The 128750-nt window shown below is 48.7% G+C and overlaps 25 protein-coding genes across 25 annotated transcripts; 15 read left to right on the forward strand and 10 right to left on the reverse strand.

Annotated features, from left to right (window-relative positions):
- Window positions 1-5137: 5137 nt before the first annotated feature.
- On the forward strand, window positions 5138-5410 carry N7489_004797 (uncharacterized protein; the record flags this gene model as incomplete). Its single annotated transcript, XM_056710549.1, has 1 exon — window positions 5138-5410. The coding sequence occupies one exon, from the start codon at window positions 5138-5140 to the stop codon at window positions 5408-5410; it is 273 nt and encodes a 90-aa protein (XP_056568970.1).
- A 70-nt stretch (window positions 5411-5480) lies between these two features.
- Window positions 5481-6227, reverse strand: N7489_004798 (ribonuclease H family protein; the record flags this gene model as incomplete). Its single annotated transcript, XM_056710550.1, has 1 exon — window positions 5481-6227. The coding sequence occupies one exon, from the start codon at window positions 6225-6227 to the stop codon at window positions 5481-5483; it is 747 nt and encodes a 248-aa protein (XP_056568971.1).
- A 6418-nt stretch (window positions 6228-12645) lies between these two features.
- N7489_004799 (uncharacterized protein) lies at window positions 12646-13632 on the reverse strand (the record flags this gene model as incomplete). The annotated part of the gene is made up of 1 exon (XM_056710551.1): window positions 12646-13632. One exon carries the CDS (start codon window positions 13630-13632, stop codon window positions 12646-12648), a length of 987 nt encoding a protein of 328 aa, XP_056568972.1.
- Window positions 13633-16977: 3345 nt separating this feature from the next.
- Window positions 16978-17475, forward strand: N7489_004800 (uncharacterized protein; the record flags this gene model as incomplete). Its single annotated transcript, XM_056710552.1, has 1 exon — window positions 16978-17475. The coding sequence occupies one exon, from the start codon at window positions 16978-16980 to the stop codon at window positions 17473-17475; it is 498 nt and encodes a 165-aa protein (XP_056568973.1).
- Window positions 17476-32889: 15414 nt separating this feature from the next.
- Window positions 32890-33306, reverse strand: N7489_004801 (uncharacterized protein; the record flags this gene model as incomplete). The annotated part of the gene is made up of 1 exon (XM_056710553.1): window positions 32890-33306. The coding sequence occupies one exon, from the start codon at window positions 33304-33306 to the stop codon at window positions 32890-32892; it is 417 nt and encodes a 138-aa protein (XP_056568974.1).
- Window positions 33307-34667: 1361 nt separating this feature from the next.
- N7489_004802 (arsenate reductase) lies at window positions 34668-35170 on the forward strand (the record flags this gene model as incomplete). The annotated part of the gene is made up of 2 exons (XM_056710554.1): window positions 34668-34902; window positions 34965-35170. The coding sequence occupies 2 exons, from the start codon at window positions 34668-34670 to the stop codon at window positions 35168-35170; spliced, it is 441 nt and encodes a 146-aa protein (XP_056568975.1).
- A 1906-nt stretch (window positions 35171-37076) lies between these two features.
- On the forward strand, window positions 37077-38594 carry N7489_004803 (uncharacterized protein; the record flags this gene model as incomplete). Its single annotated transcript, XM_056710555.1, has 1 exon — window positions 37077-38594. One exon carries the CDS (start codon window positions 37077-37079, stop codon window positions 38592-38594), a length of 1518 nt encoding a protein of 505 aa, XP_056568976.1.
- Window positions 38595-39534: 940 nt separating this feature from the next.
- Window positions 39535-40622, reverse strand: N7489_004804 (uncharacterized protein; the record flags this gene model as incomplete). The annotated part of the gene is made up of 2 exons (XM_056710556.1): window positions 39535-40294; window positions 40357-40622. The coding sequence occupies 2 exons, from the start codon at window positions 40620-40622 to the stop codon at window positions 39535-39537; spliced, it is 1026 nt and encodes a 341-aa protein (XP_056568977.1).
- A 490-nt stretch (window positions 40623-41112) lies between these two features.
- N7489_004805 (uncharacterized protein) lies at window positions 41113-42084 on the forward strand (the record flags this gene model as incomplete). Its single annotated transcript, XM_056710557.1, has 4 exons — window positions 41113-41183; window positions 41239-41407; window positions 41462-41716; window positions 41770-42084. 4 exons carry the CDS (start codon window positions 41113-41115, stop codon window positions 42082-42084), a joined length of 810 nt encoding a protein of 269 aa, XP_056568978.1.
- A 1836-nt stretch (window positions 42085-43920) lies between these two features.
- On the reverse strand, window positions 43921-44665 carry N7489_004806 (uncharacterized protein; the record flags this gene model as incomplete). The annotated part of the gene is made up of 4 exons (XM_056710558.1): window positions 43921-44022; window positions 44076-44290; window positions 44341-44440; window positions 44489-44665. The coding sequence occupies 4 exons, from the start codon at window positions 44663-44665 to the stop codon at window positions 43921-43923; spliced, it is 594 nt and encodes a 197-aa protein (XP_056568979.1).
- Window positions 44666-49257: 4592 nt separating this feature from the next.
- Window positions 49258-49750, reverse strand: N7489_004807 (BTB/POZ domain-containing protein; the record flags this gene model as incomplete). The annotated part of the gene is made up of 2 exons (XM_056710559.1): window positions 49258-49648; window positions 49707-49750. 2 exons carry the CDS (start codon window positions 49748-49750, stop codon window positions 49258-49260), a joined length of 435 nt encoding a protein of 144 aa, XP_056568980.1.
- Window positions 49751-50378: 628 nt separating this feature from the next.
- N7489_004808 (endonuclease/exonuclease/phosphatase family protein) lies at window positions 50379-52753 on the forward strand (the record flags this gene model as incomplete). Its single annotated transcript, XM_056710560.1, has 2 exons — window positions 50379-51103; window positions 51319-52753. Coding segments are annotated over 2 exons (2160 nt in total), but the record flags the coding sequence as incomplete, so codon positions are not given.
- Window positions 52754-52863: 110 nt separating this feature from the next.
- Window positions 52864-54587, forward strand: N7489_004809 (uncharacterized protein; the record flags this gene model as incomplete). The annotated part of the gene is made up of 6 exons (XM_056710561.1): window positions 52864-53084; window positions 53132-53405; window positions 53474-53794; window positions 53848-54014; window positions 54060-54461; window positions 54527-54587. The coding sequence occupies 6 exons, from the start codon at window positions 52864-52866 to the stop codon at window positions 54585-54587; spliced, it is 1446 nt and encodes a 481-aa protein (XP_056568982.1).
- A 15016-nt stretch (window positions 54588-69603) lies between these two features.
- On the forward strand, window positions 69604-70538 carry N7489_004810 (uncharacterized protein; the record flags this gene model as incomplete). Its single annotated transcript, XM_056710562.1, has 2 exons — window positions 69604-70454; window positions 70520-70538. The coding sequence occupies 2 exons, from the start codon at window positions 69604-69606 to the stop codon at window positions 70536-70538; spliced, it is 870 nt and encodes a 289-aa protein (XP_056568983.1).
- Window positions 70539-73879: 3341 nt separating this feature from the next.
- N7489_004811 (uncharacterized protein) lies at window positions 73880-74765 on the forward strand (the record flags this gene model as incomplete). The annotated part of the gene is made up of 2 exons (XM_056710563.1): window positions 73880-74099; window positions 74164-74765. 2 exons carry the CDS (start codon window positions 73880-73882, stop codon window positions 74763-74765), a joined length of 822 nt encoding a protein of 273 aa, XP_056568984.1.
- A 1674-nt stretch (window positions 74766-76439) lies between these two features.
- N7489_004812 (hemerythrin domain-containing protein) lies at window positions 76440-77162 on the forward strand (the record flags this gene model as incomplete). Its single annotated transcript, XM_056710564.1, has 3 exons — window positions 76440-76468; window positions 76560-76764; window positions 76818-77162. 3 exons carry the CDS (start codon window positions 76440-76442, stop codon window positions 77160-77162), a joined length of 579 nt encoding a protein of 192 aa, XP_056568985.1.
- A 5573-nt stretch (window positions 77163-82735) lies between these two features.
- N7489_004813 (uncharacterized protein) lies at window positions 82736-84389 on the forward strand (the record flags this gene model as incomplete). The annotated part of the gene is made up of 7 exons (XM_056710565.1): window positions 82736-82865; window positions 82996-83057; window positions 83127-83207; window positions 83336-83478; window positions 83524-83638; window positions 83747-84230; window positions 84349-84389. 7 exons carry the CDS (start codon window positions 82736-82738, stop codon window positions 84387-84389), a joined length of 1056 nt encoding a protein of 351 aa, XP_056568986.1.
- A 499-nt stretch (window positions 84390-84888) lies between these two features.
- On the forward strand, window positions 84889-86253 carry N7489_004814 (ferritin-like domain-containing protein; the record flags this gene model as incomplete). The annotated part of the gene is made up of 1 exon (XM_056710566.1): window positions 84889-86253. The coding sequence occupies one exon, from the start codon at window positions 84889-84891 to the stop codon at window positions 86251-86253; it is 1365 nt and encodes a 454-aa protein (XP_056568987.1).
- Window positions 86254-89399: 3146 nt separating this feature from the next.
- N7489_004815 (uncharacterized protein) lies at window positions 89400-89861 on the reverse strand (the record flags this gene model as incomplete). The annotated part of the gene is made up of 1 exon (XM_056710567.1): window positions 89400-89861. The coding sequence occupies one exon, from the start codon at window positions 89859-89861 to the stop codon at window positions 89400-89402; it is 462 nt and encodes a 153-aa protein (XP_056568988.1).
- Window positions 89862-90612: 751 nt separating this feature from the next.
- N7489_004816 (Zn(II)2Cys6 transcription factor domain-containing protein) lies at window positions 90613-91436 on the reverse strand (the record flags this gene model as incomplete). The annotated part of the gene is made up of 3 exons (XM_056710568.1): window positions 90613-90759; window positions 90814-90925; window positions 90985-91436. Coding segments are annotated over 3 exons (711 nt in total), but the record flags the coding sequence as incomplete, so codon positions are not given.
- Window positions 91437-94839: 3403 nt separating this feature from the next.
- Window positions 94840-95142, reverse strand: N7489_004817 (reverse transcriptase; the record flags this gene model as incomplete). The annotated part of the gene is made up of 1 exon (XM_056710569.1): window positions 94840-95142. One exon carries the CDS (start codon window positions 95140-95142, stop codon window positions 94840-94842), a length of 303 nt encoding a protein of 100 aa, XP_056568990.1.
- Window positions 95143-96810: 1668 nt separating this feature from the next.
- N7489_004818 (uncharacterized protein) lies at window positions 96811-99465 on the forward strand (the record flags this gene model as incomplete). The annotated part of the gene is made up of 4 exons (XM_056710570.1): window positions 96811-96846; window positions 96967-96984; window positions 97088-97165; window positions 97243-99465. The coding sequence occupies 4 exons, from the start codon at window positions 96811-96813 to the stop codon at window positions 99463-99465; spliced, it is 2355 nt and encodes a 784-aa protein (XP_056568991.1).
- Window positions 99466-104674: 5209 nt separating this feature from the next.
- N7489_004819 (C2H2-type zinc finger protein) lies at window positions 104675-105564 on the forward strand (the record flags this gene model as incomplete). The annotated part of the gene is made up of 4 exons (XM_056710571.1): window positions 104675-104728; window positions 104780-104971; window positions 105021-105100; window positions 105159-105564. 4 exons carry the CDS (start codon window positions 104675-104677, stop codon window positions 105562-105564), a joined length of 732 nt encoding a protein of 243 aa, XP_056568992.1.
- Window positions 105565-111485: 5921 nt separating this feature from the next.
- On the reverse strand, window positions 111486-112359 carry N7489_004820 (C2H2-type zinc finger protein; the record flags this gene model as incomplete). The annotated part of the gene is made up of 2 exons (XM_056710572.1): window positions 111486-111598; window positions 111687-112359. 2 exons carry the CDS (start codon window positions 112357-112359, stop codon window positions 111486-111488), a joined length of 786 nt encoding a protein of 261 aa, XP_056568993.1.
- A 1120-nt stretch (window positions 112360-113479) lies between these two features.
- N7489_004821 (uncharacterized protein) lies at window positions 113480-113713 on the forward strand (the record flags this gene model as incomplete). Its single annotated transcript, XM_056710573.1, has 1 exon — window positions 113480-113713. The coding sequence occupies one exon, from the start codon at window positions 113480-113482 to the stop codon at window positions 113711-113713; it is 234 nt and encodes a 77-aa protein (XP_056568994.1).
- Between the last annotated feature and the right edge of the window lie 15037 nt (window positions 113714-128750).

Below are 128750 nucleotides of genomic sequence, written 5' to 3' on the forward strand. Positions count from 1 at the left end.
GTCTCATCCATGTATTCCACCATGGTATTCGACACATTCCCCCAAGTCCCAACCCTTGCGAAGTGCGAGATAACTAGGCATTTCTATGCACGGCCCGCGCGTCATGCCAAGTTAAGTGTGCACTAGCAATCCGATGAGAAATGGCAACCGACCAACATGCAGAGATTAATTTAACTACGAATGACCTTTCACTTTCCTGTTTGACTTACGGTTTAGATGAGACGCCACTCTCTTTCTTGTCCACTCTCTTTCTTGTCTCAAGCTCAGGAACTGTGCGTGTTTTAGAACCGTCTTCCCATTTCGTGTGCCAAGAAGAAACTGCATCCCTTGCGTCTTTCTGCCAACTAGCTCCGTCCTGGCTCCACTGAGATAAATCCGTGTCTCCTTGACCACCGTTTAGACATGGTGAAAGAAGAAACTTAACCAGCATGTTTAGCGCAAAATCATTTCAAAATCAAGCGTAGCAGCCAGTAGCTTTTGGCTAAGGTCTAATGGTATCCAGCACTTGCAAAGAAGAAACGGCCGTGTTGTACTTTTGGACGATCAGGACTTCATTTCTTGCTAAGCTTGCTCCGAAAACATTATCGCCTTTGGGGGATGTCTCTAGTTGTACAGACGATGCGCAAGCATACTGGACTACACAGTACAAATCATCTGCAATGGTGGAACTAATGAAAGGCTTAAAGTACTCGTTTACATATAGTGGTTCGCGATTATAGCCCCTCGGCTCGGGCGAGATAGCTTTGGTGTGCAGAACCTAGGCAAGCATTGATAAAATCCAAAGACAATAATACAATGACCAAGCTATACATGACTCGCACTGGCACCAGCTTGGCATTGGGTCAACCAGGCCTTTTCCAGTGACCCTCCACCAGCGTCGATGATGAATGAGAGTGTTCATATCCAGTAATATTTTCAGTCGGTGAAACAATCGTATCCACAACTCAAGACCAACACGGATTCATGCCTTGCTCTGGTGTACATGGTCGGATGTCAAAATACAGTTTGAGTCGCATCACTGCTGCCGACGCAGGGATCGCCCGGTCTTCTGGCCCTCTGTAGATTTGTTTGTACCTTGTCTGATCACCTTCTGCACCTCAGTCTCGACGATTGCTAATCGACCAAAGAAGTCGGCCAGGTCGTTGCGAACGTTTTCATTCCAGGCGACTTGGTCATGCGATGAACGCTCAATAGACCTGCGGAGACGGTTAGTGCTTTACATTCTCACTCAGTATCGACCACAACTGACCCCATTCGGTTATCTAGTCTGGATATTGTTAGCAGGCCAATTCTAAATTATGTCCGTGTGGGATTGTACTTACTCCGTCAGGCATTCAAGAGCAACCGTATTGCTGTCTCCGGATAGCTGAGTTTGCCGCCTATTTCCAAGTCCGTTTCATGTCCAAACACAGTTCTCCGCTGTAGTGCAGCTTCTTGCTCACTCTCATCAGCTGCGTCACTATTTTCCTGGTCGCCGGAGTCGTTTCTCCTCTGAGAAGGTGACTCGTCCCTTGTTGTATCCCCTGTAGCGTGCTGGACACACTGCCGGTATCCTCAGACTCTAAGGACGACAAAGACAATGCACGTTGCAATCTGCTTCGAAAGTCTGGTCGTCGAAGAGGGCGCGAGACTTTCCGAGTTCCGCCCATGCCTGCGTCTGAGTTACGCTGAGGTGACGAGTCTTCCCACTTCTGGTTGAGTGTGATAGGAGAAAGCACTCCGGCTCTATAGCAAGTTGTATCGCGGGACTAGAATTAAGTGTTGTGCTTGCTCACGATAACGGGTATTGCAAGCGCACGCATTTTTCACCCATGCATTCTGATTCTGCACGTAGATATCTATTCGATTACTGCATGGCTCACTAAGAGTCGGACATGTTTCAACGAACTGGTGAAACCATGTGATATTGTCAACAAGTGCACGGTGGCTGTTCAACGTTGTTGATTCTCAGCGAAACACAGTACATCGAAAGTTGAAGGCTTTTGGTCTTCAGGAACTTGGGCTGGGGCGAGTCGTGAGAGTCGGGTACCAGTTCACCAAGCTGAGCCATGGCTCATAAACGCAATCGCCATTTTTATGTACAACACTATGATCTTTTAAACTCAACAGCTCTCCATCTCCGAATTCACTTTCTGCTGTTTCATTCAACCGTTCTTACCACTTCTGTGACTTGCCCGAGCATTACCATGTCCCCACGTAGCGCATGCGGCTGGCCAGAATGAGAAGAGAAAAATCTTCTCCCTTGGCTGGATGCCCATGGGGACCTGTCGTGGAAAGCCCTCTCCGACGCATATTATGAAGAATATCAGGTGGATCGAAGCGTTGAGTCTTTACGAGGGAAAAGGTACCATATTCTGCGGAAGCAGCGTCGCACTGGCGCCAAAGTTCCCGGGCGTTCAGGCAAACAAAAGCCCCCAGGCGACATGCGGCGCTCGCTGGTCGATAGCGGTTCACGGTCGACTCTGCCAGACAATACCTCTGCCCAAAGGAACATTGATAAATGGTTCCAAACAATTCTAGCGGCCGACCCTAGCCAGCCTGGCGACAGCGATAAACCAGCTCAAACGACACGCTCAGAAAAACGTACGAAATACTTTCATTCTTCCTATATTAGACGCTGACATTTTGCCACAGGCCGCGTGACGCCAGAACCGCTTCCGTACCCTCCTAAAAGAACACGATCGTCGTCCTGGATGTGGGACTATGTACATAGTGTCTGTGCCGCCAGGGAATTGAGATACCGGCGAACAGAACGTCCATTCACTAGCAGCATGTCATCGGCTGGAGCGCTACATTGCTATGTCGAAGGAATAGTGGCCAACTATTTCGATGAGATAGTCCTGGTGTATGTTATTACCATAAAGCCGTTATTACTCAATAATGAGTCCTCGGCATGAGAGATATCGGCATTATTGTATATCACTCCATGAATTTCTTATAGGAAGGAGCAATCACCCTTATTTGGAAATACAACAATAGTGAGGAAATTCCAAGGTCAAAGGCGAACATTCGAGCACGATTGTGCTGTCTCGTAACAGGCCCGCCTACACAGTTTCATCCTTGTCATTCTAAACCAGAGGCATGTGCCATGCGGTCTGCAGAATACTGCGGACAGTGTATAAGGATTCACGGGACTATGAGTGTTCCCATAGGGAGATAGGAGAGGTTAGGAAGGGGTCTCTGGGACTGAAAGTATCTGGATCCTTGTTAGCCCAAGGAAATATGTCCGATTGGATTTAATTGGATCGGTGGTCAAAGGCGGAGTGATCTTTGAAGTGAAGCGTCCGATCTGCTTTTGACCGACGCCCTAGTGACAAGGAAATCAAGTTTGACACAGACCACGGAACCACGAGCGGGAGTGCCGATCAGTAGCGGAACCGCAAATCATTTCGAGAGTTCGTTTGGACGAACCATGGAAATGCTCGCTCGGTGAGAGAATGCGGTTGAGATGAAGAATCAAGCCTGGGTTTCTGCCCACTTTCTTTCTGGGCTGCTCGTGATTAAGCCTTGCAGCCCAAAAGAAAAGAGAACTAGAGCAGAATCACCACAATCTCCGTTGGCTGGTATGTAGGATAAATTTACTATAATAAGGCCAATATTTTATTAGACAGCTTCTCTAAATTCAGCATCATGATCCAGATGTGCAGATCGATTGAAATAAAGTTTAGGGCCGCAGGAGGGCCGGTCCACATCGACTCATGTCCGGGAGCCAATGGGTTTTAGCAAAACCGGAGACATTTTATTTAAGCTCATGTGGTCTGCCCATAATTGGCATAGATCTTTACAAGCCATGTGCTAGAGATATTGAAATAGCGGTAGACTTGGAGCAGATGGAGAGGAAGTGTTGTTATGGCTCAAGAAAGTGTATAATCATCAAGGGAAAGCTTGGTGCAGGAGATGATACATAGCTTCTAGAACGTTCTACAGACCAGATAGGCAAAGTTCAGCTTGCCACTTGACAGGGGAACTTACTTTCTCGTGACTGCGACCAGGAGGACGCAACCACGGATCGGTTTGTAGCCTACCATTCTGTCGCCAAAGTCTGTGATATTCCAAATACTCAAATGCGCCAGCAGTACCTCCTAAGCCAAAAAGCCTCGATTCATCGGACACTGACGGCCGTCAACTTTGGGATTGTGGATCGTGTCTGGGTTTGCAAATCCTTCTAATCTCTCTCCGGGCCACAAACAGAACCTCCTTGATCTACTGTCCCGTGGGTCGTCGCTGAGATCTGCATCGCAGAACCCTACCTGCGTCTGTCTAAATTCACGCGTGGTGTTTGATTGGCCCGCCCGATCCTATTTGTGTCCAGGTTCTCATCAGTGTGCGATAGCAGCGTTGCAATCTTGCGAGGGGTGACGATCACGACAACCTAGCTCGTGAGCCTTGGTTGCATCAGTTCACATGGTTGTCCTGGAAACTAGACCCAGTTTCTTGTCTGAGCTTTTCAAAGGGTCTGGTCCAGTTTTGGCTATCAAGCCCTCCCAAAGAAATAAAATCTTCATCCTGAGTTTAAAAGTATGCCGGTGCCTATGCGCCCAGGGAGTAGAGATCTTAGTAAAGGCAACATTAGTTGGCTGCGAGCAGAAAGGAAATAAATAAAACTCAGCGGCGCGAGCCTAGAGATGAACAGGATTGATTCTAGTGAGACCAAAGGGTCCTCCGGCCAACCGCAGGTACAGCTCAGCGTTTCCGTCGGCCACAAAGTCTCCAACCCATCATTTCGGCATCTGTCGAAGCGCTTTAACCCTCATGAAAGAAACGGTGACCGTGGTTGAAACGGGGAGACGTAGAATGCAAGCGCGCTGGGCGATTTAATTGCAAGTTCGAAGATATGAACGAATCTTACTTTTGCGGCATTAGTTTTTTCTCAACAATCGATGAAGGTGGCTCACCACACTCAACGCACAATTTTGAGAGGACTTATTCCAGGTCGAGACTTGACTCTGTAGGCCACAAAGACTCCAAACACCCCTTCAACGTCGTTCAAATCGTTTCAACACCTATCAACGAGAGTGATTCTAGTAAGTAAGTAAGTAGTAAGTAAGTAAATTTCATTCGCGGATCTCTCAGGCGGTGAAGCCCGATTTGCCGGCAGGGCACTACGTGATAGCCGGGACAACTATATCACATGACGATGGCTGTTTACTCCGTTGTTATCGACGATCCCCTCCGACGCCCCTTTGTTACGCATTTCACCTACCTGGGTCATGGCAACCCAGAATTCACCAGGGCTGCTCAGGCTTGGCAGAGCCATGAACAATCCAGCGGCGTACAGAAGGCGTACTCTCTCCAAGGAAACAGGGCAAACTTGCCATCCCCGTCTTCAGTTGATCGCTTTCATCCCTGCGGGACCGAGGCCCGTACTGTCCAGCAACTCGCACGGCAAGCCGTGGAGGTGATCCAGTGACGCAGGGGGGTACTCACTGTAGTTCTGGGGGCCCGAAATGGGGCAAGCGAGAGGATCTATAATCCCAGGGTCACGAGTCTACTTTGTTAGTGACTCGGTAGGTGGTCGGCAGGCTCCTAAATTGGCCGAGGAGCTTAGTTTGCATCAGAAAGTTGCCTGCTTTGACTGCTAATGTTGGCTTTGAGAGCCATTCTTTCCACGGGTCGTGGCCCCCTCGGTCAAGACCAAGAATTCGGTGACGGAGTTCTGTAAAATGGGGGCAAGAGAAGAGGATGTGCTGTGTGTTCATGGTGCCTTGGTCACATGTGCAACGCGATGGGTTGCGTAGTGGGTTATTTTCCAGGGCCTGTTCCCTCCACTGCGGCAGGGCAGCGAGGTAAGCGGGGAGACCAATCTTACCAGTCTGCATCTGCACCAGCACTGAGCTGGCTGCGCGTCTCAGAGACTCATGTATCGCGAAGATCGCTTTCGTCGGTTCAGGGAAAAGTGCGCGGAGGTGAGCACCGCTGTTGTTTGACGCCCACTCCTCCTTCCACCGCTCCGCAGCGAGTTCGCGGAGCTTAGTGCGGCAGCCGGAAAGGAGGATGACCGCTTCGGCGGGCCCATATGTGCTTGCTGCGAGCTTCGCTAGGATGTCTGCACGCTCGTTCCCACGTACTCCCATGTGACCAGGGATCCAGTGGATTCGGACGCGCCAGGCCGCTAGTCGTAAGTTCTCTATCTGGATGGCGATGTTGCGGAGAATCTGCTGTCCGGAGCTGCGTCGCGGGTGAGCACATGCTTGGATGGCGGCCTGGTTGTCCGTGAAAATGGTCATTGTGCGGGCGGGAGCTCTCGAAGTAGCGACAAGCTCTCTCACCAGGTCATCTTTAATCTGGCTGAGTGCGAGTAGGATACCCTTTAGTTCAGCCGCGTACACCGTATCCTGGTCGTTGAGCCTGGCGGTTGCGTTCCCTTTGGATGTGACCGCCGAAGCACCGACACGAGAGTGATTCTCGCTAGCATCTGCGCAACTGGTTCCATTGCAGAGACGTAGCCGGAAAAATATAAAAGGAGCTGGATTCCCAGTCCAAAAAAATCAGGACTTCGGTCCTCACACTCCGATGTGTCATGGTGTCCCTCTCTTCCCTGCGGGCTTAAGAGTCTCCGTGACCACGGCTGTCGCTGCCACGAGCCCCGCGAGGGTAAAAAGGTGCTTCGTAGGATAGGTCTGCGTCAACAACAACCCTCGCAGGGAGGTGCTGCGAAAACAAGACTACCCCGCAGGATAGGTCTGCGTCAACAACAATCCTCGCAGGGGGGTGCTGCGTCAACAAGACTACCTCGCAGGATAGGTCTGCGTCAACAATATGCCTCGCAGGGGGGATGCTGCGAAACCAAGGACGTCAGAGCTTCCGTGACCACGGCTGTCGCTGCCACGAGCCCAGCGATGTAAGAATTACGCTCTCTCGTTGCCCTGAACCCCGCGAGCGTAAAAATGTGCTTCGCAGGACGAGTTCTGCGACAACAAACGTGCTTTGCAGGGAATTGCTGCGTTAACAAGGCCTCTAGCGACGTGCAGGCACCTCTTCGTGGCGTTAGGGACCAGTATTCGATTGTTCCAAGAGTATTCGGAGAAACAAAGACCTGCGCAACATCTTCAACATCTGTTCATTGTTCCGAAGGGCCATCATTGGATACATAGAAGGTTCCTAGTTAGATCTTTGCCAATTCAATAGCCAAAATCATAAAATGACAACTGAAGCGGCTTCATTATCAAAGGACGTATTTTCCATTCCTTTCCCTTGCTAGCTTGCGATCCAATAGCTTCCTCGCTACGATAGAAATTGGCATCTTTCATTCAGATGTAGGCAAACAGAGATGAGAGTGCTGTCTTGGAATGCTTGTTGTATTGAACTGTTAGTGTTGATGTGAGTGTTGATGTGAGTGTTGATGTGAGTGTTGATGTGAGTGTTGATGTGAGTGTTGATGTGAGTGTTGATGTGAGTGTTGATGTGAGTGTTGATGTGAGTGTTGATGTGAGTGTTGATGTGAGTGTTGATGTGAGTGTTGATGTGAGTGTTGATGTGAGTGTTGATGTGAGTGTTGATGTGAGTGTTGATGTGAGTGTTGATGTGAGTGTTGATGTGAGTGTTGATGTGAGTGTTGATGTGAGTGTTGATGTGAGTGTTGATGTGAGTGGTGATGTGAGTGGTGATGTGAGTGGTGATGTGAGTGGTGGGTGAAGTGAGTCGTGGTGAATGGTCGGGCGGTGAAGGAGATGGTCAACGTCTAGTTATGCCACCCTCAGATTATGTAAGTTTCCTGAATAGGGGGTTCAACTTCAACTTCTGGATTTATCGGTTATTTACGTCTGTCACTGTCACCTACCGCCATAACCACTGGTATGGTAGGTAATCGATCCTAATAACGGTGTATCCTGTTATATAATTTATTAGATATATTGCTTTTATTATAAATTTATTGGTGAGACTAGTAGACAGTATAATGTGAGTGGAATTGTATATATATTTACCCACATTGTAGTCGCATCGCTATTTCTATTTATTTTAAATCACACTCTCAAGCCTCATTCAGACCAGACTCAACAGTCCACCGCTTTGACAAGCTTGGTTCAATCCATCTCGTCCGTTATATATCCTTCTACCCAACTAATCCGAATACGTAGTATTGTGGGACCTGTACGTGGCTAAAACATTGTAAAGTAAATGCGTGCGTGAAGGGCTTGTTAACAAGCGGCCCATGGGCCAACCAACGCCATGCCCGCCCATAGGCAGGTGGAAGTAACTCACTGCGAACCCATGGTCCTCGTGGGCCGTGCCGAGGTCGATCAATATCCCCAGACATAGCACGGAGGTTTTCTTGTCATCTCATCCACATGATAGCTGTATCAATTTGTATTGATTCTATCTCGCAAGCCATCTCTAGTGTCATACTGATCACTTGGTGGATTTGCATACAGCCCCTAGTTCGATTGAGCTGGTCGAATGCAAACACCAGACTGCCCTCCGTTGGTTCAACTATGAATAGGCAATACATACGCTCAAGATCAGACCTACCAGGTGTAGAAGCATTTGATGAGGAGCCGCTCGAAATACCATTTGTTGGCTCAACTAAACATCGTGATGCGATAGACTCTGCCTTGCGTAGTCGAAGTCAGAGCTTCAGTCGGCGATTGCAAGTCACTCAAGCCTACTCTACTGTAGGATGGCTATATCCTAGAACCATCCCGAGTGTGAAAGCGGATTCGCAACAAAGAAAATCAAGTTATCGAGAGTTTCCTTTGGCCCAAGAATATCCGATCAGCTCCTACATTTGGGAGTCGCCGCAACATTGTAAGTAATCCCCCCGTTGGTAACTACAATTTATATCGCCAGCTGTCGCCCATGTATCAATATCCACTACTGCGCTCAAACCGCCGGTCGTTGCTTTCTGGGGCGTAGTACCCGGTTCATGCGATCAAGCATGCTCTGCTGCCGAGAGAACGCAGCAGGATGGCTCTGGGTGGTGTTGTTACAGACTAAAACTCATCTTCACAAAGGATCTGCTTGAACAGTGATATGCCAAATGTCGTCCAGGGCGCGGGTGAGTTTGACAAATATATACTTAATGCTGAAAGGATAGTCGACGCATGGGTGTACAGAATCCGACGAGTCCCTGGCAGGAGCTGCTTGCGAGCGATAGGTTAAAAAATGACATCAATGGACAGAGACACGCGGCCAGCTTGACTGACCTGCAGTTTCAGTGACATCCAAAGCATATGCGACTTTCTGGATATTTTTTGGGTCTTGAAAGAGAAATGGGTGCTTGGGATCCAAATCTACCAAGCACATGTTCCAAGGAGACATTCCTGACTCCGACTTGATGCAGCTTCGTACATTCCCGCTTGGTTCGTTTCCCCTCGTTCGTATATGTCGAACACCTGAGCAATGCGGAGTAGGATCAGACGGGACAGTATCGGTCGGTATTTTTGGCTCTTTAGTTGGCTCGGGTGTGCCTCGGTATAAACGGCCTTGTCTTCTCGGTTCGTAGCTGGTATGACCAAAATTAGCCTGTAGGTCAGAAACGAAGGGAGTTTTGCCTCACCTTCTTGCACGCGGCTTTGGACTAACAACATGGCCAACAGCGTAGGTAGGGCTTCCCTGCCATTAAGCAAGACGAGACATCGGCATTTCTCGGCGCCTGTCGGATAATCAGGCTTGAAAAGACGCCAGATGCCATCCGAGAACAACGCGGGGCCACCCATTGGACGCCACTAATCCAATTCACGAGGGCTATGCTTTCACGGTGTTCGAATGCCGAAAGACACACGGTGGTATAAGCCCATTGGAATTTGGGGGATGTATCGCGTAGACGCATTAGCACATAACCTGAGGTACAGAGTCGACTGAGAGATTGTGGCAGAAGAAAACACATCTCGGGCCGGCAAGGGACTCTGGCAAACTCCTGTTTGGACTCTGGGAATCCATATGTTGAACCTGGGAAACCCAAAAGCATTTCTAGGAACTGTCTATCCCCTGGGAAATACAATTTAGCTCCTGGGGCTTTTACCAATCTCCAGGAAAATGAAAATCTACTCCTGGGATCTTTGCTCTACGTTCCTGACAGAATACAGACTGGCTCTGGGAACACATTGGTTAGATCTGGGACCTGTTGCGCTCCTAGGACCCTACCTCTGGACCCTAGAGTCAATATCTTGCCTTCTGGGGTCGCGGAAAGCTCTCACAAGACACCTTCGCCAGACATGCGCACAAATATGAGACATTGGACCACCCCCAGAAGGCTTGGCTATAGCCCCGGGAACCACTTATGATTCTAGGAATTAATAACGCTGTCAACAGGAACATGACTTTGGCACCTCGAAGTGGAGGTACAGGCCCCCAGAAGCTCCGTTGGGCTTCCTGGGGTCTATTTGACTCCTAGAAGCTGCTTATATGCTCCCAGAAACCGCACTAAAGTTTCCGGGAGCGAGAGAACTCCCAGGGCCAAGACATGCGTTCCCGGGGCCGATAGAGCTGCCAACGGGGGACGTAACTGATTTTGTGAAAGTGGGAATGGGGAGTTTTCCTGGGGCTATGTGATTCCTGGGCGGCTCACATGTTCCAGAGTCAGTTTTTGAAGACTTGACGGCCATCAAGGTTGATGGCTATTTATGCAGAGCACATCGTCAACCATCACCTGTCTTTACATCAAGCCACTCAGAATACTGCTCCAATGTTGGCCAATATCGGCCGGCTAGTCAGATCAAGCGATGACCATGCTTTGATTCCAATTAGGAAATTCAATATCTAATCTCAGCAACTGCAATATAATCCATTCCTTCTCATGACCGTCCCCGTCGCACCTCTCTAATATTTTGGACTCCACCTCCCTCATTCTTCGATAATCATCGTGATATTTTGTATTTGCGATTGTTTTTATTCGTAAACCTCGCGGCCTCTTCGCCACAGCCCTATCATATTAGGCGGTTGGAACCGTCTCTTTGACTGTTTTGTAGCTCGGTCCGTGTTCTCTGCTAGTGACCCCGTAAGCCGCATACGGCAAAACGCACGAGGGACATAATGATCACTAGAGATCCGAAAGCGGCCTGGCCAACGGATCCATAATACATAATCTTGTAATATGGAATATGGCTCCTGTCAAAAAACTCGAAGGATGCCTGAAAACCGTGGACGCGGCTGGCAATCCAGCCCCCTAAGGAGAGCACGATCATGCTCACGACGGTTTGAAAGCAACCGTAGTAAAACCGAGCGACGCAGTTCTCTTGTAGCCACTTTGGGTAGATCACAAGGACAAATCCGAAGATGGAAAACAGGGCTGAGATGAGGGCCGCAATCACCATGCCATCAACGACGTTGTCCATGAGGTTTTGGAATGTGATGTCCAAAATAGAGTCGCTCGGCGTCACGAGGTCGGATTTAGCACGGTCTCGCAGGAGGACCGCAAAGTGTACAGTGGCCGAGCTGAGACTGGAAAGGGCTAGCCAAGTGACGGTAAGGGAAACAATGACAAGACGCATCCGAATCATGGCCGCGGAAGTATTCAGAGACATTGTGTCCGCAGATTTTCCGAATGCAGGAAGGTGAGGCAGGTCTCATTCAAGGAAGCAGTGAACAAAAGTAAAGAACAGCAGCAGAATGATGAAGCAGGTCAATCTCGGAGCTGGGTGAATTTATATGTGCTATGCGCTCTTCACACAAATGCTGCCTTAACAAAGAATGGCCCAGTTCATAGTGAGCTGTGCCAGGTGCCTTTTTCATGCATTGTTGCCACAGTGGCAATCATTACAGGCGTTTTCTCGGTAAGAATGTTTTAAATAGAAGCACTATTTCTATCCTTGGGATCGACGGCCACGGAAAGAGTCTCCGATGCTTGGTAGTACATAAAGCCGCTCTAGGAATCATCCCGTGTATTTCTAGGATCTACTGTCCGGTGAAACGGGGCCATCATCATCTCCAAGAGGATGGATTGTGCATAGCATATCTCGAGCCAAATAGTGAGCCTATGAAAATATCCGATACAGACAGAGTTTGCCTTGGTCTTGTGGCGATACCTCACTTTGCTATACTTGAGGAACATATCTTCGCAGCTGATCGACCAACTACCGCACATTCCACAGAAAGGCAAACCCCCTCTTTTCTGTAGTTTCTGTTGAGCTTACTGTATTTTTTTCCAACTATCTTAGGATCTGATTCCAACCATAAAGCGACCCTTACTCTTCGGTGAACCAACGCGGCCGACTAAAAATCGATTTTTGAACTGTGAAATTTAACCAAATCCCGCTAGCGTGTAGTTGACTAACATAGATCAAGTAGATATTTTCAATGGGCGTAGAACACATACGCTGTTCGTGTTAAGTGGTTTTCATGTCCAACGTTGATGTAAACATACACATCAACTTTCTGACGCCAATCACCACGTGTACATCGCCGAATGTGGTTATTTGAGAGTACCCAGCGAATGCATCAGCACGATACTACCAAGCTATCGTGGGCAAGGCCAAAGGCCTATACGTAGCGAACCACGGAGCACGGCAAAGCACAAAATACTACAGCACATCCATCCATTTTGCCTCACACAACCAGCGCTATTTCGAACGCGGCATCCACAGGGGTCGCAGCACAGAGTTTCGAGTACCAAGGAAACCCGAGAGGAATGTATTTGGTCTGTTGAAGTATGATGGTACATGTAGAACAAAGTGAAAGAGCAGAATGTCCTGTTACAGAATCAAAGTTCTAGATCTCCACTATGTATTGTTGCCCAGACCCGGTGCAGACATAATTGATTTGCGTCCCATTGCCATCGAAAACTATTGTCTTTCCTGTTCCTCCCACGGAGTCGAAACTCATACCCAAGGCCGTTCCGTTCCTCTGCCATTCCCTGCCGTAATCAATAATTGTATCCACTATGGCTCTCCTTTCCCTTGCGTCCAACATCACCTTCTCAACGCTCATCGGGACACTTTCGCCTCGCTTCTCGAACCACGCATCTAACGCCTTGAGCCCGGTCCACGCGTCTTCCGAGTCACCCACAGAAAACCCGATCGTATCTAGGTACGTTCTGAACAGCTTTGAAGCCGCGCGCACTTGCATACCCAGTCTCTGCTTCGCAATCCGCTGCACCTGGAAAAGCAAAACTATAATGTCGTTCCTGAACATGGGGTCGAGATTTCTTTGATTTCGATGCTTGAGAATCGCATTCGCAAATGACCATCCCACGTAGTAATACACCGCGGCGTCCTGTCCGCTGCTGTCATCGGTGCGCTCGAGACATCCATAGGACAGAATCAACAACATCCACGCCGCATCGCAGACTGTCGGTGAGTCTTCCCGCTGGGCTTGGGCACCAGTTTCCGACACAGGGTAGGTAGGAGGCTCGGACTCGGGGCGGTCCTCCTGAAGACCATCAGGGAGGACAACAGGCTCAGTATGATTTATCGAATAGCGTGTGGTATATAAGGTGTTGCGAAGAGCTGGATATTTGGGGAAGATGACAAGAGCTAGATATTGGGGGGAGTCATCTTCTTTTATATTATAGAATATTGCCTCCACTTTAGGCTCCCAGACTCTGCCTTGCGGATCCGTGCGCAAGCTGACCGCCTTTGGTGGAGGAGACCGTAGCCCCCAAAGGACCATAGGATCTCCTTGGTCCCTCATAAGGGCCCCTGAAAATCCGGAGGCTTCAGGGAGTACTCCAGCTCCTAGGAACTCATTTTCGAGCATCAGGAACTAAGATTTGTTATATTGCGTTGAGGAGTCCAGATCCTTTCCATCTATTGCTGACTAGGATTTTTGTTTTGAAAACGAGATTTACCTCCCGTAATGCGTGAGTTAGGAGCCGTAGAAAGAATCACATGGTTGCTTTCCAAGTAACCGACTCCCGTTTTGTAGGAACCTAGACCGTTCCTGGACTGCTTATGATAATTTCATACCGCTAGGAACCAACGTCATCCTAGGGTTCGATTTCAAATATTGCCACAATATGTGTCTTCTGTTACGTGTACTGCACTTTCAAACTAGTCGAAAAGTCTCTTCCAGATCTCGGCTTTCTATTCAAGTTATCCACCAGGCCATCGCGAGTATACACGAGTATACCGGGGCTCAACTGTTGCCTTGGGTTTCAAACATTCCGTTGAAGGACATCTGCATCTATCATGGACGAGGCCAAGGCCACAGTGCTCCTGGAAGCGCAAACAAGATTCCGCCGGTCGTCCTTTTGACTGCGTTTTTCGCGCGGCTGAATCATGACGCGATAACAACCACAAGATATCGGAAATGCATCTCCCTTCCGCATGTTGCTATCGTGACCAACTCCAATCTGACAGCCAGATCGCTCCCGGGAATGCGCTTCAAATCAATTCGTCGTCCGGGCAACACTTGGACACGGCAACTGAATTGAAACATCGTTGATTCGATCGCCTTGATCTACGTACCGTGATTGAGGCAACAAATCCACATTAGCAGTCCTCCTGGGAGCCGGCGCTGATACTGGTAACCCGTGAAGAACTTGATAGTGGATATATCCTTTATGGTGGCCATCAAACATTTAAAAGCTCATGATTGTCCTATGGCGGATGCTATTATACCCTTCTTTTGCTCCAATAACTCGGCGGTGCGCCACTAGCGGGGCCAAGAAATCATCATGGATCATAAGCTGTCACAGGTATCAAAGAGGTCCAATACCCCAGGCACAGGAGAATACAATGCACTTACATGGCAAACTGGTATCGTTATCTTAGTTCCCCTTCTCGAGGAATCCTTCGGCTGACGATCTATTTCATGGAGGCAATGAATCGGCTGAAAACTTCCGTCGGGTTGTTGACCAGTTTGTCCACGGGAATCGCGGCCACACAAGCCAGGTTTTACAGCCGTCCGTTGACCAGTCCACTGGCTCTGTATCTACAGAGGTAGCCACTTCTGTTGCTAGCTGGAGGGACTATATGATGCCTCAAAGCGCCATATGTTAATCGGCTCATGACTGCTGGTCCTTATAACTCGACCGTTTGGCGGTCATTCTGTTTCTAAAGGGAGTGGTTTTATTGGGGTTGCCTCACAATGCCCGTAGCCTCACGTGATATCTACGCCGACATTACTGAGGGCGTCTTCCTCATACAACTGCCTCACGAGAGCCAGTTGCTTGCCTCTGCGGGTAGCTCGTCATCTCTCACGCAGTCAAGTCTTGATTTTGTCCCTCCCGCCTTCCCTCTGTACATAGAATCCACTACAATACAGACATATTGCCTCCCTCCAAGGGAGCGCGAACGGGTCCTACCTGACGCTGCGGTCCACGGGGGTGACTTAGGAGCAAATTGACCATTACCGGGCGTTTGTTTTGAAGGCGAGATGGAGCGGCGTAGACCCTTTCCTAATTTGGATGTCCAAGTTCAGGCCCTTTTGTCCGAGAAGCCCTTTGACAACATCTACAGACCCATAGGATACTGCTTGGTGACGGGGTAGCTTGGCCTCCTCTGATGATTGGGTACCAAGAAACACCTGGGCCATCGGATCGTTTGAAAAAATCATTTCCATCATGGGCCTATTGAAGCGACATGCACAGTCCCATGGCGAGTGGCCTGAATCATCCTGTAGATCAGGGTCGCCGCCACTTGAAAGTAACAGATGCACGAACCCTATTCTTCCTGCGAAGACTGCTAAGTGGAGCGCCGTTCAGCCGTGTTTGTGCTTGACGTCCACTCCGACGTTGGGTTGTTCTAGAACGCGCTTGACGGTGGAAAAAGTTCCGTAGTGGAGGGCATACCACAGGGCGCTCTCCCGTGCTTGATTTTGAATGTTGATGTCTAGGTCTCCACGGCTGGCCATCAATATCAATAATCTCAAGGGGGCCACCGAGAGACCCGCTTGCAAAGGCACTTGCGAGAATCGTGGTGATTGATAAACGCATTTTCCTTATCTTGAAACGATTGTAGCAGCTTGAAGTTCGAAGATGTCTTGTGTACTGTGTCTCGTGTCCTATATTTATTTCCCGATTGAGTTGGTCTTCTGCGTAGTCAAGCAAAACGAGTAGGGTAACAGAGGCTTTTATAGAATTATCCCGAAATTTGTGGGAGGCTTCAGATTGCCTATAGGGTTGGAAGATATTAAAGAAAAAGCGTCAGTCGTCTGACCAAAGTTGCGGTGCATCGGAGGTCATTACTTTAGTGCAGTTGCTTATTGAGGCCGACTTTGCAGTCAAGAGCGCGTTATATTAGTTGAGGCCATCCACAGTAAGGTGAGGCTTCACCGATATTTCTTGGCATGTCATGGCTAGAATATGCGGGCAACCTTTTCAGATCTGATGAGCTCTTGAATTCCGAGGTAAATCTTCTCAATGTCTCACTAGCTCACACCTCACAAGCCCCCCACCAAGGTCAACAACTTGTACTGTAAAGCCTTATTCCGTGTTGTCGTAGACGAAGAAGCCCACTGGGGTTGGGTATACATGGTGGACCGCTGCGGCGTAGAATGCCATCATCGAAGATGAAATGCCGTGTCTACAATATCGCGAGGCGCGAAGATGCACCATCCTTTAGTTCATTACGATAGAAACGCGCTATTGGCTATCGAGAACGCAGGTATTCATTTACGAGGCGTATCAGACCGCGTGTGATCGGCGGCCTTGTTTTCGGAAGTAGACCCAGCCTTGGACCCCACAACACTGTGTTGAACGGAACAATTCATCTTTGTGAGGCACTACAGCACGCTTCAGGTGAGTTGCCTCGCATTTTTTTGATATTCTTTTCGTCTCTTCCACCAAACTATCCGCTGCGTATTGACTGTTGTGATAGCCGCAATTTGCGAAGACCCATGAAACAGGTACCGATACAGCAGAAATTCCCTTCAACCTTACTCATGTACTTCTAACTAGTACTAACTGTATCACTAAAATGAAGTACAGCCCACCAGGACGCACATAGATGGCAAGAAGCTTATTCGTATTCTATACCCTGGGAGCTATCGGACTTGTCTCCCACCATTACTATATAATCTATGAGCCCCCAGCTTGGTCATGGGCCCAAAACACCCTTCTTGCGATTCTCAGTTTCGGCTCTTTTGAAGCGTCTGAATACTATGCCCCCTCAAACCACCACCATCATAGATGGAGAATTCGAGCGCCTTAAAAGCATACAGATGAACGCGCTGGACAAGAATGTTATGGCATTCCTCGAAGCAACTCACAAGTCGGTCCAGGCCAAGGGCATATGCAACCCAAGGGGCCCTTTTGAGAGGTCTCTCATTCATTATGCCGCTATGGGGGACTGTACTGAGCTTCTCTTGCAACTTTTGGAGACAGAAGCGCCAATAGAGGATCGCGATCAGAGCAAACGTACGCCTCTCTCCTGGGCTGCTGAATACGGCTCTTACAATGTGACGAAGATCCTGGTCAAAAACGGAGCCCAGGTCAACTCTCTGGACGATATGTACACGTCGCCCCTGACGTGGCTGAAATACGCAGGGCACCCTGACTGTAAAAGCATCCCAGCCACCAAAAGATTTCTTAAAAACAATGGCGCAACCACAAGAGGGTCCAAAAGGGCCTGGATTTTGCAGAAGCTTGGACGTCTCTGAGTGTGTGATAGGGAACCCTCAAGAACCTTTCCCGACCTGGTCCTTGTTCATCGCCTGTATTTGACTGCACTTGTTAGTGCGACCTTGGGGTGTATATACTGTCATTTATACTGTCATTTCGGAAGGCCGTGGTGGCTTGTTACGAAAGAATCTATGCTTTCTTTCCTTGTATTTTAGCACTAATATACGTACCCAATAAACTCTCATCAATGGCGATGGCGCTTTTACCCCTGTTTCTGTATTAGTTGGCATATCCCTTAGGACAGAAATAGAACACTGAATTTCCCTACGGTCATCGTCGCATTGGTGGGTTGAGGCGAGGCCGACTTTCTGTAACAATGATTAGGCCTACAGATTATTCACATATTACCGATGGCTGATTGGCTTTGTAGGCTCACGAAGCATGAGAAGATACAGAGGGATTTAGCAAGATTCAGTCCAAAGAAATGACGATCAATAAACTCAACGTCTATGTATAGCCACTTGCAAGGACTGAAACCACATAGCAGCGATATGAGCAGCAAGTTACCTCGAAACAAGTATTTTGAACTCTCTATATGGTTATTTATTCCTACTAAAAGGTCTCTCTAACTGCTAAAGACAGGCACGTTGCCGTAATTGTACAACGGAAACCGGAATTCAACGTTCAGTACCGCGGAATACATGCGAGAACGACCCGTCTTGGACATACTGCATTTGGTATCGCTAATCACGGCGAAGCTGTGCTACTTGTTAAGAAGCTCCTGAGAAACGTAGTCGCAAGAGCCTTTATCATCAGCGGGATCACGGGTTTTTGGCCGATTCGGTTTGGACATTGATAGTACCGAAAGGGCGTTCATTTCTGCGAATATTAATAATCGTAAACTTGGTAATTCCAATTTGTTCGGCCATCTGAGACGTGTTAAAGGATTGGTTTTGTATCATAAAGCTTTGGAGTGGGGAGTCTTCTGCCTGATGTTGGCTACGGAAATTTAGCAGACAGGCGAGTGGTGGCAGAGGAAGCTTGCCTCAACATGGGATGAGGTGTACACCAACGTATAGCACTTTCCTGTAAAATAAATCCATAGTGTCTAAATGCTATATAGTAAGATACAACTACCGATTTCTGACGGTTCAGAAATCGGTAGGAAGGCGGGGTCTTTGTCACCTATCCAATCAGAATTAACGGCACTCAGATATATTTTCCGGGAATCAAGTCACAAGAGTGCGGAGGTATACCTGATTTCGAATATTACTGTATTCCTTAAAGGATTTCGAGCGCGTCTGTATCTCATTTTTGGAAGAGTGTAGGCGGTTGCACCAGTTTCGGAACGTACTGTATTGAAGCGAATCGAGCGTATCTCGAACAAAGTAACGCGATTTACACCTGACGCGCGACATTGATCGAGCGAAAATGTCGGGACGGGCCGAGACGCGAACCCCTGAACCGCCCGACCGCAACGAACACGAAAATTCTCCGCCGCGATTATTGAGACCGAGACGCTCCACCAGGCCGCCTAACAATTATGCACAGGAGCAAGAACTCGATATCGAGCAAAGCAACCCGCGTTCACAACGGAAGAAGAAGACCCAGAGCAAGCCAGTAGCCCAACGTGAAGTGATAGCATCGGAATCATCAACAGAGAGCGAGGATCCGAACGCCTCGGAACTGTTAAAGGAACTCGTCAAACTCAGGAAGGAGATCAGACGGCGAGACGAATTGCACAAGGAAGAACTTCAGAAAGTCAAAGAAGAATTTACCGCCGCCCTCGCAGAAGTTCGACACGAGCTACAAAGCCTGACAGATAGCCCTCTTACACCGCAACCCCTTTCCGAACCATGCGCCCAGAACGGCCACGATGAGATCCTTCGCGAAATCCAATCCTTACGCGTTGCAATCAGTCCTGCAGACCCCGCCACGGGATCTCCGTCCTATGCAGATGTTGCCCGCACTCCCCCAACCAGCTACCCGAGCAACATACGAACGCTCTCATGGTCGAACACGATACCGACCACCTTCACCGACACGTTGTATTGCACGATAGACACCTCGAGGATGGTCAACAATGAAAATGAAAAGATGCCCGCAGGTCCGATCCGGGCGGCGGTTGAAACAGAGATCCGGACGATGGAAGAGCATACGCACTGGCGCTGTCGCGCCGTCACGGTGGATCCGAAAAACACCCACCGGAACCGAATAGCATGTCGCGATGAAGCCGAACACCAGCTGGTCAAGCAAGTGGCAGAAGCGAAGATCGGTGGAGGAGCCCGGGTGCTGCGTGACGAGCTGTACCCAATCAAAGTCGACAGCGTCAACAAGGCTGTAGTTTTGGACGAAAAAGATGAGATCCGAGCTGGAGCCACAGCGGCCTTCAGCGAGGAGAACGAAGTTACCGTTGCTAAGATCGCGTGGCTCAGCAGAAAGGAAAGCGCAAAGGCCTACGGGTCGATGGTCGTTTACCTAACCAGAGGCACTGATGCGCGGAGACTCCTGGCCGACGGGTTCTTCCACGCCGGGGGAGAATCCGGCGTGACTAGCACCTTTCAACATCGCCCACGACCGACGCAATGTTACAATTGCCAAGAGATTGGACATAAAGCATTCCAGTGTAAGAACGTCCAGAACTGTGCAAGATGCGCCGCGGAGGGCCATCGCCACAGCGACTGCAACCAAACGGTTCTAAAGTGCGTTCCGTGTGGAGGCCCGCATGAATCGTATAGCAAGAACTGCCGGAAGCTCTACCCGTCACGTCATGAGTAAAACCTTCCGTATAATCCAACTGAACGTGAGAAAACAGGGCGTGGTGCATGACAGCTTGATGAATGACGAACAAACTCGAGACGCAGCGGTGGTAGCGATTCAAGAACCCCAAGCGAGGAGAATACACGGCAGGCTCTTGACGACCCCCATGGGACATCACAAGTGGACGAAGATGGTTCCTTCCACCTGGAGGGAAGGCAGATGGGCGATCCGGTGCATGCTTTGGGTCAATAAAGATATAGAAGCGGAGCAAGTGGCTATAGAATCCCCGGATCTGACGGCGGCGGTCATCCGGCTCCCCGAGCGACTGATTTTTATGGCATCTGTTTACGTCGAGGGGGGAGATGCCTCGGCGTTGGACGACACGTGCGATCACCTGAGAAGGGCAGTTGCAAAGGTGCGGCGAGACACGGGCGCTGTGGTGGAGGTCGTGGTTGTGGGAGACTTCAACCGCCATGATCAACTCTGGGGAGGAGACGAGGTGTCCCTGAAAAGACAGGGCGAAGCGGACCCAATCATTGACCTCATGAATGAGTTTGCTCTTAGCAGCTTACTCAAACGAGGTACAAAGACATGGCACGGTGGTGGACAGAGCGGGGACTGCGAGTCGACCATCGACCTCGCCCTGGCCTCTGATAATTTGACAGACTCAATGATCAAGTGTGCGATACATGGGACAGAGCACGGCTCGGATCACCGTGCTATTGAGACTGTGTTCGATGCACCGTGGTCAGCCCCGAAGCATCAGGAACGACTTCTGCTGAAGAACGCGCCATGGAAAGAGATCAATGCCATAATCGCGAGTGCTCTGACCGCCACTCCGTCGGGAGGCACGGTGCAGCAAAAGACTGACCGACTCATGACGGCGGTCAGCGAGGCGGTGCATGCTTTGACTCCAAAGGCAAAACCGTCACCACGCGCGAAACGATGGTGGACAGCCGACTTAACACAGCTACGCCATATATACACATACTGGCGAAATCATGCTCGCTCGGATCGCCGGGCGGGACGAAAAGTACCGCACCTGGAAAAGACAGCCCAAAGTGCGGCGAAACAATACCACGATGCCATCCGTAAACAAAAGAAGAAGCACTGGAATGAGTTCCTCGCAGACAACGACAACATATGGAAAGCAGCGAAGTATCTGAAGTCCGGGGAGGATGCGGCATTTGGGAAATTACCGCAGCTCGTCAGAGCAGATGGGACTACCACCGCTGACCATATGGAGCAAGCAGAGGAGTTGCTTTCGAAATTCTTCCCACCCCTGCCGGACAACATTGACGATGAAGGGACCAGACTACAAAGAGAGCCAGTGGAGATGCCGGCCATCACCCTGGAGGAGGTAGAACGACAGCTTCTTGCAGCGAAATCGTGGAAGGCGCCGGGAGAGGACGGCCTGCCGGCGATAGTTTGGAAGATGACATGGCCCACGGTCAAGTACAGGGTCCTTGAACTATTCCAGGCGTCGCTGGCAGAAGGCTCGTTGCCAAGACAGTGGAGACACGCGAAGATCATACCGCTCAAAAAACCGAATAAAGCAAATTACACCATTGCAAAAGCATGGAGACCGATCTCACTCCTAGCGACACTGGGCAAGATACTGGAATCAGTAGTTGCAGAAAGGATCTCACACGCGGTGGAAACCCACGGCTTGCTCCCGACCAGCCACTTTGGAGCCCGGAAACAGCGGTCCGCCGAGCAAGCACTCTTGCTCTTGCAAGAACAGATCTACACGGCGTGGCGGGGCCGACGGGTATTGAGCCTGATCAGCTTCGATGTCAAAGGAGCCTACAACGGAGTGTGCAAAGAACGATTGCTCCAAAGGATGAAAGCACGAGGCATACCGGAGGGTCTGCTCCGGTGGGTTGAGGCGTTCTGCTCGGAACGAACGGCGAACATCCAGATCAATGGGCAATTGTCGGAGGTCCAAAGCCTGCCACAGGCTGGGCTACCGCAGGGCTCGCCCCTGTCCCCGATCCTATTTCTCTTCTTCAACGCAGACCTCGTGCAAAGACAGATCGGCAGCCAGGGAGGAGCAGTCGCTTTTGTGGACGATTTCACCGCATGGGTGACCGGGTCAACCGCGCAGAGTAACCGGGAAGGAATTGAAGCAATTATCAATGAAGCGCTCGACTGGGAAAGGAGAAGCGGAGCGACCTTTGAAGCTGAAAAGACAGCTATCATACACTTTGCTCCCAAGACACGTAAATCGGACCACGATCCGTTTACCATCAAGGGACAGACGGTTGTACCCCAAGACCACGTCAAGATCCTCGGCTTATTGATGGACACGAGACTCAAGTACAAGGAATATATTGCGAGGGCCGCTTCCAAGGGCCTGGAAGCAGCGATGGAGCTTCGGCGACTTCGGGGCCTAACCCCAGCATCAGCGCGGCAGCTGTTCACCTCGACGGTGGCGCCGGTCGTGGACTACGCCTCCAATGTCTGGATGCACGCGTGCAAGGATAAAGCCATGGGACCGATTAACCGAGTCCAAAGAGTAGGAGCACAAGCCATTGTGGGGACGTTTCTCACGGTCGCGACCAGCGTAGCAGAGGCGGAGGCTCACATTGCCACTGCGCAGCATCGATTCTGGAGACGGGCCGTGAAGATGTGGACGGACATACACACTCTACCGGAAACCAATCCTCTCCGCAGAAATACAGATCGGATCAGGAAGTTCAGAAGATACCACCGCTCGCCGTTGTATCAGGTAGCCGATGCGCTCAAGCATATCGACATGGAAACACTGGAAACGATTAACCCATTTACGTTAGCCCCGTGGGAGGAACGCATGCAGACCGATATTGATCAACCGCAGGATTTCCAGACCAGAGCAGGCGTGTATATGCAGATCGCGGTCAGCAGCTCGGCTCGGAACGAGCTGGTCGGATTCGGGGTGGCGATCGAGAAACAGCCACCTCGGTATCGAAAACTGAAACTGAAGACCTTTCCGTCACATTGGGTGCAAGAGCAGAGCAAAATCCGTTCTCTGCGGAGCTAGCAGCGATGGCACATGCATTGAACATGGTGGTTGGACTGAAAGATTACAGGATTACGCTGCTCACGAGCAACAAAGCGGCGGCTCTGACACTAAGGGATCCTCGACAACAGTCAGCCCAGGAATTCGTCTGCGAACTGTACAAGTTGATGAGAAAGCTGCGGAGAAATGGGAACCAGATCAATATCCGGTGGATCTCAACGAGCGAAGACAATAAACTGCGGGGTCTGGCTAAAGAACAGGCCAGAACCGCGATGCAAGAAGATGCTCTCCCGCAAGAACGCGTCCCGAGAATGAAGTCAACAACACTGAATATCGCACGGTCCCAAGCAGTCCCCAGCAATGACCTGCCAGTGAACGTAGGGAGACACGCAAGACGAGTTGATGCAGCACTCCCAGGCAAACACACCCGGCAGCTGTATGACCGATTATCTTGGAAAGAAGCGAGCGTGCTGGCTCAACTCCGAACCGGCATGGCAAGACTCAATGAATATCTCTATCGAATCAACGTAGCAGACACAGACCAGTGTGCACGTGGACAAGCGAGAGAGACCGTGGAGCACTTCCTATTTCGATGTCAAAAATGGACGGCGCACCGGACGGAACTACTACAATGTACCAACACCCACCGAGGAAATATATCCTTCTTCCTAGGAGGCAAGTCGCCCTCCGATGATCAGAAGTGGACGCCAAACTTAGAAGCGGTACGGGCCTCAATACGATTCGCCATCCCCACGGGCCGACTTGAGGCCACCTAACCATGCCAACGAACATAAATCACCCCCTTTCGCCGATCTAACCCATCAACCACTTCGTGTTACAGATGGTAGACGCGCTTCAACTGCCGAAAATAGGATGTTGAACACTTGGAGAAGCGCCTTCAAGCCAGCCTACTAATAAAATTACTAGCCCACGAGGATCCGCTGCGATACGGACATCTGAGATGACATATATTTCAAGGCTTTATGTATGGGCTCCGAGGAGACACAGTACTGTATACATTATGACATGTATAGTAGATCAGAGATAGTTGCCCTTTCGGCTAAGCCGCCGGGCGTTAAAAAATTGTGTGTGTGTTTGTGTACAGTGAAATTCGAAGTCAGTTTTGACTCCAAACTCTTGCGACTTGATCCGCGAACCCTAATTGCTACACGCTAATACATATTTGGTATAGCCTTCGATCCCTGATTTCTAACTATAGATAGTTTTCTTTTACATGACGCCGTTGGGACCCGGTCCTGTGTAATTTACTCGAAAATGCGATATAACGGTGATTCGGTGCCATGCTGTCCACCCAAGGAGGCATCTTCACCCATCCATCTCTCATCAATGTCACGTTAGGTCTCATAAAATGGCCTCCAGACTTCCCCCATCCAAACTGCCTCTCGTCCGCGATATGATAGCCAGCCACTTACCACTTAAATGGCCGAAGAAGCTGAATACTGCGTGGCTACGATTATGAATATTCGTACAAATTTGAGGAAATTTGGAAGAGCACCCCCAGCTCGAGTACAGTAGGACAGAAACGGACTGTGAAGTCACTTATGATTGAACAAACAAGCTGAACCAAAACTCCTGCTCTCCTGAGTTGGAAACACCAAGGAGTAAGCCGAGGTGCGGAATTATGTACACCAACTTTTTGTTTTGTATACTAATATATCCTGTCATTCTGTTCAGAATGGCAGACATAGCCCAAGGTATATACGGCTAGATTCAAAGGCTTGTCGTGAACGAGCAGCAAACAACTCTCGAGACTCTTAATCACCATACTAGTACTGCCAATGTACCTATTGACTGATGGCTAGGCGATTCTCCGTAGGTCAGCAACCGTGAAAAAATGCCCTCTTGTAAATGCATCCAATATAACCCGGCGAGAAATGTCGCTCCCACATTCCCGTGCTAGTCGACAAGTGACTAGGTCATAAGGCAGGATAACAAGGCATTATTTCGAATCGATAGGTGGAAAAGCATATCGAAATTCGAATACGGGGATTAGTAAAAGGACATCTTCACGATCCCCAGAATATGAAGAAACGATAGCGTCAGAAGGTATAGGGCCACGGATGAGATATTCTTCATTGAAGTAAGACTGCTGCTTGAGCTTCCCAAGGGCAGTGACTGTGTATACTTCCGAATGCGGAGGAAGCAAATGCGTAAGGATAAGATGAACTCGAATGTCTCGTACACCTTTCGTCTTCCATATACGTATTCGGGATGACAGACCCATCCAAGTCGTAAATGAGGAGGACTGCGTTGGGCGATAAGATTTGCGTTTTCCCATGACAGTCAACCTCCCAGCTTCCGATTTCACGACAACCTCGATATCGAGGCCAGATACTGCCGTCCGAATCGGTGCCATAATTCGGTGGAGTTGAACAATTCGCGTTTCCGTTGTGTGTTGCCCTCACCAATATAACGGGGAGATGATCTCGTGCGTGGTCTTTGTGGGCCGAGCAGCAGTTCTCATCATAGCCTAGTGAAAGGCATTGTAGGCAGAGCCATGTCGACCATTTGTTGACTTGGACAGAAGTGCTTTGTGGTTGGAAAACAGGAGCGTAAAAACGAAAAGTGATGAGGGGCATCTTGCTGAGTTTACTTAGTAAGCTTCTTGTAAGTTACCCGTGGACGGTTCTCAGCGCCCTATTAGCCTTGTATGGCCTTCGGGGCTTCTGGGCTTCTAGAATGATGCAGCGGACCGAGTCCATTCGTGACACCGCGGCAAATGTTTCATGGTAGTCGATACCATGCTTCTGCCGGTAGCCTTTGATGACCAGTCGCGCTTTACACGTTCCGTTGGCTTTGGTCTTGAAGACCCATTTGCAGCCAATCACATGATCTCCGACGGGTACGTCTGTTCGCAGAACCTTTTCCCATGTCCCGTGCTCGAGAAGAGACGCATATTCTTTCTGGATGGCCGCCCAACATTCCAGTTGGTTCGGGCCCGAAACGGCCTCGTGAAAAGTCGACGGATCGACTGTGCTCGCAGATGCGGCTCTTAGTGTGCCTGCGGTGTATACTTTGCCAAGTGATTCCAGCAGGCGCCGTGAAGGTCTTCTTCTGCGGCCATAGATGGAATAGCCGAGATCCTGTGTGGACTCTGCTTTCTGTTCGATCGGATTGACCGGTGGAAGTGCTTCTTCCACATGCTGGGATGGCGTTTTCGGTCGTTCAGCCGAGCCTGGAGGCGATGCAGGCGGCGTAGGTAATGCGTTAGATGGAGATGGCACCGCTGGTGGAAAGACAAGTGATGGAGGAGCATTGTCGGGGAGGTCGTCGCCTGTTTCCCCCTCGATGAGTGGCGCCACAGGGGTCCTCTCATCGAACTCGACATCACGGGAAAAGACTGTCTTCCTTGAATGAATTTCATACAGCTTGTACTGGTTCGGTTCACAATAACCTAGCAATCGGCACTCGGATGATCGGGGTCCGAGTTTTGCTCGATGCTCTTTCGGGATCAACACCCATGCGCAGGAGCCAATCCGTCGCAGATGCAACAGCGAGGGCGGCTTCCCGTAAATTATTTCGTACGGGATCTTCTTCTGCAAAATCGATGCTGGTGCGCAGCTCCAGATAGACCACCGCGTCTAAGAGCTCGGTCCACCAGGAAGGAGGAAGTTTCGCATCGGACAGGAGCGTGTTGATCCGCTCCCGGATAGTGCGATTCGTGCGTTCGGCCAGACCATTCTGCCCTTTGCAGTACGGCAGCGAGGTGTCAAACTCAACTCCCTGGGACTTGAGGTGCTTTCCGATCGGAAGTATTCTCTCCCGTTGTCGGTGAGGAACCGTTTGATCTGGGCGCCGAACTGTCGGTGCGCCCAGGCCTCGAATTGTCGGAACTTCTGGACCGCTTCATGTTTCCATCCCATGGCATATGCCCACGAGCCACGAGAATAATCGTCAGTAAAGGTGATCACTGTACCTGGAGCCATCTTTGGCAATCGGCATCTCCATAATGTCCGAATGGATTATTTCGAAAATCCTCATTGAATGTAGACGTGGCCGTCTTGCACGGGAGTTCCTCTTTTGATGCTGCTTACCAGACATGCGCGCCGGGCACTGCGGCGTTGCCAGCAGCTGCGCCTGCGTCAGCGGTCGGTACGGAGTGCCGGTCCGCCGGAGGACCACCCTCAAGTCTCCCCGGTTCAGATGTCCCATCCGAGCGTGCCACAACGCTTCGGAGGCCTGGTCCACTCCTTTGCACGCATCTTCTTCGAGTATCACAGCTTCACCACCGAGTTCAGAGGTTGACGCTGCGCATTCTGCGCCACTTGACTCCTGAGGGTCGTCGACGTCCATAGCCACCGCCTGCGGTTCCAGGGAATCTGCATGGCCGTGGGTCGCCGGCGCCCTCGCCAGTTGGACTCGCTCTCGGGATCTTTTGCTCACATTGCACCGCAGGATCAACAGATCCTCCTCCGCATGGTAGGCAGTCCCCACAGTCCGCCCTCGGCGTTGCACGAAGACGTTCTGCGGTGCGCCACCACCGAGTAGCGGTCTCGCAACAGCTTCGGCACGCTGATCAGGTTCATCCCGACGCGTGGCGCGAAGTACACATTCTTTAACACCAGGGGTTGGTTGAACTTCCCCCGAAGCGTGAGCTTCACCGTACCAATCCCTTCGGCTTCCACTGGATCGCCCGCCGTGTCCAGCATCTCCCGGTGGGCCACAGACTGCTGAAGCAGCCCCGGTCCCAGCAGATGTGGCTGGTGGCGGCCGAGTCCAGGATCCACCGGGGTTGCGGTGCGTGGGTATAAAGGGTCGTAACCCTCGCCCTCACGATATTGATCCTCGGACTCTTGGAAGTCGGCGGGCCCTGCCTATCTTCTCCCTGGCTTAACGGTACATTTTGCAAATTGTTTCTTGGTGAGCCGGAAGCACTCCGTTCAGCCTTCAGGGCATGGTCCCTGGGCGGGTGTTTTTCGCGCTGTTTCTTCCAGCACTCCGTGACCACATGGCCGCGCTTCTTGCAGTAGATACATTTCTTGGGGTTTCTCTGCACTGTATTGATGGACGGTCCTGGGACTCCCTGCGGTGGCGCGGGAGACTCCTTCCGTCGGACCGTCTGCTCGGCATTGGACAGCCGATTTCCGATCGTGGTCGGGTTGACCGGATCCTTGTCATTCTGGATGGCATCCACAACCAAAATGTATTCCGGTCCGATCTGCGTAATCAGGATCGCAATATGTGTCTTGTCACCGATTGATCCTGGAGCAATGGCATTCAATCGATGTACGAGCAGCCGTACGCGATCAACAAAATCACGCGCACTGGCGCATCGTTCGCCGGTTGTCTCGCGAAGTTGGGCAAACAATTCGCAGAAAGTGGCGAGTTCCATTCGCCGGTATCGTTCTTGAAGTTCATTCCAGAGATCACGGGACGTCTCTAGTCCCGCGACATAATGCTGATGCGGGGGGACAGGTACCGGAAGATGGTGTGGTAGGCCTCAGCTTCGCGGCGCGACCATTCACGGTGGCGCTCGAATGCCTGGACCTCCACTTTGAGGCGCGCTCCAATGGCTCGCTGCCTCACCGCACCGTTGAGGTGGGGCTCCACCAAGGGGTTACAAGTGGCTAAGCTAAAAAGTACAAGGATGGCTTAGATTTGATACCTGGAGAATCTGGCATAAAAGCGAGCATGCCATGGGCCCAGAGGAGTTTTCCTAGGTAGGTAGGATGAAATAATTCTTGCAGCAGACTTGGGGGGAGGAAAATTCGCTTTATTTAGAGTGGAGAGTGTTCCCTAGCCAATCATAACTCAATTTGTTTATTCTTTTTAGAGATTTTGTAGTCAGATTTCTGAGACAATTAATTGTTTAATCACCGGCTGTAGATCTTCTCTTACCCGTTGACCATGCTTTTACTAGCATTGATTGGCCTCGTTGACAACTCTTAGCACGCTATTAACTATTCTATCCTCTTTTATTTTGCAGTACTAATATCGTTGTTGACAATGCACGTTCCGTGGACTCCCAAATAACCGTTGAATCTTTATAACTGTCAACTAGCGGCCACCCTGGCTTAGTGACCATAAGGGTCCTCGGTCTTCATAAATATAAAGACCACTATATTCCTCAAATTATTACACGAAAATTGGTCCTTTGTGTGTTGAACTCATGAAGGCGGCCCCCGCAAGACTAGAAGGGCAATCACCGGTGTTATTTGCGGTCATCAAATGCGTGCGGCAACGTGAAAGCAACCGTACTTTCAACGTTATTGACCTGTTGCCCGCTATAACTTCTACGTCACTATGGCTACTTTTAGCACCAGCAAACCTTTCATATTGATCGAAATCTTCATTAGTGCATATACGTGATCTCAAACCGCCGGGAAAATGAATTTATCATTACAGTAGTTAACGCAAAAAAAGAAAAAAAGTTTTGGGCGGTGCCTAGGTATTGAGGGAATGCGCGTGATTTGGGGCGGAGGGCGTCGTATAGCCAACAATATCCAATAACCACCTTACTTCTTTCACTATGTTTAAACTGAATATGAACAAATTAATCAGTTTATTATTCTTTATTCTTTTCGGCCATCCCATGTGATTACATAACTGGGCAGAATCATGGTGTCAAAACACTGGAGAGAGGCAATAAAATGCATGCCTTGCGATCGAGAGACTAAACCCCGATCTACCAGCCTAAGAGATAGCCTCGTCGATCAGTTCTAATAAAACAGGTTGAAACGCAGACATAAGTGCGGGCAATAGAAAGAAGAGGTGATGTATATTAACTGGGCAAAAAATTGGTGTAAAGAAAAAATACTTTATAGTGAGGCGTCAGTTGATAAACGGTAAAATCCCACCAAGACTAGGAGCTGTGGACGTACGTCCAATGTGGATCTGCATCCACAGCCGTCGGTATTTGGCCTTGAGGTCAACTGTTCTAGATCACATGGCCTAGAACCAAGGCCTTGTGATCACAGCTCCTCAGCCACGGACCCACATCTCCAGGCTTGGGACCTACCTGGACATGATTCCACAGATCCATGACATATTTGGCTTGGTGTCACTCGCTATACGTCTAGCTTGGACAGCGAACCACACAGGACAGGAGACACTGTTTCTATATATTTAGGGGCCTCAAAGCACCCCAGGGTAGTGTTACCAAAATTGGGCAGCGATACACTTTTGGTTTCGTTAATGCCCACACCGACCGCCTACGATTGAGAACAGCATGTTTAGTCATTTCCTTGGAAGCCAATCATCGACCCGATGTACTTACCCATATAAGGTCATGTTTACACCTTGGCCCATTCCTCGGCCAGCTCTCAAACCTGACTCACGTGGGATGATTCAGGGGACCTATGATGCCAACCGATTTCGTTCAATTCCCAGGATTACTTGATTGTGCAGTCTCGGGTTTGAGATCCGGCCAATGAGACTTCCTCACCCGCCCGAACCACGTAAACATTGCGCACCAAGGACTTCATTTATTACATTTACAGGACATCAAATACATCAGAATTACCTTCTTCTTTTCCAATAGATGTGAAGGCAAGCAGTATTTTCATGAATATCAAACATGGACCTATCTAAGCTCGTTGACCAAGGTACAAGCGGCCCTCTTCAATCCATTTTTAGCGCTTGGAAGTAACTCATTTTTTTATTTCAGGATCATCATCGAGTTCAAAAGAGACCAGTATGCCGAAGCACACTTATCCGTGTCAGCCGACTGTTTCTCCAAATGGAACACCCAAAATGCCAATTCCCCCGCTAAATCGTGCCGCTTCGTGTCTAAAAAAGCGAACTACACATGCGTGCAGACCTTGCCAAGAGCATAAGTCGAGATGCTCTGGCGAACGTCCACAATGCCAGCGCTGTGCTACGCTGCAAATAAATTGTTGGTATAGTCAAACGAAGCGCGAACTCTTTGAAAGGTTAAGCCTGGCTTCGATTAGATCTAGTACAGTAATGTTGACGACCCAAAACAGAAGGCTTGAAGAGTTATCCATCGAAGCACGTGATTATAAATCGGTACTGCAGCAAATACAACCCAGAGCCAATTTCGATGACTCCAAATTGATTACGAGTGTGCTGAAGAAGTTTGCAACATCCAGTGGACATATTCGACATGGATCAAGGAGCACCTGTACGTCCAGCCCTGAACCTCCGCCAAATAAGCCCCGCAGTAGCCGTGATGCTACTTTATTTCCAAGCACGCATTGAGGGAAGGGCCTCTGTCTGGCTTTTCGTGCTCTTTGGCCCTGCCGCCAGAGGTGGGACTACTCTCCAGTTTCTCTTTATTCTGTAGTAATAACTAGAACACAGATCCCCAAGCATACAATATGGGAGATTTCCAAATAGAGGACCGGGTGCTGCCCCGGATGATTTGGAATTTAGTCAAGAGTAGGCATTTATTACATTACCATTCCTAGCCCTCGTTGATACAGATAGTATTCATTTTGGTTTCGTCGTTGCGACTGAGAACAGCATGTTTAGTCATCTTCTTGGAAGCCAATCACCGACCGATGTAGACTCTAGCCCTCACCTACATAAAGGTCGTAGAGCCCGGCTCGTTTGTATCCTCTAGCATCACCCTCCTGAGGGATTTTCGAACCGCTGAAATCCAGTGATCAATTAGTATGGAGCTGCTACCTACCGAATTTCCCTCGGAATCGTGAATTGTCTTGACAATCAACAAAGGCTCGGAATGGAGCGGAGGTGGCCCTTCGAGCAGGTTGACAAAATTTCTTGCCAGGGACCTGGGGGGTACGAGGGTATTATGAAATGCACGAACCTACGCTTTAGATGGGGAAGGGCTCTCAGTTAGCCAATCCCTTTTCAGCCCTGCTGTACTTCCATGCTATACACCACTATTTAAATCGCCTGGTTTATTGAACTGCTTGCTTGCTGAGAAGGCTTCCCGCCCGGTGATTGCTCTAGTGGGTCGAACTCCTCATGAAGCCGCTCATTTTCCAACCTGTCTTCCAATTGTTCCTGTTCTTCCTGGGCTCCCTTCAAATGTGCAAGGTATTTATCTAAACTTTCCTGTATGGGCTGGCCGTTTACCAATGAATTGCTTGGGACTGGCTCCGGAGACACCCGTCGATCTTCACCTTCGGCCCGTGACCGGGTCACCAGGAGCGTTGTCTTTATCCCGCTCTTCGACTGTTGTCCGTTCGCCCAGATCCTCCAGGAGCGGGGCTGCGTCCAAAGAGAAGAGTGTATGATAATCGCCGCTGGGTCGACCGGCTCCAGCTGACTTTGAGGCCCGACAGAGATCCAATTTTATTCAGGCGGACGTCTCTGGTCTAACATAAGCTGGTCGAGATTATCCATGTTTGGCAGTTCCAACCCCAACCAAGATATGCGCCGAATAACGGGAAAGCATTTAAGCGGGACTATCGTCCCAACGCCAAATCAAGCATCGAGGGAGAAGAAGGTGTAAAAGATAGACAATCCATAGTCGCCTGATTCAATGCAGGGAGATAGTAAGGTCACACACGCCTAAATTATTAAGTCATGACCGCTAGGGTAGGAATGACAAGCATTCTCAATTTAATATCGTATGATTTCACCGTGAAACAAAGTTGTTAAGCAGGCGATGTCCACAGGACGATATGGCACCGTAGAAATACTATATTATGCGTCTTAAACCACATGGAAGCCTACCGTAGTAAGAGACATAAGATAGATGCCAGAGCCCGCAAATTCAGGAGTAAATTCACAGGCAGTATCATGACGATACCGACTCCGTATAAACATAGTTGTAATACTGAGCTTGAATGCAACCTGCGCTGTTGGCAGTTTGCCGTCCGGCTTCTTCACCCTCAGCTGAATTGGGAAGACCAGGGCCTTGATGGTGTAGCGCACTCTTGGCGGAAAGATCACTACCCTCACTGGTGCCGCTAATTATACTGCTGCAGGTGCGGTTGCTAGTCCCATGGTTTTCGTCCAGATCAACAAGAGACGATACCTGGGACTGGGTATAGGCCAGCATGGCGAGAGCATAATCTTCTAGAGATGTCCGAGAATAGATCGAACAGGGTTTCTCCACGTGGTTTTGGTTTGGAGAGTGGCTACCTGTAGAGACATAAGGGGAAGTGGGCAATGTGCGTTTTGACGGTTGTTGCGTTGCGCTACTTTCGTTCATCGTGGAAAAAAGTTATACTGTCGCAGCGTAATGCTGGCCTGGCTCTTCAAACATTGATTGAATTCAGCCCGGTCCACTGCTTCATGTATGATTTTGCGTCCGAATAGGCCATCGCCGGACTTAGTACCATCCAGCGCCAGTTTGGTCCTCCTAGGTGCAAAGGTATAAACGGAGTCTTCCGGAAGGGATGTATTCTCGTGAAGGCCAATAAGATACATGATTCATTGCTCGCCTTTCGTGCAGGAGGTCTGTATCGGCTAGCCTCAGCCAAAGATAGGGTTGAGCTCAGGATAGTAAAGGCAAAGGCTAGGGGTAGACGTATGGTCGGTGTGCGATGGGGAGGCGAAATATGGTGGAAATAATGAGGCTTATAACAGACATGGAAGTAGTTGAAAATGAAACCGCGTCGCCAATATGTAAATCTCAGGGTCTGGGGGATGATGTTTGTTTTGAAACGGATAGGGGAAAGAACCAACACAGCTCTCAACTCCAAAGTACATGTACCATGACATCAGTCACTTTGTTCCCACCTGAGCACGACTGAAATCCGATACATATGTGGCTCAACACATCAGGAAAATGTCCACCACGAGGACGCCATTTCCGCCTAGCCCTTTACCGTCCGCGGTACTACAAGTACAATATTACTGTAATAAAAGTGCTCTGTCTGGGAACTCCTTATCGTGTGGCTGTTTCCTGGTCTTCTTTAAATCGCAGTCTGTCATGTGACGTGACGACATGACATACTGCCTAATTTGGTATAGTGGCACTCTCAGCGAGAGTAAGAGATACGCTAACCACATCTTGTCATCCAGTTCTCCAGCTCATACTATGTCTGCGTGATTCTTTACCATGACCGGATTTCACAAATTCTTTAACTGAGATAAGGCTGGAGGTTGCATTCATCTATCAAAACAAATTTGATGATCTTCCCAGGACCTATCCGCACAGTGGCAAAAATGTCGAGGGAAGCAAGCGGACATGCACGTGCGCGGCTAAAACTAATTATGAAGTATGAGGTGACTATATGTAATTGTTTGTCTTGATGTATATACCTTATTCAGGTAAGATCTGTAGTGGTTGCGGTTGGTTTTTTGTGGAGAATCATGTGTCTGCGCCTTAAAGACTTCCCCTTTTGGCGAGGGGACCAAACCGTGGGCAGAAGAGGACGGAAGGCAAGCCTCGCTTCGGCAATTATTTTAACAAACCCAATTATTTATTGACCACTTATTCACTTGTTTCTTTATCGCATTTTCTCGGCCCTGTTTTTTGGACCTCAATATCACATATACCGGTCTGGGTCAAGTTCATATGACCAGTGCATATTACAAACAATTCGCTACTCCATTCGGCGAGTTCAAATGACATCGGAAGCAGGAGTTGCACATATATCGGCCGGGGAACTGCACAATAGGTTTCTTGAAGGTGAAGTGCCCGGACGGCATTTTATTCTGGTCGACCTGCGGGCGAGCGATTTTAAGGGAGGGACTATCAAAGGTTCTTTGAACATCCCTATGGAAAGTCTCCCGTCTGCCATCCCCACTCTATACCATCTCTCCTCATCTACTGAAATATCGGACGTCATTTTCTTTTGCGGTAAGTTACAGCTGTAGGCCCTTGTTCGGCTCTAGCACTTGGATACTAAAATATTTCGACAGGATCTTCTTGCGGTCGCGGTCCTAAGGGCGCTGCCTCGTTTTCTGATTACACAGCCTATCAAAGCATTTTTTCGGCTTCCAAAGGGAGTCAAAAAAACCCTCGGGGTTTTGTTCTCACTGGCGGTATTAATGGATGGGCTGAAGGAGAGAAAGAATATAGAGACTTGATGGACGGTTATGATTCTGAACATTGGACCTCTCGTTGAGGCTGATCTGATATTGTATCCTTTGTTTTCGGCTGCTTGACGCGTTCTCTTGCAAAGTGCACCTTGTCGAACAAGTGAGAATGCACGAACCATTTACGTGAGAGGTCTCGGTTAAGGTCCCCGATAGAAAATAAACAAAGTGTGAACATCAAGTGCCCGAACAACGTGTATCATTGGACTGAGAAGAATGCCTCAGCCGCCAATAGCTTTCCTATCCCGTGCTCATTTTTGAATCGACCTTCGCTTCTTCTGAGTTCTTTTTAGGTCTGGTGACCGTGTTTTCATCGATGGCCATGTCACTGCACCACGCTTGCCTGGTCTGGGAATTTCGCCCCGCCTTGATGCATGAGCAGGTATTGTTGGCTCGGATCCGCATCTTGCCCCTGGTATAACGAGAAGAATATGACCCCCGTCCCACACCCTGGTACTCCTAAAATATAATATAATTTGAACTAAGTGGAAAATACGAAAGAACGGCCGAAAGGGTCCCCTGAAAGGCTGCACAGCTTCAGCGGTACACCTAGCTTGATTCAACTCGCTTCCATTTATTGGCGTTTATTATACGTCCTGAACAGTGCTCATCATCCAAAGCCGATTGGCGGATACTAGTTGATATTTTCTTGGTGGAGAGACACGGGGCCCCGGCACTGTCCCCAAAATGCCTAAAGTAGAAATATTAAGGGCGCATGTGGATTCCCGACCCTTTGAAAATCGGGTTGGACTACAAGATGCTTCATCAAAGACCTATTTTCCCAACACACAGGCCCTTGTTTAAAATGCGACTTCCAGCGGAAATTCTTCTTATTGTGGTTAGGGTACGTGCCCCAGTCTTCTTACGCACCTACCTGGGCGCAAGCCGGCATTACTGACCTCATGACTAAGCTATGCCATGAAAGGGACCTATTGAATGTGCGAGCAGTGTGTCGAGATTTCAATGAATTATGTGAACCCATGATCTACCGCTTTCTTGTCCAAGAAATCCTAAATCGGCGGCACTTCCATCTGCATCGAGCCGTGTCATCACGCCGAATGAATTCTATTCTACGACTCATTGAGGATGGAGCACCTGTCACGCAAAAAAATGCAGAAGGGGAGTTTCCGTTACAAGTTGCATCGAGAGATGGTTATGTTGCTGGTGTTGAGGCTCTGATTCGTTGCAACAAAGATATAGATGTGCCTACATCTCACGGATGGACGGCATTGCAACTGGCGGCTCGGTATGGACATGACGAAGTTATCGTTATATTTCTTCAAAATGGCGCCGATCTTGATACCCATGGTTTTCATGGCTGGACTGCCTTACATTATGCTACGCGAGCGGGACATCGAAAAGCGGTTGAATTGTTGGTAGGCGCTGGAGCACGCATTGGCATTCTGGATAATGACCAAATAAGCCCAATCCATCTAGCACAAACAGCTGGACAACGCGAAATATTGGAAATTTTCAATGCGGCTGTTTCATGTACAATATATAGTGGATATCAATAATAGATTACGCCAAAAGCCTTAAGCTATTGGTAATAATATCTACAACAAATGCAAGAGTAATAAACACTTGCGTCAGACGTGTCAAAGGCTAACCCGCAAAATATAATCATCGTTGAAAACTTGGCCTGAGGAAGTCAACCCCTGGAAACCTGGGACAGCGAGTGGATAGGATCACCACAGATATGACCAGGCTTGCGTTCGGCATGTCCAGTGCCTTGTTGCAGTGTTTCTCATTTTAATTAGGAAGTGGGGTATGGGGAAGACGATAAACAGCTTTTATTGGCTATCGTGTCATAACCTTAACCCGTCATTTCTTAATCAAGTAACTCGAAAGGCGCGGATGAGTCATCAACCCGGTCCAACCTTCCTTGGAAAGTTTCCACGCAGGAACATTTGAACATTATCCAAACGCTCCGCTATGTCGGATAATGAGCTTCCCTCATCTTTTTTGAATGAAATTGATTTGCAGTTCTCACTGTTCCCCGATTTACCTGATTTAACGAACGATGATGGGCTGGCACTGAGCCCACTGGATCGCTGGAAGAACTCCCCGCCAGAGACAGAAGCTGTTGATTTGGGCGATATAATGAACTCTATCAGACTCAGCAACAGACAAGGAACATATCCGATGCGACAACATCCTCAAGAGGCAACTTTATCAGAACGCGGTCATCGACGGTCTCACCGGTCAACATCATCAGTTGCTGCGTCCGACTCAATCAGGTCTAGTGGCTCGAGCAGCTCAGCGTCATCAGCCCATAGCTTTGTTTCGAACCTATCGGGCTCCTTTGGACGATTTTATGCGGGAGTACCAACGCGGCGCCGACGCAGACGCCAACGTAAAAAGTCACCTGTGTCTCGTGGTCGTACTCAATCACCAAGACGACTTTACCAATGCACGTTTTGCACAGACACATTCAAGTCAAAACATGATTGGGTAAGGCATGAGAAGAGCCTGCATCTGTCGTTGGAAAGTTGGACTTGCGCGCCATTCGGACCGACCTATGCGATTGAAGGTGCGACTCTATCAAGATGCGTCTATTGCGATATAGAGAACCCATCCGGCACCCATGTTCGTGGCCATCGCTTCTGGGAATGCCAGCAAAAGCCACCCGTCCTCCGAACGTTTTATCGAAAAGACCATCTTATCCAGCACCTGCGCTTGGTGCATGGAACCGAGAACGGTATTTCTCGGGTGGAAACATGGAGGTCAGGAGTGACACACCCCGTTAATTCACGATGTGGCTTTTGTAAGGAAACTTTTACTCGGTGGACGGACCGGAATAATCACCTTGCAGCCCATTTTCGGGAGGGTCTCCTCATGAAGGACTGGAAAGGCTGTCGCGGTCTTGATCCTGCGGTGGCTCTTGCCGTAGAGAATGCCATGCCGCCCTATCTCATTGGTGCTGAATCTACTGGCATCAATCCTTTCAGTGCTTCAACACGATGTCCAAATCCGCGTAATGACATCAATCGGAGTCCCAAGAATGAGTCTTGTTCGCACCGAAAAGGATATATCCAGCCAACTCCATTCGAACAGTTGACCGAACGCTTGATCCGCTTTGTACGAGAAAGACAGGCGATTGGAGTTCCCATAACCGATGACTCTATCCAACATGAAGCACGCTGTTTTGTCTACGGCGATGAAGATCCGTGGAATCAAACTGCAGCAGATAATGCAGACTGGCTGAAATTGTTTAAAGATGGAATGGGCTTAGGTCCATCTTTGTCCACAACGACTAATGATGCGGCCGCGGTCTCGCCAAAGCCATCTTTTCCACTCCCGTGGACAACAAACACAACGGGTACCAACGAGCCACAGAGCCCACCTAAATCTTGTGTCCACGTTGCACCGCCGATTGACCCGTGGATGCCTTGGGCCTGGCAAAGCCCTGAATGCCTTGCAGAATTACGCAGGTCTAATGATCCTTCATGACCTTGTCCCATGCCACAATAGAAAATGAGGCGATCTCAAAGCGCCATTAGTAATATAAAAATATACCTATCGGGTGAGGTTTATTGGAGGCCAAATCACTGCTTCTATCGTTGAGGGACAGCAAACAGTGAAATACATATTATCCAACCGAGTGCGGATTGGTACCTTTTTAGCTTCTATTTTCCTCAAGCAAGGAACCAGTTTGGAGATCATAGTCTTTTTGTTTTTGCCCTTGTGAAAACGCAAAACAGTAAAACAAAATGTAAGGATCTGTCAATATTGAGGCATTTCAGGTCACGACGTTCTACAGATCTATTATTGTGGATAGCACTGTGCATCGTTCAACCCCTTTTTCCCCCAGCTTCCTCCATACTTGCAATGCTCCAACTCCCAACCCGCCCAAAGAAGCCATTCCGGGCCTTCCCTTTACTCACTATCCCAAGGACCTAGACTTGTAACTCCTAAACCATGCTATGCGTTTATAGCGTCACCCTATATATTCAACTCACCTAACTAGGAAATATTCTGATTCAAGACATTAGCTATAGGGTATAGTTCTTTACTAAATTGATAAAAAATATCCACTGACTTCAGATAACAGTTAAAAGGCTTTAAATCCGACTTAGCAACGATATGAAAGAAAAGGTTATCTAGACCTTAATAAACCATGTTAAGAAGGCTGAAGTCCAAAAAGTAACTAAAGATAAATTTTCCGATAGTAATGTTAAGTTAATAAATCAAAAGGCCTTGTTGTTATAGCTTCCCATGTTATTGCTAACGGTATCAAAGTCTTGTAAGAGGACGATTTCTTTCATAGACCAAGCCATTGCATGTTACTGACGAGACTACTAATGACGTAGATGCCGCCCAACGGTTTGTATGCGACATCGGCCATTGGTTGAAGCGACGCGGGAAAGTTGCTTTCAAAGTGCAGCCGCACTCAAAGAGCATTGTAACCATGCTCTGCCATCCAGTCGTCACTGGCAAACTCTGTCAGATAGTTACGAAGACTATCCGGCAGTATAACGACAACGAGCTTGTCTTCCGCATTGAGCTCAGGACGAGCTTCGACCACCTGGACCAGTGCGGCAATAGTCGCACCCGAGGACCCTCCACAGAGAAGCCCTTCCTCTTGCACAAGGCGTCGTGCATACCGGAAAGAGTCGCGATCAGATGTTTTGATCCAGAGGTCGGGCTCAGCTTGGTCCAAGACCTCTGGCACAAAGTCGTACCCGATTCCTTCAACCTTGTATTCCGCTTTGAGATTGTTAAGCTCGTCCGGCTGAGCAAGAATTGATCCAATTGGATCGACCGCCACGCACAGAATATCCTTGCTGCGTTCCTTAAGACCTCTCGTTGTGCCCGTAATGGTGCCTCCGGTACCAGCTCCGCTGATTAACACATCGATCTGTCCTTCTGTCGGGTACCATAACTCCTCCGCGGTCCCAAACTCGTGCGCAGCCGGATTATCAGGGTTTGTGTATTGGTCCAGGATGAAAGAGTTCGGGATCTTTTTTTGAAGACGCTGTGCCACGCTGATGATAGAGTCCGGAGAGTCGATGGGAACACCGGCTGGAGTACGAATGACCTTTGCTCCTAAAGCTTTCAAAATCTGCTCCTTTTCAAGCGACATCTTTTGCGATAGTGTGATGATGCATCTGTAGCCCCTGATGGCAGCCATCAAGGCAATAGCGATTCCACTGTTCCGTCATATGGCATTAGCCCTCTCGCTTACTGCTCGTACCACCGCTTTCAGAGTCACGTGTTGCCACTTGAAGCTCCAATTAACGTATCTACGGGTTTGATCGTCCCATCTCTTTCCGCTTTCTCAACCATGCGTTTGGCGATGCGGTCCTCCACTGAACCACCCGCATTAAAGTATTCGAGTTTCGCATACACCTGCGCTTTAATACCAATCGCAACAGGGAGGCGGTTGAGACGGACCAATGGCGTAGCTCCAATGCAATCTGCGACAGAATCCTTCTTAAGTTGGCCGAGAAACGGCGCGGTCTTGTTTGTTTCTTCCATTGGATTTTCTGGTTCTTGTCATTGCGAATCCATCTTTTATAGTAATAATCGATTAGATAGGGCTATTCAAAAACTCTTTTGAAAGCGATTCCAGTTTCGGAAACCAATAGGGCGCAGTTTCACAAGTCTTCCCAAAGAGGAAATCGCAAGGGCTCAATCGGCGCCAAGGCTTTCTCGGGACGGACCACCATTCCCTACGCTACCACTGACGTCATGCACTAAGAAACGTGGGAAGAATACATATTTGGATGGCTAAGCAGACCGCCATAGTGTATGCATTGGCAAAGAGTGGCTCGTCCACCAATTAGAAAGGAAACCAATATGGCGTACCGTATCAAATGGAAACTCCGGGTGACCGAGAAAAAAAATGCAGTGTTTGCCCCACATCAAGGGACTTAAAAAACGACTCAAACACCCAATTCTCAAGAACTTCCCTTGATGTTTTTTCATTGAACTATTCACCTATCAGCAAGCGTAACAGACACTTGAAATGACGGCCCCGCCAGAACTGCTTCAGACCCCGGAGGGTCGGTCTCGCCTGATCAAACACTTCGAACAAAGGCATGGGATTTTTTCATGTTCAATATTAGACAGAGAGAGGTCTGACAGCTCGCAGTTCGATCGAGGACCACAATGATGCATGGAACAACCTATGGGAGTCTGATAACAGTGACATGTGGGACAGAGGGAAGCCCTCACCTGCCTTGATTGACCTTCTGGAGCAAAGAGAGGACATCTTGAGCCCAATTGCAGCTAACGGCCAGAGGAAGAAGATTCTCATACCTGTAAGAGGTCTTCTTTTCTATTTCTCACAAATGCAGGAAACTTACTCTGCGTAGGGATGCGGAAAAGGCTACGATGTTGTTATGCTTGCTCTGCATGGATTCGACGCTGTTGGGCTCGAGATCTCATCGAAGAGAGTTTCTACTGCAGAGGAGTATGCACACAAAGAACTTCAAACGCCACAACCGTACAATTTCGGGTCTGCTTTGGCGAGTAAGTTTGAAAGAGGCTCGGTATCTTTCATTCAGGGTGATTTTTTCCAATCGGACTGCACGAAAGGGGAGAAGTTCGACGTAATTTATGACTACACTGTAAGTTATCCACGGGGCCTATAGACCTCAGCACACAAGCTAACCCAAGCCAGTTTCTCTGTGCTCTTCATCCGGAAATGCGTTCTCAGTGGGCTTCGCGTATGGCTGACTTGTTGTTTTCGGGTGGCCTTCTGGTTTGTCTGGAGTTTCCTCTCTTCAAAGAACTCAGTCGTCCAGGCCCACCATGGCCCTTACAAGATATCCACTGGAACTTACTGGCTGAGGGCGGTGATGGAATCCTGCATCCTCCTAAACCAGCCCAACAGGTGGGAACAGGTTCTTTCGAGAGGAAGTGGTATATCAAGCCCGAGAGGTCGTACGCGAGCGGGAAGGGAACCGATATGTTGAGCATTTACGCAAGGAAGTAACCGCCAAACGTTTAGAAATTACATTCTTTGAATGTCGCATCAATACAAGCCATTCTTCTCATTGAATATACTGTAACATTCAAAGTAAGAACTTAGCGCAAGTTTCATTCAGCGTGAGACTTACCCAATAAGAAAAGCGGGGAAGGTGTTACTCCGTCCGAAGTGTTAGTATGAGAGACTTTATTTCCGAAATCGCTGCTCACTAGTTACCAGACACATTTAGTGCTGATAAATTGCGCCCGGTCGATTTCCTTTCGGGGAATTAGCGTCCTTTTACCTCTCGTGAGTGTTACCCTTTTAAATTCGGCCAAGTTATCTTGTTCAAACCGTAAATTCATCTCCATTTTATTCTTCGAAAAGAGTAAAACCTTTCTTCTTCCCCCTGAGAATTGTTTGCAAAATGGGAGGCTTTGGTACCCGTGCTATTCGATCAGGCCTACCGCGTGACGCCGGTACAGGTGCCCTGGTAGAACCCGTAAGTACAACAAGAGCATTCGGAATAATTCAAAGCTCAAGTGGTATCTATCTAGATATTCCTACTTGCATACCTTACCTCGTGTTGACTTGAATTCGTCCCTGACGGCATGCGTGTCATACCTGAGGTACCTGAACTCGCTCGCTTGTTCAGTTTCGAAGTCAGACGATGTGAATCGCCGCCTTGCCCAGATTTGGATCCATATTCATTTCGAAAATGATGTCAATGATTTGAAGGAAAGTGAGAAAAACAGTCTTCCGCTTAACCGACGACGTCGGGCAATTCCTACGATCGCCAGAGATTATATCTTACGGGCTTTTCATGGGAACCAATTCGTGCCTCAAAAAAAACAGATCGCGACTATTTGAGTGGTCAATGCCGTTGGGGCGAGCGTTGGTGGAAAGTTGCTATTTGCATGGGACTTGGTGTGATTTTACTAGCCAGTGAAGACTTGGCAAATCAAATGTATGCTCATTTAAGTTCTATGGAATGTTTGTATTGCTGACTCTGAACTAGAGGCAGAAGAACAGCTTTTCAAAATAAAATGGTAGACACGTTGGCCATTTATGTTCTCAACCGCTACCCCGCTCTAACCAGTTTTTACCGATCGTTCGAGTCTATGGCAATAGGCCTCATGCTTGGGGGTGGTAACGTCTTTTCCCGGGAACAGCTAAAGATCTTCCCAGAGGCGCTCGTGGAGGACGAAGCAAACTCATGCAAGCTAGAAAGATGGGTGGTTCCCAACCTCAAGTCCCTGTCTAGAAATTGCTTCTTCCCACCTGATCTCTCTCCTCTCCAGAGATTCTAAGGCCTTGATTAGTTCCAGCAGTTGAGTCAAATATATTATCTTCACGATGCCTTGGTCTTTCTGCTCTGGCTCTTAGACCGTGCCCCAAAGGGTCGAGACTTGCCTTGAGGTGATATCATCCTCTACCTCATTCCTCCGTAACTACACTGGAGTATCGTAACCAGCGCTTTCCTCTAATAATGATTAACAACCCTAACCATTCCCACGAACGTGTGCAACATACGATCCGAAAATAAAATACATAATGAGAGGTAGCTTCTTGGTGACCCGATACGGATTAGCTTGATCTCGGTTACAGGCCGACAAACTGCTAGGTCTTATTTCCTTCAGCGCTCAAGGTTGGAGCTTTACCAACAACTCTTTGCCGGTACACACGAGCTGTCAGGTTTGTATGTCTATTGAGGCCTATGATAGATCAAATTTGTCTGGATACTCGCTTGATGCATTTACTGGCAACCTTCCCGACACGATTGAAGGCTACGGGTACATGATGGATCCCTTGAAACTATGGGCAAGCCAATACTTACCATCCCTCGAAGGAGATCATGTCCTACTATCTCTCGTAGGAATAGAACATCCTTGCAGAGACTAAAACAGACCGAGCAAGAAGCATCAACTCTCCCACCAATCGACTTTCTTTGCGGACAAGCGGTTGCTGATAAATGTTAGTTTGATATTTATGTACTCGTGACATGGTGGCTTTGGTACCTCTTTCAGAGATTCAATAGACTTCGTTGTCGAGAGGGCGGAAAGAAATCCAACGGCATCCGAGTCGACAGGCCAACGATCCACGTCATCTACTCCCACCATTCCATCATCTTTCACATACTTCTGCATGATTTCCATGGTAATGGAAGCGAGAGTTCTGATGTATACATTCTGTGCCTGTTCCGGCGGACGTTCCACGCACATCTCCAAGCTGGCTATTAGGGGGGTTAGAATAACCATTACGAAGGAGGCAATTGCCACTTACCGACCTTGATAACGCCATCTAGGCCGAGAAGAATATTCCGACGTGTCAGAGACTGGTGTTCTAATCCAGTTTCATTGAGGTAACACACACCATCCAAAATCTGCACTGCCATGAGCTTAAGATAGCTGAAGCATCAAGAGCCACATACCTGCCAAACCATGGAAGCTAATTCTGCCTCCGTGGGATAAAGAGACCGACACCCCACAAGTTGCTCCAAAGTGTGCTGGAGGTCGTTGACGAGAGCGTACATGCGTCCTTCGTTGACGAAGAACTCTCGGGCCGTCAATACATTATCGTGGTCAAGGATACCATACAGTCGTCGCATTTTAGCCACGTCCCCTTTGGTGTACTCCCGAATGGCTACCACCTAGGACGGACGGGAACGGCGAGCTGTAATAAAACCCTCGCCTGCCAGATTACACCTGAGAGTCCGACGATAAGTGTCCCAGGTGACGAGATGTGCCTTCCTCGCACACCTGAGTTAAACCAAAGCGTTTTGGGCCTCCACTCACAACCTTTCGTGTATGTTCGCTCCGGGGAGACGTTTTTCTCTTCTTTGAGTTGGAGCTACTGTCCAATTGGGTGGGTGCATCAAGCTGGTGTGGTTGTTTGCTCAAGGGTGCCTCTCGTGATCGGTTATTCGCAAGCCGTTCTTGGTAGCTCTTGAAGTCAACCGCCGTGCAGTGCTTATCTTGTTTCGACATATTTGGGCCAGATCAAGATGGGCGGAAAGAAAATGAGGTGGAAAAGTATAGCGCTTGAAGGCGAAGAGGCCTATTTATAATGCAATTGTATTAATGGAACTAAATTTGTTCTGGGGGCCACCCCCAGCTTTTGCAGTCACATTGGTCACCAGGACGCTGAATCAGCTAGGTGGACCCTTTCTTCTGTGAGGTCAAGACCAGTTAAATATAAACAACCGATACTCTACTGCTACGTAGATTCTGCCTCACCAGCACCATGGACGAGTCTATATACCAGATCCTGAGCTGCAGATTCTGACAGAAAGGAGTCGGACTTACCAAGGAACAGCCAAGGTTAACATCAGCCAGATTACCCCCCACCCATCCATCTCGCAACATATGAACACAAAGAATGTGGAAAGACACTGTGAGATATTTGACAAAGAAGGCTGTCGAAGACTCGATATCTACAACCACGTGAGCGCTGTTGTGTCAAGAGAGCACTTCCATGAGGCTCTTCAAGCAGGGCGAGTAAGCGCCGCTGACATGATGACTGACCAACCGAGCCGCTACCCCCAATGTCCGCTAGTATTAGTACATAATTGATCATAATAAAGGTGAATCCTATTATGTAGTATAATGAATATGTCGTATCTATAATATTTTTATTGATGCGACTGGTGGACATTATATTGGAGTGGATTTGTAGGTTTAACATGTTTTGTAGTCACATATATATTTACACCCAATATAGTGGCATCACTACTTTTCTGTATTTCGGATCACACTTTCAATTTCACTTAGACTCGATAGTCCATTGCTTTTACTAGGCTTGACTATAGCTGAACACATCCATTGTATATCCTTCTACTCAAATAACCTGAATACGTAGTACTATAGGACATATACTTGCGTGGCTAAACATTATACAATTATAGAATTTCATGTGACTCAAGTGCTTATTAGTAAGCGACCCATGGGCCCATTAAGTGCCACGGGGCTACGGTCAACGGCCCGCCCATAGGCAGGGGGAAGTAAGGGAAGTAACTCAGTGCGAATCATGGGCCTCATGGCCCGTGGCGAGGTCTATCAATGTCACACGGACGTAGTACGGAGGTTTCTTGGCATCTCGCCCACATGATAAATGTATCAATCACTACCGATTCTATTTCGCAGGCCATTTCTAGTCCCATTCTGATCACTCGGTGAAGTTAGCATACAGCCTTAATCCGATAGGGATAGTAGATCCACTCATTCAACTATGACCAAGCAATACGCCCAAGACCCACGTGTAGAAGCATATGATGAGGTGCCGAACGATTGGCTTGAGTAAAATTAGCCATGCGGTAGGCTTTGTGCCTTGCGAAGTCAAGTCATCACTTCAGGCGGCGATTGTGAGTCACTCGACCTTACCCTATTTCAGCTCTTATATCCCAGAGAGCGCAAGAATCAAAGTAATTTTACCAAAGAGACAACCATGTTGCTGAGAGCTTTGGACAAGCAAGCAATCAAGAATACCCGGTTGGCTCCTACTATGCCTCGGCAACGACGGATCATATTTCAACCAATCCCGGATCGAAGTGACGGCAATTGCCTTTTGGGAAGTGGTGTCCCAAGTTAATGCAATCAACCATATTCTGCTGATAAGAGAACACGGTTGAAACCCGATTGAAACCCGATTGGGTTCTAGCAGTGCCATCTGAAACGAATTTCCGTTGGGTGATATCCCCGCAGGAGTGCTAGTTCGCTCGTAGTCGTAGTAGACAATCCGGCCATCCTTCCAAAAGCAACCATCACATGAGCGTTGATTGACGGTGGAAAATTTGCTCCAGGATCTAGGGGATAGTCCAAGAGGTCCTATAAACATTCTGATTCGATATTGTTTCGGACACCAAAGTCTTTACAGTGGCTGCCTGGCCGAACAGTAACATGCCCACGTATCCTCCGCAGCGTGGTCAGCTCGACGAATATATAATTTATTCTCAAAAAACAGTCGAGGTAGGGGATGTAGAGAATCCAGCTTGCCTGACAAGTGCATGATATGGCTTGAAGTTGAGGGTTGCGCCCTGTGGTATTCCGGGACTTGCCGATAACAGGCGCAGTAGCGATCGCTCGGCGTGTGCGCTCTTCCAGAGGTAAACGCCCATAGACCCCGCCGAGTGCGTGTCGGGAAAGTAATGGAAAGTTCGCCTTTTGGATTTGCGAGAAGTGCCACTGACGGATGTACCGAAGATAGCATACCAAATTGAGGTCTTCGTCAGTCCATCTATGTCTCTTGTATGACCTGCGCTTTCTCGTCATGAGTTAAGGTGGCAGATAGGCCCCCATTTTTCGAGAGAATCAGGGTTTCCTTTTTAGAGGAGAGTGGCATATCACCGTGCTATAGAGAGCAGGTTGTTTATGTGTCTGTGCTAATATGATACGTCTGTAGCGGTGTGAATCGTCTGTGGCGGTGTGATGAGCCTGCTGCCTGTTGTGAAACATAGCTGTAGACTATGATTGGTCTAGCGAAAAACTGTAGCGGTGTGGTGATTTTTGCCGAATTCGTGAGACGAGTCCGCATGATCCATTTTCCTCTTGATCGTTAGAAAATGTCCTCTCCGTTGAAGCACTAAATGACCAATTCCAGTTCAGTCAATAGATGAAGCTATCACTTGATGGGGAAAAACTTAGGAGTGGGAAGTATTTTCCAATTTGATGTGAGCAGTGCCGGGCTCATAACCTGTTGATTGATAAGTGATGCCTCAGTGTTCATATTATGGATGGGAGTTTTTTGTGTGTTGTGTTGCATACGTTCTAAGATACAAGTAGGCTGGTGAACAGGTATATATGTATGCACGTGATCCCAGCCTCATTATCATCTCAGTAACCGGGATATTTCAACATCAACACTCACATCAACACTCACATCAACACTCACATCAACACTCACATCAACACTCACATCAACACTCACATCAACACTCACATCAACACTCACATCAACACTCACATCAACACTCATCAACACTCATCAACACTCATCAACACTCTTCAGCACTCTTCAACACTCTTCAACACTCTTCAACACTCTTCAACACTCTTCAACACTCTTCAACACTCTTCAACACTCTTCAGCACTCTTCAACACTCTTCAACACTCTTCAACACTCTTCAACACTCTTCAACACTCTTCAACACTCTTCAACACTCTTCAACACTCTTCAACACTCTTCAACACTCTTCAACACTCTTCAACACTCTTCAACACTCTTCAACACTCTTGCGCCACGCACCAAAACACTCACGTCTCTGTTCGCTCTACGCCCTGAATGGCAGATATGCATTCTATTGCGGCGGGAAGACTAGCAGACCGCAAAATCTCACGGGAGGAGGGTTGAGAATACGGGGCTCGATAACGAAGGTTGGATCTTGAATGTACGATTCTGGTGATTGGTTTGCATCTATCCAAGGCTCGTTCTATCTCTCCAATGATGCTTCGGAATACGAAGAAGATGAAGATGTTGCGCAGGGCTTTGCTTCTTCGAATACTCTTGGAATACTCGAATACTAGTCCCCGGCACCACGGAGAGGTGCCTGCACATCGCTGGGGAGCCATGACAAGTCCTTGGCGAGCCAAGCCTTGCATGACTGAGCACATTTTTACAGTCACAGGGCTCATTGGCTGTGAGGGAGCGCAAGTCTTACATCGCTGGGCTCGTGGCAGCGACAGCCGTGGCCACGGAGACTCTCAAGCCCGCAGGCAAGAGAGGCACACCATGACACATCGGAGTGTGAGGAACGAAGTCCTGATTTTTCTTGGGTTGGGAATCTCGCTCCTTTTATATTCTCGTCATCATTTGGCCAGTATAATCACTTCGTCGTTGCGCTTAACTGACGTCCAACGCCACAGCAAGGAAATGTCGGGGATTCACTGTTACGCGGGATATCAATTAAAAAAACCCCAAACCCTCATTGAGTCTCATGTACCTCCCGCTGATAGGGTCTTCAAAGGTGGTTTCCCACTGGGTGGACTTTATTCCATGAAGCGTTGATCTGACTTCTTGAAGTAGGTCAGCTCCGAAGGTGGGATGTCCATGAGTTTCCGGCACGAATTTGTAACTGCCGTCGCGTAGGTATCCCTCAACCGAGGCTGCTGCTAGAATGCCACGCACTAAATGGCCATGAGGCAAGAATGTTGCTGAAATGATATGTTGACGTGTGAGACAGTAGGTATTGGTATCAACATAGCGTACTAAAGAGCCTTTGCTTCGGGGATCAGGATTGCAACAAGTATATTCTTAATATACTGCGCCGTTTCAAATTCCATCCCAGTCATATTGCACATGTCGGCAAGTCTGACAAGCTCTATCGCAGCCGACACCTGATCCCCTGGTTCTTTTGAATCGAAATGGATCCTGCGTATGTATAACCACTGTATGAGTGCTTCAAACCCCCGTACTGAGATCACCCCTTCCATTTCATTGAGTTTTGCTAGTTGCTGCTCTCCCTCTGCAAAGTTACCTCCGAACATTGCTCTGAAATAGGTGGACTCTTTGCAAAGGAGCTGCTTTGAAACTTCGAATTCGTGGTCGCTAGAGTTAATTTGAATTTTGACGGTAGGACCATGATACAATGGAAGAAGGCTAAGTGAGAGGGTTATTAACCACGACCATTTCAAAATTACTGTAACACAGTGCTTACGTTGCTGCGTATTCCTTAGCACTTGGTCCGGATACATCGGCCATTGTTTCGATTCGAGATTGGATAAACGCGTAGAAGAAGAACGAAGTGGTAAAAAGGTGAATTGGAGTGAGGGAGGGGGTAGTAACATTGGCAGTGACGGCGTATTGTCTGATGACATCATTTAAAGCTAATTTACCTAACTAGAGAAACAAACTGTCTGCCGAAGGGAAAACTGTTTTCGAATTCTACTGTACCAGGAGATAACTGATTTCGAAAACTACTGTACTCGTCGACTGTATTGCTCACATACGATTGATTGGGACTGTATCGCGTGGAACATTGTCGTTGATACTATTGCGATATAATATTATTGTGTTGTGTGCCGAGCGGGAGCTAACGCCAGACGAATGGCGGACCCACCCACGGGGGCTCCCGAGCCCCTTGCCACACAACCACGCGAAGAGGCACAGGGATTGTCGTAACGGAAAACCTTGCATCAACGACCACGGTCCGGACCAGGAGACATGCACGAGTGGAAAGCGAGCAGACCCACGCGACCCCGGAACCCGTGGAGCCGACCAATACCGGAACCAACACTGGACGAGTGACAACCAGGGAGATTTGGCAGATAATCGTACACCTGCAATGTACCGTTGAAGAGCAAAACCACGCTCTTTCACGCCACCCAGACCGAACCGAGAGAAAGTGCAAGATAACCAAAACGAGCTCCAAACTCAGAATGAGAAGCTACAGGAAGATATTCTAGCGCTACGGTCGCAGGTAAACGAGAGGAACGCTCCAACCCCGACACGATCATGGGCGGCCGTTGCAGCCAGCACGGACAATCCGCAACCCCGGGAGACCCGGCGACAAACTGACAAAGACAAGAACTGCGTCCGAATCAGCACCCAGCGATCTGTCACTGAAGCGCTGGGCGCAGAGAATAACGGAGACTCGTTCTGCCGCTATCTCCCCACCCCGGCGGCGAACACTCACATCAGGACGGCACTGTCGAAGACGCTATCTACCCCGGACGCACAGGTTGCGGGGATTGGTACTACCAAGACTGGATATGTGATCCGATTCAAAAACCAGGCGTCGGCCGAAACGGCCCGCAACAACACTGAGTGGCTGACCGAGCTGGGCAACGACACTAGACTGGTGAAGCCACGTTTCGGGGTAGCTGTTCACCATATCCCGACCTTTGGGTTGGACCTCGAAAACAGGAAAACCGAAGCCATTGAAAATATCGCAAACGAGAACGGCCTCACAGACCGCGGATTTCGAATCGAAGATATAGCCTGGCTGAAGAAAAGAGACAAAGAACTGGGAACGTTCGCCTCAATGGGCATCTGGTTCGATCCATCAGAGGCAGCAGAGTGGATGCTGGACAATGGCCTATTGATCGATCAACGGTACATTGGAAGAGTGGAAAAGTGTGAGATCAAAAATAAAGGATGCTTCTGATGCCAAGGATTCGGCCATCTAGCGTGGTCGTGTAAAAAGACACCCCAATGTGGCCACTGTGGCGGCCAACATGAGCGAGAAAGATGTCCTCCGGGCATCAGAGCGCGCTGCCTAGAATGCAGCGGTGAACATCCGACTGGAGACTTGCTCTGCCCGACGCCAGCCCCGGCGCCCCTAATGCAATGTTAGAGAACAACCTCCGAATTCTACAACTAAATACAATGAAATCGAGGGCGGGCATGGAAGCTCTCGTCAACGACCATCAAAGCCAGAAACTAGACGTGCTCCTTACCCAGGAACCGTCGATCACTGCCTACCGAACACACGTGAACCACAGCGCATGGCGACTATATCAACCCACAGTGGAGAGCGATTCGGTTCGATTCCGAAGCCTTATCTATGTCAATCGCAAACTCTCAACCTCCTGTCACCGACAAGTGAGATGCAACCACCCGGATCTGACGGCGATCAAGGTCTGGACGGCCGACTCCCAGATCCTGATCTTCTCAGTCTACGTTCCGCCCGTACCGATGCACACGCCTGATGGAGCATCCGCAGAAGCCACCTTATCGGTAATCCACGACACGATTCAAAACGCCAAACGAGACGACGGCAGAACCTTCAGCCTTATTTTGGCCGGGGACTTCAATCGCCACCACCCAGCGTGGGGGAGCAACCAGATTCAACCTCGATTCATCGAAGACGCCGGCAAACTGATCAATCTCTTTCATGATCATGGCCTACAGGGCTGTCTCCCTCGGGGAACCGCGACCTTCTGGTCGTTAAGCCACCCGGGAAGAAATTCCACGATCGACCAGACAGTGACAAACAGACCAGACCTACTCCTCAAATGCCACCTCTACCACGACAACTATGGCTCCGATCACCGAGGCACTTATTCAGAATGGTATCTCCAAGCGCGGCGCAACCCCACCACTAAGCCGAGAAAGGCGTACGACCGAGCGGAATGGGAGAAGATTGGAAAGGAGATCCAGGAGCTCTTCGAGCAACCCGGGGAGCTAGACACAGTCGTAGAGAGACTTACAAGCACGACCGCGAGTGCAGTCGACAAGAACACACCCGACCTGAGACCTTCCCCGTACTCCAAGCGGTGGTTCACTGCCGACCTTAAAGCCCAACAGAAAGATGTAAACCGCCTACGACGCAAGTGGCAAGAGAGCTGCGCTGAGGTCGGACGAGCCGGCTCCCGCAGCATGGCTATGTTTGAGGACATGCCCCAGTCACGGTGGGCATGGACTGAGACCATTGAGAAGGCTAGGACATCCCATTGGAAGCAGTTCCTCGACGAAGCAGGCGAAGGGAAATTATGGAAGGCAGCGACGAACATGAAGCCACGAGACTCCTGGGGCTGCATTCCAGCCCTCAAGGTCGGCGACAGGGAGCTAGTTGGAAACGCGGAGAAAGCTCAGGCGTTCATGGGCTCGTTCTTCCCATCGATGGCGCCTGCGCAAGAGGAGGCACCCCCTCACTCCCCACCGAGATCCGATGGCATCCAATCTCCGAGATTGAAATCTATCGATCGCTCAAGGCTGCCAAAGGCACAACAGCACCTGGCGAGGACGGTCTGCCGACGTTGATCTGGAGACGTTTCTGGAAATATCTCGGAAACATTATCTCTCGGATTTTCAGGTCGTCGATTGAACTAGGATACCACCCATAGGGATGGAGAAGCGCGCGGATTGTAGTCATGCGGAAGCCCGGGAAGCCAGACTACTCGCTACCGGGAGCGTACCGCCCGATCTCGCTACTCAAAACACTCGGAAAATTATTGGAAGCGGTGATGGCCCGGCGGCTGTTCTTCTTCGCGGAGCAGTACGGTCTTCTACCGGATACTCAGTTCGGAGGGCGCCCGGGACGAACAACCGAGCAAGCCCTCCTGATGCTTGCTAATGCAATCGACTGGGCATGGTACAGGCAGAAGGTTGTCACACTGGTGGTGTTTGACCTGAAGGGAGCTATGGGGTGAACAAGACAAGCCTGGGTATTCGCCTCCGGTCCAAGGGTATCCCCTCGGTGGCGCGAAAATGGATTGCGAGCTCCATGAGCGGGCGCCAGGCTAGCATTGGGTTCGACGATTACCAAACCGAGGTAGCACCACTAGACAATGCCGGGCTCGCGCAAGGCTCCCCACTGTCACCTATCCTCTTTGCATTCTTCAAATGCGATCTGATCGACCAGGCGGTCGATGGTGGGGCATCTGCCTTCATCGATGGCTACTGCCGCTGGCGAGTTGGCTGGAGCGCTGAAGAGAACCCGGCCAAAAGCCAGTCCAAAGACATACCCCTAATGCTATCAAGCCATCTACGACCGCCAAACTCTTGGGGCTAATCTTCGATCATGAGCTTCGTTGGAAGGAACACGTACAGCAAGCCGTTAAACGAGCCACCAAGGTCAATATCGCGCTTGGGGGATTGCGACAGCTCCGCCCAGAGCAACTGCGACCGCTCTACGAGGCGTACGTCACACCGGTTGTCGACTACACCTCGACCGTCTGGCATGATCCACTTCGAGACAAGACCCATCTACGACACCTCCGTACCGTGCAACGAGCGGCTCTCATCCGCGTCCTGTCTGCCTTTCGAACAGTGGCAACAACCACACTTAGCGTAGAAGCACATGTACTGCGAACACACCTTCGTCTGCGCTGCCGTGCACAGAATACCATCACTAGACTGCATACCCTACCCCAAAAACATGCTATATGGAGCGCACTACGTCGGGCCCGGAGGAGACGCAACAATCGTGGATCGTTCGCCGGGCCCCGCTATCAGAAGCCTTGGAAACAATGAACCTGGAGAGACTACAGGAAATTGAAATGATTGCAACCCCGCTACCACTGTGACGAGAAGAAGCCTTCTCAGAAATCGAGATTGAAACGGACAGAGAGATCACGCTAGAAAGAGCCGAGGCTGCACGGTCAACCGCGGAAAACGTGGTGTACTCGGGCGCCTCGGGGCGAGAAGGTCACCAGGATGCCGCAGCTGCCGTGTTCGATGAATCGCTGGAAACATCCGATAGCATACAAGTTCAGGTCGGACCTATGGAGCGATGGTCGGTTCACGCCGCCGAGCTGATTGGGATCTTGTACGCCATCAACATCATTAAGATTGCTCTCCGACACTGGAGAACCTATACGCGTGTGATATCTGCCACTACTCTCAGTGCCACCAAGTCGGCCCTGCAAGCAGTCCAGAATCCCACAAACAAGTCGGGACAACAGATCGTCCATGCCATCCTACAAGCAGCCAGGAACACCAAGGCCCACGGCACGTCGATTCGACTACAGTGGATACCCGGACATTGCGAAATACCCGGGAACGACACTGCCGATTTGCTGACCAAAGAGGCAGCCATACCGGGGAAAACACACCCGTTCTGCTCTTTGCTATCACGCAAGAGAGCACACATTAGGCAAGGGATCTACCCAATGGAAGAAAGAATGGAACGACTCGAACACCGGCGCCCATCTGCGTCAGATCGACGACACACTACCGGCCAAGTACACCAGACAGCTCTACGGCTCTCTACCTAGGAATCGAGCGTATTTATTAACGCAGTTGCGAACCGGATACTGCTGGTTGTCAACATACGCAAGGACCTTCAGATTCCGAGATAACGATCTGTGCGTCTGTGGCGAACGGGAAGGCGTTCACCACGTGTTGTTAGATTGCCCACTATTGAGAGAACTGAGGATGGGGCTGCGAAGTAAGGTTGGTGACACGTTCAACAGCATATCAGCACTGTTAGAGGGAACAGGAGAAGGAAGAGGTAAGATTGACATTGCTTCACGGGCCAAGACAATGGAGGCTGTCTTGGACTTCGCTGAAGCATCACAATGGTTCCAAAGCCGCGTGCCATGAGGGCAGCATGAATATAACGATGGCACAGAGGCCACTACAGGCCTCAGCGAGGCTCTAAGTTCGCTTAGGAAGTGGTGCACAATCCTTTTCATAGATCAGCGCCATTATCTTTAATCGACTGGAACGAACGTTCGCGACCCACCCTGGATGGGGGCACTTCTGCTATCCACATCCAGCGGCCACGGAACGTTATTCTGCCGTCCAGGCTGCGCTTGGAGAAGCGAAAGCCTAGTCATCAAATGACGATTTTTTACAAACGATTTGTTTCTATTGGTGCGAGAGATAAATCAATGCATAACTCTGTTTCTACCTTTGCTGCTGTCATGACATAATAATGGTGGCTCAATACAGGTTTATTCGATTGGGCATAACACAGCGCTATCAAAAGTTTGACTACAAAGTGATAGCAGTCCTTTACCTCATTGATCAATGTGTCACAAAACGCTGGCAAATTTCTCATTCTGATGTCTCAAGACCGAAGGAAAACATAGATTTAGTCAAACAAAACTTTTGCAAAAAAAAGAAAGAAAGAAAGAAAGAAAAGAAAAGAAAAGAATCAAGTTTATAGCATCTTTAACACAGAAATTAATATCCAGCTCCTTCAACTTTCGCCTCCACTGAAATGATTTCATGTCTTTTCTGCATTTCTTTGGTCACCCCAGTTCAATATGAAGAACTATTATCTTATCTATCAGCACCTTTTCGATCTAAGACATGCCTAAAATTAAGCGAAACTTCCAACAGATTTTGGGGGTGATTTGGAATCTAGTACTTGCAAAAATGAAATGGTCGTGTGGTTTTGGTGCCAAAGATGGCTCCAGGTACGTGATCACCTTTACTGACGATTATTCTCGTGGCTCGTGGGCATATGCCATGAGATGGAAGCATGAAGCGCTCCAGAAAAGTTAATTCGCCGCTCTGTTGTGAACTTATTCTTACCCTTCTGGTGTGTTGGCAAGGAGATCAAACAGCGGGTTATGGTCGAGTAAAAAGTTCTGTGGGCTGTGGTATTGGGAGCGGATCACATCCGGGCCCTAGATAGGACCACGGCAAAAGAAGATCGGCTTGAAAAAATAAGCAGGAGAAGATATGATGGAACATGGAGAGTCGTACAAAGTCCAAACCGACAATATCACAGTTGCCCTCTTCCGTGTAAATTTGATGGCAAAGCCACGAGGGTTTCGAGCTAGATCGGGAAACTCGCGACCTAGGGTGACAGTTGAAAATAGCATTTTTCTCGTCATTCCCGCATCCGTCGATAGCTCTACGGCCTCATCAAGCAATCTGCAGGGCTTGGCGCGAACCCACCAATCTTGGTGGAACAATTACTAGCTTTTTGATTATGACTATATGTGACCCAGAAGACGTGTACCGTTGGCTCGCTTTCAGAAATAGCTATGACGGCACCTGGTACTTACAGCACGTAATCTGAAAGTTGATCGATATAGCTGACTGGAGCCAACTAGAGCACCACTTGCAAGAATCTCACCACGAGGAATTTCGCCCGGCGCTGGTAATGTTGTTGTCGGAGTAGATGCATTGGCATACCGGCATACCGGAGGATCCATTGATCCTATGCATTTTGTAATTTTAGATTAGTAATCAGCGGCCCATATAAATTGTTAGGAAAGTCGATACAGCAATACAGAGGGTTGAACACCATTGATTGGACCCATACATTTTACAATACGGCCCACGCCGACAGATGTTGGATGCCTGATTGATGCCTCAGGTATCACATGTATGATAACTAGTTAGAACCAGATAGCCTGCCTGCCTGCTCTCTCTCTCTCTTTCCTTGGATCGTCCACCCGAATACATACAGTGCTTTCTCCATCGATTTACCATCTGTATTGTATTTCCATGAAATGTTTATATCAGATCACAGTTCAGCACACTTGGTTATACTCGGTCCGGCTTCGGTCGTGTTCAACTGGCAGCAGAGCAAACGATCACATGAACTCGGGTGCAACGCTTGATGAGGAGCAATGGGAATCACATTTATAGTAGGAATATATATGCATCAACGGCAAATTTGTGAGGCTGGCGGGGATGTGCCTCCGTGGTTACGGATTGGATGGTACTCACACAGTTGTGATGGCTGGCATCCAGGAAGGGCCGATAAGCCGATCGAGTATTTTAATTGCATGCTTGTTCCAAGGCCTCAATCGCTAAGTTGTCTTTTTCGATTCACCGAACTCGCCTCAGGATGTAGGCAGCGTAATCGTAGACTATAATCTCGTCAGGTGAGTCACAGTCGCCCTTTGAATCGATGACTCTGAGCTCGCAAATGCCCGCATCATACAGTTGAATTCACTACATGTGTAATGGATACTTGTTGGACAGCTTGTCCCACGGGAACATCAAAATCGAGCAGGTTCAAAAGATCTCATTCTTCAGATATGATACATAGTTAGTGGTCAATCGCAAGTGGTTATTGCTGAGTAAGAAGCGGGACGGCCCCCGCAAATCAATTTACGCTTGGCCTTTATTCCTGGTCTACATCACAACTGCATCACGCTGGCAGCTGGCATATCGCTCGCTTGTTATATACCGGATTTGCTGTATCTAGAGTATGGGCGGAAGGGGGCAAGATATTGTCGCGCCCCGTCATTATGATGCTTATCATCACAGCTCCTCTGATTGGTCCTACCATGCAAATAAGGTTCGTCTAGAATTCAAGAGTGGTTTGCTTGCGGGGTCTAAGCGAAGATAGCTTGTCGCAGTGTTAATCACTTAGGTGTATCTTTTGTACGTCAGAATGATCGTAGCAAGGAGGCCACCAAGAGCTAGCGATGTGTTACCTGCTGTATTGCACATAAATAGGTCATATTACAATAGGATTGTAATAGGATGGTAACAGATATGTAATAGGAACATTCTGAATTAATGTGTTCATTCGTTCATCGAGAACAGCGCATCTCAGACAGCTCCTATTACCTATTGCTTAGAAACGTGGAATTGGAACATCAATTATCCCTATAGCGCCCGGGATTAGTGACGCGATCAAAAAGAAAGATCATCGAGAGATTGAATCGTATTATGACAAGATCATCAACCCCTCAGATAAGGATGACTAGATGCACTTCTAGAATCTGTTCACTTGGGAACAGCTCGACACTCTATTAGAAAGCAGCTTGTTGGTTTGATCCTGTTTTTGAAAAGCTGCTCTCTGATAGGGTTGATATGGCCAATAAGGATAGCAAGGAGTATCTGAAAGTAACATTAACCTGATCTGTTTTCCGTAATTATTAAACTCATATGCATTAGATTAAGGAGTAATTGAAGGCACTTTAGAGCATGAGTCCTTCGGATTCACTGTTCATACCTACCATCAAGGAGTTGATAGGGAGCTTGTCCGAGCATATCAGAGAGGAAGAGACTGACGACTTGCCTAAGCTGGAAGAAGCCTTATCTTAAGAATGCTAAGAGCTTTGGCCGGACGAAGTTGTTTGTGCCTTTACGTTACCACCCTAGTGCACCGGACAGACCTGATACCATGTGTTAAACAAGTAATCCTGACAGCTGGTGAGGCGAGATCAAAGCATAACAAAGTATAACATTGTATGGTAGTGGCCTCAGCACCACACCACAATTAGACCCGAAATGCGTCGATATAAGGTGAGACGTGCGCCCGCTCTCGCTAGAGCAAAGTCGTGACCCAATGACTAGACGAAATATCTTTGCGTGTCAATGCAGGTGGTCGAGTTGTAAACAAGGCCCCTAATTATCCGCCAACATGGTCAGAGATAACAAACAGCGCTATGAACACTAAGTTCCGACTACGTTGCGATAAGATTCCAGCTTGAATGAAGGAATACTTCCATTCATTTTATTCTGGACACATAAATGAAGTAGGTATTCTAAACGTTATCGGTAAATATTGTTCTTAGTCACACAGTTCGTCGCTCAATTGACGCGAACGACTACTTCGTTATGTAATAGACGGCTAGACGCCTCTTTAACCCCGGTTATTGCAGAGTCAATCGCATCCACTAGATCTACGACAGTCGTCTGATCAACTGTGACCACATTCGCTTCGACAAGCTCTGCAATTTGCGCTAGCGCAGCACCGTCCGGTGTCGCAGCCACATATTCCGAGCGCACCCCTCTATCCTTCGAACACAGGATATCCTGCTGCCGGCTGGTTGTGCTCTCCAGTTCAGGCGACGGTACTCCAGGAGTGATCACCAAGCCCTTATCTTTCACCAGTGATGATGCGTGGGCCTGTCGAAAGGCGGCATCAACGGAAAAGTCCAGTATAATATCCGCCGGACCCCAATTGCGAGCATGGAAGGTTGCAGCGAGATCAACTGTTTGACTTGAGGATGGCGGAATGACAAGTACCTCGTCCACACCTGATTCATCCATCAACGCTTCCGACTCCTGTCGTCCACAAACAGCGCAGATCCATGATCTAGTGAAAGGAAGACACGCATTTTTCGCCCCTAGAAGCTGGATAGCAATTCGCCCGATGTTATTGTCGTCTACGTTGTTAACCAGCACACGCATCGGCTCGGAATTGGTCGGAATTTCACTGCTTGTCGCAGGAACACCAGTCCCACAATACCGGAAAAGCGCCTGCCAAGCTACCAGGGCTGGCGTAACCACTGAAGCTGCCTCTGCGGCACTAATATTCATTGGTTTCAACGCGACTTCGTCCTCGGTCGCAAGCGCGTAGTCGGCCGCCCCCTCCGTCTCGCGTATAACTTAACATCCCGAGAACTACATCTCCGATCTTGAATTTCGGCCCTCCAGGTATTGTGTGATCCTCTGTCGGTGTGCTGATCACAGTTCCACATACACTGTGTAGCGGAATGTGCGTTGGCGCATACTTCGGGTTAACAACTCTGGTTGGCGGCACTTCCATATGTCCCCATGTGGCTGCTTGGATCTTGAAGATATATTGATGTGCTGACGGCCGCGGCGTTGGACATTCCGTATCCAAAAATGCTCCTATAGCTAGGCCAGCGTCAATTTCACGATATTTCTTGGTATAATTTGCCCCGGTCAAAACTTCATCACCAGTCCGGATCTGATCGTAGTAGACTGCACGCATGGTAGCGGGCACGAAAGTCTGCTCGTTCATCGTCGCAGAGGCGGGCTTGGCGGGCTTCATGGTGAAATCTGGCAGGTGGTGGAGTTCTTGTCTTGAAGGCTTGTACAAGCAAACGCTTACTCTTCTTGCCTGGAGAGATACGCACAACGGTTCAGTATTCAGCCAATCCTCAACTATTGATGAAGTTATCTACATGGGCCGTCAAACATAGTGCTTTCATCCTGTTACGGAGGGAGAATCTGTCATAAGTCGTCATGGCCATCCACGCCGCCGAGTATGACGTAATCCTGGATCCACCACCCTCTTACCTTACTCGCTCTAAGCTGGCTGTTGACGTCTTTGCTATCTCTGTTACTGTATAAACAAACAGGTTTCGGAAGAAGTGATCGGCACTGACGAAGGCCTCTTTAGGCGACATATAGCTTGTCTAAAGAACCTGTTTCAGCCACCCATACTTCTAATGCATCCAGATACAGCAAGTACACACTGACAACGTTATCTTATTGCCAAGTTCAGTAACATTAAATTTTCTACAATTGGAACCAGATATTGTATGACTAAGACAGGTTAGTGAAGATTAGACAGTCACGATATACTTGTATACGTATCAGAGTACAAATGCACTGAACTGTGATTGGTGGGCTGACGGGGATTCTAGCAGAGCCATCTAAATCTGTATAGCAGTTTACGCCACAGATATATCACGCTAATACAGAGTTGTCTCTAGAAAATTATGGTAGCATTCATAGAGAATTATTCAATGTGCAGTTATCTCGATTCACGCCGCAGCACGAATAGATCGGTTAACAAGAGCAGAAACAGAAAGGTGTATTTCTCGGATGCCTTTTGACAATGACATCGATGATCTAACTGCATGGTCGGTCAGTCAACTGACCCTTGTGGCGTAGCGCTTTCGCGCCAAAGCTAACTGCCCTGGCAGTCGACTTTATAGGCCTTCCAATACTGAAGCCTTTCCCATGCCGTATGCCCACCGTCGGCTATTATTGTACTCCCGGTCGTGACGCTGCTCGCGTTGCTTATGAGGAGCAAGGTAATACCACGAAATTCTTCCGCAGCGCCAATCGTCCTATCATGTTCTCAAACTCCTATACCTTTTATTAATTCTGCTGGAGGCAGTTTCGAATCAAGGTAGCTCGGCGCTTGAGACAATCGTTAACTGTTATTTGATAGTAAAACCCCTCGATGCTATCAAAAGCACGAGGAGACCCCCTATCTAGCTTCTCTCGCCGCGCTCAGATATGCCACCGTTGAGAGTTACAATGAATTCCCACCTTTGATTCCCACTTCAAGGCCTAGAAAGCCGGCGTATTGTAGCGAAGGTGATCGGCAATATTACCGCCAATCTGAAAGAATATAATACAGATATGCCCACATTCCTCAGTTTACGTGTTACGGTGTGTCCGGGCCCAGAAGTGTAGCAAGCTGGTACTCTCCAGCTTTTAGTGGGTGAACCCAATAATGTGTCTAATATAATTGCTACTGTTTCCTGAATAAGAGTTCGAGGGGTCGGCCAAATTATGATTGACGCACATCTCCGCGCTTCCGCATCGATATAGTGAGGTCACTATGAAGTACCCATGTGTAAGCCGCCGAAACAGCCGGCTGCAATAATTATAGTCGACATTACCAGGATCTTACGGCAAGCAGACATGTAGGTTCTCCAAATTAAAATTATCGCCTTGTACCCAGGGGGTTTATACTAGTAGGAATAGGCAGACGGTACGAAAGGGCGGTCAATGGTGGAGGTATCGTACTGGGGTGCAAATACTCATGCAACGCCACTGTACAAGATATTGTTAACTCAAAAGTAATTGGCCTAACTGCAGTAGAGTGATTCGCTGAAAGGTAACGACTGACTAATCTCCAAGGTACCCGCGTACGTGGCGACCTCCAGATGCCAAGAATTATGGCCAGACGCATGATTGTTCTAAGGGTCTTTAAAGGTGCCAAGGGTTGGATGGCTGTTGGTGGCTTTATAGTGTCGTTGATGGGGATTATCAATCGAGTCTTAAGAGATAGCCTATGTCCAAGGGAGGATAAAGTACGACTTTCTACATGCAAGTTGAGGTAGCACAGTCCTCGTATTCTGCACTTGCATCAGAGTGGCTGACCTGTAGTCCCGTCCTCAGGTAACTATCTATATCAAACGACCCAAATTCGTATGTAGACACACAGGCATAGACGCGGACAGAGGTCGCAGGAAAAGTCGAGCACTCAAGGCTAGTAAAAATCAGCGCCCAACCAAGAAAAGTAAAATAAAAAAGGAAAGACGGAAAAAGAAAAAAGACGCTGATATAGCTGGGAATATAATAGAACAAGGTATCAACGTCGTATGCTCGTCCTTCAACAGATCGAGATAATAACCATATAAGACATAATATATCAATAGTTCCGTAGCCCATCGACTCATATACCGTCGCAATGAGTAGGCAACGCTAAGTTTGAACAAAGAGACCTGAAAATCAAAAGATAATATAACAGGGTATCGTTGCTCGGAGACTCGTTTATAATCCCTTGTTCAACGCCCCATGTAAAAGCAGTAAATGCCGGCCCGTAGAGAAAGGAAATACCGGAACATGAAAAGACAAGACGAATGCAACTGGTGCAAGATGGAAATTTCGTGTGCTGCAAACCAGTGTGGGGAGACCACTGGCTAGCAAGGTGAGATGAGGCAAGTCGAAAAGATTTTACTTTTGTATTGTGTTCGAATATGAGAGGCGGGGCATGGCCTTGAGGTGTAGGCGATGCAGTTTTAGTAGATTAATATTATCTCCATGGGAGATCCGGATGTGCCAGGAGCATGGCCATTCGGATTTGGTGTTTCGGAGATGTCGAGGATTATGTCTTGACCCTCTGGAAGGTGGCGGACAACATCGTCATCGACTATGACTCGCATGCCTTTCTCGTGGGCACGCATGATATTTGAGATTCGGATCGGATCGATTTGACATTTCTCGGTAATTTGCCTCACAAGTTCTTGAACTGTGCGTTCCGTCAAATAGATTGCACGGTAGTAGTCCTCTGAGCGCTTCGCATTTCCAGCGATCCGGACATAGAAGCATGCGACTGCGAAGATAATTAGCAAGGATATTAATGATCGGGTTGCGCTCCTAAACTCACCAGGCTTAGGAGGGCATTCAGCTGGAGGTCGATAGGTCAAGTCTACACCCGCGGCCTCTATGAAACCCCTTGAGACCTGGTCACCAGCAGGAATTCTCTGGATGGTGGTCGGGCGATTTCCTAGTCTGAGTGATTGAGTAGGCGGCGATTTCGAAGAAGGGGTATTGGTGTCGGGAGGTGAGGGCATAATTGCCTCCAATTCACATGTGTTTGAACGGCTCATATTCACATACTGAGGGGAATCGCCATCACCCGATAACTGGATGGGATATAGGTCGGGATCGTCGAATGTGTCACCGCGTAAGCCGAAAATGCTCACTGAGTGAGTAGATGAAAACATTCCTTGCATTGTAGCCAACTTGGCTTGGAGATCATCCTCCAACAAGACTTTCTCTGGAGGCACATCTTCGGAGCTCAACGACCAAGTTCGTTTGTGACCCGAAGACTTGTCGGATCTCTTTGCGGCAGAAGCATTGTTTCCCCGTTTGCGTTTCGTAAACCCACCCACTTCTGCCTGGGAAATTTGCTGCTTAAGTTTATCCATGTTCTTATTGACATGCGCAACGTCATTGGACAGCTTCCGCTCAGCGCCATGATCCCGGAAAAGCTTTACTTTGCAGTAAGACAGCTCCGTATCGCGCGATACACCTGCCTCCTCGCCTGGGGACAATAGCTCGGTTTTGGAGCATAGTCTGACAGCAATTCCCTTTACACCTTTTGAGTGACTGAAATCCGTGGAAAGGAAATTAAACCGCACGGGAATATTGCAACCCGACGCGCCAGTCGTGGGATTGGCAGTCCAAGTGACGCAGAAGCCGTCGACTGACATACTCTCGACTTGCATCTGTCGGTTCCTGTGTGCGTCGCTGCCACCTTGTAATGGATCCACGTATTCCACAGCTAATAGTTTTCCACCCCGTTGATGGGCTTCTGTGGTACCGCGGCCTTCCTTCCATAGTTGCCAACATGCTGACGGTTTCATTCGTAGTTCTCGCTCTTCGAAGGAAACGCGGACAAATGTTCTATACCGAAGCGGTTCGTGGTTGCCGATTGGTGGGCTCGTGTCGACAACTGAGAGATTGTATGCTTGGCCCTTATTGAGATAAGTCACGGGAATCTCACTCATGTTCTTTACCATGGCGGTCGGTGCTCGAAGAGAAACATTGAAGCGGAATCTAGATGCGACAGAACGCGGTCAGCGTTGAACAGAAATTTAATGTTCAGATTTAACTCACTTCTCGCCATTGGCATAGGACATGTCACCAGACATTTGAGCCGAAAATTCCGTCGAGGCAGTCAAATTGGGTACTGTTTCGACATGTACATCATTTGGAAATTCATCGAGGGTATCATCCATGGCGTCATATCCGGAGTCGCGGTGCATGAATGCGCTTGGCGCATATGACGGCTGCTGAGTGTTCATGTCATTCATTGGATTCATGAACCCCGGGTGGAACGGCTCAAAGCTAACGCTGTGGTTATTGTGTACAGCTGGCATTCCCGACAACGGGGTCAAGTGCATCCCTGTCGGACTATGCAAATCCCCAGCCTGGTTATGGAACATTGCACCCATTCCAGACGAAGTGGGGGCATAAAAGCTTGTATGCTGGTTGGCAGGCGGCATCATGGAATATGAAGCGGATTCCATCCATGAGTGCGTCAGCCCCAGTTCGTGCATATTTCGGGGAGTGCGGTCGTTGTTGGTGATGGGTAACTTGACATCATGATTCTCCATTTTCACATCGTTGTTCTCGGCCATACTATGAGCAAGAATTGGGTCAGTTCTAATCTTACACCTATTGTCTGGTAGAACACATGATGTTATATACCTTGAGGTCATCAAAGACTCGCCTGCCCTCACATTGCGCGAGCTCTGGCTATCTCGCCGAGGGACAATGTCTGAGAATGCTTGCCGAAACCGACTGATGAACTCAGTATCCGGCTTTTGAGACTTTCTCCTGCGCAGAAAGAATATAATGTTAGAAATGAAACCATTGTATTATTGACAACTTAAGCGTAAAAACTCACCGGTTGTTGAACATTATTTATTTTACCAATGCTTCGCTTGAGCCGGGGGAAGGAAAGAAACAAAATATGGCTACGGCCCACTGCCAGTACGCTTGGATGTGCTCTGTCTGGTCTTCGGTGTCAAGCGTGGAGTATGGAGATTGGGGAGTGTCCGAATATCGTGCGGGGTGTTCGATAGCTTGAGATTGTGCGAAACCTTGCATCAAGTGAAAGGTCCTACTGAGGAATCGTCATTCGAAGGAATGATGGAAGCTCGGACTCGATCAGAAAGGTGAAGGTAGATAAAGAAGTCCTAAACAGATTGCAGAACATAGCAATGGATAATGTTTCCTTGTAGGGTATAATTTGAGAGACGAGGGGCGGAATGAAGGGATATGACGATGTTTGAAGGGAGAGGAGAATGGTACGGTTGACGACCTTCCAATGAAGATGTACAAGAGATCCCACACGACGTCATCCACTGAGCCACAGTGGACTTCCACCAGAAAAGGGGGGCCATTGGATATGCTTGGAAGATTTTCAGCTGAGTGGTGATCTCGGGAGGAGGAAAGCGGTCGCCACCTGGGACTGATAAGAACAGGGGGACCACTTTCGGTAAGAAAAACTTTTCTTTTTTTATTTTTGCTTTTCTTTTTCCTTTTTCCTCCAAATAGCCCCCAATGAAATCTGCAACACAATAATTCTAAAAATTCTCCAAATTGGCAGAATATTTGCTCTGGATAAAGTATTGGTAAGGAGGAATATATTGTGGCGGGAAAGGTTACCGAGCTATGGAAGAAGGTGTTCAGGTATGAAGAAACCTGTCAATTTACGCTTACTTATTGGGTAGTACAATATCCATGGATAGACACATATAGATGATATAGTTTGCCATAGTATACACGATATATTTGTTCCTTTCATTCAGTCTAGGAACATTTCTTATTTAGCATCGTGTCGACACACTATATGATCTATGGTCCCCATTCCTAGCATACATATATAACACATACTGTGGTTTATTGCCAGGCACGTGTATACATATAGTTCTACCTCGCCTGCGAGTTTTCCGAACACGACTCATGCCCACGGGTACTTGGGAGGGAACCTTGGAAATATTTCCCGTACTCGTTAGGTAATGTACTTCGGAATGATGCTTCCATATTGTTGTTGGGTTTAGCAGCAAATCAATGCTATTGAGGGTTATATCATACGAGCACTTTATACATGCAACGTTTCTAGCTTTGGTCTATTGTTCCAGATCTCAAATGGATCAACATCACAGTCCTATATATCTAGTCTCCGACGTCATACTAGTGTGTACATTGTACGGAGTACAACATACAAAAGTACTTTAGCCGCGAAGGAGGTGTATGGACCCGTCAATCTCTGGTAGTCAGGCGTGGTAGGTGGTCGGCCCGACCGGATCTGCATTGAAACTGATGTTGTTCGGTTGATATATGTCTTTCCGTTGGAATCCATTGGCTGGGCCCAGGGATATGTCAATTGATACAGTTGGTGTTGCCTAAAACATTTTAATCTATGCCGATGATCTCATCTTCGGTCTAACGCGGCTCAAGGAAACCTGGAGACTCATGCATAGAGGCTGTGGTGCGTCTCATAGTGCATCAAAATTGCAGCTAACGTTGTCTATATCCCTGATTGTATAAGCTAGTCTGCTCATCGACAGCCATGGATGGCTTATGATGGTCATAGCTTGTGAATTTATACTGGGATGGAATGTAAGGCATGATGTGTCATCGATACAATAGAATACAACCACATACCACGTCAAAACAGCCCCAGTCAAAACAGCTCATTGATGGAAGATCATCCACTATTTCTCATTGACTACCTTCTCCACTATTCTTCGAAAGGCCTAGGTAGGGCCCAGAGGTCCAATTAGGACAGACGTAACGACATTTCTTCCCGAGCTATCAGATTTACTATGATAGTAGCAGGAACATGAGCTGTATTGAATATAGGGTCAATTATTGGCCGATCTGACTTTTATAGGAGCATCGGGAGAGGAGCTACTTCTGTAATAAGCCACAATAAGTAAAGTGTACGATACGTTCAATTTCAATATGTAAAGTTCGTGGGGCTATACCTAGGTAGCGCTGATCGATTACATCACTCGTGCAGGGGGCCACGGGTCCACAGGTATGATGGTCGAGCTTCTCTACACAAAGTACCGTTGGCCAAGCGTGCACGCAGATGCCCAGGTGTGTACAAAGCTCGGTAAGCGAGTGATCCACCGTGGAGCCATAGGCCCTGGACAAATCCATAGACAAAAAAGAAACAGAAACCCAAAGAAAGTCCATCTCTCCGTCGTTGATCGGCAATTAGGAAGAGGGGCCGATCTACGCTGACTTGCAGTGGTGGGTGCTGGTATAGCCAGTCAGGCCAAAAAAAGGTCTTGCCACTTGATCTCAGGCATGCCGAGCTTCTCTGATAGATGAAGTTCCACGGCACAGCTTACGCAGCTTTGCACCAGCCGCAAGTATTTCCCCATTCTCCGCGGTACAGTTTCCACTTGGACTCGGCTTAAGCACGAATGAGATGTTACCATTAATGTACTTTTGTACCTCCGGCACTTTATATGTGTCATAAATCTCAGGAAGAAATTCAAAAGCTTATTGGTTGTGGCTGCTTTAACCTGCCGCGGTCGCGCATATTACATTCGCTGTACTGGGACAATGTACTTATGCCCTCTATGACGAGCTCTAGTCCGTTATTCGCCCTGGCTAATACATATGCATCTATGGAAGTATAAAAAGTTCCCGGCCTCGTGGGTCGAGCTCATGAGGTTCCGATATGACCAGCTCTATAACGAGAGATCGGCGATGGCTACCTTTAGCGGCCTGTTATCACCCACAATAACGGGGAGCACGACCCTCGTCTGGATTGGCCGGCTAAACGTGCCGCCTGGGAACTAACCTGTACCGGACGACATCATAATAAGCTACAAAGTCTGTAGATCATACCTATGATTGCTCTGGCCTACGTTATTGGTGACGGGCTTTTTTCTCCGCATGTTGATCCATCATTAGGGCAACGGAAACCCATGGCTTTATTGCTGGCGTTCGGTAAATTCCTCTAGCTCCATGAAAGACTTCACTAAATTGCCTGTCCCAACGAAATGAAGCATAACTTAATAAATAACTTGCAAGATTTCTTTCTATATCCTTTTACGGCAGTAGTCAACGCTATTTCAAGGTGGAGAAAGAACCTACGGCTGACCAATGACATAATGAAGACCCAGCACAGGAACATAATTGGCTTGTCGTTACCCCTTACCCTGAAGCTGAACACTAGAAAAGAATCAAATTATTGCAAAGTGACATTCTTATCGATACTATCAGTTTGGAGGTAATCTATTTTGGCGAGATAGGTGCCGGTAGGCGATCAGTGGCGTCATCCGTCGGAAAATAATGGCCTAGCTTTTTGCATCTGTTCTTAGCCCCCTGCGAAGAACACAATGTCGCACGGGCCTTTGAACTTCAAGCAAGCTCAATCTCGTTTAAAGGAATTGTTGAGTATCTTAGTATCCACATCATCCCCTGACCGGATTCCACAGATTCTATAACCGAGTAAAAGCCGAAGGTTACAATTATTGATTGAATCATAGCAGAGGACGCTCCCATGACCTACCCGTATAATAGAAAAAATTTCGTCGGAAGCAGGCAGACGGGAGAGCAGGAGGAGAGGATAGTAAGCTCGGGGTCTCCGGTGTAAGCCGAGGTGCTCGGAATGGAGCAAAGTGGACCTAGCAGGTAGAAATAATTTCTTGTCAGAGACTTGGGTGGTGCGAAGGTATTAGAAAATGCACGGACTTGCGCGTTAGTTGGAGAGGGGGTTGGTTGTCAGGTAGCCCGTCTTTTCAGTCCTGCCGTACTTCAACCAAGCTGTACACCACTTTTCACGCTCTTCTTTTCAATGCCTGATTTATTGAAGGTTCGGTCACAATTTCACCACCCGCCATTGCTTTTCCTCACGTTGACCATAAGTTGACCCCCCGCGTTAATAGTGAACTAATTCTCATCCCTACACGGTTTTATTGATTTAATTGTGGTCCGATCGGTCTATTTACGTCGTATTTGAAACGGCAAATGCACATGACCGAAGTCCTGCTTTCATACTGAGTTTTGAAGTTTGAACAGACTTATTTATACAATACAGCATGCGTGTGTGCGTGTGTGTGCATGTGTGTGTGTGTGTGTGTGTGTGTGTGTGTGTGTGTGTGTGTGTGATTCATTTACCCTGACCCCTCGTCGAAGTTGATTTAACCACTAGACCAAAGTACGAATCCGTACCCAACATAGTGGGTTGTGGTTTAGAATCCAACTGTCGAAACGATATGCATGGTTATAGCAACTATATTTATGAGCTGGGGCAGTTTGTGCGGATACATCCAGAAGTTCAGGCCCTCCAGCTTACCGATGACGAATGGTCGACACTTCAGCAAGTAGCCAAGATCCTCAAGCCGTTCTGGGACCACACAATCTCCGTTTCAAAGGCATGCCCAACAATTGTGGAAAGTCTACCGATTTACTGGAGTTTGGACGATTTGTTAAATGACGTTCGAAATGCGGAGGGAGATTTTGATGACGTGAACATTGAAATTCGCGATGCGGTGGAAAGAGGCATACGGAAGATGAACAAGTTTGCTAGAATAATGGACGACAACCTTCTTTACTATGTGGCATCCGTGTTGGATCCCCGCATCAAATCATCTTTGATTGTGTCTCAAATGAGCGAGCAAGATTCTGGGCTTATCATCTCGCAAGTGCGGGAATTTCTTAAGAAAGAATACCCTCCAGAGCCATTTGTGTCGTGTGAAGTTGACCATCCACGTCCAGCGGGGATGTCGGAAACAATGTGGAGAACTCTGCGCAAAGTCCAGCCATGCAAGGAGGCCTCTTTGTCGGATATTGATAAGTACTTGGATTCCCCGCCGGTCAACTGGTCCCACCACATGATCGGCGATGCGGACGCAGAATGGGTCCTAAAGTGGTGGAAAGCTAACGCGTTTAATTTTTCACTCATGGCAAAAGCCGCTCGCGATTATCTACCCATCCCTTCGGCAGAGGTCGGGATTGAACGCGAGTTGAGCAACGCTCGAGATGTCTTGGGCCTCCGAAGGCACCGTCTGAACGCGGAGACTATGCGATGGCTGATGCTATTAGCTGCAATGTTTGCAAATCAGCAGTCGGTCTTTTTTCAGTGGGCCACCCTGCCGACACCAAGTGCTATCCAGATCTATGGTCCAAAAGTGCTCAATGGTCCAACTAGAATACGACTTGGATTTTCGTCTTTTATACGGGTGCGGACTACTCGTATTGCTCCTGCTTTCCGAAAACGCAGGATCAAGCGGGGAGGGCGAAGAGCTAGGCAAAGAATAAGACTGCTTCGGCTGAGGCGTGTCTTCGGTGTTCCTAGATGGGAACGGCTGAGGAGAGTAAGGGCGTCCTGTTTCACAGGTAGATTCCTCAGACTGCTCCGAAGGTGACGAAATCAGGCCATTGTGTAGAGCATTATAGTCTCGACGTGGAAGGCCACGCGTCCTCCGCATGGACGGATTAGGTGTAGATGCCATGCTACTGTTTCCTGGTATCAGTATATCAAAAGGGTATCGACGGTGATGCATAACATACCTTGAGCTACCTAGGCTGGGTTAGAAACTGATAGGGGACTTGAGGATAAGATGATGGTTGACAGGCCCAGTCATGTCCGCGCTTTATATGTCCTTCTTGACGTGAAAAGTTGATAGACCTCTTTTCTGTTTTCTGCAACGCGATATTGACGATTCTGAACGTAAACAAATGCAGCCATGGTCATTGGAGGCTCTGGTTCGTGAGGCAAACGCGTTTTTACGTGCCATTTCTCAGGGCTACTTTGTGAACAAAGTTTGAAATGGATTGGAATGGAATCAGGCAACTGAGAAGACCTATTCAATTAATTGCCTAAGATGATTCGCAATTGGGTTGACAGATATATATAGTCTTCACAGATCTCGTGGCCGGTGTCAAGTTTCTATGGACAGACCCGTATGATTGAGTATCATGTCTCAAAAAGATCCACTACGGAACATCAAGCTGGTCAAACAACACTACATAAGCAGGTTGTACCTTCCAGCATATATTCGCAATGGAGATTCATAGTCCAGCGTTGCTGATGAAGTGGGATGGCATTGTGAAATCGACCACTAAGCGCATTTCAGTAATACGATAACCGCTGTACCGGACAAAGTATTGATGCGGAGAAATCTCACAATATGAATAATATGAATGCGAATATGAATAATGCGTTTATTCGCGCGAATATGAGTATGTCGTATATTCGCATTCCTTTATTCCTTTCGGAGCCCTAGCTGCGCCGGGTCCGATTAACTATACCAAGCCTTGTGTCTAAAATCACAACACCACTGATATCTTCACACTATTGTAGGAGCACCCATCATCAACGGTGAATTATACTGTGGCAATTGACCTATTCCGCCGGGTCAACGATCAGACCGAGGTGGCGGGCCTACGACGCGTGCTCCGTCGCGTCTTCCGCCCTCGTCCCACCGCCTTCACACTATTATGGAGTTCCTGGACCTCTGGCATCGCGACGCATTCGTCCACCATGGAAGTGCAATATTTTGCAATATTTATCGCAAGTGGGTTCGTCAGGCGCGTTTGCTATCGCAAGGAACTGTCTTGTGTACCCGGAAGCGCGGCTTTTTTGGAGCGACAGCCGATCGCGGTGAGCTTGAATGCGGCGTGGCATGACTGTTGACTACGTTGCAGAGTTGTAAGTGATCTAGTTGGTAAGGCAATATGATCAATGCGCAAACTGATTGTCCCATCTCAAGGGCACATTTTGGGGTTTCCATGAACTGGTAAGCTACAACTGTCCAACTGGATCAATTCTTGCTGACTCGGATCATACGACAGGAGAACGCCCTCATTTCTGTCACTCGAGTCGAATGCCACGCGAACACATGTCTTGTCTGCTCGAGCTCCCCTATACAAATACATGCTGCATGTCCTTTCCACATGACTACTGTCGACAATGAGTCACTAAAGAGTTCGTATCGACCTCGGCCTCTTCTCCCTTTCTCTTACGGACGTGCCGCAGCCTACCTCCAGGCATAGCCTGGTTTGGCATGACTACCCTGCTTATGTCAGCGTCACATGACGCTTCGTCTGTATCTAGTCAGCGCAGGTTGCGACCTTCCGCAACCTAGCGATCAGTATCTTTGCGCATTGGAATACACATACTCTTCCTCGCCATAACCTCATGATGTGATTCATATCTCGTGATTCCATACATAGGCCTTCTAGTGCTACCCCTAGCGCGAGGTCCTGTCACACATTTCCCCTTCTTTCCTTAACGAATTGAATCCGTCTTGTACATAAGGGATCCTTTACAAGAAGACTTTTACCCCATATGGCGAAGGGGAGTATGAGTTAATAATAATAATGATAATAATAACCTTTGCATCTACGAGGTCATAGACTTTGCGGTCAGGACAACTCAATCCCACTCAGCATGGGTGATCACAGGTTACAGGCGTGGTAAGATGAAAAATAGGAAAAGCGACCGCCACTCACACGTGATAAAACGTGATTAGTTACTCGGCACTGTGGTCAGCAACAGGGTCATAGCGGTGATATTTTTGGACCAAGCTTAGCAGGAAATGGAATCCTGATCGTTCAAAAGTGCAAAGCGGCCGTTTCACCTTTGCAAGCGCTGGACACCATTATAGTTAGCCAAAACCTACTGGCTGCTTCGCTTGATTCCGAAAATGACTTAGCGTTAAACGTGCTGGTTCATTAACTTTCTTCTTTCATCATACCTAAACAGTGACCAAGGAGACACGGATTCATCTCAGTGAGTCAGGTCGCATAAGGCGGAGCTTGTTGGCAGAGAAATGCAACTCGCTGGCTGGCGACAGACTGACAACCTCTTGTGCTTGTTAAACCGAGCCTGGGAAGGTCAAAGCATTTATAGGAGCTTCTGATCCCCTAGGAGATTTGCCTTAGCTCCTGGGACTATTCTAAGTTCCAAGGCAATGAGTTCTACCCCTGGGATCTTAACTCTACGCTCCTGACTGAATCTAAACTGGCTTTCGGAACACATTGGCTAGATCTGGGAGCTGTGGCGCCCTAGGACCTTACTTTAGGGTCCTAGGGTTAGTTTCTTGCCTTCTGAGGACGTAGGAAGCCCTTATAACACACCTTCACCAGACATACACACAAATATGAGTCATTCGGCCACTCCCAGAAGGCTTAGCCATAGCCCCAGGAACCACATTTATGATTCTAGGAGTTAATAGAGCTGTCAACAGGAATATGACTTTGGTTCCTCGAGTGGAGGTAAAAGGCCCCAGAAGCTACGTCGGAATTTTTGGGATCTATTAAGACGTGCGTCAGCTGATGGGGCTGACGACAGGAACGTAACTGATTTTGTGAGAGTGGGAATGGAGTGTGTACAAGCCACGTACGATTTCCTGGGTCTATATGATTTCTGGGCGGCCCACATGTTCCCAGTGTCAGTTTTTGAAAGGTAAAGGGCTAATCGATGATAGGGAGCTACGCTTCAAAGGATGCAATTGGAAGACGACCGATTCCATACGAGCAACATCAATGTCAAATATGATGTTTCATCTCTCTAAACATGGCATCTTCTCAAGTGGCTTGGGCAGCAATACAGAGGAAGACAGAAGCAGCATCAAACAGCCATCCATTACCGGCTTCTTCCAGAAGCGGGCAGAGATGAGAGCGAAGGCGCTAGGTCAAGACCTAGTTCGGTCGGTGGTCACGGATGAGATGGAGTTTGACGCCATCGAATCGGCTGCGTTCAACGGTTTTTCCAAGACTCGGATATTTCGCCCCCTTTACATCTCGTATAACAACGGCTCATCGGATAGATTGCGAATATGATGTTTGGCAAAAGCGGTTGATCGAAGAGATAGAGCAAACGTGCCAAACAATTTCTCTCTTGTTAGTTGCGTGGACTAGCAAGGATTCGAAATCCACGCTAGGAGTTATCGGTCATTGGTTGACGGCATATTTCCAGTACCAAGAGCGCGTTCTTGAATTTACTGAGATCCATGGCGTTCGTAGCGGAGGGAATACGTCAGAAATTATTTGGACCCTTCCCGGGGAGCTTCGAATCGAACACAAGCTCCTTGCTATCACCGCAGATAATGCCACAAATAATGAAGGCCTGCTTTCGGAGTTGTGTCCCAATCTCAACAATGAAGTTCAAGGTAGAGACGCAGCCGCCAGTGATGCAAAATCCCTACGCTTCCAAGGAGCAGATAGCTATATCCGCTGCAGTGCACATGTGCTCAATCTAATTGTTGGTGACGTGCTTTCCATGTTGAAAGCAGGAGATCATCCATCGGCTGTAGCTTGCGATCTCGTGCAAGAAAACAAAGTTATTGGGCCGCAGTCACCATTAGCTCGCCTTCGAATCATGGCCTTACAATCGCAAGAACCGCACAGCGGAAACAGCAGTGGAAAATAATCTGCCAGAGCAATTGGTTAGAAGATGAATCCATCCAGTACGATGTGGAAATGCATTGGAACTCAACACACCGAATGCTGCAAGACGCAGTTAACGAAAAACCGCAGATAAAGCAATGAAATGAACATCAGACTTGTTTCCCGCCTTTCACCGTTGAGGGATTGGGGTCGCCTCCAACAAATTGAGGGCTTTAGCGAGATTTGAGGAGTTCACCCTCGCAGTTTCTAAGCGTGAACCACAAATTACCTTGGCGATTCCCATCTACTATGAATTGCACGATCCGTTGCATGACGCTGTGTCTAAAGAGGAAAGTTCTCGAACCTTCACCCAGAGATATCTGTAGCTGCGGCTGCCGGTCTCAAAAAGTTCCAAAAATACTATAACCTCATGGATGGTCAAGACGCCTACTACGTCGCCCTAGTTCTTGATCCCGATTTAAGACGCTCTTGGTAGACAGAGGCCTTCACAGCTCCTAATCCTGTCAGACATATCAAAGAATTACTGCATGAGCAATCTCCGTTGGTATCAGACTCGTCGACAAAACCGCCTATGGAGCAGCTCACAGCGGAGATCGTGTACTTCAGAGGTTGCAACCTACGAAAAGGTACTCACCAGGATTGACCGGTACTTTGAGGATGATATCGTGCTGATAGATGAATCAATATCACGGGGTAAGAACTGGCTTTATCGTGGTGGAGCGCTCACTCGAACGAATATCCCCAGCTAGCTGCTGATACTCGAGATTTCCTGGCCATTCCAGCATCTGCAGTGTCAGTCGAGAGACTATTCAACAAGGGGCGAAATTTATTGGGAGTGAGGAGAAACAGCTTGAACGGGGAGACCATGCGGCGGTTGATGTTGTTACGTATATATCTCGGAGGAAATCTTGTGGCACGTTATTTACGAATAATTACGGATAGGACAAAATTTTGGACGAATACTATATAAACGGCGAGAATTATCCGTATCCGTAAAGATCTACGGTATTTGTACGAATGAATATTCGTAAGGTGATTATTCGTGTACATCCCTCGTTAGCTTTACCTATCTATTCACAGGGAATGTATAAGTGCAGCTGAAAGTTAGGGGGTCATGTCTACCTTCTCCGCCCGCTTTACAACGCTTCTGCCATTGCTAGGCCCCAACCGTGTTCGACTCCAGTCACTGCGAAAACCATACCAAGAAAGTCTAACTCAGGTAAGCGCTGTTCATTTCTGCCTGACGAAACCTCGAGCAAGTTTTGCATAGGAAGCTGGTGTCCCATAGACCTAGACAAGACAGAGGATAACGAAGCACGAGTTGTGAATGAGTGCGACACCAAATCTAGGATTACAGCATGACAGGAACTGCGTGGTACCGGAAATCCACGACAAGCTTATGCAGGAATGATGTTGTGATGACGGATGCGACCTTCACGCTACGAAATCATGGGCAGGGGATCAATCTTGGTGCCAGCTTGCGGGGCCCCAGGCGCGGAAGAATAGTAAAACCCTGTTGATGATTGGATCTCGGCTGTCATGACTGTGAACTCAAAACATGGGGTTCGGTCGACACCGACCCACTTCTTGCTGTTCAATTGCCTCGTAATGACGTCATGCTGCACAATTCGCCTATAAAGGAGCCGTAATAATTTCTAATTCATTTGACATTCTAATCCCACTGCTTTATAACCGGATGTCCCGCTGTTTTTTTGCATTCTACTCGTACGCTTTAAAGCTGCTCAGGTCCTGAACTCAACGGTGTCATATATCTCGAACATTTGCCATGGCATCCAGTATCATCGACGCAATCAAGAGAGATCACCGCGAGCTCGAGGAATACTACAAAAAAATCCTCAATTCCACAAGCGACAAAGAAAAGACTCAAATGGCAGAATCAGTTCACCTGGGAATTGGCCCGTCACTCGATCGGCGAGGAGCTGGTCGTCTACCCACAGTTCGAGAAGAAGCTCCCTGATGGACGCGCTATGGCGGACAAGGACCGTAGAGAGCACCGATCAGTGTGTCCCTTTGCAGCCAATCTATCATGCAACTAGCTAATAATGCATGACAGGTCAAAGAACAACTCAAGGAATTCCAGAACATGAAACCTTCGGACCCCCAGTTTGAGGCTACCATCAAGGCCCTGATGCAAGACCTATCCGAGCACATTAAGGAAGAGGAGAGCCAGGATCTCCCGAAACTGGAAGGCGCCCTCGCGACTGAGGAGAGCGAGAACCTTTCAAAATCCTTTGGCAAGACTAAGATGTTCGTGCCGTCGCGTTCGCACCCCAGGGCCCCTGATAAGCCTCCATTCGAGACAGCGATTGGACTTATCACTGCCCCAATTGACCATCTGGCTGATTTGTTTCGGAAATGGCCGCATACTTCTGGTATGCCTAATCCGTCAACTAAGTAAGCCAGTCGGTACTATTATAGGATCTGGACTGTCTGATTTCTATTATGACTTTCCCAATCCACCGTAAGAATGTTGGCGAATGAGGCAAGTTTAATGAGTGGTATGTGATCAGAGCATGTGGATGCGGATGCCGGGTCTCTCAGGCAGCCATGAGTAAATCATTCTGGCTCGTTAGGCGTATATACACTTCCTATGTCACTATGCTTAGTTCCCCCATTGGGTGCTATTACATCTTCTCTTGCTCTTCTTATTTTAGCTGTAACATGGTAGCTGATGTACCAAGCCGCTTATCAATACTTCCCATTATGAGGATAACTCCGTGTTGCGTTGTCCATGCAAAATCTCGTCCAGTGAGTCTATGCTGAGGACATCATTTTGATGCAGGGGTTGTAGACAAGCTGATAGGAAAAGAGAATCGTATAAGACCTGTACGTGGCCACCGGAGATGAAGAGTATTATTCTTGTCAAAATAAACACAAATCATTGTCAAATGCGAACCACTCTTGAGCAATCTCACTTATCACGTCGTTACCAAATCACCGTCTTTTGCATCATTGTCATAAGCTTTCTGAAACTTGAAAGAATACAAGTCTGGTACCCTGCAATGGGACTCTTGCAGTTATATTTCTCCTACAGTTTTGGACACCGAGTCGCGAACAGGAACGAACGAATCGAACAAAAGTGGTCAGTACCCGTTGATTCAATGGTTGCTTTGTACTAATATTATTAGATTGCGATTTGGGTCTCGAGCTTCACGACATCTGGCGAGAGTCCTCTGGCTTATCCACACCGTCTCCCTGTCTCGCCACCGATCTCGCTCATCTGCGACATATTCTCTTGAATGAAGGCGAGCATGCAGGATATGAGACTCAAGGATCTTCCTTGATCGAACGCTTTTTCCATCCCAGTCAGGAACAATCTGTCGGCCTTCAAGTGGACATGTCCAGATCCCCTGTCCATCTCTACTCAGACTAGTGACAATTCCACTAGATGTCAGTGTTCGTTTTTACTGGAGGGGCGCACTGAATAGAGTATAATTAGCGCAGTCTCATAGGACATCTGGCGAGACTATAGGAGAGAAACTGTTCTTCCTGCCTCGGTTTGAGACGGCCCTGGGGAATCTCCGTTGGGTACGCTGGCAGCTACTAGACATAATCTCCTGGTACAATGTCGGCGCAATAGGAATTAGCTTCCGCTTGTCCCTATGGCCTCTTATTGAGCCTCCATAATATTCGAGTCAATCGATACTTTCTCCGCTGGCTACGCTACACACATACTGTCTTTGGATCCGGGGTTATGGTGCATAATAGATTGGGCAATTACGAGTAAGGCTGATCCAGAACATGCGGGATTTTTGCGGACACATGACGGTGAAGACATTGATAATGAATCGAAGGCTATTTTATACCCTTCTTACTGTAAACTCTCGGAAAGATGTAAGCTGCTTTCCATGCGATAATTCCCCCTGCACTGCGTCGCCGCTTGTAGGGTTTTTCTGCCACCAAGATAGGACGGGGCAATCCGGAATAGGCAATTTCTACCCTTCTCTTGCAACGTCCGGCAGTCCTGTCAGACTGGGCCTGAAAGGGTAGTTCCAGTCATCGAGTAGGCTAGTCAGTCGTTCCTGAGATTATTCAATGCCTGTTCGAGAAAGCGCAGTCGAGCTAGCTGCTTCTCGTAATGTAGCTGAAGACCGTCCGCCCCTTTCTCAGGTGTGTACCAGCCTCCTTCAAGTTCTGATTGCTTTGGTTTAGCTTCTGGACATCGATGTGCTTGGGCACGCTCGACTCCCATATGCGTCGATAGAGTCCAACAAGTCGAGCTGCTGAAAGGCAAACTAGTGTTTCACCTACCAATGGGGGGACATGATCAGAAGTTTCCCATGAATCGTTTTTATCACTAAGGCTTAGCAGTTTACTAGGCCGCTGTTCTCCTTCCTTTTCCTGGTCTGGCGAGCTGTTTGGGAATCCATATTGTCCGCAGGAGAAAGTCAAGGATTTGAGCATTACTATTTCCAACAGGGCCTTGGTGTATGTTATAGACTATGTTGGATTCTATACTGTTAAATGATGCGGTCAGGCTTTGACTAAAACTTGACCACTTTTTGGCGGGCTGTTGGCAGTCAGTTTGACCATAGATAGTGATCAACGAGTCGGTCGGGGGAAATGATCAAGCCTCACGATATTGAGGGCCAGATATGAACGCTCATTCAGGAGATATACATTTCAATCGGACATCTCTTTCGCTTTCGTTGAAGGTCTCAGAAGCCGATAGGCAGGACATTGTAGAACTCACAGCCTCAAATTGTAAACTTAAAGAAATAAAACAAAAGACGAAGCCCAATGTATCTTGATGGACACTAGTTCAAAGATTGAGTCAACATGCGGCCAAGCTTCAACGTGTGGCCAAGCTCCAAGCCACAACGGTTGACGGGTCGAACGCCCGCAAATCCAACCGTGGCATCTTTTCGGAGCGAGGCTAGGAAGAAAGTCCATGATATCTGGGTATGGAATCGTAGTTTGGTGATTCAACGTTGAGTCGCTCACAGATGAGGTGACCAGAACAAGAAATATGGGCTTGTCATTGCGGATTGGGTATCTCCCACAAAGCCTCAATTTAAGAGGGCCGTGAAGGATCCAAGAGTCAGCCAACATTTTTTGACCGACTCAGCACCCCTTTCTCTCAACACCACTCTTACTCGTCCCTCTCACCGAGCATCCATGGTATCAAAGATGTCACTGCAAATAGTTGCGGTAAAAAGAAGCCATGGGTTTCAACACGCCTCAATCAAGAGGTGTCCTTCAACGCTTCCTACCAAGTTGGTAAGTGACAGAAGCCGAGAAGCCTACAAATACGTCCTCTACACCCTGCAATTTGCTCTACGATTTATTCATTTGACTCTGCAGAGTCGAGCAGGCTTGTGTCTGACGCACTCGATAAGTTCTCCCCTTTGATCGACTACTGGAATATATACCGTACTGACATATATAGGATACATCGTGGGCTAGCACATCAGACAGTGCCTGTAAGAGATGTGATTCCACGCAGATCCACTGTGCCATACACGCCAGCCGATCAACAATACGAGATTTGGTTAGCTGGTCAAAGTGTCTATGTGAAGACGTCTCTGCTATAGCAGCCGACTGAGCTGATCTACTGTCGCGCCTCTGAATATACCTCAAATTTGAAGTGCGACTGCTCATACTGTAGGTATGTGGAAGCCCACAAGTCCTATTTGAAACTGCACTGACTTGAAAGACGCGGGACAACCAGGTCCATGGACATTCGACCACAATGCACCAGTGCAAGGGCCACAGCTTCCTGTCGTCCTCCACCCCTGGTTTCGACCACCGGAATATGTGAGTCAAGAGATGTCACGCTGATCTGATGCCTAGCTACTGTAACGTCTGACAGTGAACCATTGATAGCGTACGTACCCGAGTGCGCTCCACCACCCCCTGCCCCCCACCACCAAACCGGCGGGGGATTCAGCGCTACCGTCAGCGCCCCGCGCAAAGCCATGGCTTACACACTAATCTGTCGCTTCGAACAATGCAGCATGTCCTAGGTGGAAGATTGCAAATCAAGCTAGCGGGTCAACAGCGGCCATCCACTTGCGAGCTTTGTTGCATAGAACCCTGAGACTTCCGTTTCCATGCTAAGGTTTGTGAGATATAACGCCCACAGCTGCGCCGGGTCTGATTATTCGTGCCAAGCCTTATGCCCCAAACCACGAGCACGACTGACATCTTCTCACTATTGTAGGAACACCATCATCAACGGTGAAATATACCGTGGCCAGTGACCTATTTCGCCGGATCAGAGTAAGACCAAGGTGGCGGGCCTACGACGCGTGCTCAATCGCGTCTTCCGCCCTCGTCCCCACCGCCTTCACACTACTGACTGTGGAGTTCCTGAACCTCTGGCATCGCGACACATTCATCCACAATGGAAGTGCAACATTTACCAGAAGTGGGTTCGTCACACGCATTTTCTGTCTCAAGAAATTGTCTTGTGTACCCCAGCGCGGCTTTGTTGAAGCGACAGCCGATTGCGATGAGCTTGGAAACGACATGGCATGATGTGACTATGTCGCAGAAGCGTTTCTTTTCAAGTGATATAGTTGGTAAGACGATATGATCAACGCGCAAACTGATGGTCCGGTCTCAAGCGTACACTTTGGGTTTTCTATGAACAGTTAAGCTACAACTGTCCAACTGGATCAATCCTTGCTGACTCGGATCGTACAACAGAACACCCACGTTTTTGTCACTCGAGTCGAATGCCACGCGATCAAATGTCTTGTCTGCTCCAGCTCCCCTATACCAATACGGTCGCATGCTGCCTGTCCCTTCCACATGACTACTGTCGACAATGAGTCACCGAAAGGTTCGTATCGCGTACCTCGGCCTCTTTCTCTCTATAGATTATATGTATCAGGCCATTGTTCGACTTGTCTGCCTGATACAAGACCTAGACTCTGATGAACGTATACCACTGCCCCATTCATACCTGTGGCTAAGCATTCAAACCTTCAAATACCTTCGAGCGGCGTAGGCTGCTGGTGTCGAATGGATGATCCTCGTTGTCCTCGGCTGGCATTTGGTGTCTTTCCAAGCCTGCAAATCTGAAGACACCCAGGAATGCTGATGTTTCGTCTTGCTCCATGGCAGATGAGCTGTACCTCCGCAGACAGTCAGGCGGCTAGCACAAGTCCGCTGGCAAGGAGAAGGCGGCTCAAAGTCTCCTGATTCTTAGCCTGCAAGTTGACATTGGCATCTCAGCGACAAAGCGAAAGGATAAGACCGGGGCACAGGCAAACCAATGAGAGAGCCCACTACCCAAGAATCACCTCGGGTATACACGAAGCTGCATCATGAGGCCTGTCAAACGTGTTGTGGTGTACCCTGTTGGACAAGTGGTGCGTAGATTTGATTCTTGCTCTAGAATGCCCTAACGCAAACGTATTCGCATTAGGCACGGTTTGCGATAACCATGAGGGGAAAGAGAGGGACCTACCTGCTTGTAATCGGCAACAGCAAAACAACCGTTGTGCACCAGGACAAGCTCTTTCGGCTCCCCATCGTATCTCACACTCAGACACCTGTTTGTTGCCGTCACACCGCAGGATCCGGCTGTATGGAATGTCCACCACGTACAAAGCTCCATCTGGGACCACGGTCGGACCCTCCAAAAATATGTACGACGGAGCAGAGGTGGAGCCACCCGCTATTCGGTCGGCTGACCGGTGCTGCAAAGCGAGTCAGGAATGTGGAGGTAAAGCTGGGCTTGGATGACGGAGGGTGGGGGGTAGAAGTTCATGGTGCGGTCTTGGGTACTTGGATGAGTGATGTTCTGTCTACCTGGTCATCTAATACTTCTCCCCAGAGCGGACCATATCCGACGGCGCTGGAAATTGCACTTTAGTGTGTTTGGTGGGTCTGGGTTGGGGTAGGTGCTGTGTGGTGTCTTGAAGTATAGTCATCAGGGTTTCCGAGGTTCTCGCCGAGTCCTAGGCATTCTTGGTACGAACGATTGATTGCCTTTTACCACTAACAATTTTACCACTGACAATGGGACTAATTGCAGATATGAGGAAGGCGCTTAGCGAAGCGCCCAAGGGTATCTTCAATGCTTATGTCTTCAGGATGACCTGGATATTCGCCTTGGCTGGCGCTGGAAAGGGTTTCGATTTCGATGAAGGTGTGATGGCCTGAATATCTAGAAACCTGGGGCAGGGTCTAATTTGGTGAGCAGAAATATTGCATCTATCGTTGTCGAATATTACTTTAAGCGAGAGTTCCGATTGAACAACTATAGGAGTATGAAAAAGCTGGGGCGAAGGGGTGGGTTATTCCCATCGCAACTGCCGGAGCTGTGTTTGACTGTCTAGGGGTAAGTTCTTAGACCATGTACCTAGTAAATGAGAAGCTAATAGGAAACCTAGTCACTCCCGATCAATAGCCGAGTCGGTCGACGCTGGACACTGCGAATAGGGACCCTAGTGTACATCGCCGGGCGTACTGGGACAAGGGCTCTGTGGCGGTAACCTAGGACAACTTTACGCTTCAAGTGACGTCTCTGGCATGTAGATTGACGTGACGACCCTTGTTCCTCCAGTTTACATCTCATAAACATCCCCCAAAGCCATCCGCGGACCATTGACCCTGCAGTATGCCGCTTGTCAGCGATTGGGAGTCATGCTCGGCTTCTTCACCAACTATGGCGTCGCGAAGCAATATGCCGATATTAAAACTCAGTGGATGCTGTCCACCCTCCTGCACCCTCTGCCCACTGCGCTCTGCGGTATTCGCACGTTCTTTTGCCCTAGGTAACCCCGCTGGCTGCTGTCGGTCAATAGTCGGGAGGAAGCGGGCACTGCTCTCTCGAAACTGCGCCATCTGCCTGTCGAGGACCCAGTCGTGGCCGGTGAACTATACGGTATGGACTCGCAGCTGCTTCATGAGCATGAGTCTGTGGGTTCGGCCTCTGTATGATAGCTTTTCAAAGACATTGGTCCTTGTTGAAAATCGGCGAGGCTTCTTTCTCCTCTTCACGGCGACATTGTTCCCTCAGTGGGCTAGAGCGATGCGATCACGCAGTACTCCCGAATCGTTTTTGGTTATCTGAGCATTGTCGGCGACGATGCAAGCTTTCTGGTGACAGGCATCTGTGGGGTCGTCAAGTTTGTCGGCACCCTGTTGTTTGCCTGCGAGATTGTAGATTTTGTCGGTCGGCGACGGTCGCTTTTGAACGGAATCAGCCTGCAGATCCTGACTTTGGCCTTTGTCGGTGCGTACCTAGGAGCGACCAAGGATATGACTACCGACGAAATCAAGGCGTCGCCCAAAGCGGAGCGATTCTCAACGGCGGCCATTGTGGCCATCTCCCTGCACGCCGTTACTTGGAGCATTGGCTGGTTCAGTATTCCGTACCTGATCGGACCTGAAATTTTTCCCACCCGCATCCGGTCCCTGAACTTGTTCATCTCCATAGCGTTGCACTGGGCGTTTTATTTTGGCTGCTCCAAGGCGATGTCCAGTCCGCTTGCAGCGACGCACAGACGGGGTGCGTGCCTATTTTTTAGTGTTACCTGTGGCTGGCCTTGTTTATGTTTCTTTCGCCATGCCGGTGAGCGGAAAAAAGGTACTGTTGATGTTACGTAGCAGTGCTAATAATGTGGTAGGATACTATAGGACAACCATTGGAAGCGCTGGGGCACCATGATACACTGTCCATAACGTTGCGTACGCCAACAAGGACGAAATAAGAACGCAGATCGCGAGCCCCACCAAGAACGTGGTTGGAAATGGCAAAACCGATGCCAACCACCTGGGGACCGCATAACCGGTTCTACTGCTGCGATCGCCATCTCGGTTGCAAAAGTGTACCTAGCGATAGAGTAAGAAAAGCAAGACCATGGCAAGAAAACCAGGATTTCTGCACATTCCGTCAGCAATACGTGATAAGAAAGGTACAATCAGATATTATATCCGGGGTGATGCTAGGGGTGAGGGGCTGTCATTCCATTTGCGGAAGTCGAGCCCTGACTTCATTGCTTGATCGGCGGTTGCAGACTCCGCTCATGATGACATCACTGCTTTTCTAGATGCTGCTTTCTCCTCGGTAGTCAAGATAGATGTAAATAAATACTGGTACCTCACTCACCATCTGTCCAGATCATTACGCCATTGAAGAAGGGTCACTCTCCCGTTGCCTGCCCACCATGAACAGAGCCATACTTCTCGCGTTCGGCCTTGTCCAGGCCGGTGTATGCCTTCCAGCTCCAACCGATGTCGTGGAACAGAATGGCTACAACAGCGCTCCTTACCACGGCCCCTACACTGGCACACCCACCACCACCGGCGCGGCCACTGCTCCAACTACCCTCGCTGCCTCCATTGCACCGCTGCCTCCCAATCCGACAGCGACATATTACAACGCCGATGGAACGCCCAAAGAACCCATGCCGGCCCCGTACGTCCCAGCAGGAGGCCTAGGCACTAACGGAACCGAGCCCCGGTACATGGTCAACAGCGACTGGGACTTTGAGTCGATTGCGCTTGCTTTGTACCAGGAATGGATCGAACTGGATCTGTTCCATGACGGCCTTGCGCGCTTCACCGACGAGGAACTTGAGGCTGCTGGACTGGGCCCAGAAACGCGGTCGCTGATCGAGTTCATGGCGAACCAAGAGGTCGGACATGCGACTCTGCTCACCAACATGCTGGGTGAAGCTGCTCCCAAACAATGCCTCTACAACTACCCCTACACCACCGTGCGCGAATGGCTGGACTTTAACCAAAAAGTCACCCGATGGGGAGAATCCGGTGTCTGGGGATTCTTGTCTCACCTGGACTCCCGTGAGGTCTCGCAAATGTTGTCGCAGTCGATTGCCACCGAGGCGCGCCAGCAGATGGCCTTCCGCCAGATGTCGGGTCTCGCACCGATGCCCGTCTGGTTTGAGAACGGTTGGCCGCAGTCGTGGGCGTGGACGATGCTGGCGCCGTACATCAGTTACTGTCCTGAGAACACCACGCGTCTTGCCTGGCAGAACTTCCCGACGCTGCACATTCTCAACAACCCAAACATCAATCGCCTCGCTCCGAACGAGACTGAGCAGGACGGAAGTGAGGCGGTTGGGCATCGCATCGCGGACCCTTCAATCTCGAATATCACGGAGTCAGAGTCTTGTGTCAACGCGGAAGGTATTGGAAAGAGCTGTAGTGCAGCCATCGCCACAAACCGGACGGAGCCGCTGTCCTATCCAGGCAAACGAGTTTACTTTGAATGGGATGCTCCGGGTCAGGCAGTCGGACCCAACAACTCATACGTTACTGCAACGACTGCGGGCCAGCCCACGTTTGTTGGCTGGAGCAGCCAATTGAACTTCACCTACTCGCCGCTGACGATCACCGGGCAGAACCAGGGCTACACCGAGCAACCAGAGGGCTTTGTCTTTGCGGACGATGGGATTATCAACGGCACAATGGCAGTCATGTTGACCGATCTCGACCTGTTCGTGACCCCGTTCAACACTACCATGGTCAACCCTCACATCGTCGCTCTTGGGCTGTACCAGGCGGGCTAAACAAGAGGAGATGACTTGAGTGAAATGTAATATTACTTATACTTAATAGAAATGGTGGCAGCATTGGATCGAGCCGATTGTTGACAAAGAATCAAATTTCAACTCATCGTCCGACTTGTCGTTGACCTGTAGATCCCATGGTAGACGCCACGATGACCTGAACGCTTCACATGGTCTGAGCATGTCTTGTTCCCCTGCTTCAAAAATAGAGTAATAGACATAAGCGCCCAGACGGTGTCTGAGATAGTTTCTACTATCTGATGACTCTCCCATCCTCCGAAGCGCTACGCATGGTCGAAGCGGAAGCACAGCGTCGTGTAAGATCCTTCCAGCTGAACACAAAAACTGTGCCCTTTCACCTGCCTCTCAATCAGTGGCGGTGCGTGCATCGCGTTCGCCCATTTCGACTTCTCAGCACGACAGGTCGGCAATGGGTTATGCCATCAATTCCGAGGCGAGGAGGTACGCATCTTCGGACAATCCATCTTTTTTCATGTGGAAGACTTGGTGGCAGCAGGGACACCCTTGTTCGGTTCCTAGTACGACTGGAGATCAAGTTATCCTTGTGTTGAGGTAAACGACGGGCGGGCGTTTTCCAACTGCCGTTCGGCCCGACAACGCCAAGTTCGATCGTTGCGCCAAATTCGAGGACGTGGAGAAAGTAAATGATTTCATTACGGGAGAGGACTACAAACGCTGCTAGGTATGGGCAGAATGGACGATTTGCCGGGGAGGATTTCCAGACACACCATGTGATAATGTCTCCGGGAACGACTAATCAGCCACACCACTTAATGGCGCTGGCTTCTGTATATGTCGCGGAATCCCAGTGCTATCCAAGTTGCAGGTCGGACTATACGCTACTGGTTTAGATTTGCTTGCTTCACATAACAACCAGCCAGCCAATGGTCAAGTCGAAGATGCCAACGGTCCTTTTATTGCGGCGACCTTGGCAGACAGCGGTATCGTCGTGGCCCCCTGGACATTTTGGACGATAACATGGAGACGATGGCTCACAAATTGAGATGTAATATGGACCTATAAGGTTGCGACGTAGTCATCAGTACTGGAGCGGTATCTACGGGACGGTTTGATTTTTGCCAAGTGCTCTACAACGGTTGGGTGCACATATCATTTCCACGAAGTCAATATCCGACCCGGGCACCCAATATATTTGCTACCATTCCAAATATATCAACTGGGAAACCTGGCGAGTTCCCTTTTCTCCAGTTTACCAGGCAAACCGACAGCATGTGCTGTCTGCGATTTCTCGCCATGCATTACGTCAAGTGCTTGAAAGCACAATTGCCGGAAACTCGTCTGACGGCACGAATTAGCTGCTCTAACGATGCAAAATCTGGGCCGCAGTCTGCACAGATAATAGCCTCATTCCCGTCAGGAAAAGATGTACTTCGACCAGTTTCTTCAAACGGCATGGATCAGATTTGAACCATCTGGCTGTTAAGTTTAGATTCGCTTCAGTAAAGGCGTTTCCGCCCCAGTCAGACTAGAAAGAGACCAGGAATGTATACTCTACGAGATGTTGCTAGATAGATCTTTTTAGATTGCAATTGTACTTCTATCATACCGTGGGTCTTTGGCAATAACGGCATACGAAGTAATGGAATGGAGAAAACATCAATTGCTCGAGGTCTATCATTGTACGGCAGACGGCGAAGTGGAAGTAGTACTGATTGAAGACCACAGCCCCGGGAAAGTCAGACTTTGCTCGGCGCAAACTGTTGGGTACACATACTCAATGATGTGACTGAACTAAGGGTAGGCCAGTTTATCAATTTATTTCCAAACTTCTGAAGAGAGCGAAATATGCATGTTATGTGTATTTCTTGTATACGAATGATATTCTAACAGTACAATTACATGTCAGTCTGCTTTATCTTGATCTCGACGATCTGCTCCCAGTCCCTCCTTGTGTTTGCGTTCATTAGCCATTCGTGCGTTTGCGGACGACAAGGTACCGTGGAGCTGTCGTACTACCAGTTCGGCCCTAAGACGCCTTGGGAACGTTCCTTTCAAGAGCATTTAAGGCTTCAGGCGCCCAAATAGCCAGCAGAGGCTCGCTATAACCCTCTTCATTACAGAAACATGTAACTGCCCCAGCAAACTTCTGACGTAGATCTCTCAATGCAGCGGGGGTCAAAAGTGGGTGATCTCATGCGATGGTCAGCCAGTTGCACGTTGGATCGTGCTGGTGAGCTCTTAACAATTGGGACGCTAGACATATATCCCCATGGCTTGGAAAATGACATATTAGGGTCGTATAGTACTTATACATGCAAAGTCCGCTGCATGTTTCGAGCGCCAGTGCATCTTCGGATATCGTGTGGATTTTGTTGAATCTGAGGAGCCCTTGCAGTGTGGTTCGATTACGCAAGGACAAATATACAGGTCCGGTTCGGGCAGAGCCTCGTAAATCAAGGATATCATCCGTACAAATACGGTCTCGTCATTTGAAAGACACAGTAGTTCTTCTCTCGTGCCCATGCGCGATATCCATAATTTCCGGACCCCGGCCGGTCTTGAGATCAAGTCTTTCGAGGGAGGCCGATAAACTTCCCAAAACCTCTGCAACGGTGCGTTTGCCTAAAGAATCTGGAGCTAGACGCACGGCGGGTGACGTTTCGGGAGCTATGGAAGTTAATGATATGCCCAATAGACCGGATGCGGCTAGAGGACAGATTGTAAACATGCAGCTCGTGGAGTATCTCTTTGGCTCAGCTACTGAGGAAGCAGGGAGTTGATTCTTTCAATGGTCAAAAGTGTTATACTGCTGGACCCAGGTTACTGTATTATGTGCGAAAATGCCGTCACAAACTCTTGTGCCCGTCCTTCTATCCTGTGTACCTGAGAAAAAGGCCTCTTCCCTCTTGGGAGTTAGTTCCGTCCTTGTGGAATGGCGCCTAGGCTTCCCCCGTTAAAACTGAGTCTCGTCCCGGATATGATAGAGAGCCAGTCTCTCAGATGGCCGGAGAAGCTGAATGCAGCCAGGCTGCGATTATAGATATTCGCAGAAACTTGCGGCAGTTTGGAAGTGTCCACGAACCTCCAACTCGAATAGGGCGGAAATGGACTGTGACACCACTAAAATTACAAGCACTCTGCCACTACCATCCGAAAACTCCGGCTTATACCTCAATGAGATGGCGGTTTTTCACCAGTCCTAGATCTTGGATACAACCTGTAGCATTAGGAGAGGCCTGGTTGCCAAAGGCTGGCCTAAAGAGACCACTCAACAACAAGCTATGGAGCGGAATGCGGACCTGCGAGAATGTTACCAAGGCAGCTCTTCCAATGCAAGTCAAGCTTAAACGATACAGGAAGTATAGCGACGTGTTAGGCTTAGCACTGCTTGTCATAAAGGCTATGCGTGGAACATCGTCTTCTCCTTCGCTTATAGCGGAGTGATGTGGAGGTTCTGCATGTTGGTTATTCCCTTGCCCGTCCGGTCTGAACGCTCGTGAGATGAAAGATGCAAGTAGAGCCTTCCGAGTATGGTCGTCCGCAATGAACCGGGAAACATGGTCTTCTTGAAAGTCCTCCTCCCGGTGGGGTGCTGGGAGAAGGGCAGTACAGTATTCCAGGGTCATGTTGGGTGGGCGTCCAGTCATTGAGCATAGTTGAATGCCAAGCGAGTACAATGCCCACCAAAGACGATATCTTGTCTCCTTGGATATGTAAGAAATGCTTTCACTCTCACTACGAAGGTGGATTCCCATGGCCACTGCTGATCTCATTGCGACGCCGCACATCCGCCACGCCCTGCTCATCATCAGGCCCCAATTTTAAAAGCGCCGTAGTTGAATACACATACCTATTAACATGGCCTATCGAAAGCATGTATAGTGACATAAGGGATTCAACCTGTAAACCTGTACCTGTTGTAAATTTGGGTGGTCGAATACAGCATAATTTCTCATGCAGAGCTGCCAAGCTCTTGTGAAGTATGACATGTGTGTGCCAGTGCCAGCTTCCGGTTCCTTTCTCATCAAAGAGCTATTACGTGTAGCGATAGCCAACACTAGACTGAAAACTGCCATCCACGCCCAGCCCGGCTGCTTACGCGGATTGGCATAAAAATTGCGAAATTGTTTCGGAAAGTACAACTTCCCAGCGAAGAGAAACGACGCGTGCACAATGTGAAAGTAACTATCCACCAATTGGCTAGCAGGTTCTTCCGAGGGCCAATCCAGAAACTCATTCAGATAGGCCATAGGACTCTGCAAGTCGTCGAGGAAGTAGTTGGTAGACAAAGTGGGGTCTGTTCTGATCTTTCCAACGGATACTCTGGTTTCATGTGCTGGTCCATTTCACAGTGGAGTCTAGAGAGCCACGCTACCTCTAATGGTCTACCAAGAGCCCTGCCGCCTGACTATTTGCGGCACAGTTGAGGTCCTCAATGGTGTGATCGGTCGGCTGTATGGGGTTTCTCTGTACTTGCTGGGTATCGGGGATCGTTTTCGGGGTTGTCGAAGGTGTGCCTGGAAACTAGTTATCATCAGATGCTTGTCCGAAAATTTCATCTGGCTCGTGTTTTCTTACTTCCCTAACGACCTTCTCAATTTGAATTGCTAATTGACGGTCGAGAAGAGGATGCAGACTACGTAAGAGGTCTTCATACACCCGAACCTGAGACATGAGCTCCGCGGACTGTCTGAATATAGTGTCAGCCGATCACACGTCAATTATGTCTGTGAGACTCGGCTACTGAACCTTGCTTCTTCCTCTCGCTTTCCATCTGTATAGATGCAAGTGATGTCGCCTTCGTGGCATCGTCGACATGCGGGCCGATCGCCGCTACATTTGACCTTTTGCTCACGGCAAATGTCGCATGCTCGACTTACTCTACTATTTGACGTCCAAATTCGGCGGTTTCGTCCTCGTGGGATGGCAATTTTCTCAATCGAGGGCTGCGAAGCAGGGCTTTCCGTGAGCGGCTGGCTTGGGCTCGAGAACAACGCGCTGAACACATTTGACTCGAGGGTGTTTGGGCGCCTGTCAAGCCATGATTGAACACTGGAAGCAGGGGTTTCATTGCTTGTTGCGCCCAAGGCATTGTCGTGGGGGCTAAACGTACAAGTCTCTTTAGAGTCCATCAGCCGTTCTGTGTCCTTTTGCCGAGATAATTGGCGCCAAATTTCTGGCGGATGCAGACGGCCGCGAGGCTAGTAGGTATTTGACAAATCACACAAGAGGAATCAGGTGTTATTTTTGATTGGTCGGGCTGTCGATCAGAGCCGATCCGAACCAAGGGAACCGCAAAGATCCAAGATACCCCCGACCTCATTGAGTTTATAGTTATACAGTGAGTCCGCAGAAAAGACTCGGGATCAGCTTTGGCCGTTCACGAATTGGACGAGACGCTCTCTAAAAAACCATGTCCAACATAAGTGGCAATGCGCTCCTCAGCATTCCCAGTAAGAACCCGATCCGGTGGGTCAGCAGGAATGTCATATTGTCGTGTTTATTGCTTTTGAGAACTGCAAGGGATAGTCTGTGCGCAGTAGTTTCATGTATAGAAAAATTCCGCGTGGCATGTTGTACAGTAAAAAGACGACCTAGCAAGTGGTCAGGGTAGCAAGTGTCAACCGCCTATCTTTTCAGGAGCCGCGGGCTTCGAATATGTTGTCGGAAATAAAAGTGTGCAGCAATTAACAATATTTTGAATACAAACACGTTCTCCTCTACTTCAGCTCTTCTTGTCCCGGGTTCCAATTATGGCAGCGGCCAATAGACGAAATATCTTTGCGTGTCAATGCAGATGGTCGAGTTGTAAACGAGGCCCCTAATTATCCGCCAAAATGGTCAGAGATAACAAACAGCGCTATGAACACTAAATTCCGACTATGAGCGATAATATTCCAGCTTGAATAAAGGAATACTTCCATTCATTTTATTCTCGGACACATAAATGAAGTAGGTATTCTAAACGTTATCGGTAAATACTGTGCTTAGTCACACAGTCCGTCGCTCAATTGACGCGAACGACTACTTCGTTATGTAATAGACGGCTAGGTGCCTCTTTAACCCCGGTCATTGCAGAGTCAATCGCATCCACTAGATCTACGACAGTCGTCTTATCAACTGCGACCACGTTCGCTTCGACAAGCTCTGCAGTTTGCGCTAGCGCAGCACCGTCCGGTGTCGCAGACACATATTCCGAGCGCACCCCTCTATTGTTCGAACACAGGATATCCTGCTGCCGGCTGCTTGTGTTCTCCAGTTCAGGCGACGGTACTCCAGGAGTGATCACCAAGCCCTTATCCGTCACCAGTGATGATGCGTGGGCCTGTCGAAAGGCGGCATCAACGGAAAAGTCCAGTATAATATCCGCCGGACCCCAATTGCGAGCATGGAAGGTTGCAGCGAGATCAACTGTTTGACTTGAGGATGGCGGAATGACAAGTACCTCGTCCACACCTGATTCATCCATCAACGCTTCCGACTCCTGTCGTCCACAAACAGCGCAGATCCATGGTCTAGCGAAAGGAAGACACGCATTTTTCGCCCGTAGAAGCTGGATAGCAATTCGTCCGATGTTATTGTCGTCTACGTTGTTAACCAGCACACGCATCGGCTCGGAATTGGTCGGAATTTCCCTGCTTGTTGCAGGAACACCAGTCCCACAATACCGGAAAAGCGCCTGCCAAGCTACCAGGGCTGGCGTAACCACTGAAGCTGCCTCCGCGGCACTAATATTCATTGGTTTCAACGCATACGACCTAAGGTCGTGAAAGCCTGAGGAATCAATAATAATAATAATAATAATAATTGGCACTGATAGGTTGCTTCTCTATTGACCACATAACTGGTACTCCGCGAAAACCACATCGCTCTTCTGACAATTTGTTGTCTGCCAGTCAGCGTGAGAAGGTACCCGCATGCTATGCAAAACTCATCTGACGATTCGAAGACAAAACTGTTGTAGTTCAAAAGGAAGATTAATTGTTCTGAACTAGAGGGAATAACTGAGGCTATATATACACAAAGAGAAGATCAAGTTGATTGGAAATCAACTTTTCTCTTCGTATAGACACCTCGGGATTAATTCCGATGGTACGGCTTGGTTCCTGATCTGCACCAGCCTCATATCACAACAAAAACCGGATTCGGGATTTTGTCTGAGGCATTTGACAACAATACGGGAAAAGTATCTTGTGGCAATTGCCTAAGATATAAAAAAAGCATTTGTCCGTATTTACTCATTTGACGCACCCAGTGTTCTACGCATGATCCTTTTCTGCTATCATAGTTATAATTCGATGACCCCTAGGTTGTCGCCTAGTGCCATAACAGCGGCCCCTAAGTGGCCCTCCCATCCAAGGGAGACATCTAAGTAGGCAGTACTATCGGAGGTAGACCGTACGGTCCTAGCCCGTTCTCTTGCGGCCTCTCGGACTGACCAAACCTCGATCTGCTCAAAGGGTTCGGCTCGCCACGGCGGTAGTGGCCGTATCTCGATTCTCACCGGTTCGTCTAATCTTTTCAATTTATCCGTCTTCAGCGCTTCCGCTAGTTGGACGCGAGCGTATCGCCAGTATTGTCCCTACGTTTGTGGATCTCTGGGCCTGCTTTCCTCGCAAGTTCTCCCTGTCATGTCATTTTTCGTCGCATTGATTTCCTCGTTTACAAGCAGCGTCGTAGTCGACGCACATACCTTGTTGTACGATACTTGCGTAAGAATTACCCGAAATCCTTTCTTTATATAGCTCTGTACAAAATACGATCCTTATATCTCACTCCTGTTCATAAATATCCAGTGGCCTAAAAGAACAGTACAAGTCTTTCCTCTTCGTCAGAAGATGTCTATATCTAGTAGGTGTTATCGCGTATGAGTAAGTAAAGTTAGAGGGCTACGAAGGGAAGAGGAACGTTCTTCTGTTAAGTGGGGGAACCAGGGCCTCGGAAGCAAAGGAAAAGGAGTCAGTATTTATTCATTCAGCTTAAAACGTACTCTTGGTGTAACGTAACGAATGTTAATTTCCTATAGAAACAACAACTTACTGTCTACAAGCCGAATCTTACCATTATTGCTCTCGCGTCTTTTTTTCCCTACTCTGATCCGCTCTCTGAGTGAAGCAATTGGCTCTGAGTGTATTTGGGTATCATGAATACTTTGATTAATCTGAACTTCGATTGAATGAAGGTTCTCTAGCATCTCCGTGGTGCAGTATAGTGTCCAAGCCAGGCGTTTCGAATGATCGCATCAATGCCATGATGATCAGTCTGTATTCTGGGCAAAATAATTCACCCGTCCCTGTTCGCAAAAAGCACAGGTTTGATTCCATGCTCAACCTGAAGTAGGAGAGAGCCCAATGCAAACATATCTTTTTCCTCAGACAGATTTGGCGAAGGACCTTTGACTGGAAGGGCACTGAAACCACAAAGAATACCAGAGCCCCGGTTATGGAAGAGGATATTGTCAGTCCGTATATCTGATGAGCAAAGTGTCGATAGCTTCGGCAACGTGAAGATGCGGCCACCGTTGAGTAGTCGTAAAATAGACCGTTCATCTTGCAACATGCTGGGTGAAAAACGGAGTCCGAAGCGTAGTGGTACCGGTCGCTGTCAGAGGCGTCGCTCCCTGGTTAATCGAAAATGCGACCGCCCTTGGCAGTTCTGATCCCCGCAAATTATACATGCGGGGTAGATAGCACCTTCAACAGCAGTCCCGGTGTGGGCGTTTGCGGCCCGGGCGGGAAGGTAGCGGCGAGACGCGTTCCCTTTATCTTCCGTGTGCAGTGGCTTGGCGCAACCCCTGTCTGTGTCGGCCTGACGGCGGTTCTCCAGGGGTTGCGGTTTGTCCGTGCCGGCTGCAATGGCCGCCCAAGATCGTGTGGGGGTTGGTGCGTTCAGCCCGTCAATCTGCATCCGTAGTGTCTGAATGCCTAAGCCACCACAGGCATCAGCTACGCTCGAGACTTTTAGATTGGTATGACGTGGATATATAGTTAGGTTAACAGATAGGTATTTGTTTTGAATAACATGAGTATGGCGTGAATTCTAAATGACATTATATAAGGTGAAAATTAACAATATACATGAAACGTGATGTCTACAATATACAATTGAATTATGATAAACAGCGGAATACGTATTTGTTTTATATGTGCAAGTCACGTTGATATTTCTTTTGGTTACTTTCCTGGTGGTCCGTGGGTCTGTCTCATGGGCTTTGGAAAGCCTAGTTGCTATACAAACTCAACGCGTAATGATGGCGTCATGATATCGACATATTTTGAAGCAGTTGCAACCTCCAAATACAATACATGACAACCCAACTTATAGTGCTGCTTGGTTCGGTCAGAACCCTCCGCATCGGGTCCACTAATAGTTGTTACCTGTTCTCCTGGCGGTATATTTCAAGAAAACAGCGTAGACGTGTAAGGTGAGCAAGGCTCATGAAGTCGTGGTCAATTCGACCGGGAGTGCGTTATGTACCAGAGTGTAGAGGCGATAAGTAATTATAGATAATTACGGTCGTCATTTTGCGCCCTGCTGCCCGCGCAGAGAAATCGGAGACCCCAATGGCACCGTGCGGCAACCTTGGATCTAAAAGCGATATGAAGTGCGATGGTGCTCCAGGGGCTTGCCGACAATGGTAATACTTAGTGTCTAACATCTCTCGTAGGAGTTCTATTTACTGCGATATGGATATATATATACCTCCTATTCAGCACTCACAGCGTTAAACGTACTGTCGATTCATACATTCACATATATCAGGGGCCATTCTAAGCGGCCAATCGTAGATTTCAGCATCCCTTGTCGGTTGACACTATTCCCCTAAGCCATGTTAGCTTCTTTGTATTTGCTCTCTTCAACCCCTTTGCAGCCGCTTTCAGGCTTCGCCCTCACCTCGGCGGCAGTTCATCAAGTCTGAACCCACCAACGGCTCATCATACCCACCGGTCACCGTTTCTCCCGTCTGGCATCTAGCATTTGGGAAGCTCCGGTCGGCTTCCAATAGACACACCGTCGTTGAGTACCAAGCTCATCCTTCTCATTCTTCCGTCAATCTCGCATACCTTGAATGTTTGGAAGATCTTCAACGAGTCAGATCATTCGTATCCTCAGGCAAGCATCCTGTCGACAACCGGTCAGCTTTAACCCCGCGCCATGCGTTAAATCGCTGTTTCCCCGGAACTTCCCCAGAGGAAGAGGCGCTATTACGGACGTTAGATATAGGAATACGCATCGGAAGAGCTCTGGAAGAAAAGAGGAGTATGTATACGGTTCCTGCAACCAATCTGTATTCGAAATAAAGTCGCAATTCCTGCCAGAAGCAGCCCTTGCCGTCGCATGCTGGAGGCTTAGCGTACAAGCCGTATTGTATTGCGCTGGTAACAGCGGTTACGGCTATACCTACGGGTCCCGGTAGGAACATTCTCCCACTCAATAATAAGCCTCCATCCTTCTTTCCTTCCTTCTGAACCCTTTCTCTCTTATTCACTATCTACACCCACACTACCATATCCAGTTGGTTGTTATTACTAGCTTGTTGATGTGCGGTCCTCCCATCTTGTAGAGCTTACCATCATGGTCACCACCCGCCTCGCGCGCGCCGCTGCGCTGGTATGTCTTTTATCCCTACATTCTCAGATCGTTACGGTCGACAGATGACGCTCGACCAGGGTGCCAGTCATGAAAATGCTCCTGGTGAGGAACGGAAGGCTAACTTACGCTTCGCTGAAGGCCCCCAAGTTCCGTCGTGTAAGCAGCAACGTCATTACCAAGCTTCAGCCACACTTGGCGTGGCACATATGCCGGGTTAGATGGCAGCCCACACCTGCAGTTACTGACTTTTGCATTATAGCTTCCCGGAACCCGGGACTTCGCTACCATTGGCAATGACCCCCTAGGCAGGAAGGTTGAGATGACGAACCAGGAAACTGTCAGTGTTGCCAAACTAGGTTGGAGGGGGCTTGGAGAACATTTACAAGCAGCAGCGATTAACGCATTGGATCTCAGGGTCACTACATCGACTACAAGAAGATGTCCCAGAATCTCGACATTGTCCGTTCTCGCCTACAGCGTCCTCTCACCTACTCCGAGAAGGTCCTGTACTCCCACCTTGACGACCCTCACGGTCAGGACATCCAGCGAGGTGTATCTTATCTCAAGCTGCGGCCCGACCGTGTTGCTTGCCAGGACGCCACTGCCCAGATGGCTATTCTGCAGTTCATGTCTGCTGACATGGACAAAGTCCAGACCCCCACCACTGTCCACTGTGATCATTTAATTGAAGCCCAGGTGGGAGGCGAGAAGGATCTTGCCCGTGCCAACGCTATCAACAAAGAGGTCTACGACTTCCTTGCCTCAGCTACCGCCAAATACGACATCGGTTTCTGGAAGCCCGGCTCCGGTATCATTCACCAGATCATCCTGGAGAACTACGCTTTTCCTGGTGGTCTGATCATCGGTACCGACTCCCACACCCCCAACGCCGGCGGTCTCGCTGCCGCTGCCATCGGTGTCGGTGGTGCTGACGCCGTCGATGTCATGGCTGGTCTCCCTTGGGAGCTGAAGGCCCCCAGCGTCATTGGTGTTCGCCTCAGTGGTAAGATGTCCGGCTGGGCCACCCCTAAAGATATCATCTTGAAGGTCGCCGGTCTTCTCACAGTAAAGGGCGGTACCGGTGCCGTCATCGAGTACCATGGTCCCGGTGTTGACTCCTTATCCTGCACTGGTATGGGTACTATCTGTAACATGGGTGCCGAGATTGGTGCCACCACCTCTATCTTCCCCTTCAACGACCGCATGTACGACTACCTGAAGGCCACCAAGCGTCAGCACATCGGTGACTTCTCACGAGACTATGCCGCTCAACTCCGCGAGGATGAGGGTGCTCAGTACGATCAGCTCGTTGAGATCGACCTGGATGAGCTCGAGCCCCACATCAACGGCCCGTTCACTCCCGATCTTGCGACCCCTCTCTCCAAGTTCAAGAAAGCCGTCAAGACCAACATGTGGCCCGAGGAGCTCAAGGTCGGTCTGATCGGCTCCTGCACCAACGCATCCTACGAAGACATGTCCCGCGCTGCTTCCATCGCCCGGGGTGCTCTTGATCATGGCATCAAGTCCAAGTCCCTGTTCACCATCACCCCTGGTTCCGAGCAGATCCGCGCTACGATCGAGCGTGACGGTCAGCTCCAGACTTTCGAGCAGTATGGCGGTGTCATCCTCGCCAACGCCTGCGGCCCTTGCATTGGTCAGTGGGACCGCAAGGATGTGAAAAAGGGCGAGGCCAACTCAATTATCTCCTCCTACAACCGTAATTTCACTGGCCGTAACGACGCCAACCCCGCCACTCACGCCTTCGTCGCCTCTCCCGACCTAGTCGTTGCCATGACCGTTGCCGGTACCCTCAAATTCAACCCTATCACCGACTCGCTTAAGGACAAGGATGGCAACGACTTCCTGCTTAAGCCTCCTACAGGTGACGATCTCCCCACCCAGGGTTTTGAGCCTGGCCGTGAGACTTATCAAGCTCCTCCCGCTGACCGTGCTTCGGTCAATGTTGCTGTCTCCCCCAACTCCGACCGTCTGCAAATCCTCGCTGGCTTCAGCGCCTGGGACCGCAAGGATGCGAATGACATCCCTATCCTGATCAAGTGCCGGGGCAAGACCACCACTGATCACATCTCCATGGCTGGCCCGTGGTTGAAGTATCGTGGCCACTTGGATAACATCTCCAACAACATGCTGATCGGTGCTGTCAACGAGGAGAATGGTGAGGCCAACAAGGTCAAGAACTACTTCACCAAGGAGTATGATGCCGTCCCTGCCACTGCCCGTGACTACAAAGCCCGCGGCATCAAGTGGGTTGTCATTGGTGACTGGAACTACGGTGAGGGTTCTTCCCGTGAGCACGCCGCTCTCGAGCCCCGTCACCTCGGTGGTCTCGCCATCATCACCCGTTCCTTCGCTCGTATTCACGAAACCAACCTGAAGAAGCAGGGCATGCTTCCTCTAACGTTCTGCGACCCCGCCGACTACGACAAGATCCAGCCCGAGGACAAGGTTGACCTCATGTGCACCCAGCTTGAGGTTGGCAAGCCCATGACCCTCCGTGTCCACCCCAAGAACGGTGACGCCACCTTCGACGTCTTCCTCAATCACACCTTCAACGGGTCCCAGATCGACTGGTTCTACGACGGCTCTGCCCTCAACACCATGGCCCGCAAGGCTTAAACTGTTCCCTCTCTTTTTATCCGTCTTCCCACTAAGTGCCCCGGTTATTACTTATGGACCTGTGTAAACTATGTTCTCTTCTGTGCTGAGCAATCCAGATACATACTTCGACGCTGCGGACGACTTCAGGGTCTGGTTCTCGTTAGGTCTTTTTAGGTCTGTAGGAAACCCAAGGCTATAAATGTCAGGCCAAGTTCAGAACCAACACCTATACGATATACTGCATGTACGCGAACCGTATAGTTCCGCAAATGTCGCCTGTCCGGCCTGCGAACAGACGCCCGTGCCCTCAAAATAAAAAGGCGAACAAAAATATGATATGATGGATTCTGCGCCGTGACTTCTTAAACGTGCGACAGGGCATAAGTCTGCATCACTAGAATACGCATCGGGGGAATTTCTGGTTTGGCCGTTGGTTTGCCTCAGCGATGGTCAAGCTATTACGGCTCGCTCGAACGCCGAAACTGCGTACAATGGAGACAACGACAGACGCATCACAGACCCTGGAAAGCTGGCGGCTGAATCGACAGCCTGAAATAGACGATCGACGACCAAACTGAGCCCATGGAATCCACCAAAGCTGAACTGCTGGAGGTTAAGCACGACCAGAGCGTCCTCCATGCGCAACCGAAAAACTTCATTGAGGAAGTCCGAGCGTTGCGGACGCAAATCGAGCCCTTCCGCCAACACCTATGCGAAATCACGGGCCGCAGTAGCAGCCAAAAACCCGGCCCAGAATTTAAGCCACACGGAAGCTATCCTTTGAGTGTGTTCTAATGCCGAGGGTAGGTATGAACCGAGCAGCGGTACGCGCTCGTTGGAGTTTGGGTCTTGTATCAGGTAGACGCATCAAACAATGACCTGATGCACAGAATCGATTGGGAGTAAAGGGCCGAGGTAGGTGATATGAACCTTGAGGGAGGAGGTCATTTGGAGAGGCATAAAGGCCTTTATATAAACGCCTTAGGTGAACTGTGGAATGTACTCAAAGAACGGTATCGGCGGATGGAACTCGCCACGTTTTGCGAGCGCTGCGGCAGTGCGCGCGAACTCGTTGATGTTGTAGTTCAGAGGTGTGGATTGATTGATTTATTCAGGGAAACATGAGGATATATACAACAATAGGCCAAGTTGGTTGGAATCAGCTTGGTAGTCTGTATAGGCACTCGGATTTAATTCCGACGATGCGGCTTGGTTCCTGATCTGCACAAGCCTCATATCACGACATTCCCACTCAGGATCGCTTCGCTGGCAGGGCGATACTGGAGCTGCGCAGAGCAGCCAGGCCTCGGTAAAACCACTTAAAAAGCCCCGTGGGGAAATAAAGTAGAAAGAGCGCCTGTGCTGTCACGCAGGTTGCCTTGAAGTCTGCGAGGCGTCGATTCCTAAGAGACTAAGGAACTTGACAAAGGCTGTAGGCCACAATAGCTTGGTGAGGCCATCTGCCGCCTGTTCCTCAGTCGGAACATATTGAAGCCCAATCTCGCCTGTATTCAGCAAGGCTCGCTGATAGTGGAATTTCACGTTGAAATGCTTCGTCCTACTGTGGAATTCGGGATTGCGCGATAGCGCAATGGCGGACTGGTTGTCGGCCATATGTTGGTGACCGGGGATCGATACAGTTGCCTTTCGGCCAGAAAGGTGCGAAGCCACCGCAGATGTAGAATGGCATTGTACTGTCCAATGTACTCGGCATGAATCGTAGACGTGCCCACTTCCCCCTGTCTCTTAGACGACCAGGAAACCGGCGCACCCGCAAGTTGGAATACGTAGCCGGACGTCGAGTAGGCTCCATCAGTGAAGATGGAGCCACCGAAGTCGGCAGTCGTGTATCCGATCAACTGACCACTGCGGTATGTAGTGCGATGGAATTGCGTAGATTTGACATAGCGAAGCAATCTCTGCAGGGCGACCTGATGGTGTGATTGTGGCTGAGACGAGGATCGACTCAACGTGCCCAGCGCTAACGCGATATCCGGTCGCGTTCCGACCATCAAGTACATCAATGAACCGATGGCGGTTGCGAATCGTGCTTTTGTTTCCTCGTCTGGAGGTTCTTCGTCTGGACGGCGATTCAAGATTTGCTTGGGATTCATCGGCGTATTCTTCGTCTGAGAGGTTTCCATGCCCCAGTCGAGGAGAACCTTTTGGATATGTTGGTGTTGGTGGATGGACACAGATCCATTGGCCTGGAAGTCAAACTGGATGCCCAGGAACGAGCGTGGGGTACCGAGATCATTCAGTTGGTACTCTGTTTCCAATGCTCTTTGCACTTGGTCTATCTCGGGCAAGTTTGCTGCAGCAACGAGAAAGTCATCGATGTAGACGCAGATCACGCAATTGGATTTGTAGAACACACAGTTGTAAGATTGTGCCATGGTGAAGCCATGAGCGGCCAGGACGCGGTGGACGCATTTGTACCAAATCTGCGGGCCCTGCTTAAGACCATATAGCGAGCGGCGAATCCGGCACACATATCCTGGCTTTTCGAAGCCTTCAGGCAACCCCATGTAAATGGACGAGTCTACGTCGCCATGTAAGAATGCAGTGACCGCGTCGAATTGGTGAAGTTTCCATCCGCGCGACACTGCGCTGGCGATGATGCAGCGGACCGAGTCCATCCGTGACACCGCGGCAAATGTTTCATGATAGCCGATGCCATGCTTCTGTCGGTAGCCTTAGACGACCAGCCGCGCTTTGTGCGTTCCGTTGGCTTTGGTCTTGAAGACCCATTTGCAGCCAATCACATGATCTCCGACTGGTACGTCTGTTCGCAGAATCCTTTTCCATGTTCTGTGTTCGAGGAGAGACGCATATTCTTTCTGGATGGCTGCCCACCGTTCCAGTTGATTGAGGCCCGACACAGCCTCGTGGAAAGTCGACGGGTCGACTGTGCTCGCAGATGCGGTATTCAGTGCGCCTACGGAGTACATCTTGCCAAGTGATTCCAGCAAGCGCCGTGAAGGTCTTCTTCTGCGGCCATAGATGGAAAAACCGAGGCCCTGTGTGGACTCTGCTTCCTGTTCGGTTGGATTGTCCGGTGGATGTATTTCCTCCACACGCTGAGATAGCGTTTTCAGTCGTTCAGCCAAGTCTGGAGGCGACCAGGTGGCGTAGACAATGCGCTAGATGGAGGTGGCACTACTGGTGAGAGGTCAGGAGATGGAGGAGCATTGTCCGGGAGGCCGTTGCCTGTCTCACCCTCGATGAGTGGCGCCACTGGGGCCCTCTCATCGAACTTGACATCACGGGAAAGAAATACTGTTTTTCCGGACTGGATTTCATACAGCTTGTACTGGTTCGGTTCACAGTCACTTAGCAATCGGCACTCGGGTGTTGATATTCGGCTTCGAACCCCGACCCCCCGACCACTCCCGCCCCCGAGCCGGGGTAGTGAATCAAGCCGGGATTTCACCCCAAAAACCCCTTCTGCAGAGAAAGAACTACGTCGACAGGCTTCATCAATCAAAGCTTTACTCCGTACAAGATCTCGAAGCCCACCTAGCCCGTCAGACCGTGCATTAAACCTGCTTATAACTTCCGTCTTACAATGCAAGGTGCTATCTTACTCGCTAAAGAAAATAAGGAATTACGTGCTGCCAACGAGAAGCAAAAGCAAAAGCGCGCTAGATCTAAAAGGCACATCCCCGCCGAGGAAGGCCTCTCAGTTCAAGAAGCATCTGCATTAATTATGCAGCCGGAGGAAGCAATTGAAGCACCTCCATCCGGTCCTGGCTTACATGGAGAATCGGCTTTACAGCCGCGTACAAAGCTCCCCCCTCCCCTCCCCCACCCGAGGGTGTGGAATATGTAGGAAGACAGGACATAGAAGAGAGACATGTCCAGATAGATGATAAATTTAGTTTATTAATTTAATGGCGTTTTGGTTGAGATAAATGCATTTAAAATTAATGGGTTGGTTTAGGTGGGCGGCTCGCTTGTGAAATACGTTAACCAATGACTTTCATTCCTGTTGGAGGGTGAGACTAACTTAACTAGGCCCTTACTCCATCTGAAAAAAAGCCAAAATCAGAGTAACTATCCCAGCATAGATACTAAAAACTCCATTTCTTCCTTATCGGTTTATATCATTCCTAGTAGCTTAGAGAAGATCTTAAAATAATAGTTTTTAAGCGCTTTAGCAAATATTTTTGTATTCATTTTCCTTAGCATTAATCAGTCAGGTGCCGCCGCCAGTTCCTAGAACAGATGCTCCGTCGCCCCTGTCAGGCGTGCCCAGTAAGTTCCGCAAGGATTTCCATAACCTCTATGGTCCTAGTAACCTCTCTACATCCTCTCAGGAAGACTTCTGGGATTTATCAACACTATTTCGGACTCCCAAGTTTAAAACAGCCAAGCGGTTGAGATTCCCTCAGTTTAAGACAGTAAACAACGCCTCAATTTCCGTCCAGAGAACATGAGACAACTTGCACTCAAGTTGAGCCAGCCTTGTGGACTAATACAAGTCCAAATCGCCACGAAGATGATACTTGAGAAAAAAGGCGTTTACTTTGGACAAGCTGCAATTGCTGAATGTATATTCTCAGTTACCAGATCCTTGGGTTTTCATTCTGCCAATTTTGATTGGCGCCGTAATTCGTGGGATCTCGTCGATCTTTACGCTGGGTAGAGAGAATTTGGAGCAAGATGCTGTTTGTTCGGAACAATGGGCGTTGTTCTATTCCTTGTCTTGCACGCCACTCACTGTATATCCTATCAGCCCGTGGAGTGGGGAGTTCGGTATATGATTATGTGGTACAATATGACACAATTGGTAAGGTCGGCTAAGCAGTTGGTATACGGCGTAATTCTGGTAATGTGGGTGGGGTCTCATTTTCTCTTTGCCTATCAACATACCATTCCACCTAAGGCGACTAACGCTAGCATAACTACCCGTAAACTAAAAAACAAGTAACTACTCGCTATTGGTTATCCCATGCCCGCCGTTGTTTTTTCCCTTCTCAGCGTTTACTAGAGGACCCCCTTTTTTGCTTAGTCTTCATCGTATATTACCTCGGCTTCCCCTCTCCCTATCATATTTTGGAGACACCCTGGTTGAATGCATTCTCATCCTAGACTTACCGCATCTTACTACATGTAATTATTGTTTATGCAATCACGTCCTTTTCCCCCTTTTACTTTCTCTGTTATCTCTTCGATTCAGTTCCGAGTCCGGCAGTTCCAGTTGCATAGCTACTTGACTGCAATAATGGCTCCTGGCAGTAGGCGCGATTTTAACTGCTCGTGGGGTCACTGTGGGAAGGTAAGTGAGCTTCTAACTCTTTGGTGTCGACCACAAGCCCTAAATTGGCAGTCTTTCAAACGCAAGTCTGATCTCTGCCGCCATTATCGCATACACACCAATGAGCGGCCTTATCATTGCATGGTCACAGATTGTAACAAGAGCTTTATTCAACGAAGTGCCTTGACCGTACATTCGAGGACCCACACTGGCGAAAAGCCCCACGTCTGTGATCACGAAGAATGCCAGAAGGCGTTCTCAGACGTAAATAACCTTAAAATAGTAATCCGCGCGGTTTCTAATTCTTCTCTAGTCATCGAGTCTGGCCCGCCACCGTCGAATCCACACTGGCAAGCGGCCTTATGTATGCCATGAGCCCACATGTGGACGAAGGTAAATAACGAGGAAGCGAGATGGTCGGAAATCGTCTGATGATCTTTTGAAACTGTAGCTTCTGTCGCAAGACTATCCTCGCCAAACACAAACACCGCTCTCACCCTCCGGGACTCCTGAACCGACCATCCTCGGAAGATGCGACCTCAGAGCACTCATACCACCAGACGCTGGCATCAGTTCCTACACCAAATAAGCAGTATATGCTTGCCAAGCAATCGTGTTATTCGCAATCAATGCCACCGCATCATGAGTTTTACTCGCCACAGCTTGTCCGAATGGTTTCCGTACCAGTCCACGAAGCAGCGCCTGCGACCGTTTCTCAAAATGTACCGGTGCCGATGACCTATCCCACACACGTGCTACACACGCCAAACACGCAACATGCCCATGTCCATCCCCCGTTACAACAACAACAACAACAATATATGCGGATTTGGCCACAATGCTACGACCAGAACTGACATACAAACTATATCCCGGCGGCATATGACCAAGCGGCTTTCCAAACCCAGTGGATGGCCCCTGGCCAGTCAATGATGGATTCATACCATTTAGACTATGTGTACAAATTTCCATGCCCCTGGGACTCAAATCAATGGGGCTTGGGCGAGGAGTGACTGGGGCTTCTTGGAGTAGGCTAAGGGACTTCTCATAGATGTCTGAAAGGTGCGTTTAATGTCCGTCACGACTCTTTATTTTCTTCCGTCTGTGTTCTACCTAAGACCACACATCGGACATTCGCAAGTTTTCTCCGGGTTCTTTATGTCGACTCTTTTCCTTTACTCTATCATAACTTGTTGAGCGTTTCCATTATAGGTTCCTCCTTGCCATGGTATTATGCCGCTCCTATAAATACACTGATTTAAAGATAGGCAGAGACATTCGTTCCCTTATTTGCGATGTCTTAGTACCTGACATGGAATGTACCATTTATTTATTCACTCGTTTTGATACTTCCACCAGCGTGGATTGGTCGTCTATTTAAGGCAAAGATCAACGACCAAAGGTCGAGTCATACATATTCTTCGTCTATTCCTCCGGCTAATATCGCAGCCAAAGCTCGCATGCTAGGTCGAGTGTGTATGGGTGGCTGCCCCGGCCTCTCCTGTCTAGATTGATATTCTGCGCCAGACCTATTTGCCCGATGGTCTATTTGAAATGCCTTATCAACTCGCGCAGCCTTTGATATAACCATGCATGCACTGGTCCCAAGGTCTGTCGACTGGTGGCCACGCCAGCTTAAAGACACAAAAAGAAGATGTCGCCATAATAACGGAATCAGTATGGCATCTTTTCACGAGCCGTCAAATGCTCCTTTTATGAGATACTTATAAATCATCCTTTCCTCAGATTACTCCACTGCAAATGCATTAAGAAGACGAAGACTTAGGCCCGTCACATAAGGGTAGTGAAGTCGGCCATCTGGGGCCCTTCGAAGTTGAGGTGCATGCTGTCATGGGCCATAGGAGCCACGCACGTCAGGACAGCTTCGTTACTAAGGCTTGGGCAAGGAATTACCTCAACTCTCGGACAGTGTACAATGTAGTTTAATCTTTCTGGGCGTTTTGTTATCCCTTCACCGCGGAGTACCTAGACAAGCAGCAATTTTGCAAAACGGAAGACCAAGCCCAGAATCTGTTCTTTTTTCACCCACTGTTCATCAGCCCATCAAACCAAAGCAATCTCGATAATTGTAAATGATATCACTGGAGTGCTCGATAGCATGGCTATTTACTTGACGGAAAAAGAAGTGGTCTGAACAGAGAGGCCATGCAGCGCTTGAGTTTACCCACAATGCGATTTGTGGCTATCTAGTTACTGTGATATCATTCGTGCAATCAGAAGTGGGGGCCGGTGGGATTCAAGGCGATTTACAGTGTCTATCAGATTCCTCTGGTCCTTGAGAACATGACCGCTGTTTCTTGGCTTTCATCCATGCAATGCCAGATGCAGCGGGGTTTGGCCAGTACAACTGATTCCCCGTTAATTCTTCTAATTTATACGCTGACATTTGGGCCAGAATGACATCCAAACGGCCGAGTTGTAAGGACTAGCAGTCATGGATTGACAACTAGAACGGCAAAAATGTTCCATCCTTGTATGTAGGCAGTAGAGCACAGACCTATTACAGCGCTACGAGGAAACAGGTTGAAAAGGCTAAAGAGTCGCTGGGTTTTGATACATATTCGAGGCAATTCGACTTGCAAAAATGCTATTAATTCACTATTGACATCCTCGACCTGCCTAGTCTATACTCTCTGATTCTCCAATCCCTATTGGGTTGGTTGAGACCAAGACGCAGCCGGTATTTACATGTACCTTTTGCTTGTCGTCACACAGGATATCGTTCAACCCACCTTCGCACTGCAAAGTTTCTTAGTCATGGACCGATAGATTTGAAGCTTGACAGGTTCTCAAACGCCGATTCTTGGTCACATAACACTATATTTGCCCCTCAATATTGAAAGTCCAGTTATGCTATCAGAATGTAGCCAGCAGGATTAGAAGAACGAGTACAGTCTCAGTCATACAGCCGCTCCTCATTCGCAGCAGCACACTTCCGGCACTTCTCTTCTGACTGTGTTGGTGGGGAATCTAAATCGGATACAGCATCCTTTTCCATCTATTTAATCACGCTGATCACTTTGTACCTGCTCTGTAGCAACTGAGTGGCGAGATGCATAGTGGCCCACCCCCTGGGGAAAATGGTGCCGGAAATCAAGGTGCAGTCAGATAGCGTTTGCAGGTATTGTATTGTATCGTTCACCATTTCCCAACTAATTCTTTTAATGCTTGGGAATCTCTCTCGATGCGCCCGTTGTGAGCGGCTCGGCGTTCGAGAGGCGGAGCATGGATGCCGGCGTTTCTTTTGTGGGAGGGTTGAGGATTCGACTGCTCTCTTTTTCGCGTTCAGAGGGGGCAGGTCGGGGCTTTCAGCCTTTGTGACGCTTGGTGGCAGCGCAGAGGAGCTTGCGCTAGTAAGAGAGGTAGCAACGGAAGCAACCACATCTGTAGCTACAGAGCCAGTGGACCGGGCAACAGATGGTTGTGAAACATGGCTTGTCTTCTGGGTGCGATTTCCGTGGATGAATCGGTCAAAACCCTGGCGGAAGCTTTCAGCCGATTCGTGTCCTCCATGAAATTGATTTTTTAGCCGATGGATCCCTCGAGAAGGGGATCTAAGATAACGATACCAGTTTTCCATGTAAGTCCATTTTGCTCTTCTGTGTCTGGGGCACTGGGCCTCTTTAATACCTTGACACCTTGTGATCCATGAAAATTTCTTGGTGTTTCTAGTGATGGTGCTACACTTGCAAGCTATTGGAGCAAAAGAAGGGTATAATAGCATCCACCATGGGACGATCATGAGCTTTTAAATGTTTGATGTCCACCTTGAAAGATATATCCACTATCAAGTTTTCGCGGTTACCAATATCAGCGCCGGCTCACAGGAGGACTGCGGATGTTGATTTGTTGGCTCAATCACGGTACGTAGAACAATGCGACGATTGAATCAACGATGTTCCAATCCAGTTGCCGTGTCCACGTGTTGCCCGAACCCCACCAATTGATTTGAAGCGGATTTCCGGGAGCAACCTGGCTGCCAGATGGAGTTGGTCATGAATAGAAAAATGCGGAAGGGAGATGCATTTCCGATATCTCGGGGGTTGTTATTGCATCATGATTCAGCCGCACGAAAAGCCACAGTATATGGACGGCTGGCGGAGTCTTGTTTGTGCTTCCAGGAGCACTGGCGCCTTTGGCCTTGTCCACGATAGTTTGGTAGTGTCGTGCTGATACATTTGATACATTTGCTGAGTATTCTCGGATAGCCACCTTTGGCGATGTACAGGTGGCGATTGGTGTCAGAAAATCGATGTCAACATTTACATCAACGTTGAACATAAAAACCACTGAACACCAACAGCATGTGTGTTTTACGCCCATAGGAAATACCTACTTGATCTATGTTAGTTACCTACGCACTAGCGGGATTTGGTTAAATTTCACAGTTCAAAATCGATTCTTAATCGACTGCCTTGGTTCAACGAACAGTAAGGGTTGCCTTATGGTTGGAAGCAGGTCTTAAGCTAGCTGGCCAAAAATAAAGTAAGCTCAACAGAAACGACGGAAAATAGGGGGATTTGCTTCCTGTGGAAGTGTTCGGTAGTTTGTCGATCAACAGCAAAGAATATGTTCATCGAGTGAAGCAAAGTGACATATCGCAAAAAGACAAAGGCAAACTCTGTATCGTATACTTTCATAGGAACGCTATTTGGCTTGAAATATGTTATGCACAATCCATCTCCCGTCCTGGAGAAGATAATATACTGGCCCGTTTCACAGGACTGTAAATCCTAGGAATACACAAGTGATTCCTAGAGCTGCTTTACTACCAAGTATCGGAGACGGTTCCGTGGCCGTCGAACTCAAGATAGAAATAGTGCCTCTACTTGAAACACTCTTACCGAGAAGGCGCCTATAAGGATTGCCACTGATGCAACAAAGCATGAAAATGGCGCCTGGCACGGCTCACTATCTGCTGGGCCATTCTTTGTTAAGGCAGCATTTACGTGAAGAATACCTAGCACATATAACCTTTACAGTACCAGATAATGATCTGCTTCACCACCAGGTCGCCCTGCAGAGATTGCTTCGCTATGTCAAATCTACGCAACTCAATCGCATTACATACCGCAGTGGTCAATTGATTGGATATACGGATGCCGACTTCGGCGGCCCCGTCGTCACTGATGGAGCCCACTCGACGTCCGGTTACGTTTTACAACTTGCGGGTGCGCCGGTTTCCTGGTCATCTAAGAGAAAGGGGGAGTAGCCACATCTACGGCCCATGCCGAGCACATTGGACAATACAATGCCATTTTGCATATACAGTGACTCCGCACCTTCCCGGCCGAAACACAACTGTATCAGTCCCCGGTCACTAACATCATGTCCGACAGCCAGTCCGCTATTGCGCTCTACCTCGCAATTCCGAATTTCATAAACGGACGAAGCACTTTAATGTGAAATTCACTATCAGCGAGCCGTGCTGAGTACAGGCGAGATTGGGCTTCAATATGTTCCGACTGAGGGACAGGCCGCAGACGGTCTCACCAAGCCATTAGAGCCTACAGCTTTCCCAAGTTTTGTAGTCTCTTAGGAGTGGACGCCTCGGAGACTCCAAGGCAACGTGCGTGACAGCGCAGGCGCTCTTTCCACTTCATTTTTCCACGGAGGTTTTTAAGAGGTTTTTAAGAGGTTTTACCGAGGCCTGACTGCTCTGCGCAATTCAGTATCGCCCTACCAGCAAAGCGATTCTGAAGGGGAATGTTGTGATATGAGGCTGGTGCAGATCAGGAACCAAGCCGCGCCATCGGAATTCATCCCGAGTCCTCTATAGGAAGAATCAAGTTGATTTCCAATCAACTTGACCTTCTCGTTGTATATATAGCCTCATGTTTCCCTCTGTAATAGTAACAATCAATCATACACCTGAACTACAACAATTCCCATAACTGCACAGGATCTCATCGTATCTGCAGTTGAAAACTTGGGGGGCAAGCCGGTCGAAATAGCACTTGCCACCTCTCTGAAGTGGTCGACACAGAGCACTTCCCGTAGGCGTGAGACAACGACGAGAACAATCAACTGCCAGCTCATTATCCGTCGTCAAAAGCCAACAAGTCCGCAGCAAGAACGCGGTATGGTGAAGTGTCCCTGCGGGTCAGATTCGAAATCTCACACACCACTGTCGAAGGCGTAGAGACCTTTTGACTTAGTAGCGTCATCGCATACGATTTCTTTGTTTACCATGTGCAACGTATACACGAGAGACCCCCCCAATTACGCCCAGATGGTCAAGCTAAAGTCCCAGGAACCGCACTCTAGGTTCCAGTAGTAGAGGAACCCCTAGAACCCGTTTCGTCGTCCCAGGGTTGGAGGAGCCGCCAATTGGAACATGAATCGAAATTCTGATAGTGGAGGTGGAAATTGTTATAAGTGGCGACCTGTTTCTCGGAGCTCTGTAGGATCTGTGGTCGACTCACCTGTTTCCAGGATAAGCTTCCTGAAGACTAATTGAGAAGCAAAGTTGCGGACACTCACGCAGAAAATATTGTTGATAAATACATATTCTTATGAGGCTCTACGCTCCAAGATTGTGCATTGACCTGGGAAATACCGCTCGAGAACAGCCAAGATCCGATGGGCTGATCAGATCAATAGATGGACACGCTTAAATTGTCGACAAAGTTCATTACAAAACTATCTCATTGATAACACGCCGTCACACGAACAAGGTATGCTGTAGCGTGGCGGGTCGTGGCTGGTTGCAGAACTCTGCTACTGAGGCCGCTGCAACAGGGACAGATGAGTCGCGCTAGTCGGGATTACCCCGTACAATTGGACACTTCTGGACATGTCGCTTCAAGGTGTCACTGCGGGAAAAGGCAGCTTTACACAGAACACAGGTGTAAGGGCGGTCCCCAGTATCTACAAAGAATGTTACAGTTAGCAAGTTCAATACATGAAACATCTCATGAGATCCGTTCCCCGACCATTCCAGGATAGGATAGCTTACGTCTCAATAGATGGCGCCTCAGATGCTTCTCGTAGCTGTAGGTCTTATTGCAGTGCTGACAAGGAAATTTGCCATCCGCATTCTTGGCCGTACTAGCTGCGCCCTTTGCGGTGCTGTTGATGCCCTTGCCAACCGGAGCCAAGAGGCGCGGAACGCACGGCGGAATGTCAGGATGGTCTTGGGCACCCACTAACTGTATTCCAGGTCGTTCATTGGTGTTGACATAGCCAGTCGCCCTGTTCATACCAGGAGCCATACCCCGATGCCTGTCACCAGAGTAGTCCAAGGTGTCGGCGGTTAAGTCGTTGAAAGCCGGATGACCGTTGCGCGGGGGTGCTGGTGCAATTGGCCGAAAGCGACTCTGGGCGACTGACGTGAGCGGTGGCGTGTTCGGAGACGGAGCAGCGTGCAGATCCGCCTGCGTATGCTGATTAGGAGACAGTAGAGATGACGTCAGAAAGCCACCAAGGGACGTCTGCTCCATGGCCGGGGCCATGGAGACCGGACGCACGCTACGAGTCGGAAGTGAAAACTGCGACAGATGCGGCAGATGGCCGATGTAGGGGTGTGGCAAGGGAGACCGAGGGTGCTGAGGCTGCAATGGAGGCAGCGTACGCGACGGAAATGCCGGATATTCAGACTGATGGGAGAATTGCGGCCCATGCGTATTCATATTAGGCGTCAACCGAAGAGCTTGCGGTCTGTGGGCGAATTTGAAACAACCCCCTTTAGACTGGATAGCAAGAGCAAGTGATGAGATGTTGGCTTCGGTAATATATGTAGGTAGAATTTCGTGTCGACGAAAGAGGACCGCAGTTTTACTGGTGCGCCCTGGGAATATTCATTATCCCCGAAATTTTGCCTGATTACAACCATGCATGTAATGTTCTCAAGGGCCTTCACAGTGCCGATTTTTATTCTGCAATTCTATACCAACACCAACAGTAGTCAATTTGCTATGCAAAGATTCATGACAGCATTCTTTGGGGTTCTACAAATGTCTGTGATTCTTGTTTGGACCCGATCGATGTCTGCATGTTTTCCTGCCATTGCAACAGAAGAAGTACCTCATGTCAAGTCAAGGACTTAGTTGATGGTAATGAATTACGACCAGAAAGCTGAATACATCACACTTGGCGTTCGCTTGACATCAGCACTTACCAATGACGTGATACCTTGTCACAAAAGAACACTATAGCATTCAAGGGGTATGCGAGCGTTCAGCATTCCACGTAAGACGCCATCTCTACAGTTGGACGGATGGATTGATGGATGACGTCATTTACCCTGACCCTCGCAAACAAAGTGAGGCGCATCGCAAGGTTGGAAACTCCTCGCTGTAGATAATATCAGCTCCGCGTCAGCGATGTGTTGGCTCATAGGAGCGCGCAGCGATTTCTGAGGAGCAGGTCACATTTTACTAACGTGTTTCCAAACTCTACTCGCACAGCTTCTAGGAGCGTATAGGCAATGAACACCAATACAGGACCTATCATGCTTTCTCTCGCAAAGTAGGACCCAATAATACCTCCTAGGAGCTTATATCTTTCCAAGACTGTTCATCTCAAACACCTTGTTTTCTCGGTTGCAGCGTATAAATACATCGATATAATCTCTAATACCATGACCGGCTCGTTGAACAAAGCTTTAGCAAATCCATCGTGGAAGCTCAAGGTACGAAGAGTTTACTCTGTGGGGAAGATTACTTGCTAATCGGCTAGGGATAGACTACCCTACTTCTGGCGCCTCAGTCTAGCCGACCAGGTATACCTGGTTCTCTCAAAACCGGCACAATGGCCAATATCAGAGTGTCGAGTGATAAATTGGCCTCGGAAGCCAACCCTATCTTTATAGACGCCGATGCCGACGACGACTGTGGCGAGCAGCACACAACAGAGCAGGATGATTCTGATTGCGACACTGAGCCTTTGAGTACACCTGTATTTTGGAAACTTTGGGTGACGGAGGTTCCCACGTTTCAAGGAAAAGTGCCGAATCCGCACTGGCGAATTCGAATTGTGACTTGACATCATCCAAATTGGTGTATGGTCAAAGTCCTGATTGTAATGGCTCCCCTGGATCAATCCTCTAGGCCCACCTAGAGGAAAGATCCGAAGTTGCTAAGTCTGCCTCTTCAAGGTCGGTGACGACTGTCGCGAAGGCGAAGAAAGTACGTTTATTCGCACAGGGAAAAATTCGTTTTCCTAACGGGATTTACCGCAGGAGCCTCAGAAACCAAAGAAAGCTGTTATCGGACGGCAGAGACCCATACGCCATTTTGTGGTGAACTCTACCATTCGTGGTCCCGTCAAGGCGATGAGATGCAATCATCTATCGAGACTAGCCAGCCGGAGAATGATGATCCGCCCTGTCAACAAGGGCCCGGTAAACGCAGATGGGACACGAAGGAGGTAACTGTTCTGGGAATAGCCCATCAAAGCGCCTGGCTTTCACACCCTAACCGCATGCGGTGCTAAGCCGTATATGGGTGACTTCGTATTTTAGGATTCGTCAAACGAAAACAAAACATTGAGTATTTTACCTGCCCACGTGTTGTTACACCTCTAAGATTATAGTACCACACTCACTCGCAAGTAGCAACAACCAAACTGTAACGTTGTGTTGCTTATACTGCATGTATACAGTGGCGACGGTTGTTACCTTCCTTGTCGGAAGCAGATGTGCTCTTTCGCCCCCAGGCCACATGATGGAACAATTTTTGGATTACGAGAATGGCCAAAGACTGGGGAACTAAATTACTCTGCAGATCATTGTTCTCTTCGCGGGCGGGGAGAGAGGACTGCTGGTGAATTGTTCAGTCAACTGGATATTTTAGTTGTTTACGGCGTGTGTATGTGTGCGTGTTTGTGTTTTGTTTACCCTGACACTTGTCGAAGTTGGATTCTAAACCACAACCCACTAGGCTAGGTGCGGATTCGTATTTTGGTCTAGTGGTCAAGTCAACTATCGAAACGATATACAGGCCACCACAACTAAATATACTTGTATACGTACATGTATCATGTATCACGTCCTAAGCGAACTTGGAGCCTCGCCGAGGGCTGCCGTGGCCTCTGTGCCGTCGTTATATTCATGCTGCCCGCATGGCGCGCGGCTTTGAAATCGTTGCGATGCTTCAGCGAAGTCCAAAAAGGTCTCCACTGTCTTGGTCCGTGAAGTGCTGTCAATCTTACCTCTTCCTTCTTTCCCGGGACCCCCAACATAATCGAGATGCTCCGACCTTACTTCGGAGTCCCTTTTATAATTCTCCCAATTTGGGCGATCTAACAACACGTGGTGAATGCTTTCCCGTTCGCCACAGACGCATAGGTTGTCACCGCGGAATCAGAAAGCCTTGGCATATATTGACAACCAGCAGTGCCCAGTTCGCAGCTGCCTTAGTAAGTACGCTCGATTTCTAGGCAGAGAGCCGTAGAACCGTCTGGTGTACTTGGCCGGCAGTGTGTCGTCGATCTTACGCAGATGGGCGCCGATTACGACTCGTTCCGTTCTTTCTTCCATTGGGCGTGGATCCCTTGCCTCATGTGTGCTCTATCGCGTGATAGGAGAAAGCAGAATGTGTGAGTTAGCGATTTTCGAAAACAGCTTATCCCTCAGACACTGACGTTTTGTTTCTCTCTCGGCTCGTATCCGAAACCACGCTAATCCATATCTGGCTAATTCAGAACCAATCCTGCATACCCCTGAGCATATGACCGAATACGCGCTATCCCCACTTTCCATTGAGCTGGTGTTTTCAGTTTCGGAGTGCTGCTCACTGCAGCGCCGCCGTACACAGACATGCTGCTCTGGAAGCCGCTCCCAAAATCCATTGCGAGATCTTTCAGTGGCCGATCGGGATCGTTTCGCTCCGTTTGCCCGAGTTGGTTTCTTATGACAATTCTATTGGCGAATCGGGGTCATAACTGTCGACGATAGTTGAATCGGTAAGGTCAGGTCTCCTACGTAGCAATGAATTATCTCCAAACAGCTGTTCTCCTCGCCGCACATCCGTCCGCCTGTTACATACATACTCAGACTCAAGGCTTGCTTCTTATTAAGCCTCTTCCGTGGATCCTGTCTAAAACGGGCTCTAGTGGTAAACTAGCACTGATAATTTGAATCGGACTGCGCCTGTCTCTTGGCAAGCACAGACTACCTCGCAGGATAGGTCTGCGTCAACAACAATCCTCGCAGGGAAGAGCTGCGCAACCAAGGACTTCAGAGCTTCCGTGACCACGGCTGTCGCTGCCACGAGCCCAGCGATGTAAGACTTGCGCTCCCTCACAGCCAAGAGCCCTGTGCATGTAAAAAGGTGCTCAGATATGCAAGACTTGGCTCGCCAAGGACTTGTTATGGCCCTTCAGCAACGCGCAGGCACCCCTCCGTGGTGCTGGGGACCAGTATTCGAGTATTCAAGAGTATTCGAAGAAGCAAAGACCTGCGCAACATCTTCGTCATCTGTTTCATATTCCGACTTATCGTCATTGGATACATAGAGTGAGCCCTAGATAGATATTCGCAAATGTCGTCACCCAAAGTAAGATCAAAACTGGACTTTCTTCGTTAGCGACTGCCGTATTCTCAGCCTCCGCCTTGATATTCTGCTAGCTGGTAAAGTCCCTTTGCCGCGAAGTTATACGGCACCTGCCAGCAAATTTTGGAGCAAACAGAGACGTGAGTGTTGTGGTGAGTGTTGTGGTGAGTGTTGTGATGTGTGATGAAGGAGTGGTCAATGTCTAGACCTCGCCATTGACTGAATGCTCATTAGTAAGCGACCCACGGGCCCATTAAATGCCATGGGGCTACGGTCAACGGCCCGCCCGCCCATAGACAGGGGGAAGTAACTCAGTGCGAATCAATGGGCCTTATGGCCCGTGGCGAGGTCTATCAATGTCTCACGGACGTAGTACGGAGGTTTTCTTGCCATCTCACCCGCATGATGAATGTATCAATCACTATTGATTCTATTTCGCAAGCCATTTCTAGTCCCATTCTGATCACTCGGTGAAGTTGGCATACGGCCTCAATTCGATTCGAATAGTCGATCCACGGGTTTAACTATGACAAGGCAATAACGCTCAAGACCCATGTTAAAAGTATGTGATGAGGTGCCGAGTGATTGGCCTAGGTAAACTTAGCCATGGGGTAGGCTTTGTGCCTTGCGTAGTCAAGCCATCACTTCAGGCGGTGATTGTAAGTCACTCGACCTTACTCTACTTCAGTTATTATTTCCCAAAGAGCGCGAATCAAAGCAATTTTACCACAGAGGCAACTATGTTGCTGAGAGCTTTGGACAAGCAAGCAACCAAGAATACCCCGTCGGCTCCTTCTACTATGCCTCGGCAATGACGAATTATATTTCAATAAATCTCCCGGAGGTCAATATCCACCACGATCAAAGTGACGGCCATTGCCTTTTGCGAAGTGCTGTCCCAAGTTCATGCGACCAGCATGCTCTGCTGCTAAAAGAACACGGTTGGAACCCGACTGGGGTCTAGCAGTGCCATCTGAAACGAATTTTCGTGGGGTGACATCCTCGCAGGAGTACCAGTTCGCTCGTAGTCGTAGTAGACACATTGGCCGTCCTTCCGAAAGCAACCATCACATGAGCTTTGATTGACGGTAGAAAATTTGCTCCGGGATGTAATTGCTGCGGGCCAACGAGTTTAGATTGTGACTTCAACAGGGTCGGTAGCTCTCTCCCTCATGTTATATATATCACCAGAACCACAATTTTTATTGCAAGACTGCCTACAAAAGTCAGGTATATAACATCGAACTCTTTCCCACATTCCCCTTCACGATGCATATAGCGTTTCTAAAAAATATTACAGATGATCGCACTGGGGATCTTCATTCTGGGCGTCCTACTGGTTACCACTCCGGTGGTATGACTCTTTCTTTGGCCGTCAAGTCCGAGACATGCTAATAATCCACCAGGCTTCCAGGCCATTAAAGGCAATCATGTTCCCACCAGAGCCGGTAGTACACACTGCCCATATATTACGATATCACGAAGACTTGCGCTGACTATCCTTTGCAACGCAGACACCTGGCTCGCTACCCACTCACAGCGTGAGACGAAGCCATCGCCTTTCTAGTGACCCAATCAGTAAGTATTATAGCCCCTTTTGAAGCGTTCCGTTTACAGTACTTATGCCGTGTTACAGTTTCTCTTGATCCAAGCGCGAAACACGGTCGACTCCACCGACATCGCCGGATGCACGTTAGGCGTAGGTAGCATCGGGGAACTGGACACAGGGTGATGGTTCCAATGTGTCGTAGAAGATGAGCCATTTTCCCTCGCTCGATCCCTTGGTTGGCAGACTCAATAAAAAGGGCGCAAGTTGAGATCAATATCAATGGGTGGCCATAACCAGCCGACCACAGCCCATAGATAGGTTAGGCCTTTGCATATACCGAATATAGCCTCTCGATACTGAAACTTGTCAAGTTTACTAGAATTATGACTTGTTCCCATTATGGCCGTAGGAAACAAAACAAGTATTACAACCAACTGAAAGTTACTTGTCCCTCCTAACTAGCCTTCCTCCTGTCCTCTTTGGGTTGTCGCCAAGTATTGGCCAGACCGATTCCAATCTACTTCTGGCCTAGACCAATTCGGGCTGTCGAATAGGGAAAGGGCGATGAGCAGTACATCTTCGACTAACTACATTAGGCCTGGCGTGACTAGACTTAGAGTCTGACAAACTATCAAAGAATAAAATGGTAACATTGGCTTCGATCCTCCCTGTCGTATGTAGTGAGATGACATACCCCAACTTTTATGATGAGCAGGTTCCAATGCTTTAGCCACCGTACTGAGATCGTTATTTCTTGACGTGCGCCACGGATACCACTGTGCACCCGAAGTGAACTAACTAGGCACGAGACGGTTTGTATTACTACGAGACCATGCGACGATTATTGTTCAAATGATTCGCCAGAGCTTCCCATTTTTGGTTTTGACGAACTGGGGCACAGAAGACCGGGATGTCTCTGCCAACGGACTGAGCAGAGGTCGCAGAAATATAGTCGCGAGGCGTTCGAACAATAGTGGGCTTGGGCCGTGTTTTCTTTCACCAATCAGCAGCAAATCACTGAATACTCATATTAATTTTGTCTTACCATATCTTCCCTTGAGGGCGGAGGGGTATCTGGATGGGAGTGGTATGTAAAGATCTGACCATCAGGCAGTTCCATGATGAGCCAGCTTTTCATTCCATACAGAAGCCAAAATTCATTGTGGCGTCGTAGTAGATTGTTGCGGCGCTTACGGAGTTGCTCTCGCTTGACACGGCTTAGAGGAGGCGCCATTGTCGACTAATTTGCTGCAATAGAACTAGTAGTTTGCCATGGCCGGTGGATGCGCTTATTTATATCGGACATCTGCAATGGCCTAATCGTCCAATCTATTACTTCAACATTGGTCACCATTTGCAGGAACTTTGAACGATGTTTACTGCTACGACTTATATTGCGGGCTAGCGAATAAAAAGATGCGGCTGGATATTGACGTGCAGAATTGACATTTTCCAAGGCCAGCACCAGACATAACTAACTGTTATAATAGTCTATGTGCCTTTTATATTGCCACAATCCCTAGCCTTGGAAACTTGGAATTATATCGGCGATTGCCAGAGACCCAATATATTGAACAGTCCACCTTATCTTATTGGCACGGTCTGGTCTTCCCGTGCTTGATCAATGCATAATCAGTCTGTAAAGCAGCTTGCCATGGAAAGTCATAGCTATCGCTCAGCAGTCGTATGTATCATACATGCCTCTTTCCAGATTTTTCTCATACTTTCCCAGCCTTCAGAGACGATGTATTGCCTTTGAACACCATCGCTGACGATTATTGACTTACAGCCGACGTTGGCTTCACTAAAGCCAACGTACTCTCAAACTATTGGTTTTCGGACAAGCCAGGCACTACATGATGAGGGATCAAGGCTTGACGTTACACCAGTCTCGAAGCAATTCCCTTTGTCGGCCTTGAATCGACCATTATACTGTGATTTGCTATTACACTCCAGTTCTCCAGTCAGCGCCCTTGGTGATGAGCCTACGACGGAACCCAAGCACAATGGAGCAATTGCCGAAAAAGATTCCATAAGCGGTGCCATAAGAGGATCATATACCAGCACCGGTTCTGATGACCATAGTCTCTTTCCGATTGAGAATTCAAAGAATAACACTACCGACTTGCTTCAGAACGTGACCACAAGAGCCACCTTTTCGCCGTTTGCATTCAATCGTACCTCTCAAGTATGGGCTAGTTTGGAAACACCGCACTCTGAGGACTCGTCGGGACCTTTCGTGGAGACACTGTATCATTCGACTAGCCAAATACATACCGAAGCTTCCGAGATCAGAGAAACCGGACAGAGCAGGGTTTTCCAAAGCGACGGAGCTTCTGGCACCGAATGGTCTGGCACTGCTGGTCGTATCACTGGGACGGCTGGGCATCACTTATCTCTGGCCCCTAGTGATAAAAGCCAAACCTTGTCGAGGACGTTGACAGGAACGGTGGCTAGCTCTCAAACTAATTCGTCGATTCCTGGACCAACATCAGCCACAAAAACCTCAGATCATGAATGGCATGATACAGCAATCTATGGCAGTACTCTATCGGCAAGGCTTTCAAAGCAGGGCGCAGTACTTATACTCAGCAGCGTTTTTGGAGGCAGTGTTGCTTTGATTGGGGTCTTTATTATACACTGCTTTATCCTCCGTTATCTCCATAGGCATGCCGTGGGTTCGACCTCTCTTCTTCCCTCGCAACGAGTGGTAGATTCCCCGGGAAAAAGAGCGAAAGTCATACCTAGGACAGCTGAATTCTCGCATTTTTCAAATGATACTTGAGTTGACACCTCAATAAAATACTTCGCAATATTTTTATCTAGGAAAATCTTGATAGGTCAGGCCGATGCTTCATTCCGAGACCACCTATTTCTCCAACTAGTCTCTGGGACACACATTTTAATGTTAAAATCTAGGTTCAGTGTATATGAGATGGAAGTCAATCTAAGCCTAAGAGTGGTTCCCATTCAGGACTCAGCGACAGTGAAGGTGGTGAAGGTGGTGAAGGTGGTGAAGGTGGTGAAGGTGGTGAAGGTGGTGAAGGTGGTGAAGGTGGTGAAGGTGGTGAAGGTGGTGAAGGTGGTGAAGGTGGTGAAGGTGGTGAAGGTGGTGAAGGTGGTGAAGGTGGTGAAGGTGGTGAAGGTGGTGAAGGTGGTGAAGTGGTAACGTGGTAAGGAGTTAAAAATGATCACAATGAATTCAATGTCATGACGGTCGTTCTTTGAGCATGTGTGCTACGCTACGCCTTCTAATTTGGAGTCGGGCTGGGTTAAACATTGCCATTTTCATAATGAGGCTCCACCGTCTCCAATTCTGCTGCCTGCCAGCATAATCCTTATCCCGTTGGTGCCGACAGCGATACAAGTGGCCTAGCCTCAAAGATCGATAGTGGTGACCGCGGTCGCATTATGATGTGTTAGCAAACTCAGAGCGTCGTTCCAGTTATTATAGCATACTTAATCACTATTTAAGATTACTAGTCCCGCGCAGTAAGTTCAGGACAGCTACCATACGTCACGTTGGACTTCAGCTTCAACACAAACCCACGGCGCAAGTGAGTGCGTATAGCATCCGTTACCTGCCAGGTCATGACTTCTGGGCATCAATTGATTAGCCAAAATCCCGGCAAAACTTTAGAAAGAAAGACGCCGCCAAGTGGACGAGACCAAATCTCCGATGAATGCTGCATCAGTTGCATTATCCTGTTGGTTTTACTCTTTTCGGGCCCTTCCCAAACCCATCTTATCACCGCCATCGAAAATGAAGTGGAGCGGCCAGTGGGAACGTTGAAGGAGCCAATATCCAAAATACACTGTCCCAACCTGGATCCAACGACCGCGTTATCACATCTGCTGGCTCAAATGCAGCCTAAACAGGCGCTTCAAGGAAAGAGGGATTATAAGATTACGTCCCCTGCCAAGCAATCTCGGGTACCATTAGTAAATCAATTGGGTACAGGTCAAATCCTGACCAAAATTGAAACTCTGAAGAGACGAGGCTGGCCCAAATTGAAACGACTGAGTCGGGCTGTTTATCAAAATTCAAAACGGATTTCGCGTCTTCGTGCCCACTTGTCATTCTTACAAGCAGAGCTCGAAGAACTGACATCTCGAAACGGTCCATCAAAGGCAGTTGTGTGCAAGCAGGAGATGACTAAAAATGAGCTATTCCCGAGGCGGATATGTTTGATTGGATCTTTGTTGGTTCAGCATTATCTCGAGAAATGGAGTGAGGGGCCAGTTGATGGAAATAGGGTGAATATTCCGGGGTTGACCGCTCTGTCAATTGACCGATTTCCTTCCCTACGCTCGTGAGATTATTTGTTTTATGCTTTTTTGCTATTTTAGGAGGAAGTGCTGTCGAAGTATTATCTCATCGGTCATGCAGTAAGCAATAGCACAATGATTGAGTTAAGGCTGGTACTGGTTTTCAACGATTTTACAATGCAACGCGCCGTATGCTATTCCAAGCATTCTAAGAAGCTTCTTGGGTAGCGATAGCCTTCGATATTTTGAAGGAAGGCATTGCCAACGCACGAGCTTTACAGGCCCACTCGAAATTACTTTCACCATTTTATTCTCTTTGGCTTTTTCCCAAGTCTTGGCCAGACCACCTCGACCTACATCTGGCTAGCCCATCAATTACTTATCGAATAGGAAAAGGGTAATTAATTTTCACTAGCTACGTTAGGCCTAGCTTCAATAAAAATAGAGGTTGAGAAGCAATCAAAGAGGACAAATTGGTGAAACTGATTTCGAGCGCGTCTGTAGGGAAAACAAGCTCCCTAATTTTGAGAGTTCTATAGGAATCTACATACGAAAATGTGAACCACATCCATGCTACACTCCGGTAGCACCTTAGTTGGTCCACCTTGAATAACAATCCGACTCAGTGGCAAGGTTGAGAAGTCTGAACTACTCTATAGGATACCCCATGGATTCGCCCGCAACTACCAAGTGAAAGTCAATCGAGTCACTCGCGTTTTGGGAAGAGCCGCCGATTATTCCAAACGTATAAAAGTTGTCTATCTGGCATGTTTGTTGAACCTTTGTCGCCAGAGGCACAAGGCTTCCACAGTTTGTTGAGATGCGCTGGGGGCTCTAAATGGTGCCAACACGGACCCCTAGCTCCCTTGGAATTTGGATGGCTTACATAGTTGCAAAGAAATATACCGGAGAGGTTGGCATAGGAGAGGCGATGGCAATTTTTAGCTTCAACATCGCACGATATTTCGCTGACTTTGCTCAAGTGGTCAATGTTCTCGGTTGTAGCGTCTATGTAGGCAATTCCGTGTGAATATACACAAGCCGGGGTTTGCTGTTGCGATCATTAGATACTTGCAAACAATTAATGATAGGGACCGACCTCTATGGTCATTTCGTACGGTAGTTTCGGCAGTGGAAATGTTGGTGAAGAGTGATACTAGAAATACGTCAGTGGGTCACGTTCTCGGATGCGCTTTCTGGGGATCGCACTGGATGGGTGGATGTTGCTGTGTGGATCGGTTCATCATGGGGCCTTGCGACCTATCGAAAGTCAGTATATGCGAACCGCATAATGCAGGGCGAATGTGCAGCCACTCACGACTAGAACGGCGAGAAGCAGCAACAAAATGCTAGCGAAATCTACACCGGCCCTCATCACGTTAATGGAAAATAGACAAAGTCCGTTACGGAGGGGGAGATCGAGGGTAATTTATATCTCTTGGGTCTTGGAAATGGTATATTTCAACAGTTATAGCTTCACGCGCAGGGAATCTTAAATTGAGCTATACGGGCACAAATGTGCTGTCCCAAAACTAAAAGTTGATTCTTCCGCTGACATCAATTTTCAATGTCATTGGCATTTCTTTGACGCCAGTGATGCCAACATAATGATGCATCACCCGTCGTTCTTCTCTATTTCTTTTACGTTATGGATTGCCACGCCTCCTAGGTAAATTGGCGCCTCACAAATATGCTCATCGAGCCTTGATGATATAAAAGCGCTTCGCAGCACCACCCGCCAAAGCCAGGTCTTCGGATACCAAAGTTGTTTGGTCATGTTCAGGTCTCTGCTCACAGTCATCGCTATCCTCGGTCAGGTTCAAGCCCTTGATCTTAGGCCCCTCATTCAATCCACATGTAATACAGTCAGCACATGGCACCAAGCTATGGGCGGAAGCTTGAATGCCACGCTTTCAACTTCTGGACACACACAATCAGTTTCCTTGTCGCCTTACTGCGAGGCTGAGATGGAAACCGCACTCAGTAGATGTAGGTATCATACTACCCTCGCATTATACCTGACTGCTAATCTTTACAGGTGCTGATAGTCCTTCCATCGATTGTCGTGGTATTGCAGTCTCCCTGGACGGTCCAATTCCCCTGGTGGCTTCGGTGAGGCAACATGCAGAAAGGGCAGCTGGTAATGAGGATCCCTCGCAACAGCAGGGCAATTGTTCATGCCAATCGCCGCCACTGGATAAAGAGACTACGAGACGCGAAAGCACTGAACAACAGACAAGCACCAGTACCGGGAGTACCGGGTCTGCTACCTATACTGCGAGCTCTAGCTGCGAGCTCCCGAATACATCAAGCTTTGCGAGAATCTCGACATCCCCAAACGCACCTAGCGAGACACATGGCCCCACCACAATACCCTCGCCGAAGGGTTCTGGGGAACTCGACCTGAATACCTGCCTCATCAAGTAAGCCACTCCTTGATATGAAATTCAAGTTGTGTTGTCTAATCATATCTTTAGGGAGGCGGACCACCGTGCGGGTGGTCTTTGTCATTGCGCCTCTGGGTCAGCAAAGGTATTTGAGTCGGCGGAGTGTACCCTAGTCTATTGAGATAAAAGAGGCTGCACCTCACTTGTCAAACTTGAAGCCACGCCATGTGGTGTAGAACCCTTGATGGTGGCCAGAGAGTGAACTACAAGTATGACGCTATGTATTGAATGGAAGAAGAGTATATAAATTAGAGAATAGTTGAAGTCATTGAGATTCCTCGGGCTATGGAACTTACTATCTAATGTGCCAGGCTGTAAAATATAAATAACGATCAGTGCCGGACACCAAGCGCATGTCTAATAAATATATTTGATCGAACCACAATGCATCCCACTAAATCAAGAAGTGCATTATCATCTATCCCTAAGCACTATATAAGATAGATACTATAGGCTTGCTCACTTCAAGCTAAAACGTTGCCGTTTAGAGGAACATGCTCCGAGATATGGTAGATCATTAACATATGAATTTTTACATGCCTCACTCATACCATCTCTACCATACCAGGCCTCCTCTATACCGTGAGCCTCTTCAAGGCCTTGGTAAAACCCGAATCGGTAAAACCCGAATTCGATACCTCCTTTCCCGTCAAAGGTCTTCGAAGCCGTTACGCGGATCCGAAAGCCACGCAATTTGCCCCTGTAGCCATATTTCCGCTCTAGCCATCTGCTCGTCTTCATCAAGCATCCTTCTCTTGCTCCCAGCGCCGATTTGCGAGGGTGCAATAGCGTAGGTAGTATGCTCATTTTGTCTAAATTCGGCGTGTAGCACCGACGACGGATTGTGCAGATAATGAGTGTAGCACGTATATGGGGAAATGGATCGCTTGTCCCTCTCATCGGTCTGGACGTTGAAGTTGTTGTTGAATAGGCCAGTCGAAAAGTCTTTCATAAATGAGTCGTGGATTGGTAGGTCTAATATTCGTGTAGTTCCTCCAACTGTGATGGTCATGACACCGAACGGCGGCAGTATGTCAGCTGGTGAAGCAGTAGCCGCGGCATTATGAGTCCCGGCTGCTGAGGTGACGAGAGGGTTTGGCCTGAGACTCCCAGGATCCACGCCCATGCCGTCTGTGGCCATCGTGGTCCGACCAACATTTGCTGTAGTCGGCCTTTCGTCGCGATGTTGAACTTCAATGTTGTCGTCAGGAGGATCACCACCGGGCGTTTGACTATTGCTATTCCACAGATAGCCAAAGAACGCCTTAAAAACAGACTGTCGGAGAAACCCCGCCGTCACTCGAACTGAGGCTTGACTTTGCCGCAGCGACTCTGCGGACAAAGCGAATCGATCTGCCTCGACAGTATTCGAGTACGGCTTTCCACATCTTTTCGTAACTCCTATTTCTTCGGCTAAGTCTTCTGGGTATTCGCACACTCTAGGGGAAGGTAGCTCCCCCGTTGCAAATGAGGTGTCGCCTGTGACGGGTGCTTGGAATCCCCTCGCTCTCACCAGTGTAAAGAAATGGCGCCATATTTCCTGCTTGGGAAGAAAGGACGATCCGGAGCTTCGTCGACTAAGCAAGTCCTCAGGATCAGCGTCTGTCGGCCATTTAAGGCGTTGGTAGTCGGTCATTTCAAATCCATACTGGAAGCTGAAGCGCCAAAATTCGAGCAGGTCGGATCCCAGCCATTCCTGTCTCAGCGCCAACGAGACAGGGACCGGAGTGCCATACTTCCCATACACACCCTGGTCAATGGTAATCTTTTCCCTTCGCGGCTGGACGAACAGTCTCTTCATGACACTTTGAGCCACCTCAAGATAGAGCCGATCTTTGAAAAATGTTTTCAAGGTTGGAATTGGATAATCGATCTCTTTCAAACGCGCCCATATGCCCTGCCGAGCCTCTTCCGAGAAGTTCGGAAAAAGCCGGCCCACCTCTAACTCGACTTGCAAGGAGTTCAAATCTTTACTAGAGAATTTAGGGACGCGAGATTGAAGCAGCTCGACCGTAACTCCATCGATCAGCAATAAAAGCTCGTCTCTTCCTCCAACCAGTCTCGAAAAAGTGGTGAAGATCAATTCCCAGTAGCATGCTACTGGCTAGATTTGCAATCAAATTAGCTGAGATGGAACTGGCTTTGTGGTTCCGAGTAAACTTACCTCGTCGCAATGCATGGCTGTCAGTTTATGAAGTAGCCCAATCCGCATCCCTCCCCAGAGACCCGGAATAACGAGCAAAGAATTTAGCTTTTGGTGTAAGGTCTCGTGTTTGAAAAATTGCTTCAAATACTTTCCTTTCTTGCTTCCCGCGAGGGCCTCCAGTACAGCCCACCAGTTATTCGCAGCGAGCGGATCCCTGGGCGTATCGAGGTAGCCTTCGTACCGGTTAATCCGCTCGTAGATCAGTCCATCAGGTGGGCGATTGTCGTTTGGATACCGCTCCTTCAGCGATTGGATGAATTTGTGGCGAACAGACTCCGCTTCGTTTCTGTGGTCGTCTGGTGACACTATAAACTTATCAACGAGGATCTCTGAGAGCTGAAACTGAGCAAACGCACCTTCCTCATTATCTGTTAGATAGACATCAACGATCCACCACTGATTGTCGTGGCCAAGGAAATTCCTTGCAGCTGTTATGAGGTTCTCGTGGTCGTATGCGCACAGCCTATAGTCCAGCTCCATATCCAAGCTAGGAATGATTCCACCGCCAGATCGGGGCCGCACGCGATCTTGCCAATGAGCCCTGGGGACTATCACCGGCACGTGGTTGTCCCTCATCAGGCGTTGACAGCCTTGCATCTTCATCATTTGTGTCAATCGACGGATATTCTGCCGGCCGTCCATCCGTCTTCTGAACCCACTCTCGAAGACGAGGTGAGAGATGTGCACTCTGGCAGATAGCTCGAAATGACTTTCTCGATAGTCATATAATTTCCGCTCCCAATGTTCAACTTCTGACTGCCTGGAAAATGACATGACGGGAGCCAGTACAAGCCACCTGTGATTGTGATTTACAGGTGTGTATGTAATGACGAGCGACAATTTACATGTCGACGGACATACCTTGCGGTAGTATTTATACCAGCTGGATTATTGAACCTATCTGAAACTGATTGTGAGCCGAAGATCTGACTTCGCCAGCCAGACCACTTGTAATTGCATGCCCTCTTTTCCGGCGGTCAATGCTGTCAATTATCTGCCTGCCTCACAACAGCTATGTATTGTTGATTCATTCTGGTAGTAGTTTATTTGCCATACTACTGCCATAGGGTGAGGCGGAAAATTGCGCCAGCCTCAGTTATCTGGTTTTCCGAACATTGCCCACACGGCTTAAGTTGACCATATCTGGAAAGTTTGTATAAATGCTTCCCTGAATTGCGATACAGCATGGTTCTCAATTGTTCTCTCGATCTCAAAGTCTATTATTCGGTCGAGAAGCCTCTCCCTTCTGAAGTCATGAAGCTTTCCACCAAAAGCAGATTCGATTCGCTAGTTTCAATCACGGCATTGTCATTTTCTGTCGCGGTTCTAGTCTGCTTATCTTTTGTCTTTGTCGGATGTTCGTCGTCTTCCTCGCCAAGGGGTCTCTACTTTGTAAAAGCAAGATACGCCCGAAAAACTTCCGTGCTAATCAATGCTAAGCAATCGGCAGGTTGACCTAAAAGAATTTCCAAAGCTGCGTGATTTGCAAATTCGGGGCTCATTCAATATCGATACTGCGCGTATCGAAAGTGACCCATGCCTGCGTCTGAGTTACGCTGAGGTGACGAGCGTTCCCACTTCTGGTTGAGTGTGGTAGGAGAAAGCGCTCCGGCTTTGTAGCAAGTTGTATCGCGGGACCAGAATTGGGTGTTGTGCTTGCTCGCGATAAGGGGAATTTCAAGCGCACGCATTTTTCACCCATACATTCTGATTCTGCACGTAGATATCTATTTGATTACCGCATGGCTCACTAAGAGTCGAACAAAAACATATTTCAACGAACTGGTGAAACCATGGGATATTATCAACAAGTGCACGGTGGCTGTTCAACGTTGTTGATTCTCAACCAAAAACAGTACATGAAAAGTTGAAGGCTTTTGGTCTCAGAAACTTGAGATGGGGCGAGTCGTGAGAGTCTGGTACCAGTTCACCAAGCTGAGCCATGGCTCATAAACGCAATCGCCATTTTTATGTACAACACCATGATCTTTTCAACCCAACAACCCTTCATCTTCGAATCCTCTTTTCTTCAACCGTTCTTACCACTTCGGTTACT

Source organism: Penicillium chrysogenum (assembly GCF_028827035.1).
Source record: "Penicillium chrysogenum strain IBT 35668 chromosome Unknown utg000002l_segment0_segment0, whole genome shotgun sequence".
Classification (NCBI taxonomy): Eukaryota; Fungi; Ascomycota; class Eurotiomycetes; order Eurotiales; family Aspergillaceae; genus Penicillium; species Penicillium chrysogenum.